Here is a 144,179-nt window from a genome sequence, read left to right as displayed (position 1 = left end):
AACAAGCCACGTGGAGAAAGAGAAGCAGGTGTGGGTCCTGGTCTGGCATATCCCACCACCCAGCCCATCTCCTAACATCTGACAGTGCTGCCTCCCTCAGCCCCAGGTATGCTACGTACAACTAGGTCAAGTTCCTAAAGTTGCCAGCCTCCTTCTACTCAAGGCCGGGTGAGCATATTCTATCTTCCTCTGGATTTATCATTTGGTTGCTGTCTTTGTTCCCTCCACTGGCCTGGAAGACAATATAGTTCACATAAAAGTCCTCACTAAATTTACCCAGCAAGCCTTAAATGACGGTCAGAAAAGCCTGTCCTTATCAAACACTGAAATGTCTCTAACAAAAAAAGCTGTTCCTTAGACATTATTCCTGCCTCAAAAGGAGGCACTTGTGCCATCATCCTAACAGAATGTTGTGTGTTCATACCTGATGAGTCTGTTAAAGTGTCATCTCTATTAAATCAAATGAAGACACAAATGAATGACCTCAGTGACCTGACCCACAGCATAGGGGACTGAATAAATCAGTGGTGTGGATCATGGAGCTTAGTGGGAAAAGTTACTTATTTTGGGAATCATTGTCTTAATGTGTTTTCTCTTGCATGTGTCTATACTGTTGCTGTACCATCTGCTTCCAACACAGCTAGACGGCCATCAGATAAGCCACCTCCATGCCAATAAAACCCCTGCTGACTGCTTCAGGCACACTGTGGAAGAGGGAATGTGTAAGATCATAAAAGTCAGTCACAAGGGGTGAAGTGCTGGAGGAGGTAATTCAGAGGACATCACAGCCCGCTGACCTGTGAGCTGGACCCAGGCAATCAAGCTCCTTACCTCCTTCTCTGTCCATGGAATGTACACTTTGCCTACCATTCCCACACTGGGAGCTGTTCCCAGGACTCATCCTTGAGTGAGAAGGTGCTGCTAAGGCCATGAATACACAGATGAATCCAGTTAAAGCCACTAGATAAATTTTTACAATTCTGATGGGCAGGTGTGGAGATGAACTTGTCTTGAGGCTGCCCAAGACAAGCTTTGTAAATAAATTCCCTTGCTTATTAAAACCACCACTTACCAGGGAATGTAACTTGGTGCAGCCAGTATGGAATCAGTACAGAGCTTCCAAAAAAAAAAAAAATAGAACTACCATAATATCTAGGTTTCCCAGGTGGCACAGTGGTTACAGAATCTGCCTGCCAATGCACGAAATTCAAGAGATGCAGGTTCAATCCCTGGGTTGGGAAGGTCCCCTGGAGTAGGAAATACCAACCCACTCCAGTATTCTTGCCTGGAAAATCCCATGGACAGAGAAGCCTGGTAGCCTACAGTCCATAGGATCACAGAGTCAGACAGGACTGAGCAACTGAGCGACTGACTAACCATGCTGCTGCTGCTGCTGCTAAGTCGCTTCAGTCGTGTCCAACTCTGTGCAACCCCATAGACAGCAGCCCACCAGGCTCCCCCATCCCTGGGATTCTCCAGGCAAGAACACTGGACTGGGTTGCCATTTCCTTCTCCAATTGACTGACCATATGATCCAGCAATTCCACTTCTGGGCGTTTAATCAAAGAAAACAAAAACATTACTTAGAAAAGATATATGCACCTCTGCATTCATTGTGACATTATTCACAACAGTCAAGGTATAGAAGCAACCTAAGTGACCATTGATAGATGAAGGATAAAGAAGCTGTGGCATATATACACAATGGAATATTTCTCAGTCATGAAGAAAGAATGACGAGATGATTGGACCAGAGGGAATTATGCTAAGTGAAATACAAATACAGACAGTGAAAAACAAATATCACATGATTTCACTTGTATGTGGAATATAAAAACCAAATCAAAAAGTAGAACAAAACAGAAACAGAGTCATAGACACAGAAAAAATCGGTAACAGCCGTAGATACTGGGAACAACAGGCAGACGCCAGACAAGAGAGGGGTAGGGAGATGAGTGAAATAGGTGAGGGAAACAAAGAGGTACAAACGTCCAGTTACAAAATAAATGAGTGACAGGGGTTAAATGTACAGTGTGAGAAACAAAGTCAACAATAGTATAATATCTTTGTATGGTAACTAGACTTACCATGGTCTAACATCTAGACTTAACGTTCTGTTATGTATGGATAAATCAGATCATGATGTTTCACGCCAGGAACCAAACGTACTATTACAGATCAATGATACTTCAAAAACAAAGCAAACTCCTAGACAAAGAAATCAAATTTGAGGTTACCGAAGACAGAGTGTAGAGGGAAGGTGAAATGAATGAAGGTACTCAAAAGGCACAAACTTTCCGTTTTGCAATGAATAACTACTAGGGATGTAATGCACAACATGCTTCATGCTTCATACAATTAACACTGCAGTAAATAATACATGAAAGTTGTTAAGAGGGTAAATCCCAAGAGTTCTTATCACAAGGAAGGTTTTTTTTTCCTTTTTCTTTAATTTTGTATCTATATGAAATGATGGATGTTCACCGAATTCATTATAATAATCATTTCATGGTGGATGTCAGTCAATTCATTATTGCTGTACACCTTAACCTTATACAGTGCTGTATGTAATTATATCTCAGTAAAGCTGGAAGGCAAAAAATAATAAAAATGAATAAATAAAAGCACCACCTACCATTCTGGAGTGGTCTGCCTCTGTATTTGATCTCTCCCTGCCCTATGTGTACAGGCACCAGTTTGCAAGCTAACAACTATCAGTATCAGCCCTGAAGAGAGGACACTTCTACAGTTCCTACAGGGATTAAAAAGATAATAAGAGAATAATATGAACAACTCTATGCCAATAAATTCAACTTTGACTTAATAGGTGGCAAATTTTTTTTTTTTTGGTGGCAAATTTTTGAAGCACAAATTAACAGACACAAGAAAAAATAGAAAATTTGAATATTCCTATATTTACTAAGCAAATTAAGTTTATAATTAAAAATTTTCCCACAAAAAAAAAACTGTAGGCCTAGATGGCTATACTAGTTATTGAATATTTATTTGAGGAAAAACATAGCAATTGCACAAATTCTTTCAGAAATTAGAGGAGGGAACACTTCTCAGCACTTTTTTTTTTTTTTGAGGCCAACATTACCCAGATACCAAAACCAAACCTTTAGAGGAAAACTAAGGCCTGGCGTGCTGCAGTTCATGGGGTCGCAAAGAGTTGGACACAACTGAGCGACTGAACTGAACAGACCAATATCTTTCATTAACATGGATGTAAAAGTCCTTAACAGAATACCAGCAATCAAATCTAACAATATACAGGACTTCCCTGGTGGCAAAGCGGGTAAGAATCCACCTGCCAATGCAGAGAACACAGGTTCAATCCCTGGTCCAGGAAGATTCCACACGCCATGGAGCAACTCAGTCCATGTGCCGAACTACTGAGCCCGTGACATAGAGCCTGTGAGCTGCAACTGTTGGACCACAACCACTGAAGTCCATGTTCCCCAGAGCCTGCGTGCTGCGACTACCGGAGCCCATACACCGAGAGCCTGCGCTCCACAGCTAGAGAGACCACCACAATGAGAAGCCCATGTGCTGCAACAAACAACAGTCCCCACTCACTGCAACTAGAGAAAGCCCACACAAAGCAATGAAGACCCAGTGCAGCCAAAAAAACTAACAATATATAAAAAGTATAATACATCATTTGCAAGTAGTTCTATCAAAGGAAATGTAGCATTATTTAATAGTAAAAATTAATCAACTTTGTGAATGTATACCACTGTATTGTACACTGAGTTTTATAGTATGTGAATTTTGTCTTGATTTTAAAATCAATTATTACATTAACAGACTACAGGGGAAAATTACATGATCATCCTAATAACATGTGTGTGTGTGTCACTCAGTCATGTCCGACTGAGACTTGTCATCTCAGACTTGGCGACCTCACAGACTGTAACCTACCAGACTCCCCGTCCATGGGATTTTTCAGGCAAGAATATTGCAGTGGATTGGATGCAGAAAAACTTTAGATAAAATCCAAACACGCATTCACTATACACACTCTGAGAAAATGAGAATAGAAGGAAAATTAGTATAATAAAAAACATCAATCAAGATTGTCTGGAGAAATATCAATAACCTTATATATATAGATGATATCACCCTAATGGCAAAAAGCAAAGAGGAACTAAAGAACCTCTTGATGAAGGTGAAAGAGGAGAGTGAAAAAGCTAGCTTAAAACTCAACGTTCTAAAAACTAAGTTCGTGGCATCTGGCCTCATCACTTCATGGCAAATAGATGGGGAAAAAATGGAAACAGTAACAGACTTTATTTTCTTGGACTCCAAAATTACTGCAGATGGTGACTGAAATTAAAAGACTCCTTGGAAGAAGGAGTCTTTTGCTCCTTGGAAGAAAATCAATGACAAACCTAGACAGCATGTTAAAAAGCAGAGTTATCTCTTTGTTGCCGAATGTCCATCTAGTCAAAGCTATGGTTTTTCCAGTAATCATGTACACGAATCATGGACCATAAAGAAGGATGAGTACTAAAGAACTGATGCTTTCGAACTGTGGTGTTGGAGAAGACTCTTGAGAGTCCCTTGGACTGCAAGGAAATCCAACCAGTCCATCCTAAAAGAAATCAACCCTGAATATTCACTGGAAGGACTGATGCTGAAGCTGAAACTCCAGTACTTTGGCCACCTGATGCAAAGAGCCGACTCATTGGAAAAGACTTTGATGCTGGGAAGGACTGGGGGCAGGAGGAGAAGGGGGCAACAGAGGATGAGACGGTTGGATGGCATCACCAATTCAATGGATATGAGTTTGAGCAAACTCCAGGAGATGGTGAAGGACAGGGAAGCCTGGTGTGCTGCAGGCTTCCTTGTTAGTTACAAGGAATCAGACATGACTGAGGAACTGCACAACAACAAAGGATATTAACAAAATAATCCTGTTATTATAAGGCAAGGATATCTGCTCTCACCACTTATATTCAACAGTGAACGGGAGTTTCTAACTTCTGCATTAAGGCAAGAAACTAAATAAAAGGCCATAGTAAAACTGTCTTTATTAAAACAGTCAATATGATCATATGTCTAGAAAACTCTGAGGACTCTATTTTTAAAAAACCTACTAGAGTTAATAAATGAATGTAGCAAAATCAAAAGATACAGGGTCAATAGAAAAAAACTATGTATTTTTATGTACTAACAATAAACTAGAAAAAAACTTTTAAAATTCCACTTAACTATAGCATCTAAAGATATTAACTAAAGATATTAACTACTCAGGGATAAATTTCACAAAATACATGCAAAATCTATGAACTTAAAGCTATAAAAGAAACCTGTAGAACCTGATGGGAGAAACTAAAGACCTAAACAAATGGAAAGATATACCATGTTTATGGACTGAAAGACTCAATGTTATTAAGATGTAAGTTCTCTCCATATTGATTTACAGATTCAGCGCAATCCTAAGCAACATTCCAGTTGGTTTTCTGTAGAGATCAGAAAATTTTCTAAAATTTACATTAAAATGCAAAGCTTCTAGAATAATCCAGGCAATTTTGAAAAAGAAGAGTTGGAGGACTTAAATTATCTAATTTCAAGATTTGCTATAAGCTACCATCAGCATCACCATGTGTACTGGCATATGTATGGACAATATAGATCAACAGAGCAGAATCCTAGAAATCGATTTACATATATATAACCAACTGACTTTCAACAGAGGTGCCAAGATAATCCTATGAGGAAAATGAAGCCTTTCTGATAAATTGTGCTGGAATAACTAGGTATCTGTGGAAAAACTATCAACTTGCCCTTTTCTTTACCCCATATGCTACATAAAAAATAACTTGAATCACAGACCTAAACATAAAAGCTAAAACTATAAAACATGTAGAAAGAAAATATAAAAGAAACTCTTTGCAACCATGGAGTAGGCAAGGGTTACCTAGGCAATCAAGCAACCATGAGCTACAAAGTAAACCATAGGCTTCCCTGGTAGCTCAGCTGGTGAAGAATACACCTGCAACGCAGGAGACCCCGGTTTGATTCCTGGGTGGGGAAAATCTGCTGGAGAAACCTAGGTAGCTACCTAGGCTACTCACTTCAGTATTCTTGGGCTTCCCTGGTGGCATGTCTGGTAAAGAATCCGGTTGCAATGTGGGAGACCTGGGATTGATCCCTGGGTTGGGAAGAGCCCTTGGAGAAGGGAACCATTACCCAACTACAGTATTCTGGCCTGGAGAATTCCATGGACTGTATGGTCCAGGGGGTCACAGAGTGAGACACGACTAAGCGACTTTCACAAAGTAAAAAAAATAATAATAAATTGAAGTTACCAAAATAAAAGACACGGCTAAGAAAATGAAAAGGCATGGATCAGAAGCAAATATCTCACACATATTTATATTCTTTTTATATGTGTTCTTTAGTATATTCTGTATATAAGTCCCCTGTTAGATGACAAAAAAACAGCAGCTGTTTTTGTGCACCAAAAACTGGATTCAAAGTAAGTTATGGCTAACAAGCTGATACCTCAAATCCTTTATATTCACATAGTTTTTTTTTTTAATTTTATTGAAATATAGCTCATTTACAATGTTGTACTAATTTCTGCTATACAGCAAGGTGATTTGTTTATGCATATATTCTTTTTCATATTCTTTTTCATTATAGTTTATCACAGGATAGTGAATATAGTTCCCTGTGCTATACAATAGACCTTGTTGTTTATCCATCTTATATATAATAGTTTGCATCTACTACCACTCTTATGGCAGAAAGAGAAACTAAAAAGCCTCTTGATGAAAGTGAAAGAGGACAGTGAAAAAGCTGGCTTAAAGCTCAACATTCAGAAAACGAAGATCATGGCATCTGGTCCCATCACTTCATGGCAAATAGATGGGGTAACAGTGGAAACAGTGTCAGACTTTATATTTTTGGGCTCCAAAATCACTGCAGATGGTGACTGCAGCCATGAAATTAAAAGGCGCTTACTCCTTGGAAGAAAAGTTATGACCAACCTAGATAGCATATTCAAAAGCAGAGACATTACTTTGCCGACTAAGGTCCATCTAGTCAAGGCTATGGTTTTTCCAGTAGTCATGTATGGATGTGAGAGTTGGACTGTGAAGAAGGCTGAGTGCTGAAGAATTGATGCTTTTGAACTGAGGTGTTGGAGAAGACTCTTGAGATTCCCTTGGACTGCAAGGGGATCCAACCAGTCCACTCTGAAGGAGATCAGCCCTGGGATTTCTTGGGAAGGAATGATGCTAAAGCTGAAACTCCAGTACTTTGGACACCTCATGCGAAGAGTTGACTCATTGGAAAAGACTCTGATGCTGGGAGGGATTGGAGGCAGGAGGAGAAGGGGACAACCGAGGATGAGATGGCTGGATGGCATCACTGACTCGATGGACGTGAGTCTGAGTGAACTCCGGGAGTTGGTGATGGACAGGGAGGCCTGGCGTGCTGCAATTCATGGGGCTGCAAAGAGTCGGACACGACTAAGCGACTGAACTGAACTGAACTGAATCCCAAACTCCTAATCCTTCCCTCCCCTACCTCCCCTTGACAACCACAAGTCTGTTCTCTATGTCTGTGAGTTTATTTCTATTTCATAGATAATGCTCATTTGTGTCATACTTCAGATAAGTGATATCATAAGATAACTTGTCTTTCTCTTTTTTAATTGAAGTATAGTTGATTTACAATGTTAATTTCTGCTGTAAAGCAAAGCAATTCAATCATACATATATATATCCACATTCTCTTTTATATTCATTTCCATTATGATTTATCCCAAGATATTGAATATAGTTCCCTGTGCTATACCGTAGTACTTTGTTGTTTATCCATCCTATACGTAATAGTTTTACAGCCCCAAACTCCCCGTCCATCCTTCTCCCCCTCCCTTTGGCAACCGCAAGTCCGTTCTTTATGTCTGTGAATCTGTTTCGGTTTCACAGAAACATTTGTATATTCATTTGTGCCGTATTTTAGATTCCATATAAAAGTGATATCATATATTCGTCTTTCTCTTTCTGGCTGACTTTGCATAGTATGATAATCTCTAGGTCCATCCATCTTGCTGCAAATGGCATTATTTCATCCTTTTTATGTCTGAGTAATATTCCACTGTGTATATATACCACATCTTTATTCAACTGTCTATGGACATTTAGGTTTCTTCCATGTCTTGGCTATTGTAAATAGTGCTGAACACAGGGGCACATGGATCTTTTTAAATTATATTTTGGTATGGGTATATGCCTAGGAGTGGAATTGCTAGATCATATGGAAACTTTACTACACTACTATACATAATTAGGTAAACTTGTGCATACTTAATTTCAGTTAATATATTTTATATTTATTGGTTATTATAGCAAACATTTTTTATGCTCCAAAAGAAATGACAGTCCAGCAAAAAAGTTGCATTTAATTTTCTTTAAAAATAGATAAGCTTTAAGGAAGAAACAGCCTCTCTTGTTATCTCATTTTCAAATTACTAATACTTTATCAGAGAAATAACTACATATCTTGTCAAACATTAAATAGTCTATAAAAAAATTTCCAAGATACATTTCTTCAATTTCTTTTTTTTTACCTTTAAATTTATTTATTGTAATTGGAGGCTAATTACTTTACAATATTGTATTGGTTTTATGATACATCAACATGAATCCACCTTGGGTGTACATGTATTCCCCATCCTGAACCCCCCTCCCACCTCCCTCCCTGTACCATCCCTCTGGGTCATCCCAGTACACCAGCCCCAAGCATCTTGTATCCTGCATCCAACCTGGATTGGCGATTCAATTCTGATATGATATTATACATGTTTCAATGCCATTCTCCCAAATCATCCCACCCTCGCCCTCTCCCACAGAGTCCAAAAGACTGTTCCATACATCTGTGTCTCTTTTGCTGTCTCACATACAGAGTTATCGTTACCATCTTTCTAAATTCCATATATATGCATTAGTATACTGTATTGGTGTTTTTCTTTCTGGCTTACTTCACTCTGTATAATAGGCTCCAGTTTCATCCACCTCATTAGAACTGATTCAAATGTATTCTTTTTAATGGCTGAGTGATACTCCATTGTGTATGTGTACCACAGCTTTCTTATCCATTCATCTGCTGATGGGCATCTAGGTTGCTTCCATGTCCTGGCTATTATAAACAGTGCTGCGATGAACATTGGGGTACATGTATCTCTTTCAATTCTGGTTTCCTTGGTGTGTATGCCCAGCAGTGGGATTGCTGGGTCATAATGCAGTTCTATTTCCAGTTTTTTAAGGAATCGCCACACTGTTCTCCATAGTGGCTGTACTAGTTTGCATTCCCACCAACAGTGTAAGAGGGTTCCCTTTTCTCCACACCCTCTCCAGCATTTATTGCTTGTAGACTTTTGGATCGCAGCCATTCTGACTGGCGTGAGATGGTACCTCATTGTGGTTTTGATTTGCATTTCTCTGATAATGAGTGATGTTGAGCATCTTTTCATGTGTTTGTTAGCCATCCATATGTCTTCTTTGGAGAAATGTCTATTTAGTTCTTTGGCCCATTTTTTGATTGGGTCATTTATTTTTCTGGAATTGAGCTGCAGGAGTTGCTTGTATATTTTTGAGATTAGTTGTTTGTCAGTTGTTTCATTTGCTGTTATTTTCTCCCATTCTGAAGGCTGTCTTTTCACCTTGCTTATAGTTTCCTTTGTTGTGCAGAAGCTTTTAAGTTTAATTAGGTCCCATTTGTTTATTTTTGCTTTTATTTCCAATATTCTGGGAGGTGGGTTATAGAGGATCCTGCTGTGATGTATGTCGGAGAGTGTTTTGCCTATGTTCTCCTCTAGGAGTTTTATAGTTTCTGGTCTTACATTTAGATCTTTAATCCATTTTGAGTTTATTTTTGTGTATGGTGTTAGAAAGTGTTCTACTTTCATTCTTTTACAAGTGGTTGACCAGTTTCCCCAGCACTACTTGTTAAAGAGATTGTCTTTTCTCCATTGTATATTCTTGCCTCCTTTGTCAAAGATAAGGTGTCCATAGGTGTGTGGATTTATCTCTGGGCTTTCTATTTTGTTCCATTGATCTATATTTCTGTCTTTGTGCCAGTACCATACTGTCTTGATGACTGTGGCTTTGTAGTAGAGCTTGAAGTCAGGCAGGTTGATTCCTCCAGTTCCATTCTTCTTTCTCAAGATTGCTTTGGCTATTTCTTCAATTTCTAAAAAATAAATAAAGGCTCTCATGGGCTTCCCAGGTGGCGCTAGTGGTAAAGAATCTGCTTGCCAATACAGGAGGCATAAGAGACGTGGGTTAGATTCCTGCATTCGGAAGATCCCCTGAAGAAGGGCATGGCAACCCATTCCAGTATTCTTGCCTAGAGAATCTGATAAACAGAGGAGCCTGGTGGGTCATAGGGTTTCACAGAGCTGGACACAACAGAAGCGACTTAGCACATACCCACACAAAAGCATTTACATTCATTCCTAAGCTAAGTGAACATTAAAAAACAAAGTTAAAAAAAGATCTCCCCTCTTTGGATAGTCCACTTAGTTACATATTTTCTGTCCAACACTTTCTCAAATTCAACATAATTATTTCCTAAGAGCATGTTGATAAGAGCCTTCATTTCAAATCATTTAGCTTGTGTTCTGGCAAAACCACAAAATTCCTTGGCTACCACAAGTCACATTAGTTGACTGTGAAATTTCTCAATCTTGTTTTTTTTAAACAGCAGTATATGGATCTTTAGTTGCAGCGTACTAACTCTTAGTTGTGGCACGTGGGATCTAGTTTCCCAACCAGGATACGAACGTGGGCCCCCATGACTGGGAGCAGGGAATCTTAGATACTAGACCACCAGGGAAGTCCCTCATCATCTGTTACTTTAAGACACACACTCCCATCAGAATGTCTACACTGAGAACCATATGCACCTTCAAAGAGTTGGCAAGGTTAAGCCTTCTCAATGCACAGCTGAACTTCTGCCAGGTCTGAAACTGTGGAATTGTTTGCCAGGGGCGGGGGGCGGGGGGGAAGGGAGAAGGGAAGGGAAAAGCTTTGGGGCAGGAGGTGGTAAACCTGACCCACCAACCTGCCTCCCACAACTACCACCAGATTCAAATCAATGGAGAAATGACACAGTAAAAGTAAATGATGCTGGCTCGACTGAGTAGCCAACTGAGAATAAAGATGGATCCATAAGGATCATACAAGCATAACTTCCAAATTGCTGTCGAGGATTTAAATGTAAAAAACAAAACTGCACGTTTTCTAGAAAAAGCCCTGAGGGAATTTCTACAGAACTTCAGAGTAGGGAAGGCCTTTCATAACCCAGGAGCCATAAGACAGACTGTTCCATTCTACTACTGAGAGAGTCAATTCCTAGGCAGTTTGACAAAAAGTCTGGGGGTCCCCAAGGAGAGAAGGGTCTGCGGTTCATGAGAAGGAGATAGAGATCTGGAATTCTCAAGGAGGAGGAAAGGACAATTTTTTTTTCCTCCACATTCCTTAGTCTTAGTCGCATAAAATGTTTTTATCTTTAATCCTCAAACTGATGACTACACAACAACTCAGTGCAGCCAAGAGGAGCTACCCCACGACGGAGGTCAGGGGCAGCGTCCGGGAGGAGCAACCCCACATGCAAGGAGTGGTGGCTGCGCAGGCACAGGAGGGCTGAGAGGAGCTACTCGATGTTCAAGGTCAGGAGGGGCAGCCGTGAGGAGATAGCCCTCGTCCAAGGTAAGGAGCAGTGGCTGCATTTTGCTGGAGAAGCTGTGAAGAGATACTCCCAAGTCCAAGGTAAGAGAAACCAAAGTAAGACGGTGGGTGTTCCGAGAGGGCATCAGAGGGCAGACACACTGAAACCATACTCACAGAAAACTAGTCAATCTAATCACACTAGGACCACAGTCTTGTCTAACTCAGTGAAACTAAGCCATGCCCTGTGGGGCCACGGGTGGGTCATGGTGGAGAGGTCTGACAGAATGTGGTCCACTGGAGAAGGGAATGGGAAACCACTTCAGTATTCTTGCCTTGAGAATCCCATGAACAGTATGAAAAGGTAAAATGATAGGATACTGAAAGAGGAACTCCGCAGGTCAGTAGGTGCCCAATATGCTACTGGAGATCAGTGGAGAAATAACTCCAGAAAAAATGAAGGGATGGAGCCAAAGCAAAAACAGTACCCAGTTGTGGATGTGACTGGTGATAGAAGCAAGGTCCAATGCTGTAAAGAGCAATATTGCATAGAAACCTGGAATGTCAGGTCCATGAATCAAGGCAAATTGGAAGTGGTCAAACAAGAGATGGCAAGAGTGAACATCGACATTCTAGGAACCAGTGAACTGAAATGGACTGGAATGGGTGAATTTAACTCAGATGACCATTATATCTACTACTGCAGGCAGGAATCCCTTAGAAGAAATGGAGTAGCCATCATGGTCAACAAAAGAGTCTGAAATGCAGTACTTGGATGCAATCTCAAAAACGACAGAATGATCTCTGTTTGTTTCCAAGGCAAACCATTCAATATCACAGTAATCCAAGTCTATGCCCCAACCAGTAATGCTGAAGAAGCTGAAGTTGAACAGTTCTAGGAAGACCTACAAGACCTTTTAGAACTAACACCCAAAAAAGATGTCCTTTTCATCATAGGGGACTGGAATGCAACAGTAGGGAGTCAAGAAGCACCTGGGGTAACAGGCAAATTTGGCCTTAGAATACGGAATGAAGCAGGGCAAAGGCTAATAGAGTTTTGCCAAGAGAACGCACTGGTCATAGCAAACACCCTCTTCCAACAACACAAGAGAAGACTCTACACATGGACATCACCAGATGGTCAACACTGAAATCAGATTGATTATATTCTTTGCAGCCAAAGATGGAGAAGCTCCAAACAGTCAGCAAAAACAAGACCAGGAGCTGACTGTGGCTCAGATCATGAACTCCTTATTGCCAAATTCAGACTTGAAGAAAGTAGGGAAAACCACTAGATCATTCAGGTATGACCTAAATCAAATCCCTTGTGATTATACAGTGGAAGTGAGAAATAGATTTAAGGGACTAGATCTGATAAGAGTGCCTGATCAACTATGGAATGAGATTCGTGACATTGTACAGGAGAGAGGGATCAAGACCATCCCCATGGAAAAGAAATGCAAAAAAGCAAAATGGCTGTCTGGGGAGGCCTTACAAATAGCTGTGAAAAGAAGAGAAGTGAATAGCAAAGGAGAAAAGCAAAGATATAAGCATCTGAATGCAGAATTCCAAAGAATACCAAGAAGAGATAAGAAAGCCTTCCTCAGCAATCAAGGTAAAGATAGAGGAAAACAACAGAATAGGAAAGACTAGAGACCTCTTCCAGAAAATTAGAGATACCAAGGGAACATTTCATGCAAAGATGGGCTCGAGAAAGGACAGAAATGGTATGGACCTAACAAAAGCACCAGATATAAGAAGAGGTGGCAAGAATACACAGAAGAATAGTACAAAAAAGAGCTTCACGACCCAGCTAATCACGATGGTGTGATCACTCACCTAGAGCCAGACATCCTGGAATGTGAAGTCAAGTAGGCCATAGAAAGCATCACTACGAACAAAGCTAGTGGAGGTGATGGAATTCCAGTGGAGCTATTTCAAACCCTGAAAGATGATGCTGTGAAAGTGCTGCACTCAGGGAGACCTGGTGTGCTGTGATTCATGGTGTCACAAAGAGTCAAACATGACTGAGCGACTGAACTGAGCTGACTGAAAACTTATAAGATGCAGCAAAAGCAATTCTAAGAGGCAAGTTTAAAATGATAGATGCCTACCTTAAGAAACAAAAAAAATTTCATATAACTTAATTTTATATCTCAAGAAACTAAAAAAGCAATACAAATAAAGATCAAAGTTAGCATAAGAAAATGTCAGAGGAGTGTAATCTCCTTAGTTCTGTCTCATCTCAACAAAAATTTGAAGCGACAGACTTAAAGCCCTCTGCATGTCACAGCTCTCAGACAAATTGTGTTATAGCCCTCAGGTCTCGGACTGACCGTGTTACAGCTCTTAGACAGATCAGTGTTACAGCTCTGTGTTACAGCTCAGTTTTATTTGGAAAATACATCCTCGAGGCGTGAGGGCATGCCTACTGAGAGAGACGAAGAGAAGAGAGGGCCCCAGCCCTTTGGTTCCTCTGTTTCCTCCTCCCCCTGGGCCCGCCCTGTGTACACTGGGCCAGCCAGGAGTGCTGTTTGTTTGTTCTACCTGAGGTCCTCACTCCGGTCCTCGGACCTTCCTTTGTTCTATTTTCCTGAGCTTCTCCTTTGTCTTTTAGCCACCGCCATTCTGGACTCCTGTTTCCTATTCTAATTACCTAACAGAAGGTCTTTGTAAATAATAAAGATCAGAGTGGAAATAAATAAAACAGAGACTAAAAAGACAATAGAAAAGATCAATGAAACTAAGTACTGGTTTTTGAAAAAAAGATTTAATAGACAAAACTTTAGCTACACTCATTAAGAAAAAAGAGAGGACCCAAATAAACAAAATCAGAAATGCAAGAGAAGACTTAACAATTGGCACCATGGAAATACAAAGAACTATAAGACACTGCTTTGAGCCAACAAACTGGTTAATGACCTAGAAATGAATAAATTCCTAGAAACATACCACCTACCAAGACTGAATCATGAAGAAATAGAAAATCTGAACAGAGACTTTACTGTTGTTCAGTTGCTAAGTTGTGTATGATTCTTTGAGACCCCATGGCCTGCAGCACGTCAGGCTCCCCTGTCCTTTACTATATCCCAGAGTTTGCTCAAATTCATGTCCTTTGAGTCAGTGTTGCTAGCTAACCATCTCATCCTCTGCCACAGCCTTCTCCTTTTGCCTTCAATCTTTCCCAGCATCAGGGTCTTTTTCAGTGAGTCAGTTCTTCACATCAGGTGGCCAAAGGATTGGAGCTTTAGCATGAGTCCGTCCACTGAATACCCAGGGTTGATTTCTTTTAGGACTGACTAGTTTGATCCCACTGCAGTCCAAGGAACTTTCAAGAGTCTTCTCCAGCTCCACAGTTCATGAGCATCAATTCTTTGGTGCTCAGCCTACTTTATAGTCCAACTCTCACATCCATACATGACTACTGGAAAACCACAGCTTTGACTAGATGGATGTTTGGGGACAACAACAACAAAAAAGTCTCTGCTTTTTAATATGCTGTATAGGTTTGCGATGGGCTTCCCTGGTAGCTCAGAGGTTAAAGCGTCTGCCTGCAATGCGGGAGACCAGGGTTCGATCCCTGAGTTGGGAAGATCCCCTGGAGAAGGAAATGGCAACCCACTCCAGTACTCTTGCCTGGAAAATCCCATGGACGGAGGAGCCTGGTGGGCTACAGTCCATGGGGTCGCAAAGAGTTGGACACGACTGAGCGACTTCACTTCAGGTTTGTGATAGCTTTTCTTTCAAGGAGCAAGCGTCTTTTAATTTCATTGTTGTAGCCACGTGTTCCGGGAAACAAACTCACTCAGAAGGACAATGCAGATAGTGGTGTGCAGTTTATTACACTGGCGGGCCCAAGGCAGAGTCTCCTCTTAGCCAAGGACCCCGACCAGCATTTGTGAAAATCTTTTATACCCCATGGGTACGTGTCTGAACTCACCACTCCAAATTCCTTGAGACTTACATAAACCAAGGGAAATCCAATCCCAATAACCCCATCATTCACATGCTATGTGCTCATGTGCTCAAACAGTCAAACAATTAGCCAATAATCAATAAACCCGAGGTTACACTCCGATTGATAAAGAAAAATTTATGGCCTGTCTAGAGGAAGGGGTGATTAGTGTATGTTTTCTCTTAGGCGATGAGTAACCTAGATACGATCTTCAAGGTTCCCCTGTCTGGAGGGGGTCTTATTCTTCTGTTGTTTTCAAAGGCACTAAACACAGAGTTCAGAGTCCATTGGAAAGGTGGCTGAGCATGATCAGCATGAACGGGCCTAAGACGGAGTCCAGGCCCTATGAATTCCTTCTTCATCATGGCTGCAGTCACCATCTGCAGTGATTTAGGGGCTCAAGAAAATAAAATCTGTCACTACTTCCACTTTTTCCCCTTCTATTTGCAATGAGGTGATGGAACCAGAGGCCGTGACCTTAGTTTTTTGAATGATGAGTTTTAAGCCAGCTTTTTCACTCTCCTTTTTCACTTTCATCAAGAGGCTCTTTAGTTCCTCTTCACTTTCTGCCGTTAGAATGGTATCATTTGAATATCTGAGGTTATTGATATTTCTCCTGACAAGCTTGATTCCAGTTTGTGATCGATCCAACCTGGCATTCTCAAGATGTACTCTGCATATAAGTTATTAAGCAGGGTAACAATATACAACCTTGGTGTATATTACTAGAAGGTTATGAGACAGATTACTGCTGCTGCTGCTGCTAAGTCAACTTCAGTCGTGTCTGACTGTGTGACCCCAAAGACAGCAGCCCATCAGGCTCCGCCGTCCCTGGGATTCTCCAGGCAAGAACACTGGAGTGGGTTTGCCATTTCCTTCTCCAATGTGTGAAAGTGAAAAGTGAAAGTAAAGTCACTCAGTTGTGTCCGACTCTTCAGGACACCATGAACTGCAGCCTACCAGGCTCCTCCACCCATGGGATTTTCCAGGCAAGAGTACTGGAGTGGGGTGCCATTGCCTTCTCCAGACAGATTACTAGTAAGGACATTAAATCAGTAATCAAAAATTATCCAACAAATAAAAGTGTAGGACTAGAGGACTTCAATACTGAACTCTATCAAATACGTAAAGTATTAATACCAAGAATTCTCAAACTCTTCTGAGAAATAGAAGGGGATGAAACGCTTCCAAACTCATTTCACAAGGACAGCATTAGCCTGATACCAAAACCAGACGAGGATGCCACAAGAAAGAAATTTCTGCACTTCTGAAAATACCATTAAAAACACAAGCCACAGAGTAGGAAAACATTTGCAAATCAGGTATTTGATACATGACATGTACATGCATACATGATTTGATCCAAGAATTCTCAACACATAATAAGAAAATAACCCAATTTTAACATGTTCAGGGGATTCCTTGGCAGTCCAGTGGTTAAGATGTTGCACTTCCACTGCAGGGGATGTAGCCTCAATCCCTAGCTGGGGAACTAAGATCCTGCATTCCATTCAGCATGGCCAAAAAAGCAATAATAAAAAATAAAATGTTCACAAGATTTGAACAGACACTCCGAACAAGATACATGGATGGCAAATAAGCTCATCAAAAGATGCTTGACATCATTGATCATTTGGGAGATGCAAATTAAAACAACAATGAGGGACCACTAGACACATTTCAGGATGCCTAAAATGAAAAGGACGACCACACCAAGTGTTGGTGAGGACGTGGAGAAACTAAATCTCTCATACACTGTTGGTGGTACAATCAGTTTGGAAAACAGTTTGGCATTTTTCTTTAAGAGGTAAACATATACCTACCATGTGACACTTACATTCTATTAAAGAAATTTATCCATGAGAAACGGAAGCATATGTCCATACAAAGGCTTGTACACTAATGTTCACAGTAGCTTAACTTAAAAAAATGTATGTTTGACCATATTGGGTCCTAGTTGTGGCATGCAGGATCTTTGTTGCATCATTTGGGATCTTTCAGTGAGGCGCACGGACTCTCTAGTTGTGACCTGTGGGTCACAGAGCACTCAGGTTCAGTAGCTGTGGTATGGGGGTGAGAGGGTAACAGGCAGGAAGGCTAGGGGTCCCCAAACAGAAGAAACAGGCTGCAAGTGTCAGACATTTTTTCTCTCTCTCTTAAGCAGAAGGAGGAAACAAACTATAAGTGTTAGTGTTTTTATCCCCTTCGCTGGTGGTGGTGATGGTTTAGTCACTAAGACGTGTTGAAGGAGGAAACAGAGCTGGGCTCCATCTTAGGCCAGGCTGATACCAATGGAAAACCAGATCCCTCCCCGGCACCCCTGCATAAAAGAGCCTCAGGACTTGTACCTGGACTCTCCGTTGCCTAAAAGAATATGCTAATTATCTCTGTAACAGAACAAAGTGGTAAATTGCATTACGTTTATCGGGATATGACCATAGTCCTATTGATAAATATCCACTGTTCATCTAGTCTTGTGACACATGAATCATGGGTTAACATTGATCATATCTCTCTTTTACCTTGTCCAGACTAGTTTCAAGGAATTTGGGGAGGTGGATTTGAGCAAGTACACTTAGGATATATAAGGTTTTCACAAAAACTGGTCGGGGTCCTTGGCTAAGAGGAGACTCTGCCTTGGGCCCGCTGGTGTAATAAACTGTGCTCCACTATCTGCGTTGTCCTTCTGAGTGAGCTTGTTTCCCGGAATGCATGGCTACAACAGTGTCCGACTCTTGCAACCCCATGGACTGTAGCCTGCCAGGCTCCTCTGTCCATGGGATTCTCCAGGCAGGAATACTGGAGCAGGTTGCCATTTCCTTCTCCAGGGGATCTTCCCGACCCAGGAATTGAACTCAGGTCTCCTGCATTGCAGGCAGATGATTTACCAACTGAGCTATGAGGGAAGCCCTCCCCTTCTCTATATAAATTTAAAAAGAGGTTTCTTTTAAGATCTGTGTTGCCACGATGACACCTGATTCCACCTGAACTTAACTTTTCTCAAACCTTGAGCTAACCAATGCATTTTTCTTATGGAAATGTCTGTCTTAAGCTATGTTAATGAACTATGTATTTACCCTAGACTCTGTCTTGAAATTAGTTCTGCCTAAGATTAAGAACAGACTTTGACAAACCAGTATGTTTTACTCATGCAAATATTCTCTTAAGCTACATTAATGAGACTGTATTTGCTTGGAAACCTGCCTCGCTTCAAAATTCATGTCAATCATTTAATGGCCTGGGACATCTCACCTTGTGCCATTGTTATCTCAAAATGCATGTTGTGGGTGAGGGGCCTAGTACTAGTCTCTGAGTTTTGAGACATTTCCTTTCTCTAATTAGCAGACTGCTAGTAGCTATACAATGGCAACCCACTCCAGTACTCTTGGCTGGAAAATCCCATGGACAGAGGAGCCTGGTAGGCTGCAGTCCATGGGGTTGCTAAGGGTCAGACACGACTGAGCGACTTCACTTTCACTTTTCACTTTCATGCATTGGAGAAGGAAATGGCAACCCACCCCAGTGTTCTTGCCTGGAGAATCCCAGGGACGGGGGAGTCTAGTGGGCTGACGTCTATGGGGTCGCACAGAGTCGAACACGACTGAAGTGACTTAGCAGCAGCAGCAGTAGCTATATAACATCTAGCTAAAGACTAGCAGGGGGGCACTCTTTCTGCCCCCTTCTGATGTCTATGTCAGAAGCCTTCTCTATCTCTTCTATACTTTAATAAAACTTTATTACACAAAAGCTCTGAGCGATCAAGCCTCACCACTGGCCCCAGATTGAATTCCTCTCCTAGAGAGGCCAAGAATCCTGTCATCTTTCACGGCTCGGCAACAACCTTTCAGGGGCTTAGATGCTATGCAGCATGTGGGATCTTAGTTTCCCAACCAGGGATCGAACCTGAGTCCCCTGCATTGCAAGGAGGGTTCTTAACCACTGGACCACTAGAGAAGTCCCCATTGTATCTTCATTTGTAATAAGCTACTATAATAAGCTATGAAAACTGTTAAAAACTCAAATATCCATCAAATTCAGGTGAATAGATAAACAAACTGTTATAGATCCATACAATAGAATAGTACTCAGTGGAAAATCAATGGATACATACAACGGTATGAATGACTTAATTATGCTGGATGAAAGAAATCAGACAATAAAAGTAGATATTGTATGATTCCAGTTAACATAAAATCATAGGATGTATGTGTATGTACATGGGCTTAGTCTCTCTGTCATGTCCAACTCTTTGCGACCCCATGGATTGTAGTCTGCCAGGACCTCTGTCCATGGAGATTCTCCAAGCAAGAATCATGGAGTGGGTTGCCATCCTCCTCCAGGGGATCTTCCCAACCCAGGGATAAAACCCAGGTCTCCCACATTGCAGGCAGATTCTTTACCATCTGAGTCACTAGGGAAACCCAAGAATACTGGAGTGGGTACTCTATCCTTTCTCCAGAGGATCATCCTGACCCAGGAATCAACCAGGAATTGAACTGGGGTCTTCTGCATTGCAGGCGGATTCTTGTAAGCCCAACTATAGGAAAGGCAAACTAACTTCCAGTGACAGAAAACAGATCAGTGGTGGCCTGGGAATGTGGAGGGCAGGAAAGAGGGATCACAAAGGGTCAAGAGGTATTTGGGAGGCGGGGAGTGTGATTGATGTGTTCATTACCTTGACTGAAGCAATGACTTCACGTATGTGTACATGTGCCAGAATTTAACCAAATGATACAGCTTAAATATGTGTGGTTTATTGTATGTTAATTCTACCTCAAGCAAGCTGTTAAGATGGAGCACATATTTATAAAATATGTATTGGGTATAACATATAAGGAAACAAAACACTCCCTGTGTCCATCACATGGTTTTAAGAAGTAAACATTACCGTTATTTTTTAGCATTTCTATGTTTCCTGAACACCCTAAGGCCCAGGCTTTCTTGTTAAAAACAGATGGATGTCTGAAAATATTTTCTTAATACTTTAGGTTCACAAAAGTGAATATTCTGGGGACTATTTTTATGTAAGTTAATTCAGTCGTGTCCGACTCTGTGCGACCCCATAGACGGCAACCCACCAGGCTCCCCCCGTCCCTGGGATTCTCCAGGCAAGAACACTGGAGTGGGTTGCCATTTCCTTCTCCATTGCATGAAAGTGAAAAGTGAAAGTGAAGTCCCTCAGTCGTGTCTGACCCTTAGCGACCCCATGGACTGCAGCCTACCAAGCTCCTCCGTCCATGGGATTTTCCAGGCAAGAGTACTGGAGTGGGGTGCCATTGCCTTCTCCGGTAAGTTAATTCAGTAATGCAGTAATTTGGCACAGGTTGAAGGTGAAACTTGCCCTTTAAAGATGGGCAGCCCAAAACAGTGACTTAAAATTAATCCCACTGTGCAGTTATGAACATCTTAGAACCTCTGCCTAGAATGCAAAAGGGAAAACTCTTGCTGTGACCAGACAGGCATGTGGTTTCACTTCTTTTTTTAAAAAAATGAGGCAGAGGTGGGCAGGATGGAACAGAAGTAGGTTGGGGCACGGAGTAATAAATGGGGTTTAGCAACAGCCTCCTGGTGTGTTTTCACCAAGCTCCACCCCCAGATTCTGTTTTCTTAGGAGAGACTGGAGAACAGAAGCTGTGAGTACACTCTGCATTTAAAACTGCAGCAGTAGTCTCCAAGCAGGAAGAGGGGGCTGTAATCAGCTTTCCTTCTAAGGAAAAGCTGGGAACCTTCTCATTTCACTTCACGAAAAATAAGCCATGAGGCAATTTCTGCCAAACATCTATTAACTGGATAAAACAGGTCTCTTGCCCGAGATTTGACTTCAGGTGTGTATTTCCAGCACAGCCAGCTCTTCTTTTCTCTGCAGCTGATTGGCTCTGGAGTGTGGTCGGAAACCTACTTCCTGCAATTAAAGGAGTCAGACCTCTTGTCCGCTGATCTGTTTTTTTCTCTTCTGAATGATGGCGCTCACCATTTTTATCCTCCGTCTGGCCGTCTGCATCCTGGCATTTCCCATGTACCTGCTGGACTTTCTGGGCTTGTGGAACTGGATAGGCAAACAGTGGTTCCCCTACTTCCTGGCGAGGTTCACCGTGATGTACAACAAACAGATGGCAAGCAAGAAGCAGGAGCTCTTCAGCAACCTGCGGGAGTTCACGGGCCCCTCTGGGAAGCTCTCCCTGCTGGAGCTGGGCTGTGGCACAGGGGCCAACTTCAAGTTCTACCCCTCTGGATGCCAGGTGACCTGTGTTGATCCCAACCCCAACTTTGAGAAGTTCTTGATCAAGAGCATTGCCCAGAACCGACACCTGCAGTTTGAGTGCTTCATAGTGGCTGCCGGGGAGAACATGCACCAGGTGGCCACAGGCTCCATGGATGTGGTGGTCTGCACCCTGGTGCTCTGCTCGGTGAAGAACCAGGAGCAGATCCTCCAGGAAGTGTGCCGAGTGCTGAGGCCGGTGAGTGCGGGCATGCGGAGGGCTGCTTAGTAGCAACCACCATCACCAAGGGCAGTCCTCCCAAACTCAGTAGATCAAACACCCTAACATAAAAGTAAAGCTCCAAGAAAAGACACTATTGAATTTTTAAAAAAGCTTCGAGTGCAGAAGAAGCTATGAAGGAAAAGATTGATAATACATGAATAAAAAAAAGTTAGAACTCCTGCAGGGAAAGGACTATAAACAAATTTGAAGTACAAAAATATTTTGTAAAAAATATTTGCCAAGGATGATAATGAGTTAACTTCCTTCATAACGGTGTTGCAAATCAACAAGATCAACATGATTCCTAAATAGTTTTTAAAAAGAGGGAAAAAAAGCAAAGCACAGGAACAGAAATATAAATAAAAATAGCCAATATATGATTTAAATATCTAGTCTCGTAATTAAAGAACAAATTAAAGTATATTTTATAGTGGAATCTTTAAAATAAAACAAATGAATATAATAAAACAGAAACAAATTCATAGATATATAGAACAAACTAGTGGTTATCAGCTGGGAGAGGGAAAAAGAGAGGAGCAGGAGTGGTATGGGATTAAGAGATACAAACTAGTATGTGTAAAATAAATAAGCAACAAGGATATATTCTACAGCACAGGGAAATATAGTCATTATTTTGTAAAAAATTTAAATGGAGTATAAACTATAAAAAATTTGAATCATCTTTCTAAATTACATATATATGCGTTAGTAGGGGGAGGTGGGAGGGGGGTTTGGGATTGGGAACATGTGTACACCTGTGGCGGATTCATGTTGATGTGTGGCAAAACCAATACAATATTGTAAAGTAAAAATAATAATAATAAATTTTTAAAAGGGAAAAAAATTTTGAATCACTTTGTTGTACATCTGAAACTAATATTATAATCAACCGTGCTGCTGCTGCTCCTGCTAAGTTGCTTCAGTTGTGTCCGACTCTTGTGCGACCCCATACACAGCAGCCCACCAGGCTCTTCTGTCCCTGGGATTCTCCAGGCAAGAACACTGGAGTGGGTTGTCATTTCCTTCTCCATAATCAACCATACATCAATTAAAAAGAAATTAAAGCAAGACCCTTTTTATCTACTATTCTGTCAGAGACTTTTAAGTTCAGTATGATATTGGGGTGGGTCTAGGGGTCTGGACACCCAACTGGAGGAAGTGTCCTCTTAAGAAAGCAATTTAATAATATCAAATTTTAAAGTAATTTACATCTTCATCCAACAGGAATTTATCCTATAGCTATCCTGCAAAAATACACAAAAACTCATTTAAAGGTAAAAATATTCATTACAGCATTTTTAATATAATAAATTGGAAATAACATCCATCAATGGGAAGTTGTTAAGTACATTGTCACATAGTATAAAGAATTTCTTTGCAGCTGTTAAAACAAGAAATTTGTACCTATGTCAATGAAAAACATTCTCAAGAGATAGTGTTAATTTTAAAAGCAATGAAAGCAGAATATTATGTAGACTGCTAATCCATTTGTGTGTGGAGGGGGAGAATATACTTATATAAGTATTTATGTTAATGGGAATTATAAACATATAATCATTAACAGTGGTTACCTATTGGGAAGGGAACTGGATGAGGAGAAAGAATTTCTTTTCCTTTTATACCTCTCCATATAGTTTGAAATTCTTTATACCTGTATGTAATTTTCACATATTACCTTTATTGTTTACTTAAAAACTTGTTTTAAATAGAAGCTTGGTGTGCTCCAGTCCACGGGGTTGCAAAGAGTCAGATACAACTGAGAAACTGAACAACAATTCTAAACAAACTTGAACATACATAAAATATGAATATTTTAACATTTAAATTTACTCTTCTAGGGGAAAAAGATGGTCTGTAATCCCCAGTTTTATTTTCTCCCATCCAAGTACTAACCAGGCCCAACCCGGCTTAGCTTCTGAGATCAGACGAGATGGCCATGTTTAGGGTGATATCGCCGGAGATCTCAGTTTTATTTTCTAACAGAGGAAGTTCCTCAGGAAGAAATGGAGTTGAAGATAGTGTTTAGAGGCAATAATATACAGTTGTCCCTCAGAGTCACTCCCTGCCCCCTACCACAGATATCAAAATCTATACAAGCTCAAGTCCCTTACATAAAATGGTATAGAATCTGCATATAACCTACGCATATCCTCCCAGATACCTTAAGTCATCTCTAGATTACTTTTTAATACCTAATACAAGGTAAATGCTATATAAATAGTTGCCAGCATGTGGGAAATTCAAGTTTGGCCTTTTTTGAACTTTCTGGATTTTTTTCCCCAGTATTTTTCATCTGTTGGTTGAATCCAAGGATGCAGGACCTGTGGATACTGAGGGCCGACTGTAATTCTGTGTTTGGCTCAAGAATAGGCTGACATCAAAACTGTAACTGAAAAAGGTCTGATTCTGACATTCAAATCCTGGGTTCTTCTGTCCCAAGACTGGGCATTAACTGGGCACATTTAAGAGACATTTTGCTTATGTGTTACTAATCTCACAACGCCTCTGCAAAGCAAATAATGATCACCTCGGGTTTAAGCACTGAGAATGCTCTTAGGGGATCATGTTCTTCCTTTAGCTCCTACAAAGCATCCACACATTGCTGAATAGAACCAGAGGCTTTCCTGCATTCTCATTCACTCCATCACTCAGTCCTTAACTCAGGGACTGTCTTCATGTTGGGCTGGGGAAACAGACCTAGAGAAGTTAAGAAACTTGCCCCACATTACACAGCCAGCTGCTGCTGCTAAGTCGCTTCAGTTGTGTCCGACTCTGTGCGACCCCATAGATGGCAGCCCACCAGGCTCCCTGGTCCCTAGGATTCTCCAAGCAAGTATACTGGAGTGGGTTGCCATTTCCTCCTTCAATGCATGAAAGTGAAAAGTGAAAGTGAAGTTGCTCAGTTGTGTCCGACTTGTAGCGACCCCATACCAGGCTCCTCCATCCATGGGATTTTCCAGGCAAGAGTACTGGAGTGGGGTCCCATTGCCTTCTCCGACACAGCCAGCAGATCTGACTTTAATGCACACATTCTTATCACTGCACCACAGTGCTTATCAGTGGGGCTTTGTATTGCTTCAGCTTCAACATTTCTACCATTTTTGCTGGCTATTCTTCCTCTGCCCATCCCTAAACACTAGAGTTTCTATTTTGGCTCTAATTTTGCTTATATACACCCCCTGTGTAATCTCATGTACCGCCAAAGTTTTCACTTACCATGCACACAGATGGTTTCCAAATCTAAGTATCAAGCTCAGATCTCTCTTCTAATCCCAAATCTTCATGCCCAGTTGGCTACACAAGTCACCTGAAAGGGTAACAGGCTCTCTAGCCTAACCTGTGCAATCCAGAGGGCATCAGCAACCTCCTCAGACCTGGGTCTCCTCTTCTCTCCTGTCCTCTTCCGTGAAAAAAAATTTTTTCAGCAGGAAATTTCAAGTTTTCCATTCCTGAACACACATCTCGTACCCGCCCACAGAGGGGCAAGTAGAGGGAACTCCCTCTCTAAACTCTGCCTGGACAGCCAAGACTAGGGAAGCTAGAAGAGGCTAAGGAGAATGGGACAGTCATCATGGGTTTTGGAGGTACTCATCGGTCCCTTTTCCCCTTCTCCCCCACAGGTAGGTTAAGTAGAAAACTTCTGAAGACTCGTTAAAAATGTGTACCCTCTACTGTGTCCAGACTTGGTCTATAGTTACAGGACTGTCCTAGATGAAACCAGCAGTTACTGCTATTTGATTATTTACATACAGCATACACTGATTGAAAAAAAATCAAATTATGAAATATTATCATGAATTCAGTAACTTTTAGATGGCTCAATATCTTTTTTTAAAATTATTTTTTACATAATTTTGTTTTCTGTCAAATCTCAACATGAATCAGCCATAGGTATACATATGTCCACTTCCTCTTGAACCTCCCTCCCATCTCCCTCCTCATCCCACCCCTCCACATTGATACAGAGCCCCTATTTGAGTTTCCTGAGACATACAGCAAACTCCCATTAGCTATTTTATATATGGTAATGTAAGTTTCCATATTACTCTCTCCATACATCTCACCCTCTCCTCCCCTCTCCCCATGTCCATAAATTTGCTCTCTATATCTGTTTCTCCATTGCTTCCCTGCAAATAAATTCTTCAGTGCCATCTTTCTAGATTCTGTATATGTGTGTTAATATATGGTATTTCTCTTTCTGACTTACTTCACTCTGTATAATAGGCTCTAGGTTCATCTACCTCATCAGAACTGACTCAAATGTGTTCCTTTTTATGGCTGAGTAATATTCCATTGTGTATAGGTACCACTACTTCTTTATCCATTCATGTGTCGATGGACATCTAGGTTGCTTCCACATTCTAGCTATTGTAAATAGTGCTGCAATGAACAATGGGGTACATGTGTCTTTTCCAGTTTTGGTTTCCTCAGGGTACATGCCTAGTAGTGGGATTGCTGGGTCACCTGGTGGTTTTATTCCTAGTTTCTTAACGACTCTCCATACTGTCTTCCTTAGTGACTGTATCAACTTATTACACTCACACCAACAGTGCAAGAGGGTTCCCTTTTCTCCACACCCTCTACAGGATTTGTTGTTTGTAGACTTTTTGATGATGGTCATTCTGACTCATGTGAGGTGGTATCTCATTGTAGTTTTGATTTCATTTTTCTAATAATGAGTGATGTTGAGCATCTTTTCATGTATTTGTTAGCCATCTGTATGACCTCTTTGCAGAAATGTCTGTTTAGGTCTTTTTGCCACTTTTTGATTGGGTTGTTTGTTTTTCTGGTACTGAGTTGTATGAGCTGCTTGTATATTTTGGAAATTAACCCTTGTTTTGTTTGCTATTATTTTCTCCAATTCTGAGACTGTCTGTTCACCTTGCTTATAGTTTCTTTGGTGTGCAAAAGTTTTTAAGTTTAACTAGGTCCCACTTGTTTACTTTTGGTTTTATTTCCATTACTCTAGGAGGTGGGTCATAGAGGATCTTGCTTTATGTCATCAAGTATTCTGCCTATGTTTTCCTCTAAAAGTTTGACAGTTTCTGGTCTTACATTTAGGTCTTTCCTAGCACCACTTACTGAAGAGGCTGTCTTTGCTCCATTGTATATTCTTGCCTCTTTTGTCAAAAATAAGGTATCCATTGGTGCATGGGTTTATTTCTGGGTTTTCTATATTGTTCCATTGGTCTGCATTTCTGTTTTTGTGCCAGTACCGTACTGTCTTGATGACCGTAGCTTTGTAGTATAATCTGAAGTCAGGAAGGTTGATTGCTCCAGCCCCATTCTACTTTCTCAAGAATGCTTTGGCTATTCAGGGTCTTTTGTGTTTCCATATGAATTGTGAAATTTTTTGTTCTAGTTCTGTGAAAAATGCCCTTGGTAATTTGATAGGGATTACACTGAATTTGTAGATTGCATTTGGTACTATAGTCATTTTCACAATATGGATTCTTCCTACCTAGGAACATGGAATATCTCTCCATCTGTTTATGTGGTCTTTGATTTCTTTCATCAGTGTCTTATAATTTTCTGTATACAGTTATATTGTCTCCTTAGGTAGGTTTATTCCTAGATACTTTATTCTTTTTGTTGCAATGGTGAATGGGACTGATTCCTTAATTTCTCTTTCTGATTTTTCATTGTTAGTATACAGGAATGCAGGTGACTTCTGTGTATTGATTTTGTCTCCTGCAACTTTGCTAAATTCACTGATTAGCTCTAGTAGTTTTATGGTAATATCTTTAGGGCTTTCTGTGTAGTATCATGTCATCTGCAAACAGGGAGCACTCTCCTTTTCTGATCTGGATTCCTTTTATTTATTCTTCTTCTCTGATTGCTGTAACTAGGACTTCCAAAACTATGTTGAATAATGGTGGTGAGAGTGGATACCCTCATAAATGGGTGCTGAATTTTGTCAAAGACTTTTTCTATTGAGGCTTTTATTGAGATTATCATATGGTTTTTATCTTTCAATTTATTAATATGGTGTATCACATTGATTTGCATATATTGAAGAATCCTTGCATCCCTGGAGTAAACCTAACTTGATCATGGTGTATGAGTTTTTTATTGTAGTGGTGAATTCTGTTTGCTAAAATTTTGTTGAGGATTTTTGCATCTATGTTCATCAGTGATATTGGCCTGTAGTTTTCTTTTCTTGTGTTGTCTTTGTCTGGTTTTGGAATCACGGTGATGGTGGCCTCATAGAATGCGTTTGGAAGTGTTCCTTCCTCTGCAATTTTTTGAAAGAGTTTTAGAAGGATGGGTATTAGCTCTTCCATAAACGTTTGACAGAATTCACCTGTGAAGCCATCTGCTCCCAGGTTTGTTTTTTGGGAAATTTTTGATCACAGTTTAAATTTCTGTGCTTGTAATTGGGTTGTTCATAATTTCTATTTCTTCCTGGTTCAGTCTTGGAAGATTGAACTTTTCTAAGAATTTGTCCATTTCTTCCAGGTTATGCACTTTAGGTTATGCCATATGGTTGCTCAGAAGTCTCTTATGATCCTTTGCATTTCTGCATTGTCTGTTGTAACCTCTCCTTTTTCATTTCTTATTTTGTTGATTTGATTCTTTTTTCTTGATGAGTCTGGCGAAAGGTTTGTCAATTTTGTTTATCTTCTCAGAGAACCAGCTTTTATTTTTATTAATCTTTACTATTGTTTCTTTCATTTCTTTTTCATTTATTTCTCCTCTGATCTTTATGATTTGTTTCCTTCTGCTAATTTGGGGGTTTTTTGTTCTTCTTTTTCCAGTTGTTTTAGGTATAAAGTTAGGCTGTCTATCCAATGTTTTTGTTTCTTGAGGTAGGACTGTATTGCTATAAATTCCCCTCTTAGAACTGCTTTTGCTGCATCCCATAGGTTTTGAGTTGTTGTGTTTTCATTGGGATTTGTTTCTAGGAAATTTTTAATTTCTCTTTTGATTTCTTCAGTAACCTGTTCATAATTTAGAAACATACTGTTTAATCTCACAGTGCAGCTTGTCACTTGTGTACATCTTGCAGGTGGACTTTCCTCCACCTCATGGATAGGGTCTCCAAGATGATGTGGTGGAGAATCCTCCAGGCTCACAAGAAATTTCACTTTGCTTGCTTCTGCTCAATGATCTCTTGGGTCGAAAGGATGTTCTTCTCCTACGTCTCAGTCTTCTTCAGCTTGGCCTTATGGAAGCTGATTTCCCCATGTTGGGCTTGTCTGCCATTTTCTTACAACAACCCGAGAAGTTCCTCTTCAAGTCTCCTGTCCAGTGCTCCCCCTTGTGTCACTGCCGAAAGAGACCTGGTGGTTTTTTTTTTTTTTTTCAACAAACCAAAAACTTGTGCTTTTATTTTTTTTCCTATTTTTAAAAATTAATTTTTATTACAGGATAGTTGCTCTGCAATGTTGCATTAGTTTCTATTGTACAGCAAAGTGAATCCCTTCTGGGCTTGCTTCCCATTCAGGTCACCGCAGTGCATTAAGTAGAGTTCCCTGTGCTGTACCGTATGTTCTCATTTGTTAGATGATTCATTTTTAAAAATTAATCCTATCTCTTTCATTCTGTGATAATGGTACAAAAGTACAAGACATGGTTATTTAGCCTCAGACAGTGGTTGGTATGGATTCAGACTCCCACAGGCTTGCAAAGCAGAGCCTAAGAACAATTTTCAGAAGAATTTAAAGGTTTTTTTTTTTTTTTTAATAAAAAGAGAAGTTAAAAAATTGTAATTAAAAGGCAAACAACAAATGGGGGAAACATTTGTAGTGTATGTAGTTTAATTATAATAAAAGCCCTTACTGCTGCTTAGTCACTTCAGTCCTGTCCGACTCTGTGTGACCCCATAGACGGCAACCCACCAGGCTCCCCCGTCCCTGGGATTCTCCAGGCAAGAACACTGGAGTGGGTTGCCATTTCCTTCTCCAATGCATGAAAGTGAAAAGTGAAAGTGAAGTCGCTCAGTCGTGTCCGACCCTCAGCGAACCTATGCACTGCAGCCTTCCAGGCTCTTCCATCCATGGGATTTTCCAGGCAAGAGTACTGGAGTGGGGTGCCATTGCCTTCTCTGAAAAGCCCTTACTAATCGGTAAAAAAAAAACCCAATGGCCTATTAGAAAACTGATAATGGACGTTAACAGATAAATCAGAAAAACAGAAATCCAAACAGCCAGTATTAGTAGTCAAAGTGTTAGTCACTCAGTCGTGTCAGACTCTTTACGACCCCATGGACTGTATAGCCCACCAGGCTCCTCTGTCCATGGAATTCTCTAGGCAAGAATACTAGAGTGGGTTGCCATTCCTTTCTACAAGGGATCTTTCCAACACATAATGTTTAGTAAAAGATGTTACGATTAAAAATACTAAAGATATGCATGTTATAAAAAATACCACATTACACACCAAATAGATTTTTAAAAACATAGATGAGCATTTATTGAAAATGGGCCCTCACATCTATTGCTGGTATGAATACAGACTGGGGCAATTCTTCCAAAGGGCAGTTTGACAACCTGGCTTCTGAGATGGCTCAGTGGTAAAGAATCCACCTGCCAATGCAGGAGATGCAAGAGACATGGGTTCAGTCCTTGGGTTGGGAAGATCCCCTGGAGGAGGACATGGCAACCCACTCCAGTATTCTTGTCTGAAGAATCCTATGGACAGAGGAGCCTAGTGGGCTACAGTCCACGGGGTCGCAGAGTTGGAAGTGACTGAGCACGCAAGGATGCATGTGACAGGCATTAAGAATAGGCCCTTGAATGCTTTAAATTGCTTTAAATTTTAGCTATCATTATGTATTACTTTTATGAACAGACAATATAGACTGGCAGCTCTGTATACAATCTGACAGAAGATGATGCTATTAACCACAATGGTATTGTGGTAAGTTTGGATTTCTCCATATCTTCTCATGAAGTGGACCTCTGGGGCCACTGAAATCTGACATTTAAACATCTTATCAAATTGTTTGTCCCAAACTAAAATTCTTGGTGGTTTTCTTTCCCCCTTTTCTTTCTCAGGGAGGAGCTTTTTATTTCATGGAGCATGTAGCAGATAAGCCTTCCACCTGGAATTACTTCTGGCAACAGGTCCTGGATCCCGTCTGGCACCTTCTGTTTGATGGATGCAACCTGACCAGAGAGAGCTGGAAGGCCCTGGAGCAGGCCCGCTTCTCCAAGCTGAAGCTGCAGCACTTACAGGCCCCTCTGTCCTGGGGGCTAGTGCACCCTCACATCTACGGATATGCTGTGAAATAGTGGAAGCAGGGAGCTGAGACCCAAAGGGCTCAAATAATTTAAGGTTTTGGCTTCACGCTTAAAACAGTAACTGAAAGATGGGAACTCCCTTTTTTGGGTAAATTTACATTTCACCCCTAAAAGTTTATGTTATAACCTAGTTAACCATTTTCTATCATCTCCCAAGAATCAAAACACAAAACAACTTTGAACTCTCTCTTGAAAGAAACAGTGGGCTTCCATAATTAAATTCTACCATTATCCTCAGATCTTACTTTATTCCATAACTTCACAGTTTATCTTATTTAAATTATGACCCAACAGATTTTAATTTCACCATTTCTATGAGAGGCTGATGCTAATAAGAATTAAATCACACAAAGGAAGATTTTGAAAAGGAAGAGGGGAAAACATCTTAAGAATTCACAAACTGAATAAAGAAATACTATTGAAAAATCCAAACCTAAAAGCACAGGTGTTGTTTTTATTTTTTTAAGGAATCGGAATCTACTTGCTCTTCTTAGTATCACTGTGCTGGCTTTCAAAATTAATGTACCGGGACGCCACACCTGGTTCTGCCCAGCTCTGTTATGTTTTTTATTCTGGTATTCCACCAAAGTTTGTTCTCCTGCATTCCAGTCTTTAATTCTTACAAGGAAGATTGTACTTTAGTATATCCATAAAACTACATGAAGCAGAGTTCTTGGGTTCATTTTGCCCATTATATAGCATGTACGTGGCTGAATGTTTTAAACTGCAAGCAAAGGAAATGCCCACTGTAGTGAGGGAAACACTGAATGTTTGGGTATGCTTTGTAAGAGCCCCCTCAAAATAGGCAACCTGTGAGTCTGTAAAGAGGTAGACAAATATTGTTTGGATTATTCTGATCAAATTTCTACTCTGGTCCCAAGATGATTTCTTTGTTCCTTGTAACCACAGAAACCTTGAAAAATCATCACAAGTGTATTGAAAACAAGTTGGTCAGTTAGAGGATTTAGAATTTTCAGCACAAGTTTGTATGCATTTTAATAAATTTAGTATGTTTTCTGAGATGATTTTGCAAACGGGCTATTTTAAATATCAACTCAATAAATTTATGTATATTTTAGGAATGGAAATAAAATGAATGATTTATATCTTTGCTGGCTTACTTTCATTTTTCTTAGCATCTCTGAGAGGGCTTTCCTTCATGGTGGAAAATTAAGCTACTTGAATGTACGTATTTTTCCTTCTACAGCCAGATAACTAAATACAGCTAGCAGATTTCAGAAAAACCAATTTGGGGGACTTTCCTGGTTGTCCAATGGTTAAGACTTGCACTACGAATGACAGAGGATGCTGGTTCAGTCCCTGGTCAGGAAACTAAGATCACATATGCCATGTAGCATGGCCAAAAAATAAAAGGCAATTTTGGAAGGGTCTGAATGGGTTTTGAAAAGTTCAAGTCCAAAAACTCCCTTTGTGAAATCCATAGAGCAGAAAGAATGGAAGTTTACTATTCTCTCTTGTGCATGAAAACAGTTACCATTACGGTGAGGTTAGGACATGAGTCTACAGTCTCCTGAACTATGGAATGTGAATATCCTCCCTCCAAGGTCTCCCAAAAGTAGGGGCGTTCTTATTTGCCCAACTTACTACTGGTTAGGTCAGTCTAGGGATTGAGAAATCTGAAAAACCACAGGTTGATCTGGTGAAGTATTATTGACATGCTGGAAGGTGTGTAATACCAAAGCACAAAGTACTGGGCACATTCTTCTCAACTCCCTTTTGTTCAAATGGTGTAGCAAATATTATCCTTACTCTCTACAGGTGGGGAAAAATAAATAAGTGAAGTTTCTCACATTCCACAAGGTACTGAGCTAGTCTTAGAGCCCTAATTCCTAAAACCACAACACCTGTTTTGACAAGCATCCCTGCCATACCACCTTCTCAGGCCCAGAAAACACACATTTATGATCATTCCAAGAACCGAAGGACATGACTTAAGCCTATGCAAAATGGAAACAGAGAAGAGGCAAAACATGTCAATGCTTTTTAGGTCCTGTGTTGGTTAGAGTCCCTTGATTGCTGGTGACAGAACTCCCAACCCAAAAAGACTTACGTAGAAAAGAACTCTGACTTGAATTAGTGAAAGGTTTAGGAACAGAGGGGCTTCCCTCGTGGCTCAGAGAGTAAAGCGTCTGCCTGCAATACGGGTAACCGGGGTTCAATCCCTGGTTCAGGAAGAGCCCCTGGAGAAGGAAACGGCAACCCACTCCAGTACTCTTGCCTGGAAAATCCCATGGACAGAGAAGCCTGGTAGGCTTCATGGGGTCGCAAAGAGTCAGACACGACTGAGCAACTTCACTTTCACTTTAGGAACAGAGAGCCTGAGGCACAGCCTGGGCAAGGCTCAGATAATGTTATCAGTAGCCAGACAGTGTCTAGGGCCACATTTGCCCTCCTCTCTCTTTCAGATGGTAAAGTCTTTGGAAATAATGCCAGTCTTCATGCTTCCAGGACCCATGGCCAGTTGAAAAGATCAAGACAACTTTTTGAAACACTCCAGAGTTCTACATTGGAGTCTCAGTTGATTCTTCAATTGACAATACTAGGTCAGAAGTCCATCCCTGAGTCATTCATCCTATTTCAATGGGATGGGTGATGGGCACAGCACTTCATCCCAAGGGCTGAGGACACCCAAACCATGGGGACTGAGACAAGGAGAGTCGTGTATCCTCCAAATGAAAGCAGGGCCTGTGATTAGGGAAAGCAGGAATGGATGGTAGGAAGGCACACTACAAATGTCCATTATAAATACCTCACTGCATTCTGATCAGACCCTCTGTCCTCCTAAGCATAGTGCCATGTTCAGAACACTGGCTTTTCCATGGGATAATAGCATGCAATGAGAGAAATAAAAGATAAAAGGACACTGGCTTTGCCATCAAAATGACATGAATCAAGTTCTGGCTGTGTCCTTCATTGACTGTATGACCTGGGGCAAGTTATTTCTCTAGTGTCACTCTCGTCATCTGTTAATGGGGATGATATCTACCTAAAGGGTTACTGTGAGGAGTTAATGAGGTGAGGTACTTAGTGCTTAATAAATGCTGAACTTCATTCAGCACTTACTGCGTGCCTACTGTGTACTCTGCTCTTGGTGCTTGGCTTAGAGCCCTGAGTAAGCTACACTTGTTCTCTGCCCTCAGGGAGCATCTATTGTTGTGATCAGTGCTCTCTATGAGGAAGAAGTTCAGGAGAATGAAATCTGACCCTCCCAGGGAGAGGATCAGAGGCTTCCTTGAGGAAGTGACATCTGAGCTGAATTTCAGAGGATGAATAGAGTCTTTCAGCCTAATGGAACAGCTTGTGTCACAAACAAACAAAAAAAAACCAATATCTTCAAGGAACTGAAAGACAGTAGGCAGGGCTGGGAACCCGAAGGGCAGATTTTGGGATGGCTACTATTTCCATCAGCTTGTTCCTAATTTTGTTAAGACCCTGGGTCCATGAGCTCAACAGTTATTTTAACGGCTAACAACAGCAAAAACTTACTAAATTTTATTATATTTATATATTTATTGTATCCTATTCCTGACTGTTCCAATAATCCAGCTGCTTCCCCTGAATTCCTACATATTTCACACTTGAATAGAAAGTGAGCCAAGCATTACATAAGAGTTCCTTTTGTACTTTTGACCCTAATACGAGCCTTTCTCTTTGGTATTGCTTTAGAAAACACAGAACTTAACATAACTGAAATTCAATTCTTATTTATCTGTTAAGGAGTTCATGGTGTAATGAATCATAGCAGACTAATGTCAACAAAAGCAAAAAATAAAGCAATTAAATAAGTGTCACTTTAAATACCTCAATATTTAAAACCAAGAGCATTCAGGCTACATAAAGAATAACCAGGATTCCCTGAACCATGGAATCACCACAGAACTGAGGCAAATGTCATATTAACTGAAGGCCCAGGAAATGAACATAAAGTGGCCAGTGTTCCCAATTTCAAGTTCAGTTTTTAAAATAATAATAATAATACGCAGATGATGTATGACATTATTTTGTTTCTAAAGGAAACTATTTGGGAACCTACAGAGAATTACATGGGAACAAGGAAAATTACCATTCAGAATCTACCTTTTTGTTTTGGCCAAATGGCATATGGGATCTGAGCTCCTTGACCAGAGATTGAACTCACACCCCCTGCATTGGAAGTATAGTCTTAACCACTGGGCCTCAAGGGAAGTTCCCAGAATTCACCATTTTTAAAGATAAAAATCTCTCACATCCCATAGTGCAACCCAGGCCTGCATCCTTCACGGTCTTTAAAATGTATCTGAAACTGATATCAACCGTCTCCTTGGAATGATTCATTTATTCTATGACTCTAACAGCTATTAATAAAAATTTTCATTTATTACCCACCTTCTTTATACTAGGGAGTTTTACAGAATTATTTCGTACAGTACTCACAACTTTACCAGGCAGGTGCAATTATCTGCACCCAACAAAGAAGAAAGCAGACCAGTGGATGTTCTGTCACTTGCCCAGGGCCACAGAGTGAATGGCCATCCTGGTATTCCCACGTAGTTCAACTGACTCCAAAGCCCAGACTTCCCTACAGTGCTGCCCTGCCTCTCCAGCTCTTCTGAATCCTAGTCTCTACAACCGTTTGCCCCTTCCTCCACCAATTCTCTTGAATCATCCCCTAAGACTCATTTGGTCTGTGTTCAGTCCCTTGAGAGTTTCTTATAAACTTAGGTTGCGAACCACCATCTATGTGAAGAACATTCCTAAACCTCACAATTGCCATGACTTTGATATTTTGGATTTACCACGTCAACAAAGAATTCACTCTCTTCTTCCCTAAATAAACAACATTTTCCAGCTTCCTCAATATCTGTAATGATGTCCTAAGGAACAGGTAAAGTGATGCCCTAGAAAGCATTTGCTGGCTGTTTCAAGAAGCTGGTTCTTTGAGAAATCTCTTAGCACTCAGTAATCGCCAGCAGTCTGTTCCTCCTTTCTCCTACATGCCCAATACAGTGTGTGCTATATAGCAGGTGCTCACTGTGAAGCCAATGGATTCAGCATCAAGTCCTGCCTCTTCCACATATCTCTCAACTGGTCCCTTCTACTGCACTTCCACAGCCACCTTCTTAGCCTCAGAATTAATGCCTGGGTGACCACATGTATAGACTGAATGGGGATGGCTAGAGTGATAAACAATTTATGCTGGAACTTGCCAGGTGTCACCTGATTCAAGGGTATGACAGAGAAGTAGCTCTAAGGCAAGGAGGGGATAATACATCTGGATACAGTAGTACAAAGACATTCCTTTTACAGCTGACTTAACCTTCCTTTCCCTCTTTCACCCAATTCAACCCACAATAAAGCAGAAGTTCAGCAAACAGCTTTCCTGGGGTATAGAGAAGTGGCTTCCTAAGGCAGGCACAGATATCTCACCCAAGTCCTGATCTCTCATACCAGAAAATGCTCCAAACAGGTCTCCACACCTCCACTTCTCCATCACCCCTTTCTGAGCATGAACTCATAATTTCCAGAACAATTTAATTTGACTATTCCCACAACTCAAAATTACAAAGATATCTATTCATCGTTAAACTGAATTTAAGCTGCTCAACTCTGTATTTAAGGCCTCTATCAACTGACACCTCAGTGCTTTTCCCAGCATTGTGGTCCAGTGAAAAAAGCTTCCAGAATGTTTGTTTGTTTTTAAATATTTATTTTGGCTGTGCCAGGTGCAAGATCTTTAGTTGCAGTATGTGGGATCTAGTCACTTGCTGCTCAGTTTTGTCCAATTCTCTGTGGCCCCATGGACTCCTGCCAGACTCCTCTGTCCATTGGGATTTCCCAAGCAAGAATACTGGGGCAGGCTGCCATTTCCTACTCCAGGGGATCTTCCCGATCCAGTGACCGAACCCACATCTCTTGCATTTCCTGCACTGGCAGGCAGACTCTTTAATACTATCGCCATCAGGGAAGCTCCCTTGTCCCCCAACCAGGGATCAAACTCGGGCCCCCTGCTTTAGAAGTGCAGCATCTTAGCCACTGGACCACCAAGGAAGTCTCTGAAGTCAGAATACTTGAACAAATCTCATCACCACATTTCACTAATATTTTACTTACTTAACATAAGAGGGTAGCAGTACGCACATCTCCTAGGATTTTTGTGAGGATGAAGCAATATATAAGATGGTTAGTAAGAGTACTGGAACTGCTCCCCATGGCCCCTCACTGTGGTCAAGACCCTGCCTCCCTAAGTATTTGTGAGAGGGATAAAGACTGCTTTCCTATTAGAAAAGATCCTTCATTTCTATAAATGTCATCCTGGAATTCCAACTGGCTTAATTATTACACAGTATCATGTTTTCTGAAGAGTCCGTATTTTTAAAATCTTTCGTAAGAACTTGGAAAAGCTCCCAGTTTTGTACCTGACAATAAAAAATTGGCACCTGCATGAAATGCATTTGCTTCAGCTGCTGAAAGTAACTTCTACAGGGAGTACTGTGGATACTTACAGGATTTTCTTAGTCCCTCCAATATCGGCTTCCATTTTACCTGTCAAGCTAAGCAGCTAGTATGAAGCTTATAAAAGAAACAGCACTCCTTTCAAATTCTATCTCACCTCTCAGGTTATGGGAACAAATTATTAACTCTGATCCCACAGGAAGAGCTTTTTGTTCCACTTCATTGTCCACCAAAGCTTAGGAACAAAGAAATCTAAAAACTTTCTTTCTAAAAAACCAAAGGCTTAAACAGTAAGATATACATTTATTTATAAACATAAATGATACCATATACCAAACTGCATGCCAACGCATACCCCTCACCTGCCCCAGTATTAAAAGTGGGAGGAAACATTGGAGAGAGCAGACGCTATTAATAAATTGCTAACCTGTCAGCTACCTTTTTGCTATTGTGCTTTTATTTTCTCCCCTTCATATTCTGTAGGGCCCTTCTGAGTTAAATTTTATAAAGAAACATTTGCCTCCTGCTTATATAGCAACTGCATGACAGGTATGTCTGAAAATATGAGAAACAGGTTACGATGGGGCTAATACCAATTCTTAATTTTTATAGGGTCATAAGAGATTTCCTTGAGAGTCTGATGAAAGATACAGATCCTCTCCTTGGGAAAAAAAAATGCTCCTACAAATAAACTTACCATTTCTAGAGGAAAACAGACATACTAAACATCTATCGAAGCATGTCATCATAACCTCCAAAGTGCCACATATAAAATTTTACTCTAAAGTTTCATTCTTGAAACCCAGCCTTCCAGCCTTTTACCTCTCCCACCCATTTTTCAACTTAGAAACCTCAGATAAGTCTAATCTGTCTTGGCTACCAATCAAGATTGATTCCCTTCTCTAACCAGGCTGGACTGCGGTGTAAATCAATTCATCACAACTCTCCCACTCATGCCTTATTTTCCTATTGCCATAAAATCTGCCAATATCTGACTATGGGTCTCCTTTACCTCTACCCTGCTTCTTACTTGTTTAATCTCAGCAAATAGCAAAATTACTATTTGTCACTGTTACTCAAGCTGGGGACCCAAGACATCATCCTAGCTTTCTCTTTCTTCCTACAACCAGATGCCGACCCTTCCCTCCTTCTTCCCTCGCTTCTGTACATATCACTCCTTACTTCAATTAAGCAAGCCTCACCACAGCCCTACCCCTCCCAAACTGTTCTCTATGATCCTTCTGGAAGCTAAATAAAAAGTCATTTCCTGCCTGAAATCCTTTGGTGGCTTCTCGTGGCTTTCAGATCAAAGTTCAAAATCCTTAGCTTAAAATGCAAGATTCTGTAGTATAGTCTGAAATCAGGAAGCCTGATTCCCCCAGCTCTGTTTTTCTATTTAAAGACTGTTTGGCTATTTGGGGTCTTTTGTGTTTCCATACAAATTTATAATATTTTTGTTCTATTTCTATGACAAATGGCGTTGGTAATTTGAGAGGGATTGCACTGAATCTGTGGAGAAGGTGATGGCACCCCACTCCAGTACTCTTGCCTGGAAAATCCCATGGACAGAGGAGGCTGGTGGGTTGTAGTCCATGGGGTCGCAAAGAGTCGGACATGACTGAGCAACTTCACTTTCACTTTTCACTCTCATGCATTGGAGAAGGAAATGGCAACCCACTCTAGTGTTCTTGCCTGGAGAATGCCAGGGACGGGGGAGCCTGGTGGGCTGCCATCTATGGGGTCGCACAGAGTAGGACACAACTGAAGTGACTTAGCAGCAGCAGCAGCACTGAATCTGTAGATTGCCTAGGGTAGTATACGCATTTTTAAAAAATTTTAAATCAGTTTATTGATGTATAATTTACATATAACAAAATCAACCCATTTTAATTGTACAGTTTGATGAATTTTTGACAAACATGTATGATAGTATAGTCACTTTGATCTTGGAGAGGCAGCAGTGAGTGGTGGTGTGAAGCAAGACCCTAATTCCCTGCCCAGGAAGTGAACCTGAGTAGCCTGGGCTTCCCTAGTGGCTCAGACGGTAAAGATTCTGCCTTCAATGTGGGAGACTTGGGTTCACTCTCCGGGTTGGAAAGATCCCCTGGAGAAGGGAATGGCAACCTACTTTAATATTCCTGCCTGGAGAATTCCAGGGACAAAGAAGCCTGGCAGGTTACAGTCCATGGGGTTGCAAAGCCTCGGACATGACTGAGCGACTAATACTTTCACTTTCACAGCCTGGATGAAAACCAGGAATCCTAGCCAGCAGATCAACAAGTGGTAGAGGCTAGAAGCTATTTTTCCCTGGATCTTTGCCCCCAGGGAAAAATGCATTTCTTATGGTGGCAAAAACTGTAAATGCAGGTACAAGATTTATTATTAGGGACATAGCACAACAATAAGTGGGAGGAGACAGAGAGACAGTTTAAGATAGAAGCAAGGCAGAGATGCACACCCAGAGGGAAAGGGTGTGGGCATTCCCCCTAGGGAGGAGGAGCACAAGAAGGAGTAAAGAGGTGGTTGAGTCGTTTACATAGGACAGTTCTTTTAAGTCTTTGTCTCAGTTCAGTCGCTCAGTTGTGTCCGACTCTTTGAGACCCCATGAATCGCAGCATGCCAGGCCTCCCTGTCCATCACCATCTCCCAGAGTTCACTCAAACTCACGTCCATCGAGTCAGTGATGCCATCCAGCCATCTCATCCTCTGTCGTCCCCTTTTCCTCCTGCCCCCAATCCCTCCCAGCATCAGTCTTTTCCAATGAGTTAACTCTTCGCATGAGGTGGCCAAAGTACTGGAGTTTCAGCTTTAGCATCGTTCCTTCTAAAGAATACCCAGGGCTGATCTCCTTGAGAATGGACTGGTTGGGTGTCCTTGCAGTCCAAGGGATTCTCAAGAGTCTTCTCCAACACCTTTAGCCAATTATCTGGTTTCTTTTTCCACACCTGACCTACCATAAGACTCTCCTCGACACACGTGTGCAACATTTTTTCCAAGATGGATTCCATCCCAGAGGCCAATGAGATCACATATTAGCATCACATATCATGGGAGTGGGGTCCCCTCCTTTTTGACCCCTAAGAAGCCTTGCCCCAAGGATGGGAAATATATGACCTCCTGATCCTTTTACTCAAAAAAGGTTTAGCCCCTCTGTGTTCCTGCCATGACTGTTATTATAAGGTGTCCTCAGGAGACAAAGCCTGGCTATTTACCCTGTTTCGCTTGTTACTTCCATGTGGAAGAGCAAACAGGAGGCTGGCTGTAAGTATCTAACCTACAGCTCACCTTTTTCTTGCACCAAGAAATGTAAACAAGAGAATAGCTGAAATTGCCTAGCCTGGGGCCCAGCTATCTCCTGCCTCAATGTTGACAAAACTGATTCTTCCAGTCCAAGAACATGGTATTTCTTTGTAATTGTTTGTGTCATCTTTGATTTCTTTCATCAGCACCTTACAGTTTTCTGAGTACAGGTGTGGCACCGGCACAAAAGAAGAAATATAGATCAAAGGAACTGAACTGAAAATCCAGCAATAAATCTACACACCTGTGGTCAATCATTGACAAAAGAAGCAAGAATATACACAGGGAAAAGACAGTTTCCTCAATAAGTGATACCAAGAAAACTGGACAGCTACATGTAAAACAAGGACATTAGAACACTCTCTAGCACTAGACACAAAAATATACTAAAAATGGACTAAAGACCTAAAACTCGAGGAAAACATAGGCAGCACTCTGACATAGATTATAGCAATATCTTTTTTGATCCACCTTCTAGAGTAATGAAAATAAAAGCAAAAATAAACAAACGGGACCTAATTAAACTTAAAAGCTTTTGCACAGCAAAACAGAACATAAACAAAACGAAAAGACAACCAACAGAATGGGAGAAAATATTTGCAAACAAAGTGACCAACAAGGTATTAATCACCAAAATATACAAACAGTTCATGGAGCTTGATACCAAAAGAACAACCCACTCAAAAAATGAACAGAAGATCCAGAGATACTTCTCCAAAAAGGACAGATGGCCCAAAAGTACATGTAAAGATGCTCAACATCACTAATCATTAGCAAAATGCAATGGTGAATCACCTCACATCAGTCAGAACGGCCATCATCAAATAGTCTAAAAACAAAAACAGCTGAAGAGGGTGTGGAGAAAGGGGAACCCTTCTACACGACTGGTGGGAATTTAAAGTGGTACAATCATTATGGAGAACAATATGGAGGTTCCCTAAAAAGCTAAATATCAAACTACCATATGATCCAGCAGTCTCAGTCCTTGGTATATGTTCACACAAAAACATAATTCAAAAAAGTACATGCATCCCAATGTTCATAGCAGCACAATTCAGAATAGCCAAGACATAGAAGCAACCAAAAGGTCCATCAGCAGATTGAACAGATAAAGAAAATATGGTATGGGTATACAGTGGAATATTACTCAGCCATAAAAAAGAATGGAATAATGCCATTTGCAGCAATCTCTGGATGGACCCAGAGATTATTATACTAAGTGAAGTGAGTCAGAGAAAGACAAACATCACATGATATCACTTATATGTGGAATCTAATTCTAAAAACAACACAAGGAACTTATTTACAAATAGTAACAGACTCACAAATCTTGAAATCAAACTTACAGTTACCAAAGGGAAAACGTGGGAGTAAGTGATAAATTAGGAGATTGGGATTAACATATACACACTACTATAAATAAAATAGGTAACTAACAAAGACCTATATGGCACAGGGAACTCTACTCAATATTTTGTTAACAACTTACATGGGAAAAGAACCTAAAAAAAGAATGGATATATATTTATGGACAGAGAGAACTGATTCACTTTGCTATACACCTGAAACTAACACAATATTGTAAATCAACTATACTCCAATAAAAAATTTTAATGAATAAAATGCAAGGGTCTCATGATCTGGCCCCACTGGTCATATAGCTCCATCCTCTACAAGCCACTCCCACCCAATTCTACACCTTGAACCACTTTTGCTGTTTGCCTCTGTGCCTTTCCACAAGTTGTACCCTCTGCCTGCAACATCCCTACCATCCCTTCACCTAAAATCTATAAGTTTTCTTTAAAAAAAATCCCATAAGTCACTTTCTCTAAAAGAATTCTTTAACTCTCCAGTTTGAATTTTAAGATCCTTTAGCTCCTGTAAGTCCATACCTCTTCCTCCCATCATCTCAACAGGTTCTCACGTGATACTGGTTTACTCATCCATCTCCCCAACTTGATTCTAAGCTTCTTGAGGACAGGGCATTTGTCTTAAGACACCTTTCTGTCTGCAGCACTCAATTAACCTTTGTTAAACAAACAGTTGATCCCAGCCATTTTCTTCCACTGCTGCTCTCAGGAGAAAGTATAAAATCTGAGTTAGACTTTCCTTGTTGCTAAGAAATCTCATAATTTGCCCTCAGTTGTCACAAAGGACAAACCTTCACCACACTCTTTTCCATAATGTTCCTTTCAGCAGACAGCTTCACTATTCATTTCACAGAAGGGGAAAAAAAAGTCACTGAGTAGGATCAGAAATTTAAAATCTGCAACTACTAAAGCCCCCTGAGCTCTAGAGTTCATGAGACAAACCTAGAGAGCCCATGGGTTACAATGAAGATCCCATGTGTTGCAGCTAAGACCCAACACAGCCAAAGAAACAAATCAATATTTTTTTAAAAACCCTATCAGTTCTGTTTCTCTGAAGAATCTTGAGTAATACACCAACTAAGGAAATGTTCCAGATTAAAGGAGTCTAAAAGACACTTGACAACCAAATGTAATATGTATTGGAGTGGACTGGATTCTTCACAAGAAAAAAATTTTTTTTTTTTTTTTTTGCTGGTAAGGATTATTGGGACCATTAGTGAAATGAGAATAAACTCTTGAGATTATCATATTATAGCACTGCCAATTTCCTGATTTTACTCTTTGTACGATGGTTATGTAAGAAAATGCCCCAAGTGCACACAAAGTATATAGGGGTACAGGCCTACCTGTGTGCAACTTTCTTCAAGCGGCTCATAGGAAGGAAGAAACCATATCTAGAGGAAAATGATAAAGCAAATGCGACTAAATGTTAACAAAGGGGGATCTAAGTTATCAGATATACAGTTTTTTGTACTATTCTGGGAAAGTGAAAGTGAAGTCGCTCAGTCGTGTCCGACTCTTTGCGACCCCATAGACTGTAGCCTACCAGGCTCCTCTGACCATGGGATTTTCCAGGCAGTAGTACTGGAGTGGATTGCCATTTCCTTCTCCAGAACTTTTCTGTAAATCTAAAATAATTAAAAACTTCAAACTTCTAAGGTAAAAGCGCAAACTCTACATGCTCCTCTGTCCTCAACCTGAGGCGTTCGTGGCTGCAGCTGGGAGACCTGAGTCAGAATTTCTCTGAGGCCTCAAGGGTGCACCCTCAAAGAAGCAGCGAAGACAGCGTGCACCACCACCCGCAGGGAAAGACAGAGCAGCTTCGCGCTGTGCAGGCGCAGCTCACTCACACCGGCTGTCTCCCGCCCCCGGGCCTTCGGATTGGCTGAGGGAGCAGTAATGTCACGTCCTTCCTGGCAGGGCGCGCGCGCAGCTCTCAGCTCCACGTGGAGCTCAGGTGCGAGGGCTTGGCGGTCAGGTGAGCTGGGACAGGCTCGCGGCTCCTCAGCCTCAGATCTCGGCCACCGTGGGCGGCCATCTGGCAAGCGCACTAAAAGACAAGAATCTTGGCCTCATAAGGCTAACCCCACTCCCACCTACAAACCCACTGTTGTAACCCTGCCCCCAGTTTCTGTTCAATTTCAGGACTAGGAGTTGGGTAACGGGGACTCAAACACAGAGGGAATTGGGAGCGCCCTTTTGAAGGCAGAAGGAAAGGCCTTTTCTTGAAAAGTTTAATGTTTCCTTGAATGTTATCTTCGAAAACCTAATGTTTGTGGTCCAGGTCCTGCTACTAGTAAGTTTCCAGCTGGGGCTTATGAAACCTTAGCCAATACCAGCCGGCCACTCCTCCTTGCTGGGGCGAGGGTACTGGCCTTCCCATTATCAATTAGTTAGAAATTGCACCTGAACGTGTCCCGTCCTTGCAAAGCCTGTTCTGATCCACGGCTTCCTGCTAAGCGAAAACCAGAAGGCAGGCTGCAGGTGGTGGAGTACGCTAAAGGTATTGTGCTTCTGCCATTTACCAGATTACATTTTCTGATGAAAGCTGATTGATATCAAAGAATGAAGCCATCGTATTAAAGATTTGAGGGTTAAAAATAGAGGGTTGCATGGATAACAAACAGATACTTCCAGATCACGTTGACTGTGATTGTAGTTGCTCTTGCTAGCTTCCTCATTCATCCTATGCAGTCAAGGAAGATTATTTCCATTGACTAAGGTAGCACCTGGTACATGGTAGGTGCTTGGTAAAAATCTCAATGACTTTATAGTACCCTACACATTCTGCAGAACTGGAGTGGTCATTCTCCCAGAAACTGTAAATCTGGAGTTATTTTTGCCTCTGTTGGCTTTGCCATCATTCTTAAAAACTGTATTTTGTAATAGAAACTCTGCTCTTACTCTTTGTGGAAGTTCTGAGATTCCCAGTGATTACAAATGCCGAGGAGTGAAAGGGGACTGAATAACACTCCTATGATCTATGTTTTCACTCTGTATTCATGGAATCTGATTATTATTTGCCACTTTGTATATTTCTTTTTCCTCCACCCCTAAACAAAATGAAAGGATTCCACAATGCAGAGTGAAGGAAAGATAACTTTATTTCAATTGAGCAGACAGTCATGTCAAGCAAATGAAGAACACATAATCAAGAGTATATTGGAAGAGGAAAACAGATTCTTTCTGATCATTCATAGCAACCACATTTATCCCCTAGTTATTAGAGAGAAAAATGTCTTCAAATAACCAGTGGTCAGCAGATGAAGATGAAGGCCAGTTATCCCGACTGATCAGAAAATCTAGAGACTCCCCATTTGTCCCTGTAGGTAAGTACAAGACTTGACTGAATACTGTAAAACTGTAATAACACAATAATACCTTGACCAGTATCTTTGATTATTGAAATATTTTATATAGTTGAATACTTTCAGATAATTGAAGCTAACCCCTTCTATGCATGTATGAGTTAAACCTTCAGCACGGTTCCTAGTGTATGACAAATACTCAGTAAATGTTATTTACTATTATTATGAAGCATCAAATTTTTATTCCATTTAATTCATTTTCATTCACAGTCTGTTTAAAAGTACTCATTGCCAAGTACTTCCCTGGTGGTCCAATGGTTAAGATTCTGCATGTCCACTGCAGGGGGGATGGGTTCAGTCCATAACTGGGGAACTAAGATCCCACATGCCTCTTGGCACAGCCAATAAATAAATATAAAAAATAAAATTACAGTTTTATATAAATTTTTTTAAAAAAAACTTCCCAACCAGTCTAAATATAATTGATTGAATAGACTGTAACTGTTCTATAATGATTCAGAATCAGTAGCAGCCAATTCAGTTTATTAGACTGAATCTGTTAGGAACTATTGAGATGTATACAGAGACTCTGTATACAGAGTTATGACTTTTTGACTTTGAGATGATGAGAAAGCAATGTGCGTTCAAGTAGAAATCATACTTTGAATGTTGGTCTTTTCCTGGGCTAATGATATGTGATACAATACTCTTATGATGGTGCTGGACAGCAGCAGCTCCCAGTCAGCCTCACCATCATGAAGGTAAACAACCAATACCCTTACAACCACTCTGTACCCAACATCCTGTTTTTCACTCTCAGTACAATATTCAATAAATTACATGAGATATTCAACACTGTATTATAAAATAGGCTTTGCATTCAATGATTTTGCCTAACTACAGGCTAATGTAGGTACTCTGAGCACGTTTAAAGTAGTAAGTTATGATGTTCAATAGGTGAGGTTGTATTAAATGAATTTTTGACTTACAGTATTTTCAACTTATGATGGGTTTATCAAGATGTAATCCCATCATGAGTTAAGGAAGATCTACATATCTCTTTAAGTTCTTGTGTCCAGTGTTTATAGATTTTTCTCTTTCTTCCATTACTTTTGGGTACCATCAGAAACTTCTGCTTCTAATAGTCTGTGTTGCCAGAAGCTAGATACCCAAGCTCAAAAGAACTGTGAGTCACTTCAGCGTTAAGAAGCTCTGAATGAAAGTCTGGGCCTACCTATATACTTGAGAGCATGAACTTTGGTGTTCATTCTCTGAGGCTTGTTGTTGGCTTCCTGCTGTGTTCCAGATGCTAAGATTGATGGTTAAATAAACTCTTGATGCAAGAAGTATCAATATTATTATAATTGTATCTGGAGTCTTGGCCTCTTTAACCTTTCCCAACACATATTTAATGTGTTTACATTTTTATCAAATACTATATATATGTGGAATTAAAAAAAAATCTAAGCACCAGTATTTTGTTTCAAAAGCTAAGCTTTCTCTTCCTTCTCTTTTGGATACTTTAGGTGCCCTAAGCATTATTAGTGTATACTTCAGCCATCCCTCTCCTTGTGTTTAGTCTGGAAACTATTTTTTAAAAAAGTATTTAAATCATAAATATATACAGGTAACTATACTCAATATAGTGTAATTAACTATAAATGGAAAAGGATATGAATAAGAAAATATATATGTAAAACAGAATCACTTTGTTGTACAGCAGAAATTAACACAAGGCTGTAAATCAATTTACTTCAATAAAATTTAAACATATATGTATATAAATCAGACAAACATAAGTTTGTGATTAATTCCACAAAAGCTTCTAAATAGGTATAAGTCAAATGTTTCCATTAAATGTCACTACAAATCTAACAACTTTATGTGTCATTATTCACATATCAAAAAGAATCAAAGTTTTACTTTAAAGTAGTATTCTGTGTTTAAAAGTTTCACTTCATTTGATTAAGGCTTGTAATAGCACAAGAAATGGAGGCAAATTTATAGTGATTTATTCGTCATCTTGATCATTTTTAACTAGAAAAAAATTCAAGAACTCAGTGTCACTTGAACAGATCACTATAATGAACAGATTAATCACTGTGTCTGTTGTAAATTAAATTGTTTTTCCAGAGACATTTAGGGTGATTAAAGTAGAAAGATAAAAGTGTTTCCAGCTAAACTCAATTATATACAAACTACAAAGATTCTGTATGGAAAACAGTAAAGGCTCTGACTTTAATCTTTAAAAGAAGCAAAACAAATTTCAGTAAGAACAGAGTCTTGATAAGGGAACAGAGCCAAGTTTTTGCTAGAAAACTAAATGATAAAATTTGTATATATATTATTAGCTTGTTTTACTCGTTTTATTAAGAATATCTACTAAGTATTTTCTGCCGCAGGATGGAGTATTCTATACAGATAATTTATAGAACATTTTAATTTCTTATCTTGACTTCTGTCGTTATAATTGATTTATATTGTTTAAAATCTTATGGTCATTGCTAAGGTCTAAATAATGATACTTTAAATACATTACATTACATTACATTACATGTATTTAAACTGTGTGTCAATAGATTATTTGTTTTTGCTTCTTTTACTTAACATGTCATAGTAGTATATTATACTATAATGTAAGTATAATTATATTTACAATTTTTTTTAACAGCTCTGATAGTTTTTCCTCTGTTTGGGCCATTTGGGTTGTTTTGTTTTTCCTCATACATAGTGTAGCCATAAACATCTTTGTGTCAACTTCTTGACTTTTCTTTTGCTTACTTCCTTGGAGTATTGTCCCCAAAGTAGAATTTTCAGGGCATGAAGCATGTTCAGTTTATTTTATTTTATTTTATTTTTAATTGGAGGGTAATTACTTTACAATATTGTGTTGGTTTCTGTCATATATCAACATGAATCAGTCATAGGTATACATATGTCCCTTCCCTCTTAAACTTCTCACATGTTCAGTTTAATATCAATTATTATATCTTTTCAGATTTCTTCCCAGAATGATTTGGCTAAATCTTTACAGAGCTTTCAGCATTGTACCTGTTTCTCAGTGTGCCTCCCATCATTGTTTTACTGTAATTTGTTTTTTGCTGTTTTTGTTTGTCATTTTTATTTCAATTTCACTTATAGCTAATTACCATACAAAATTTTCATATAAATGTGATTATTTACTCTGATTCTTAGAATAAATATATCCTCACCCACCCATAGAGCCAAACACATGCCAACATAGTCAGTCAAAGCTTGCTATTCTACTTAAGAAGCAACTGCATTTTCATATACTAACAACAAACACATGGAAGCCAAAATTAAAGACATGAGACCATTTACAGTCACTCTAAAGAAAATGAAATGATTAGGGTTTTCCTGGTGGCTCAGACAGTAAAGAATCTGTCTGTAGTGCAGGAGACATGGGTTCAATCCCTGAGTCAGGAAGATTCCCTAGAGAAGGGAATAGCTACCCACTTCAGTACTCTTGCCTGGAGAATTCCATGGACAAGGGACAGGGGAGCCTGGCAGGCTACAGTCCATGGTGTTGCAAAGAGTCAGACATGACTGAGCGACTAACACTTCCACTTTCAAGCTTCAGAAAACATGTATAGAATCTGTATGGTTAAAAATACAAAATGCTAATAAAAGAAATCAAAGAAGACCTAAATGAATATAGAGACTGTTGTGCTTGTGGGTTGTATGACTCAATAAAGATGTCAGTTTTCCCCAAACTCATCTATGGGTTTAGTGTAATTCCTATCAAAATACCAGCAATGTTTTGGGTTTTTTTTTTTGTAGATATAAACAAGCTTATTCTAAAATTTATATAAGGGCAAAAGTTCTAGAATGGCTAAAACAACCTTTTTTAAATTTATTTATTTTTTATTGAAGGATAATTGCTTTGCTGTATGGCTCAGGAAATTCAAACAGGGGCTCTGTATTAACCTAGAGGGGTGGGGTGGGGAGGGAGATGGGAGGGAGCTTCAGGAGGGGATACATACATGTATACATACAGCTGATTCATGTTGAGATTTGACATAAAGCAGCCTTTTTTGAGAAAAAGTATTAATTGGGAGGAATCATCCTTACCTGATATTAAGGGTTACTATACAGAGTAGTCAAGACAATGTGGTATTGATCAAGGTAGATGCATAAATCAGTAGATGAGAGATCCCCCGATATAGAGCCACACTTTCACCATGCAGAAGTTTCCTTTATTCTGTCATCAAAATACAGCGTTTTTGTCCTCACTTTAAGTCTGCTGCTGCTGCGGCTAAGTCACCTTAGTCATGTCCAACTCTGTGTGACCCCAGAGACGGCAGCCCACCAGGCTCCTCCATCCCTGGGATTCTCCAGGCAAGAACACTGGAGTGGGTTGCCATTTCCTTCTCCAATGCATGAAAGTGAAAAGTCAAAGTGAAGTCGCTCAGTCGTGTCCGACCCTCAGCGACCCCATGGGTTGCAGCCTTCCAGGCTCCTCCATCCATGGGATTTTCCAGCCAAGAGTACTGGAGCGGGGTGCCGTTGCCTTCTCCGCACTTTAAGTCTACCTTACCCCTTTTTTAGATGTCATAAATATTATGTTCTATTTTCTTCTAGATTTTCTTAATAAATTTGTTTTGTTTTCATACTTAACTCTAACCCTTCCAGAGTTTTTTGGTAGGGTCTGGTGTGAGATGTAAATTCAAGCTAGTTCAGATAATTATCCCCTTCTTTGTTATATGGTTATTTTGATTTGTCATAGATTAACTTCTCACACTGTTTCAAATCACTTACTAGAATTTTCCCTATTCAACTGATTGCTATTCAGTTTTCTGTTTTAGAGTTAACTGCATAGAATCTTGGTTGTCACAGCAGCATATTCATTTCTTGACATATGTAAGGAATAAAAAAATATTTGTATGGGCTTCTGGAATTTTTTAGAATCACAGTTCTTCCCAGAGTCACAGGCTTCTCATGCAAATATTCACACCTTTTTACCTGTTATTAAAACTCAACATGTCATTTTCACTTAAGATATTAAAGTTTCTTTCACTTCACTAGATTTCAGTTCACTTCAGTTCAGATGCTCCGTCGTGTCCGACTCTTTGCAACCCCATGAAGTGCACTAGGCCAGGCCTCCCTGTCCATCACCAACTCCCAGAGTTCACTCAGACCCACGTCCATCAACTCAGTGATGCTATCCAGCCATCCCATCCTCTATCGTCCCCTTCTCCTCCGGCCTCCAATCCCTCCCAGCATCAGAGTCTTTTCCAATGAGTCAACTCTTTGCATGAGGTGTCCAAAGTACTGGAGTTTCAGCTTCAGCATCATTCTCTCCAAAGAAATCCCAGGGCTGATCTCCTTTAGAATGGACTGGTTGTATCTCCTTGCAGTCCAAGGGACTCTCAAGAGTCTTCTCCAACACCACAGTTCAAAAGCATCAATTCTTCAGTTCTCAGCTTTCTTCACAGTCCAACTTTCACATCCAACATGACCACTGGAAAAACCATAGCCTTGACTAGACAGACCTTTGTTGGCAAAAAAAAAAAAAAAGGCTCTGCTTTTGAATATGCTAGGTTGGTCATAACTTTTCTTTTTTTTTTCATAACTTTTCTTTTTTTTTCATAACTTTTCTTCCAAGGAGCAAGCGTCTTTTAATTTCATGGCTGCAGTCACCATCTGCAGTGATTTTGGAGCCCCCAAAAATAAAGTCTGACACTGTTTCCACTGTTTCCCCATCTATTTCCCATGAAGTGATAGGACCGGATGCCATGATCTTAGTTTTCTGAATGTTGAGATTTAAGCCAACTTTTTCACTCTCCTCTTTCACTTTCATCAAGAGGCTTTTTAGTTTTTCTTCACTTTCTGCCATAAGGGTGGTGTCATCTGCATATCTGAAGCTATTGACATTTCTCCTAGCAATCTTGATTCCAGCTTGTGCTTTTTCCAGCTGAGTGTTTCTCATGATGTACTCTGCATATAAGTTAAATAAGCAGGGTGACAATATACAGCCTTCACGTACTCCTTTTCCTATTTGGAACCAGTCTGTTGTTCCATGTCCAGTTCTAACTGTTGCTTCCTGACCTGCATATAGGTTCCTCAAGAGGCAGGTTGGGTGGTCTGGTATTCCCATCTCTTTCAGAATTTTCCACAGTTTATTGTGATCCACACAGTCAAAGGCTTTGGCATAGTCAATAGAGCAGAAATAGATGTTTTTCTGGAACTCTCTCGCTTTTTCCATGATCCAGCAGATGTTGGCAATTTGATCTCTGGTTCCTCTGCCTTTTCTAAAACCAGCTTGAACATCAGGAAGTTCACAGTTCACGTATTGCTGAAGCCTGGCTTGGAGAATTTTGAGCATTACTTTACTAGCGTGTGAGATGAGTGCAATTATGCAGTAGTTTGAGCATTCTTTGGCATTGCCTTTCTTTGGGTTTGGAATGAAAACTGACCTTTTCCAGTCCTGTGGCCACTGGTGAGTTTTCCAAATTTGCTGGCATAGTGAGTGCAGCACTTTCATAGCATCATCTTTCAGGATTTGAAATAGCTCAACTGGAATTCCATCACCTCCACTAGCTTTGTTCGTAGTGATGCTTTCTAAGGCCCACTTGACTTCACATTCTAGGATGTCTGGCTCTAGGTGAGTGATCACACCATCGTGATTATCTTGGTCATGAAGATCTTTTTTGTATAGTTCTTCTGTGTATTCCTGCCACCTCTTCTTAATATCATCTGCTTCTGTTAGGTCCATACCATTTCTGTCCTTTATCAAGCCCATCTTTGCATGAAATGTTCCCTTGGTATCTCTAATTTTCTTGAAGAGATCTCTAGTCTCGAGATCTCTAGATCTCGAGAAAAGTAGTCAATCTAATCACACTAGGACCACAGCCTTGTCTAACTCAATGAAACTAAGCCATGCCCTGTGGGGCAACCCAAGATGGGTGGGCATGGTGGAGAGGTCTGACAGAATGTGGTCCACTGGAGAAGGCAATGGCAAACCACTTCCGTATTCTTCCCTTGAGAACCCCATGAACAGTATGAAAAGGCAAAATGATAGGATACTGAAAGAGGACATTGTATAGGAGACAGGGATCAAGACCATCCCCATGGAAAAGAAATGCAAAAAAGCAAAATGGCTGTCTGAGGAGGCCTTACAAATAGCTGTGAAAAGAAGAGAAGTGAAAAGCAAAGGAGAAAAGGAAAGATACAAGCATCTGAATGCAGAGTTCCAAAGAATAGCAAGAAGAGATAAGAAAGCCTTCCTCAGCGATCAGTGCAAAGAAATAGAGGAAAACAACAGATTGGGAAAGACTAGAGATCTCTTCACTAGATTTACTCCTTATTTAACGTTAATAAAAAGTAGAGAGGAATAAAGCCAAACACCCAAAAGCTATGAATGCTGAGAGTTTGGTTGGTTCAGTCACTGGTTAAACAGCTTGCCCCAAATAAAAGTCTTATTGCTAACAAATTTGAAACCATGCCTAGGAAAACTACTAGACAAGTTTCTATACTATATAATTTGATTTTTTCTGAAAGAGTCAAAACTGCAAATACTGAATCCATTTATGAAGTATTTTTTGGTGTTTTGCTTGCTTATCTTCCACGTACTGATTTGATCCCTTGGGCAGCCCTTTATTCAAATCTCTAAGTTCTTGAGAAATTTTAGCCTGCTATTTATATAATCTCTACTTTTTTAATTTACAGGTATAGCAGGCTTTGTGACTGTGGTGTCCTATGGTCTTTACAAGTTGAAATACAGAAGAGATCAGAAAATGTCCATTCATCTTATTCACATGAGAGTTGCTGCCCAAGGATTTGTTGTAGGAGCTGTGACTCTAGGTAACCGACTTAATTTGTATATGATTCAACCATCTTTGAGAGTATTTTCATTATTCATTCATTCAGATTAGAGTGTATTTTTGTTTATTCATTCATTCATATTCATTCATGAATATTGGATCAAGATGATTGATGGAGGAGGATTGGAAAGAAAGGCAGCGATCTTCACTTGGTTGAGGTTGCTGCCCAGTTATAGGCTTAATGTCTTGGTATTTTAAGCATAGAAAAAAAAACCTCAGTAGGCAAAGGTACAAAATTCCAGTTATAAAATGCATAAGTCATGGAGATATAATGTATAGCATGGTGACTATAGTTAATAATGCTGTATTGCATATTTGAAGGTTGCTAAGAGAGTAGATCTTGAAAGTTCTCATCAAAAGAAAAAATTCTGTAACTATGCTGCTGCTGCTGCTGCTGCTGCTAAGTCGCTTCAGTCATGTCTGTAACTATATCTGGTGATAAATGTTAACTAGGCTTATTGTGATGATCATTTCACAATACATACAAATACAGAATCATTATGTTGTACACCGTAATGTTGTATGTGAAATATACTTCAATTTTTAAAAGGAAAAACCCAGAAGAGAACTAGGTTATAGTTTGTATTATCCTCTGTAATAAAAGGAGCAGTGAATAGTTTATACCCTTTGTAACTCAGCTATTCAGCTTGAGCAATAGGCAATTTTTTTTATTAGTCTGTAAATTGACATTTACACAGTTAAATTCAAAGAATGGTGTAAACTTATCTGGTTTATTCAGGCTATATCAACAGTTAAATCAGATAGTTCAGATAGGCAAAGAATTTACTTTGGGACCTAAATTATCTAAGGTTTTTTTGTCTACATTAATAAGAACAAGTCGCAATGTTCTTAGCTCCCCTTCATACTGTGCAAAGTAGATTCAGCCTGAGTAGGTCTAGGATTATGAGATGATGAGTGTGGGACTTGCATAGAGGGAGTTCTATGGTAATTATCTTCTTACTATGAGCTGTGATGTGTGATACTTGAACAAAATACAACAGGAAACATTACTACATAGTAATGTGTTCTCGTTTTCATCATTCAGCAAACACTGAGCGTGTGCTATGTGCAAGGCACTTGGTGGTCTAGAGATATAAGAAGTAACTCCCTGTCCTCCAACAGTTTAGTCTCCTGAGGGAGAGAGACCAAGAGCAGGAGAAGACAATATAAAGTCAAATGTACTACAGGTTGCTATGGAAGCACAAGCACAAAGGAGGGGCATTTAGAGCTGAGAATCCAGGGGAGGCTTCTCTAAGGATGCAAACCATGTGGTGAGCCAGGAATGTAGAGGAAATAACTCAGCAGAGAAGGAAGCTGGGGCTCTAGGCAGAGGAAAAAGTCACAAAAGCATGGCATGTTAGTGGAACTCTACATAGCTTGGTATGGTAGGAGATAAATCTGTGTTTGTTGAGACTGTAGAACTACTAGTAGTGACATAAAGAGATTTGTTGTAGGTATTTGGATTTATGTAATTGTAAGGCTCTTGCTTATGTATCAGGAACTGGGACCTGAAGTGGTCAGAGCAAGCAGTTATTAAGAAATGGTAGATGAAAAATGAGAAAAGCAAGGAAAATCTAGAACCTACAAGGATGACCTAGAACACACAGGATATTCTGGAATCCTTGTGGATTTCTCACTATTTCGAAGCCTTCAAAGTAGATGCTGGGAGTGACATAGAAAAAGTTGATGCCCCTCATCCTGGAACTAAACACAGACCTGGCCAGGGAGTCAGAGAAAGTGAGAGGACAGTCAGCAGGGCCCATAGTCGCCACACTCCTGATTGCTGCCCCGTGCCAACGAAGCGGTCCAGCAGATAAGCAAAAACGTGCTGCAGCAGTGCCTTGTCAGGTTGAAAGAACTTAGCTGTTGCTTTACTTCTGCCTTCTAGGGTCATGCTAAATATCTCCTGTGCAGTTTTCCAGGGAATGAAAGTGTCGACTTAAAAAAATGCACAATGTGACTGTTGCGAGTTGAGGTTTATTTGGGGCAAAATGAAGATTTCAGCCTGAGAGGCAGCACCTCAGATAGCTCTGAGAAACTACTCCAAAGAGGCTGGGGTGGGGTGGAGTGAGGGTAACATCATTCTGTATGTGATTTTGGTGAAGGGGGAATACATGGAGTCAAGCACATATTTTTCCAGAAGGTTTCTACTAGTCTTGTGAAGCTTTCTGGTAGTCACAAAGAATAGTCATCACTATGAAGGATTTTAGTGCTTTTCTGGATAGGAGATATAAGAATTGGGCTCATAAAGTCAGCTACTGAAAATATCTATCTGAAGACCTGCCTTCCCAGTTTTTCCCTGAGCACAGAGTGCCTCATTTCTGCTTTCTACCCTAAACTCCTTTTGGGGGGTGTTGAAAATCAAGAGCTGCAGCAGCAGCACATGATTTAATACTTACAGAGGTAGATGGCAAGCGCCAATTTGTAGTTGACAAAAGGAAAGGAATTCTGGAAAACCTAGTTGCATTTTAGCTAAGTTAACACAATACAAATCCATCACCTTCTACTCTTAGTCCACCAGGCATCCATATATACATCTCTTAACACACTTACCTTCAAATAAAGACGAATGGCAAAACCAAACATGCCTTGTATAACCGAAAACATGCTCTCTCCCCAAGAGGATTCAAAGTGCCTTTGGGTGATGTTGATTCATTTTTGAGCTGAGTCATGTTCCCTTTTGATATCCTGTGACTTAAATACTGAGATATAAGGTTAACTCCTATTAACACTTTTTATATTAGATGGTAGGTAAATGAAAGTGGCAAACAGTAAAAAAAAAAAGAAAGAAAGAAAGAAAGAAACTGGTGAATATACACAAGTGTATTCATATAAAAATAAGGAATAAATATTCATAACCATCCAGTCTTTGTTTCTGCAACTGGCAGGTAAGCATGGCTCATATTATAACCACATTTTTCCGCTAGGCATTTTTCCATCCTTTGCCCTCCAAAAGCACCTTGGCTATTCATAGTTATTTGACTGGGGTGTTAACCCAAACCTTCATTCTTAAATGATGTGGGTCATTAATCATCCTTCCTGTATTGGGTGTAATTTTCCACCTCCTTCAATCACATGACATGGGAATACTAAGAAATGCCCCAGAAGGTATACATTCCGACACCCTTCTCCCTAGCCTAACAATATAGTAGCAATTTCCCCTTGATAGATCAGATCAGTGTAATGGACTGATGTGCTATCCTGTGGAATAGAGATGATCAAGGTCCTACAGACTAGATTGTGGCATAGGGCTAAAAAGTTCACACAGTCCTGAGACTCAACTCTGAAAGTATACCACTGGCCCTGCCACATGAAAGCAGACTGCTTCTGTCAGTCTTTTTATGCTAAAAGGTGTACAGAAAAAAGCAATCCATCAGATTAAAAGCTGCAAATCAGATAGCAAAAATTATGTTGATTTGCTATAGCACTGAAACCACACCTGTACGGTGGCTGCAATTAGACTGATCACCTGATTAAGTTTTTATAAATCCATTATCATTCTGTAAGATCTCTCTGCCTTCTGGCAAAAGAGGCAAAATGAATAGAGATGTGGTAGAAATCACCACCCTGGCATCTTTAAAGTCGTTGCTGATGACACCAAGCTGTACCATCACCCTGGGAATGCAGTATTACGTTGACAATAGATGCATATAGAATGGTTTACATTCGCTTTCCCTACCATAAGAGCCCCTCCTCCACAGGTCAGAAGAATCACTGCTCCGCCATGAAGTATACTAAGGAAGTTCTGCTATTTCAGCTTCATTTAGTGGAGACTACTTTTTGGTTCAAGTTTCAGTCTTTCTCAGACAGATATAGAGGATTGTTTCTCCTGGCAAAGGAGTGTCAGTAAGATATCAGGGCTCAAGTACCCACTTTCACTGAAATCTGACCATATGTCCCCATTTCAATTTTCAGAAGCAATGCCCTAAACTTGAATATAAGAGGTGTTGTGAGGTTGGGAATTCATTTTGTGTTGTGATTAATCACTCACAAGGTTAGACTCTGTGGATATTTTTCAAAAGTAGCAATGTCATGGCCACAGGAATTGAGTTTCTTTTTGGAAAGTCATAAAGCTTTCAGTTCCCTCATGCAAACCTGAGCTAGGAATTAAAAGCTATGAGCCCAGGGACTTCCCTGGAGGTCCAGTGGCTAAGGCTCCAAGCTCCCAATGCAGGGACTTGGGTTTGATCCCTGATCAGGGAAGTAGATCCCACATGCTGCAACTGAGACCTTGTGTATCTAAATAAAAAAAATAAATTGCATCTAAAAAAAAAAAAAAAAGCCATGAGACCACTGTATAGTTTTCCCTAGTTTTCCAGTACATGTAGAAGTAACCAACTATATTATACTTCTTATTTCCAACAAATGTTCTATGGCAGTATATACTTGATCACCTAACACCTTACTTTTATAGGCACCTGGTTAAGGGTATCTGCAAGGTGATAATTTTTTAAATGTTTTGCTAATGTATGCCATGGACTACCACCATACTCTTAGCCACTGGAAGTGGGGAGAAAGGCCATTAATACCTTTAAATCTAATCAGATTAGAGAACCAACTCCAAATAACCCAGAACTAATTCACAGAACCAATCCTCTGGGTTGTGTTATGTTATGTTAGGGTTATGTTCCTCTGGGAGCTTCTAATACCAAATTCTGTATCATTCTGTTCAATCAGATAAGCAGAACTGCTAGCTGTTTTTGTTGTTTGGTCACTAAGTCATGCCCAGCTCTTTTATAACCTCATGGACTATAGCCAGGCTCCTCTCTCCACGGATTTCCCAGGCAAGAATACTGGAGTGGGTTGCCATTTCCTTCTAAAACTACTAGTAGTGATACAGAAAAAGGGGTTTATTATAGAGATATGACTTTAAGCAATTTGGGGAGCTGGTTAAACAGTCCATGTTAGGCTGTTGGTTATATTTCTAATCCTGACACCTGAGCAAGGCAGCGATTGGGAAGGAAAAAGAAACTAGAATCTGCAAGGATGAACTGGAACCCACAAAGACACGTGGAAACTTGAGTCAGAATCTTGTCGACTCCGACCTAGACGGCATGACCCTTAAGAAAAGCTGGCACCTTCTATTATCCACATCTGGCCCAGGAGCTGGAAGAGCTAGTAGAGGAGATTCACTAGGAGCTGAAAGACCTGTGGGCCTGACTGCTGCCCAACAGTAGCAAAGAGAGCCAGCAGATAAACAACAACACACACAAACTGGAATAGCACCTGGTCCTCTATACCAAGCCTAACCAGTGCAAAAAGCATTTGGCAGGTGCTGCTTCACTTTTCACCTTCAGATCGCAAGTGAAATGTCTCTCATGGACAAGCTAACTCAGAACTATGCAGAGAAGGAGGCTTCCCTGGCAGCTCAGTTGGTAAAGAACCTGCCTGCAGTGCAGGAGACACGAGTTCGATCCCTGGGTCGGGGAAGGTCCCCTGGAGAAGGAAATGGCAAACCACTCGAGTGTTCTTGCCTAGAAAATCCCATGGACAGAGGATCCTGACGGGCTACAGTCCATGGGATCGCAAGAGTCGGACACGACTTAGCAACTAAACTACCACCACCACCACCATGCAGAGAAGGGAATCCTGGAAAACGTAGTAACAGCTGAGCTTAATTGACATAAAACAGATTCCCCCTGTTTTTCATGGTTGATTTTCATGGTTGCTAGTTGAGGAGTAACAAGATGAAGTAAATCAGTGAAGGGTTTAAACAGGGGAGTAACATGGTCAGGATAACAGTTTAGAAAGTTGCCTGCGGGGGGACTTCCCTGGTAGTCCAGTGATTAAGACTCCACACTCCCAGTTCAGGGGGCATGGGTTCTGTCCCTGGTGGAAGAATTAAGATCCTGCACGCCTTACTGGGCTTCCCATGTCGTGCTAGTGGTAAAGGACCTGTCTGCCAACACAGGAGATGTGTGTTTGACCCCTGGGTCAGGAAGATCCCCTGGAGGAGGGCATGGCAACCCACGCCAGTATTCTTGCCTGGAGAATCCCATGGACAGAGGAGCCCAGCGAGCTACAGTCCATAAGGTCGTAAGGAGTCAGACACAACCGAGATGATTTTGCACCCAAGCACACATGCCACACTGTGCAACCAAAGCCAAAAACAAAACGAAAAAGATTTATCAGTATATTGACTGACTCTAGTACATTTATTTTGTTTATAAGTGCACATTTTGAGGGGCATGCTCAACATATTTGCTTATATACAAGTTTTGGAGACCATCTACATATGTGATGTAGAAATGTCACAATTTAATATAGTCTATATGTGGGTCTCACTCTCAGAAGAGAGATCTACTTGCTTCCAAGTGAAACAACAAGTGTGAATGAGGTGAGAAAAGCACTGGGATCAGAACTCCAGGAAACACCTACATTTAAGAGGTAGTGTGCATGTGTGCTCATTAGCGTCCAACTCTTTGTGACCCCCACGGACTGTATAGCCCAGCATGTTTCTCTGTCCATGGGATTTTCCGGGCGAGAATACTGGGTTGGTTCAAGTGTGTTGCTGTTTCCTACTCTGGGGATCTTCCCAACTCAGGGATCGAAGTTGAGTTTTGTTTTGTTTTTTCCTGGAGCCACTTGTATGATCAAAAATTAATAAGATAGAGGGTGTTTGTTTTTAATTGTAGGTTAGTTTTAGAAAAAATACAAGTGAAGAAATGCAGTGTTTGTTTCCCATGAATACTCTATTGATGTACGTATTTTGTTTTTAGGTGTTCTCTACTCTATGTACAAGGATTACATTAGACCTCGATTCTTCAATAGGTACAAAAAATGAAGTTACACACAAGAAAAATAAGAAGCCTTCTGAAAAGTACTTACGAAGAATGAATTTTCAATATGTAACAAATTATACTGCAGAAGCTTCAGCCAGAATTCTCATAGCCTTCAATTGTTTAAGATGTTGACGTCCAAATCAACAATCGTAAATAGTCAACTAAAAAATGTGTTTGTTGATGTCTTTTAGAACCTAGGACATGATTTTCTGACTTTTAAAATTTTTATTTTTTAGTTAGTGGCAGAAAATAATCTATATTATGGCAAATCAATCTGAAAATTAGGAGTTATATAATGGCTATAGAAAACTTTTCTCCATATTAAATGTGATGCTATATTCATCGCTTAGACAGGGCAAGGTAATTAAGGTTTTCACAAAGTCCTTTTTAGAATGGGCAAAAATTACATCAGAGACAAATGAATGGCCATGTTGTTATTTAAATTTGGTTCTGCCCTGAGGGCCCCTGTGGAGCAGCAGGGCTGTGCACTGCAAGGAGGGTGCGCAGTGAAATGAAAAAAAAAATTTTTTGGTTTACCACTCTACACCTCACTCTCATATAGAAACTTGACTTATTTACCACAAACATAAATGGCTAACATTAAATATTTGTGTATTCATCTTTATACTTCTTGAAAGTATTTCTAAGAATACAAAGGTAAATTGCTAAAACAATCCCTTTTCCCTTCAAATGGCAGTATTGTGGGAGTGGAAAGATTTAGTCCCTTTGTGCTACTGCTGATCTGGCATGACACTGCAGAAAACACAACAAAGACGATCATAAATGTGACGTGTACCTGAGGCCTCAAGCGCCGCTGTAAGCCTAGGGTGCTAGGAACTAGTTCCATCTTGTTGAAGTCATACCTGAGCAGCCTCAGATTTATTCTGACTCCAGGCCTGGGAAAGAAAACCAAAGATGGGGGAAAAAAGTACCCACTGAGATAAAAACAAGAATGCACGGTGAAAAATCAAAAAGTACACTAAAATGCATGTAATATGATCTGTGGTGATGATTTCCTGCTCCTTGTTGTTTTCTGTAGTGGAGAGATACTCTGACTGGAAGGTGAAGTCCAGCGTTTGGGGAAGAGGAAAATGCAGGAATGTTTGAAAGTCTACCTGCAGTCTAGACACTAACTCACTGTTCTATGTATTACATACACTTTTCTCTACTGGCTCAGGGAAATTATTTTTAAAGTTGCCATCTGCACCTACTATGAGGCTCTTCAAGTGCCACCAACAAACAGACATGTTTCAGTCAGCACTTTAGAAAACAGGCAAGGAAAGAATCCAACTACTCTATTCACTAGAATAAACATTCCAGCAGTTGGCTCCAATATGTTCCATGAAATCAGGAAAATTTAAGACCTCTGGCATAGAAATGTCATCCTTCATGTTGATTACACAAAGAAAAGATACTTCTAATAAGCCTACCAGGAAGATCCCCCTCTCCCAAAACAGGCTCAGCATTGAAAATAGATGAACTGCAGTATTTACTCAGAAACGGGCTCTTCTAACAAACTGATTCATCTAGAGTTGCTGTCGCTGTATAAAGAAACCTAAACACTGAAACTCATTTTTTGTTTCTTTTTCAAGTAAAAGCTGATAAATGGTGTTAACTCAGTTTTACTTTTAAGATCAGAAGCTCTATAATCTCTCTGGCAAGGCTCTTATGAGAAGTTTCAAGGGCCACAGAGAAGAAACAAGGGCATTTTAAAGAATCACCTTGGTAAAAAAAATCCCTGCCACTTAGAGGATCGAATTATAAATGAACAAAGGCAATGTCTGGAAGGTGCTAAGTTTTAAAATAAGGCAGTAAGATTTATGCTGAAGGAGGAAAATGATGCTCAAACATACAAAGGCTGCAGGGTTTGTAAACTCAATGCCTTTGGTGCTGAAAGGAAATGAGAGAAGGCATGGAGTGTATTCTATTAAGAATGGATAGCTGCCATTCAGTGTACGCCAACTACACTTCCATGAAGGGGTGTGGGCCTGGTGTTGAAAATCTTCTGACTTTTCGATCAGATCAATATGCAGAAACTTTCAAGTATAAGTATTAAATGTTTTATTATACAGATTTTATGGAGGCTGCTATGGGTGCCCAGGTTGCTGCAGTGAGCCACTGCCAACCCATGCCACCATAGGAGAGTCTCCAACACTAGCAGATAGGGTGTGTTTTTTTGGTGGGCTCCAGCAACCTCCTGTCGATGGTTGTTCAACAGATAGTTGCGATATTTTGCTCTCACAGGAGGAGATGGGTGCACACATCCTTCTAATCTGCCATCTTGAACCTAGACTGACTTTTAAACCACCAGCTGTTTAATTGTGTTGTCAAGTAAACAGTTTTGACTCCCTTCAAAAAAAAAAGTTATGAAATAAAAAAAAATATCCTAGTTAGAAAAGAAGGTCAAAAAAAAAAAAGCTATAACCCACATGCAGGCAGGCAGTTTGTGACCTGTGGACTAATCTTCCAAGCCCCAGCCTAGTTCTAATATCATACCACTTGCTATAAATAACTTAAAATGCTTAACATTCCTTAGGAGAGTCAGCATTAGAAACGTTAGCCACTCCAGAAATAGACTTTGACCTAGAAATCATGTCTGGACTATTAATGGGAAAAGGGGGAAGAAAAGACATGGTGGGACTATACATACATTAGGAATAAAATTATCATTATCTTCTGTTGGGCCTTACAAAGCTCAGTGTTAGAATTCTTTTTATACCTAAAATGCCAGAAAGGGCTGAGTTACAATCCAGAATGGAAAATTGATCATTGGTTAAAGTATAATTTCTGGATCCTGTTCCTAGGTATTAAGCTCTTTGGAAAATACCATCATATCTCTGAAAAAAAAATTCAAGAAAAACAATAGAGAAAATAATAATCACGGAGCCTGCTGACAACCAGGATGAAATATAACTGTCAAGTAAAGAAAAGTCTTCTTTGGAAATGATGTGCTAATACTGGTACTTACCAAGGGCTGTTGTTTAATTAAATCCAAGTCAAGTTTAACGGGCCATAGTCAATTATCACTTTAAAAATAAGTCAATTTGGCCAGTTCATTCTGAAAAAGAACAGTGTTCTTTTTCCTTTGTCATTTGTGATTCAGACAAAATAAATATCTGATTTATCTGAGCAATATTTGTTTTAAAAAATATAACATATCTATCACTTTTATGTAAAACTCTACCCAAACTGATATGTTCAGGTTTACATAAACATATACACATATATGTTTGTAAAATTCCAGAAGTCCAGGCACAGACCCATAAAGGTGCGTGGCCATCATAGGCTAATCATTTACCTCTGGCAGTTGTGGACTGTTGTGAGGTGGGTGGGTCTCTGACCTACACTTAGCAGCTATCAGCCTTCCACACCCTTCCTATGAGGAAATCTTTACCTTTTGTTCAAAATGTTTGAACAAAACTCACCACTGAACAAACAGAGATTTATTAACATGATATTGGGCACAAAGGACTAAGAGAAAGTGGGTCATATATAGTCTGTCAGTCTGTCAGTCATCTAGACACAAGTGAGTCAGCATCCACAGTGTTCAGAAGGGAGAGTTCATTCAGGTTGAACTGTCAATCCCAGATGGTACTGAGGACAAAAAGATGGAAAAGGGTTAGACTGATTTGCTAGTATTTAAAATTGGAATTTAAGTACCTATAATCAGCATATAAAAGTAGCTCTTGTTTCAGTTCTGCTATATTGATTTTCTTTCAAAAGATAAATGGCTTACAGATACATGAATGGTTTATTGTATATAAAATGATCTATTGAGCTAAAATCAAGATTGAGGTAATGCCAAATGCAAAACTTTCACTTTAACTATTCTTATGACACTCTACCTCAGGATGGGTGTTTCTGATCAGAATCTTAAGAGCAAATGCACTGTGAGCTTTTATACTTTAATACCAAGTGTGTTAGAAATAAAATTTCAGGGAATTCTCTGGCAGTCCAGTGGTTAGGATTCTGAACTTTCCCTGCTGAGGGTTAGCATTCAATCCCTGGTTAGGGAACTAAGATCTCATAAGCTGCACAGCATGGCCAAAAAAGAGAAAAGAAATCAAATTTCAAATGGTCTAAATCCTGAGCCCTATTATCTGGGCTTTAATATCCTTTGGCACCTGAGCAGAGAAAAGCCTTTCATTAAAAATAGTAATAAAATGGCATGTGCTAAGAGAAAAGGAGATGACCAACGGTCCCAAGTGTTTATCAGGTTGAATAAGAATTACTTTAGCTGCTTTTAAAACACGTTGCCAGGAACTTCCTTGTGGTCTAATGGTTAAAAATCCACCTTGACAGGCAGGAGACATAGGTTTGAGCCCTGGTCTGGGAACTATGATTCCATATGCCTGGAGGCAACTAAGCAAGGTCTGGCTCTGGAGCCCACAAGCAGCAACTAGAGAGAAGCCTGCACACAACAATGAAAGATCCTGTGAGATGCAACCAAGACCCAGGGTGGACAAAAAGTAAATATGAAAACAAAGCAAAAAAATGTATTGCCAGACTCACTCCTAGAGACCTAATCCCAATGGTTTGTACTGGCATTTGTGAAGTTGTAGCTTACTCTTTTCCTCTCCTCTCCATTCAACATGGGACAATCACTGAGTCTCCTTTTAGCCCACTGGTATTACCTGGGGTTTTAGGAATATTGTTGCTGCTAGGTACCAATAGCCTTTTTTTGGCCTTTCAGTTACTTCATCTGTATAGAGGCTAATTATTTAGTTGTAAGAATTAAAATGAGATCATATGAGTGCTCAGGACACCAAATGCACACTGTAAAATCATAGAAAGAAAACATTTCTAGTATAGTATAGTGGAAAATGAGATATCAAGGTGGCAGAGTAGAAGGATGTGTGCCCATCATTTCCTGCAAGAACACCAAAAACGCATCTAGCTGCTGAGCAACCTTCGACAGGAGGATGTTGGAACCGATGAAGAAAGATTCCCCATGTCTAAGGACCAAGGAGTAGCCGCAGCGAGATGGTGGGAGGGGTGCAATCATGTTTAAGTCAAATCCCATACTGGCCAGGTGGGCAACCCACAAACTGCAGAGCAGTAATCCCAAAGATCTCTCACTACTGCAAAGGTTCTAGGCCCCACGTCAGACTTTTCAACCTGGGGGTCCAGCAAAGGAACTGGGAATCCCCAGGGAATCTGAAGGGCAGCAGGATTTGGTTACAGAACTTCCACAGAACTTGGGGAAGCAGAAACTCTTGGAGGGTACAAACAAAACCTTGTGTGGACCAGGACCCAGGGAAAGGAGCAGTGACCCCACAAGAGACCAAGCTAGACCTGCTTGTGACTGTTTGAGAGTCTCCTGTGAGGCGCTGATCAGCAGTAGCCTGCCACAGGGACAGGGGCACTGGCAGCAGCAGTCCTGGGAGGCACCTATTGGCATAAGTCCTTTTAGAGTTCACCGTTAGCCCTACAACAGAGTCTGTAGACTCCGAGACTAGGCCTCCTCGGCCAAACAACTAACAGGGAGGGAGCACAGGCCCACCCATCAGCAGAAAACTGGATTAAAGATTTACTGAGCATGGCCCTGCCCACCAGAGCAATACCATGTTTACCCCACAGTCAGTCCCTCCCGTCAAGAAGCTTGCACAAGCCTCTTATCCTCATCCATCAGAGGGCAGAAAGAAGAAGCAAGAACTACAATCCCATAGCCTCCAGGACAAAAATCACAATCACAGAGCTAACCAAAATGAACATATGGATCACAGCCTTGTGCAACTCAATGAAACTATGATCCATGTCATGCAGGGGCACCCAATGCAGATGGGTTGTGGTGGAGAGTTCTGACAAAATGTGGTCCACTGGAAATGGGAACGCAAGCCACTTCAGTAAGAACACACTGGTCCTAGTAAACACTCTCTTCCAACAACACAAAACTCTACGCGTGAACATCACCAGATGGTCAATACTGAAATCAGATTGGTTATATTCTTTGTAGCCAAAGATGGAGAAGCTCTATACAGTCACCAAAAACAAGACCTGGAGCTGACTGTGGCTCAGATCATGAGCTCCTTATTGCAAAACTCAGACTTAAATTGAAGATAGTAGGGGAAACCACTGGACCATTCAGGTATGACCTAAATCAAATCCCTTATGATTAGACAGTGGAGGTGATGAATAGATTCAAGGGACTAGATTTGGTAGACAGAGTGCCTGAAGAACTATGGACAGAGTAACACTGTTCAGGAGGTGGTGACCAAAAACATCCCAAAGAAAAAGAAATGCAAGAAGGCACAGTGGTTGTCTTAGGAGGCCTTACAAATAGCTGAGAAAAGAAGAGAAGCGAAAGGCAAAGGAGAAAAGGAAAGATATACCCAACTGAATGCAGAGTTCCAGAACAGCAAGGAGGGGTAAGAAAGCCTTCTTAAGTGAACAGTGCAAAGAAATAGAGGCAAACAATAGAGTGGGAAAGACTAGAGATCTCCAAGAAAATTGAAGATATCAAGGGAACATTTCCCGCAAGGATGGGCACGATAAAGGACAGAAATGGTAAGGACCAAACAGAAGCAGAAGAGATTAAGAAGAGGTGGCAAGAATACACAGAAGAACTATACAAAAGAGTTCTTAATGACCCAGATAACCACAATGATGTGGGCGCTCACCTAGAGCCAGACATCCTGGAGTGTGAAGTCAAATAGCTCAGCTGGAATTCTGTCACCTCCACGAGCTTTGTTGGTAGTGATGCTTCCTAAGGCCCACTTAGCTTCACACTGCAGGATGTCCAGCTCTAGGTGAGCGAGCACACCTTCGGGTTTCTTTGGATCATTAAGACCTTTTCTGTATAATTCTTCTGTGTATTCTTGCCACTTTTTAACATCTTCTGCTTCTATTAGATATTTACCGTTTCTGTCCTTTACTGTGCCCGTATTTGGATGAAATTCCTTTGATATTTCCAAAGAAATATCAATAGATTGATATTTATATCAAATATCAATAATTGATAGATTCTTGAACAGATCTCTAGTCTTACCCTTTCTGTGGTTTTCCTGTATTTCTTTGTATCGTTCACTGAAGAAAGTCTTCTTGTCTCTCATTACTCGTCTCTGGAACTCTGCATTTAGTTGAGTGTACCTTTCCTTTTCTCCCTTGCTTTCAATTCTCTTCTTTCCTCAGCTATTTGTAAGGCCTCCTAAGACAACCACTTTGCCTTCTTGCATTTCTTTTTCTTTGGGATAGTTTTGGTCACTGCCTCCTGTACAATGTTACAAAGCTCTGTCCATAGTTCTTCAGGCACTCTGTCCCTGAAACTATTTATCACCTCCACTGTCTAATCATAAAGGATTTGATTTAGGTCATACATGAATGGCCTAGTGTTTTTCTCTGAAAGTGAAAGTGTTAGTCGCTCAAACGTGTCTAATTCTTTGCATCCCCACAGCCAGCCAAGTTCCTCTGTCCATGGAATTCTCTAGGGAAGAATACTGGAGTGGGTAGCCATACCCTTCTCCAGGGGATCTTCCTACCCAGAGACTGAAGCCAGGTCTCCTGCCCTGCAGGCAATTCTTTACCATCTGAGTCACCAGGGAAGCCCCGGTGGTTTTCTCTACTTTCTTCATCTAAGCCTGAATTTTACAATAAATAAGGAGCTCATGATCTGAGCCACAGGCAGCTCCAGGTCTTGTTTTTGCTGACTGTATGGAGCTTCTCCATCTTCAGCTGCAAAGAATATGATCAATCTGATTTTAGTGTTGACCATCTGATTTTAGCAACCAAGAGCAATTGTCAGATACATTGACAATTCACTGCAGCCTTTTCTCAAGTGAGCTAAGGTAGTGGGGTGGGCGTGTAGTAAACAAGGGCTGCTTTTTTAGTTCCATGGTCTCCAGGTTGTATCATTTGATGACTTAGTAGAGAGAACTCCTTCACTGGAGAAGTTTGTTGCGTTTCTCACTGAGAAATGGGGCTGACTGGTAGAGGAATTGGCTAAAACTTTGCTGTGCTGTGCTTAGTTGCTCAGCTGTGTCTGACTCTTTGCAACCCCATGCACTGTAACCCACCAGGCTCTTCTGTCCATGCAGATTCTCCAGGCAAGAATACTGGGTGACCATGACCTCCTCCAGGGGATCTTCCCAACCCAGGGATGGAACCCAGGTCTCCTGCATTGCAGGAGGATGCTTTACTGTCTGAGCCACCAGAAAATGAATAAGCTATCAGTTCTTACTTATTGCTGGGATAGGATCATACAGGACCCTGCCATTTTCCACATATACCTGAAAAAGCATCCAGGTAGTTTGGGAAATGTAGGACAGGCCAAACAAAACTAGCCTATCAATTGGCAGCTTTCGACCTAAAGCATTTTCTAACCCTAATCAGAGTATTAAGCCAAGTATCTTTGATATGGTGCTGCTCTTGGTGCTGCTAAACACCAAAGTTGGTGTCTTGAAGTGTATACTATGAAATATGTACTATATATTGTATAGAATGATTGGTAATGGTAACATGGGCTCTGAAATTTTGCTGCTGCTGCTGCTGCTAAGTCACTTCAGTCATGCGACCCCATAGACGGCAGCCCACCAGGCTCCCCCATCCCTGGGATTCTCCAGGCAAGAACACTGGAGTGGGTTGCCATTTCCTTCTCCAATACATGAAAGTGAAAAGTGTAAGTGAAGTCGCTCAGTCGTGTCCGACTCTGTGCGACCCCATAGACAGCAGCCCCCCAGGCTCCTCCGTCTATGGGATTTTCCAGGCAAGAGTGCTGGAGTGGGGTGCCATTGCCTTCTCCGCTGGAATTTAGCGAGTCAGATTCAAATGACAACTACACAGTTATTAGCGATGTTATTCTACTTTTGGCCCTTCAGCTGCCTTACGTTTGTCCTTTTGTTGTAAGAATTACAAGAGATCTTATGAGTGTTAAGGGCTTCCCCCGTGGCACAGTGGTAAAGAATCCTCCTGCCAATGCAGGAGGCCCAAGGACACGGGTTTGACCCCTGGGTCAGGAAGATACCCTGGAGTAGGAAATGGCAACACACACTAGTATTCTTGCCTGGAAAATTGCATGGACAGAGGAGCCTGGCGGGCTACAGTCCACGGAGTCACAAGGAGTCACACATGACTGAGTGACTGAGCATACAGAGACGCACTCGAGCGCTTAGACCCCAACCAGCAGAGTAATGTGTTGGTCATTTTTAACATTCCAAAGCCAAGATGTCAAAAGGAGGTGACACACAGCTGGACTCACTGGTCCTGTCCAAGGAAGGAACAGAAAGTGCTGCAGAGGGCAGAGCTAAAGCCAAAGCAGGATCTTCAAGTGGTTATGCATCCTGTTTTAGTTCTGAAATTAAACCCAAATAAGGAGTTCCCCATGGCTTAATGGTTACGATTCCAGACGGTCACTGCCATTAGTCTGGGTTCAATCCCTGGGCAGGGAGCTAAGATCACATAAACCACATGGCACAGCCAAAAAAAAAAGATTAAAAGAAAAAGAGAGCTAAATGAGAAAGGACAACATGGAGAACAAAATTCTCATAACTTCTATGGTGGTACTTATAGTCTTCAGTTCCTGTTGAGACAGACAGGGGAAGCTTGCAACACAGAAAGGGAAAATTCTAGTGACACCTCTGGAACAAATTAAGTGCTGACTTAGCTTCTCCTGCCCTGTGTTTGGTGACAGTCCTAGTAGTTTACTGTTTCTGAGCTTTGCCCTTGTATTTATATCTGGTCTCCAAAAATGTTTTCATTTCTAAGCTAAACAATTTTGGTTTCTCTTTTCGAATACACATACTTTTTATTGGCAGCATATACAGAATATAGAAGCCTATGTCAATGGTAAGACAAGACTACAGACAGAACAATGTTCCACTTAGAATGGAGAAAGGCAGAAGGACAATTATCTTTCAACTTTAAATATGGTAATGATGTCATCTTTAGCAATGGCAAAACTTAATTGGTGATAGAGATTAGTGTTTGGTGTCAACAATTCACCAAGTCTTCTGGGAACTAAACCTATGTTGAGCCTTGAACAGCATGAATTTGAACCCCGTGAGTCTCCTTATACAGGGATTTTTTTTCAATGGTAAATATGACAGAAATACATGATCCCGGACAGGGTGAATCTGAGAATGCGGAACCACAGATTTGGATGAACACTGGACATGGAAGGCCAAGTATAAACATGAAGAGCTGACTATAAATTACATGCAGATTTTTTATTCCATGGAAGGTCGACATCCCTAACCCCTCCATGTCCAGAGATCAACTGTATACCTCTACACCTTCTAAAGAGAAAATCACTAACAGTATGAGTCTAACAGGTCAATACAGGTGGTAATTGATGTTTCAGTATTTCAAAGTTGGTGTGTGCGTGCGCTCACTCAGTTGTGTCCATGCGCTCACTCAGTTGTGTCCGACTCTTTGTGACCCTTTGGACTGTAGCCTGGCAGGCTCTTCTGTCCATGGGATTTTCCTAGCAAGAATACTGAAGTAGGTTGCCTTGCCCTCCTCCAGGAGATCATCTTGATCAGGAATTAAACCTGAGTCTTCTGCGTCTCCTGTGTTGCAGGAGGATTCTTTACCCTGGGCCACCAGGGGAAAGTAGCTCAGCTGTGTCTGAGCTTTGTGACACTGTGGACTGCAGCCTGCCAGGCTCCTCTGTTCATGGAATACTGGAGTGGGTTGCCATTTCCTTCTCCAGGGGATCTTCCTGACCCAGAGATTGAACCCGGGTCTCCCTCACTGCAGGCAGATTCTTTACCACCTGAGCCATCAGGGAATCCCCACAAATTGAGTCTACATATTGTTAAATGTCAGTAAAAGTTCGTTGTAACCACTCCTAAAACCACTAGCAGGACCTCACAGGAACCAAAACACAGCTCTTCCCCATCCCTGTTAATTCCCAGTACACTGTAGCAGCACAGTTTTATGGAGAACAAGGACCAACTTACATAAAGTACAATTGTGTATCCTTAAACATTTCACACAAGCAGCGTGCACACGCTGGCACTGGGAGCTGTCAGCTCTAAGCATTGTTTACTGCACCCAGAGGAGTGGCTGCGTAGAAAGTGCACTTTCCATGTGAGAGCATCGATGGAATATAGCGTGGGAGAGTTGTTAACACTGTAAAATACTACACACAGAGTGATATAAACTGCCGTTTAACTGGGAAGAAATTTTCATCATTGCAAGTCACATACATAACTTCTAAAAGAAAACTAGCAGCTTTTACCTGGGCTTCTAAGTATTTGTGAATCTGAGACTGACTGGACCCACTCAAACTCCTGGCAAAGGTAAATGTTAGTGTACCACCTTTACAAAGAATTTTGTCAACATGGCCCTCACCTACTGAGGCCAGACGAGAGCTTAAGAGGTCAGTCCCCGGTATCTCCAGAGTGCCCTTGTGAACAGCTTAGGGGATGATGGTAGGGGAGAGGGAGGAACGGTTGGGGAATTTGTCTCTCGTGATGCTGTGCTACGTCACTGGAGGGGCTGAGGTAAAGGTACGGTCAGTGGAACACAGAAGTTTACCCTTAAAGCCGTGTAAACGACAGTCCATTCAGTCTGTGCTTTAGACTGTGTACAAAGTACTGGAAACAATGCCTTTAGGGGCTCAGGCGAACAGAGAACGTCAATCAACAGGCACTCCAGAAGGAAGACACCAGAAATGCAGTCCTTCAATTGCATTCCCATTACTGTTCTCACCAAGTCAGTGGCTACAAAAGACCTGGTTATTTATCTCCACCGGACAATGTGACTTGGTTTGAGATAATCACATGGTCTCAGGCTCCACAAGTGAAAATGTCAGAAGTGGCTGAAGAGCAGCAGCTCCATGCTGAAGGGACCCATTTCCTCTGACTCCAGAGCTCCACCATCTGGTCTCAAAGTTTTTCCCTCTGAGGGAATGGCTGAAGAGAGGTAGCCCAGTGCAACCCTGCAGAGAGAACTTGGCAACCAGTGACACCAAAGCACTCGCTGAGAGGGAGCGGGCTTTCCAACGCTTACATCCAGAGCTCCTGAGATTGCCTGGCAAGTCGTCTTGGGCATGCTTCAGAAAAACATGACGATTCTAGAAGTTGTATTTTAGGAATAAAACAGATGGTTCTTTCAGGTTTTTTCTCCTCACAACAAAGTCTCTTGAGAACATCAGTTCATAAATGCTACCATCTTTTTCTATCACTACCCTCCTGGAGGAGGAAGGGGAAGGTTTCCCAACTCTTAATTGCTCAAGAAGAAATACCATCAAGAGACCTCTGTACATGAGAGTACATCAAGAGAGCTCTGTAACATGAGAGTCATTAAAATCGGGACTCCCAAGAACATTTCAGTAAGTTCTCAATCTCTGAGGGAAATCATCAGAGTGATTTTTAGAAGAGATTAGTGTTAGTCACCACGACCACAAGTGAGTTTTACCATCTGTCCATTTATCATCTTAATGCTTTCTCACCCCTCTTAACTTCCACTGAGAAATTTAAAGTGAAAATAAGTTTAAAAAATCCTGAATGTGATAGAGGAAGATTATCTCATAATTAAACATAATATGAATCAAACTACTCTAATTGAGATTTTATTTTTATAATAGAAATAATTCAAAGGATGTGTATAAGGAAAGTATTTCTCAGCCCTTTATTTTTTTGCTGTATACTTTCTATTTTTTTCAAACTTTAAACTTTTTGTTTTGTATTGGGATATAGCTGATTAACAATGTTGTGGAGGGGGGCAGTGAACAGTGAAGGGACTCAGCCATACATATACACGTGTCCATTCTCCCCCAGATCCCTCTCCCCTGCAGGCTGGCACATAACACTGAGTAGAGTTCCATGTGCTATCCAATAGGTCCTTTGTTGGGTATCCATTTTGAATATAGCAGTGTGTACATGACCGTCCTAAACTCCGTAACTATCCCGTCCCCCCACCAACCACAAATTCGGTTTCTAAACCTGTGAGTCTCTTTCCGTTTTGTAAGCAATTCATTTGTATTTTTTCTTTTTAGATTCCATATATAAGGAACGTCATACAATATTTCTCCTTTCTGTCTGACTTACTTCACTCAGTAAGACACTCTCCAGGTTGATCCATGTTGCTGCAGATGGCATTATTTCATTCTTTTAATGGCTTCTCAGCCTTTTAAATCCATTGTCTTTAGATAAGCAAAACGTGCATACCTATTTTGTAAATTGTATTACAAAAAATGTATTGTATTTTCCAAACATTTTTTTTAACATGTAGTCAGTCTGGTTAAGAATCAGGCATAGCGGATTATCTCTCATAAAGATAAAACAAGTTGACCCTGGGACAGTGAAAATGTTCAGCATCGTTTGAGAGCAGCAGATGTCAAGTTGTCAGAGATCCTATCTAATCCATTTCCCATGTTAGAAGCTTAGGAAGAAAAATAATGCTATCTTTCAAAAAATATATGAAACAAAGCCTTCCCCAACAAACAGCTGAGTCCTAAATGTAGCCTGTGCAACAGCACATACCTTTGGCTATGTTCACACAGTGAACCATAGAAACACTGGCTCTGATGGCTACCTGTGAACAGTGTTTACTTAGTACGGCCACTGGTGGTTTCTTTGGTTAGCAGGACTTTAGAGACGCTTACCATGTGCCCACAGTCCAGGAAGGACATGCCCAGTGCAATGAAACATTGCCAACCCTGGAAGAGAAAATAGAGTTGGTCATCATTCGCTGACCCGTCTGGAGAGCCCACTTACCCCCCTCATCGCCCAGACTGCACTGCTTAGATGCAAAACTCTTTGTTGTACTAATGTCAACACTCAGCTCCCTCTGTTCCTACTGCTTTGCATTTGTTTCTTTTATCTGACTGGGAGAGGCCCCTGAAGACCACTTTTTTTCAGTCCTACACCATTCTTCACAGTACGGGTAATGACTGACTGGCTAAGAACGACTGTGATAGTCTTCTGAACAAAAGAGTAGTATAGCAATTCATTCTAGAATCGATCCTCAGCCTTAAAACTGGGTCTTCAACAATTTCTATTGCCTCTGGCTGACTGAGAACACCTGAGCACCTTCATAACCAATCCGCATACAAGAAGGATCCCCTTAACTTCTACAGAAACTTCTTTTTGGCCATGCTGCCTAGCTTGTAGGATAGGATCTCAGTTCCCTGACTAGGAACTGAACCTAGGACTTTGAAGCAAAAGTCCGAAATCCTAACCACTAAGCAACCAGGAGATGTCCTACAGCAAATTGTTAAAACAATTTCTGTCAAGGCCATACTCGGTTATTTAGGTTTCATAGATTGAGGGCAGGAGGAGAAGTGGGTGACAGAGGATGAGATGGTTGGATGGTATCATCAACTCAATGGACATGAGTTTGAGCAAACTCCAGGAGATAGCAAAGGACAGGGAAGCCTGGCATGCTGTAGTCCATGGGGTTCCAAAGAGTAGGACACAACTTAGCAACCGAACAATAACAACTGTCCCTAAATTATAGAGTCAGCTTAATCTAAGTGTACCCATGGTTTACCAGGCAAGAAAAAAGAAGAGATGTATCTATCCAAGACATAATTTCTCAGTATTCACTAAAATGTTTTCGCAATCAAGACATTGTCTCTGGCAGACAATGACATGGGGACTAGGTTAAGTGTTATAAAGACAAGCAGGGCATTCCCACCCTACTGCCTTGCCATTCTTTGTAGTAGTCCCTAATCCTCAACCCTGTGTTGTTTTAGAGAAACCTGCATAGAATAGGGAGGTGGATGTGTTGTTGCTATAGCTACTTTTCATTGATATAAATAATATTACAGAAGAATTGGAAAATAGAGAAAAGAATATTTCCATAATCCCATAATCAAAGGCAACTACTATTACTATTTTTATATAATTTACTCTAGACTTTTGATAATTTTTTTATTATCTAGGTACACATAATTCTCCATTGTTTTTCTATGGAGCACTATGTTTCACAACCACCATTTTTAATAATTCAGTGAGAGTTTATCACTATTTACCTGTGTCATCATTGGACAGCTATTATGTAGTAGAGCTGGGCAGGGCTGTTAACCCACATGTGCTGCCCTCCAAAGATTTGAAATCACACAACACAGCTCCCTTCTCCAACCCCATCTTGTACCACTCTCTACTTTTACATGGCCGATCTTCTTCAAGTTCTTCAAACATACTACACTCTAAGGTTAGGAATTATTAGAATGGAAATCAGGCAGAATGAGAGAAATAGAAAAATGACAGCTCTTAGGAACCAGGGGAAATTTATGGCTAAAAATATTCTTTGGTCACAGTTGATTTAACAATTTCATGTAAATTGTGTCAATAACCTGAAGATAGATTGGTAAGTGCTCTTTGGGATCCTTTCTCTTCTGAGCATTAGCCCCACCTCAACCACCCCTGCCCCTCCCAGCTGGACTTACCAAGTAAAACACAAAGCTCAGATAAGCTACGCTGACCACTGCAGCCACCACGTACAATGCCACATTCCCTAAACCCTGGACATAAACCACGACAAAGTACATGTTGATGGAACAGACGACAAGGACCATGATACCGCCTGCGATCCTCCAGCCCCTGTCAAAAGAATCAGCATAGTTACTGGTGGAATAATCCACCCTGTCCACAAACAGAAAAGGACACTGTGCCTTTTGAGGTCACAAGACAGGAGTAAGGGAAATTTCAAAATAAACTGAAAAGTGCTTCTTTTGTCCCAGATTAGATTAAATGAGCAAAAATTACACAATGATAGGGAGAAAAAGGAAAAAAAAAAACCACTATCAAATAATCCGTATCATCAGTTCAGTTCAGTTGCTCAGTCGTGTCCAACTCTTTGCGACCCTATGAATCGCAGCACGCCAGGCCTCCCTGTCCATCACCAACTCCCGGAGTTCACTCAAACTCATGACCATTGAGTCAGTGATGCCATCCAGCCATCTCATCCTCTGTCATCCCCTTCTCCTCCTGCCCCTGATCCCTCGCAGCATCAGGGTCTTTTCCAATGAGTCAGCTCTTCGTATGATGTGGCCAAAGTATTGGAGTTTCAGCTTTAGCATCATTCCTTCCAAAGAACACCCAGGACTGATCTCCTTCAGAATGGACTGGTTGGATCTCCTTGCAGTCCAAGGGACTCTCAAGAGTCTTCTCCAACACCACAGTTCAAAAGCATCAATTCTTTGGCGCTCAGCTTTCTTCACAGTCCAAATCTCACATCTATACATGACCACTGGAAAAACCATAGCCTTGATCTTTGTTGGCAAAGTGATGTCTCTGCTTTTTAATATGCTATCTAGGTTGGTCAAAATTTTCCTTCCAAGGAGTAAGCGTCTCTTGATTTCATGGCTACAATCATCATTTGTGGTGATTTTGGAGCCCCCCAAAAATAAAGTCTGACACTGTTTCCACTGTTTCCGCATCTATTTCCCATGAAGTGAAAAAAACCTATTCATAAACAGAAAAGGACACTGTGTCTTTTGAGGTCACAAGACAGAAGTAAGAGGCATTTCAAAATAAACTGAAAAGTGCTTCTTTTGTCCCAGATTAGATTAAATGAGCAAAAATTAAACAATGATAGGGAGAAAGAGAAAAAAAAAAAACACTATCAAATAATCCATATCATCAGTTCAATTGCCATGATGCCATGATCAGATGCCATGATCTTTGTTTTCTGAATGCTGAGCTTTAAGCCAACTTTTTCACTCCCCTCCTTCACTTTCATCAAGAGGCTTTTTAGTTCCTCTTCACTTTCTGCCATAAGGGTGGTGTCATCTGCATATCTGAGGTTATTGATATTTCTCCCGGCAATCTTGATTCCAGCTTGTGCTTCTTTCAGCCCAGCATTTCTCATGATGTACTCTGCATAGAAGTTAAATAAGCAGGGTGACAATATACAGCCTTGATGTACTCCTTTTCCTATTTGGAAACAGTCTGTTGTTCCATGTCCAGTTCTCACTGTTGCTTCCTGACCTGCATATAGGTTTCTCAAGAGGCAGGTCAGGTGCTCTGGTATTCCCACTTGTATCAGAATTTTCCAGTTTATTGTGATCCACACAGTCAAAGGGTTTGGCATAGTCAATAAAGCAGAAATAGATGTTTTTCTGGAACTCTCTTGCTTTTTCCATGATCCAGCAGATGTTGGCAATTTGATCTCTGGTTCCTCTGCCTTTTCTAAAACCAGCTTGAACATCTGGAAGTTCATGGTTCACGTACTACTGAAGCCTGGCTTGGAGAATTTTGAGCATTACTTTACTAGTGTGTGAGATGAGTGCAATTGTGTGGTAGTTTGAGCATTCTTTGGCATTGCCTTTCTTTGGGATTGGAATGAAAACTGACCTTTTCCAGTCCTGTGGCCACTGCTGAGTTTTCCATATTTGCTGGCATATTGAGTGTAGCACTTTCTCAGCATCATCTTCCAGGATTTGAAATAGCTCCACTGGAATTCCATCACCTCCACTAGCTTTGTTCGTAGTGATGCTTTCCAAGGCCCACTTGACTTCACATTCCAGGATGTCAGGCTCTAGGTGAGTGATCACACCATCGTGATTATCTGGGTTGTAAAGCTCTGTTTTGTACAGTTCTGTGTATTCTTGCCACCTCTTCTTAATATCTTCTGCTTCTATTAGATCCATACCATTTCTGTCCTTTATCGAGCCCATCTTTGCATGAATCCATAGCATATAAGTCCCTAAAAAATGCAACAAGCCCTACAACTGAAAAGGTCATGAATCCCTAGCAATACAAGAAATCATTTCAAATACCCCATGTCCTTTAGACATGTATATAAAAGGTATTAGTTTATGCCTCTCTCATCCAGATCATTTAACATGGATTTAAGATGCTTTAACCTTCAGTGGCTGAAGTTGAAGAGTTAAAGCACTAAAAGCTGAAAAACTTCCCCCAGAAATAAAAAATGTGCTTGCCCTCCTTTGTTACATTTACCATCTCTATTTTCTTTTCTTTAATTTTTAAAAATTGAGGTATAGTTGATTTACAATGTTGTGTTCATTTATTTTTAATTTTTGGCCACACCCTGTGGCATATAGGACCTTAGTTCCTTGACCTGGGATCAAACCCTCACCCCCTGCACAGGAAGGCAGAGTCTCAACCACTGGGCCATCAGGGAAGTCCCCAGAAGTCTCTCTTTTCTTAGTCAGAGATTGAGGGGGCAGCTCTAGCAACCACCTCTTAAAGCACATAGTCCCCTATGACTTATTTCATAACTGTACTATTTGATGAAGATATCCTTCCCTCACACATCTTAGGAAAGAAAAAGAAGTACACTCACAATCCATTGGCAAATTCACTCATCACAGGCCGCAAACTCGTAAATGTAAGGATGGGTATGAGAGCAAAGGGAAGCTGCAAAAGAAAAAAATAAGATTAGGGGGGTCCTTGTAACACCCCAGAGAGCAGCTCTGTTAGCAAAAGGTAACCACAGGCTCTGCCTCATCTATTCTGTGAGAAATTGTCCCTGTCATCGCAGCACGCTGGAGGGTTATGTGGAAATCTGTAGCATGAGCCCAGCATCAGTTATGGTCACAGAGTCTTTACAAAATCTGTATCTGCCTTGTCTTCTTAATCTCCATACAGCCCACCAGTGTCCTATATATTATTTAATGCTTGTTTGGATTAACAAACAATAATTGTATTCTATGTGTAATTACAGCTTATAATTCCCATTCAACAGGCTTAAAAATAAAGCCACTTCTAAAAGACTTCTATATGCCAGAGATTTCATATGCGTTCACTGTAGACCAAGACTGTGCCTCTTTCTTCCTCTGAATTTTCCCCACAATAAAGGTACAGACTCCCTCCTGACTTAGTGAGTTTCCCCAGCTCCCTCCTCACTTGTAAGCTCTGAAGAACATTCAGGAAGTCATTCATCCCTGTTAGATGCTCCACATCTTGGAAGACGGCAATAAGCAGAGCGGGGATGATGGCAATAGAGCGGGTCAGACTCACTCGGGCAAAGCGTGACCACTTGAGGTTCAGGAATCCCTGGAAGAAAACACAGAAACAGGATGAATGTCTGGAAGGAAACAGCAAAAGGGCTGGCTGCTAAGTCGCTTCAGTTGTGTCCGACTCTGTGCGACCCTATAGACGGCAGCCCACCAGGCTCCTCCATCCCTGGGATTCTCCAGGCAAGAACACTGGAGGGGGTTGCCATTTCCTTCTCCAATGCATGAAAGTGAAAACTGAAAGTGAAGTTACTCAGTCGTGTCCGACTCTTAGCGACCCCATGGACTGCAGCCTTCCAGGCTCCTTCGTCCATGGGATTTTCCAGGCAAGAGTGCTGGAGTGGAGTGCCATTGCCTTCTCCAAAAAGGGCTGGGAGGTTTGGGAAGACTGTAGAGGCATGGGATTAAGAAAGGACAAAAGGGCAATGTCCTCTTCCTCTCGTCTATCCCAGTCACAGCAGCACGTACCTCCATGACAAACTGGCCAGAATAGGTTCCTGTCATGGTGGAGCTCTGCCCCGCAGCCAGGATCCCCACCGCCCAGATGTAGAGAGCGGCAGGCCCGAAGTAACAGCCCAGCACAACACCCTGGAGAGGCAAGGGAGAGAGGTCACCTGAGACAGCACCCCAAACATATCCTTGATGTCACCTCTCCCCACTCCTGGCTACGCACCCACCTCTTCCAAGCAATGTGCTGGCACTGTCCCAGGAGCCAGACTCGGGTCCTGACCTCATTCTAGAGGCTTTCAACCTACCTTCTGCTGGATGGGCCCCCATTCCTCCTCAGCCTAGTCCCTTCTCTTCTCTAGGCTCCTAAAGCCTTTATCCTCAACTCATATGTTAACTATTAAAAAAAAGTCTACAATACATTTCCCAAATTATATTCCTTAATACAGTATTCTGAAAGATGGTGATAGAAATGGAGAGAAAACGCGAATGAATTCTGGAGATGCTACATATTCTACTCTTGGAGGTTCATAATGTAACCAGCATAAAGGGACAGAGAGGCCCCAGTAAAGAAGACTTTCCAGGGACTTCCCTGGCGTTCCACTGGTTTAAGACCCTGTACTCGCAATGCAGGGGATATGGGTTCGATTGCTGGTCAGAGAACTAGGTCCTGCGTGCCACACAGCGTGGCCTAAATAAATAAAGTGTCCAGCCACTGGGGCGAGGGGGGAACAAGTATAAAAAATAAATCACTTTACTAAGAACGCTTTCTCTAGTCACCCCAATTAATGCCTATAGCAGCACAAGTTTGAGAACTGCTGATTCAATTAATTCATCTTTTCAGCAGATCTTCTATTCCCTTCTACATAATCCAAAAGTTTTATCTGGTATCTGGACCTCTGGAAAAAAACAATTCAGAGAAGATATGCTGAGCTCTGAAGTGAACCCACGGCAAAGACCAGATATTATGCTGAGAATACTGATCCAGGAGCAGAGATCAGAAATCCGAACATGTTTACCCCTTTGTAGATGTCCACGTTCAGTGTTGAGTTATCGTCTGGGAAAAGGTGAGCATGGGCACTGCTGCTGTTTTTACAGACTGCAACCTGGAACCAAAGCAGTTTAGAAACAATTTTTAATTTTGAGTCCAGGACCCAGATAAGAAGACCTCTCTTATAGATCACACACAGGTCATCTAAGAGATGAGTGCTGAAGGCGAGACATTGGACCTGGATTGATGACAGCAGAGACTGGCAGCAATGGCCTTGAGGTCTTCCTTGATAATTTTTCTACACTCCCAGGTCATCAAAAACTTTTCCTGAGTTACAGTGTGCATGGTAATACATGAATGTTAGGCCAATTTAAATGGTGACATGAAGTGAGGGTCCTTCAGTTCAGTTCAGTCGCTCAGTCATGTCCAACTCTTTGCAATCCCATGAATCGCAGCACGCCAGGCCTCCCTGTCCATCACCAACTCCCGGAGTTCACTCAGATTTACATCCATCGAGTCCGTGATGCCATCCAGCCACCTCATCCTCTGTCGTTCCCTTCTCCTCCTGCCCACAATCTTTCCCAGCATCAGGGTCTTTTCCAATGAGTCAACTCTTCGCATCAGGTGGCCAAAGTACTGGAGTTTCAGCTTTAGCATCATTCCTTCCAAAGAAATCCCAGGGCTGATCTTCAGAATGGACTGGTTGGATCTCCTTGCAGTCCAAGGGACTGTCAAGAGTCTTCTCCAACACCACAGTTCAAAAGCATCAATTCTTCGGCACTCAGCCTTCTTCACAGTCCAACTCTCACATCCATACATGACTACTGGAAAAACCATAGCCTTGACTAGACGGACCTTAGTCGGCAAAGTAATGTCTCTGCTTTTCAATATGCTATCTAGGTTGATCATAACTTTTCTTTCAAGGAGTAAACGTCTTTTAATTTCATGGCTGCAGTCACCATCTGCAGTGATTTAGGAGCTCCCAAAAATAAAGTCAGACACTGTTTCCACTGTTCCCCTTTTTCCCATGAAGTGATGGAACCAGATGCCATGATCTTCATTTTCTGAATGTTGAGCTTTAAGTCAACTTTTTCACTCTCCACTTTCACTTTCATCAAGAGGCTTTTTAGTTCCTCTTCACTTTCTGCCATAAGAGTGGTGTCATCTGCATATCTGAGGTTATTAATATTTCTCCTGGCAATCTTGATGCCAGCTTGTGTTTCTTCCAGTCCAGCGTTTCTCATGATGTACTCTGCATATGGGTATGTGGGAGACCTGGGTTCGATCCCTGGGTCGGGAAGATCCCCTGGAGAAGGAAATGGCAACCCACTCCAGTATTCTTGCCTGGAGAATCCCGTGGATGGAGGAGCTTGGTGGGCTACAGTCTACAGGTCGCAAAGAGTCAGACACGACTGAGTGACTTCACTTTCACTTTCACTCTGCATATAAGTTAAATAAGCAGGGTAACAATATACAGCCTTGATGTACTCCTTTTCCTATTTGGAACCAGTCCGTTGTTCCACGTCCAGTTCTAACTGTTGCTTCCTGACCTGCATACAGATTTCTCAAGAGGCAGGTCAGGTGGTCTGGTATTCCCATCTCTTTCAGAATTTTCCACAGTTTATTGTGATCCACAGAGTCAAAGGCTTTGGAATAGTCAATAAAGCAGAAACAGATGTTTTTTTGGGATTCTCTTGCTTTTTCCATGATCCAGTGGATGCTGGCAATTTGATCTCTGGTTCCTCTGCCTTTTCTAAAACCAGCTTAAATATCAGGAAGTTCACGGTTCACGTATTGCTGAAGCCTCTCTTGGAGAATTTTGAGCATTACTTTACTAGCATGTGAGATGAGTGCAATTGTGTGGTAGTTTGAGCATTCTTTGGCATTGCCTTTCTTTGGGACTGGAATGAAAACTGACTTTTTCCAGTCCTGTGGCCACTGCTGAGTTTTTCAAATTTGCTGGAAGGGAAGGGCAGCAGTGAGGAGATACCCCTTATCCAAGGTAAGGAGCAGTGGCTGCGTTTTGCTGGACCAGCCCTGAAGAGATACCCCACACCCAAGGTAAGAGAAACCCAAGTAAGATGGTAGGTGTTGCAAGAGGGCATTAGAGGGCAGACACACTGAAACCATACTCACAGAAAACTAGTCAATCTAATCACACTAGGACCACAGCCCTGTCTAACTCAATGAAACTAAGTCATGCCCGTGGGGCAACGCAAGATGGGCGGGTCATGGTGGAGAGGTCTGACAGAATGTGGTCCACTGGAGAAGGGAATGGGAAACCACTTCAGTATTCTTGCCTTGAAACCCCATGAACAGTATGAAAATGCAAAATGATAGGATACTGAAAGAGGAACTCCCCAGGTCAGTAGGTGCCCAATATGCTACTGGAGATCAGTGGAGAAATAATTCTAGGAAGAATGAAGGGATAGAGCCAAAACAAAAACAATACCCAGTTGTGGATGTGACTGGTGATAGAAGCAAGGTCCAATGCTATAAAGAGCAATATTGCATAGGAACCTGGAATGTCAGGTCCATGAATCAAGGCAAATTGGAAGTGGCCAAACAAGAGATGGCAAGAGTGAACGTCAACATTCTAGGAATCAGTGAACTAAAATGGACTGGAATGGGTGAATTTAACTCAGATGATCATTATATCTCCTACTGCGGGCAGCAATCCCTCAGAAGAAATGGAGTAGCCATCATGGTCAACAAAAGAGTCTGAAATGCAGTACTTGGATGCAATCTCAAAAATGACAGAATGATCTCTGTTCGTCTCCAAGGCAAACCAAGTCTATGCCCCAACCAGTAATGCTGAAGAAGCTGAAGTTGAATGGTTCTATGAAGACCTACAAGACCTTTTAGAACTAACACCCAAAAAAGATGTCCTTTTCATCATAGGGGACTGGAATGCAAAAGTAGGAAGTCAAGAAACACCTGGAGTAACAGGCAAATTTGGCCTTGGAATGCTGAATGAAGCAGGGCAAAGACTAATAGAGTTTTGCCAAGAAAATGCACTGGTCATAGCAAACACCCTCTTCCAACAACACAAGAGAAGACTCTACACATGGACATCACCAGATGGTCAACACCGAAATCAGATTGATTATATTCTTTGCAGCCAAAGATGGAGAAGCCCTATACAGTCAACAAAAACAAGACCAGGAGCTGACTGTGGCTCAGATCATGAACTCCTTATTACCAAATTCAGACTTAAATTGAAGAAAGTAGGGAAAACCGCTAGACCATGCAGGTATGACCTAAATCAAATCCCTTATGATTACACAGTGGAAGTGAGAAATAGATTTAAGGGCCTAGATCTAATAGATAGAGTGCCTGATGAACTATGGAATGAGTTTTGTGACATTGTGCAGGAGACAGGGATCAAGACCATCCCCATGGAAAAGAAATGCAAAAAAGCAAAATGGCTGTCTGGGGAGGCCTTACAAATAGCTGTGAAAAGAAGAGAAGCGAAAAGCAAAGAAGAAAAGGAAAGATATAGGCATCTGAATGCAGAATTCCAAAGAATAGCGAGAAGAGATAAGAAAGCCTTCTTCAGCGATCAATGCAAAGAAATAGAGGAAAACAACAGAATGGAAAAGACTAGAGATCTCTTCAAGAAAATTAGAGATACCACGGGAACATTTCATGCAAAGATGGGCTCGATGAAGGACAGAAATGGTATGGACCTAACAGAAGCTGAAGATATTAAGAAGAGGTGGCAAGAATACACAGAAGAACTGTACAAAAAAGATCTTCATGACCCGGATAATCACGATGGTGTGATTTCTCATCTAGAGCCAGACATCCTGGAATGTGAAGTCAAGTGGGCCTTAGAAAGCATCACTACGAACAAAGCTAGTGGAGGTGATGGCATTCCAGTGGAGCTGTTTCAAATCCTGAAAGATGATGCTGTGAAAGTGCTACACTCAATATGCCAGCAAATATGGAAAACTCAGCAGTGGCCACAGGACTGGAAAAGGTCAGTTTTCATTCCAGTCCCAAAGAGGGTCCTTAGACGGCTTCAAATATGAAAGGACACCCAGAATAGAGAGTCCTTATTCAAAGCAGAGCCAGGAATCAGAGGTCCTATGATGGGAAACAAAGGAGTGATCAAAACTAGATTGGCAATCAGGAGTCAAGAGGACAGAGAATTCAGTGTGATAAAACAGTCTGTCTAGCCACTGATTCTATTTCCTGTGTGTTGACTCCTCCCAACCTGTCATCACCAAATGGCAGGGCTGGAAAGCAGTCAGTAGTCGGAAGCAAAAGGGGATAAGAGCAAATAAACAGGAAGCCACTGACCACAGCATGAGGCAGTCTTTATCTGAGGAATGCTCCCTTCCCAGTCCAAAGCTGAGAATGATGGCTCTGGACCTGGCCACAGCCCTAGACTATAAACCTGACTAGTGCACTGACTTAGGGGCAGCACTGAGATCTATTTCCCCTGAGCTCTAAGTCACTGTCATGTTTTCCTGCCCAGTTAGCCTCCTCCTTACCCTCACATTCACTACTACCCAGGTCCCTGGCTTACTTACCACCTGCTGGTTGGTTTTCTCAAAAAATGCTTCGGCAAACACCGAGATGACAAAGATGTTGATGATAAAGGAAACAAAGAGAGCGATGCAGGAATCAATGAAGAAGTACTTATTCACTTCTCGAACTTCCTGCTTGCTGGCCCGGTCTACCTGTCTGGACTAGAGACGTAACAGCAACAGTCACTTTTTAACGAGCTGGAACAAGTTTCCTTGTAATATTTCATGAGTTGGAGGCAGCTGAAAGTCCTAGAGGTCAAACAACTGACCACATGAAATGTGAGAGACCCCACATACATCCTGGTTCACTGACTTCAATCATGACCCTTTGGTGACATCACACACACCCAAACAGGGGAAAGTGACTGAGAGGCTGATGAGCCCTCAGTTACTGTGGCTTGAAGAATCACTGACCTACAGAAACAACCTGATTTTAGACCTAAGCGGGAGTTAGCCTTAATTATAAAGGTCTCTGAAATCTTCCAGCAAACAATTGTGTGTGGTAAAAGCTAGATTGGGCTCCTTCCTCCTGACCTCCATGAGGCCATTGAGGTTTCTGAGATCTAAAGACAAGAGACAAGGTGCCCCTTCAGATCTTTTAAGGACTTTAGTCCCTTCTCTAGGGGGTCAGTCACCTCTGGTCACCTTGGTGATACAAGAGCATGGTGTCCAACTGTGGAAAGATGCCGTGCTCCTTCAGGCCTCCAACAGCTGTGAACTAAGTGTGTGTCCCTTGCAGAGAAAGGAAAAGATGCCACGAACTACATAAGTCACTGGGATAAGATAGGCCTTGCTCACCTTGACTAAGGCAGAATGCAGGTATATGTTGTGCGGTGTGATGACGGCACCCACGATGGCCACAGCCTGAATGATCTGTGGGGTACGACAGCCTGAACAGGATGGCAGGAACATGCCTTGGAGGACCTGGGTCTGGCTGGGTTTCACTGTAACATACTACATACAAAGAGAACAGCTCTTACCTTTTCTGGAACTTGACACTAGGGGAGTAACACGGTACTAGATAACATTGCATCCTTTACTCCTTAAACCCCTTCATCAACACTATTTAGGAAATAAGGAACATAGAACCATCCAAAAAAAAAAAAAAAATCAAGTAGCACAAGGTTAGAGAATTTATGACTGGGGTATCCAAACATTTCATATTGTATTTTATATATACTAAATAGATGTGTAAAGAATATAATTAATATTCTAACGAAATAACATGGCTGCTAAGGGGCTTATTGATATTAGTGCCACAATAACTCCTGTGAGACACACCTTAGAATAGTCAATTCTTGATTACCCACACTAATCATGCTTCTGTGCTCAGTTCAGTTCAGTGGCTCAGTCATGTCTGACTCTTTGTGAACCCCTGGACTGCAGCACACCAGGCTTCCCTGTCCATCACCAACTCCAGGAACTTGCTCAAACTCATGTCCATTCAGTTGATGATGCCATTCAACCATCTCATTCTCAGTGTCCCCTTCTCTTCCTGCTTTCAACATTTCCTAGCATCAGGGTCTTATTCAACAAGTCAGTTCTTCACACCAGGTAGCCAAATTATTGGAGTTTCAATTCATCATCAGTCCTTCCAATGAATATTCAAGACTGATTTCCTTTAGGATTGACTGGTTGATCTCCTTGTAGGCCAAGGGACTCTCAAGAGTCTTCTTCAACACCACAGTTCAAAAGCATCAATTCTTTAGTGCTCAGCTTTCTTTATAGTCCAACTCTCACATCCATACATGACTTCTGGGAAAACCATAGCTTTGACTAGACGGACGTTTGTCAGCAAACTAATGTCTCTGCTTTTTAATGTGCTGTCTAGGTTGGTCATAGATTTTCTTCCAAGGAGCAAGTGTCTTTTAATTTCATGGCTGCAGTCACCATCTGCAGTGATTTTGGAGCCCCAAAAAATAAAGTCTCTCACTGTTTCCATTGTTTCCCCATCTATTTGCCAAGAAGTGATGGGACCAGATGCCATGATCTTAGTTTTTGAATGTTGAGTTTTAAGCCTACTTTTTCACTCCCCTCTTTCACTTTTATCAAGAGGCTCTTTAATTCCTTTTCACTTTCTGCCATAAGGGTGCTGTCATCTGCGTATCTGAGGTTATTGAAATTTCTCTCAGCAATCTTGATTCCAGCTTATGCCTCATCCAGCCTGGCATTTCACATGATGTACTCTGCATGTAAGTTAAATCAGCAGGGTGATGACATATAGCTTTGACATATTCCTTTCCCAATTTGGAACCAGTCTGTTGTTCCCTGTCCAGTTCTAACTGTTGCTTCGTGACCTGCCTACAGATTTCTCAAGAGGTAGGTAAGGTGGTCTGGTATCCCCATTTCTTTAAGAATTTTCCACAGTTTGCTGTGATCCAAAATCAAAAGCCTTGGTGTAGTCAATAAAGCAGACCCCAATACTCTTGCCTGGAAAATCCCATGGACGGAGGAGCCTGGAAGGCTGCAGTCCATGGGGTCACTAAGTGTCGGACATGACTGAGTGACTTCACTTTGACTTTTCACTTTCATGAATTGGAGAAGGAAATGGCAACCCACTCCAGTATTCTTGCCTAGAGAATCCCAGGGATGGGGGAGTCTGGTGGGCTGCCATCTATGGGGTCGCACAGAGTCGGACATGACTGAAGTGACTTAGCAGCAGCAGCAGCAGATGTTTTTCTGGAACTCTCTTGTTTTTTCGATGGTCCAACATCTGTGCTCACATATGTATATAAAAATCACTTATGCTTGCCACTAGCAGCTGCTGAGACTCACTCAGAAACACTTTTCATACACTCTTTTTCCTGGTTCAGCATTTCTCTTGGAAGCCTTAGACCAAGCTGTATCATCTACTCATAGAGTAGACATATTTTCAAAAGCTTAGCTAGTCCAATAAACAAAAATCAGTTTATAATAATTGGACACAGAAAGGTGCTGGGTTTTACTTCACTGCATATAATGATAAGGTTGGGCTTAACCCAATGCAGCGTTGGGGCTGGGGCACAAAACAGGAAACACACACTGTATCCACTTTAGTTCATTAACTGTTATAATACAGAGAAAGTCCGAGCTGGACTTACTGTCAACCAGGATGAGCAAAAACAGAACCTGTCAAGGTAACAACCAAGAATAACCCTGCAGCTCCTCTCCTAATCCTTGCCAAGGCTGTTCTGTTGTTGAGATGGCCAATTTGGGACCAGGGAGTCTAGTCTGAAAAGTCCTAGAAATTCTAGTCATTTTTGACCTAGGAGTCCCTGCAGAACTTCCTGGACACTAGTCTTTCCTACATCCTTATTCCTTTTAAACTGGCCTAGTACTGAATTTGGGTTTTATTAATACACACTGTCTTTTATAATAAAAGGACAAAAATTTTGTTTAAAAAGCTAAGGAAGAAAAGACAAAGAACAGCCAATGATCAGCCTGTAATACTTGCCTCATAGCCAAATGTGAGGGCCATAATAGTGATGAGAAAACCAAAAAACGCTTCTAGCTTCCGCAAACCTGAAGGGGAAAATGTAGCAGTGAGTTCACAGAAGGCAGATTTCCCTGTAAGCCACATGATGGAACTTTCCCCGACCCCTCTCTTCCCACTGTCCTTACCATATTTGTCCAAAAAGAGAAATATAAGGGTATCTGCAATGGTGATAAGAACTCCACCCCAGAGAGGAATCCTAGGTCAGAGATTAAAAGGGAGATTAAAGAAAAGAAAAGAAACATTAAGAAAAAGACTCTCTTCCCAAAAACTCTCTAGATATATGACACTTGGAGGAGCAAGGACCTGGGGAAAAGGGAACAGTGGTAAGGAGGCCAGGCCTTGGGTGTTTTAGGATCACAGCACTAAGTGAAGTAATACATTCATTCAAACTTTATCTACTATTACAGACATTCAGGACACAAAGCTGAAAAGTATGTGTCTTATCTCTCAAAGAGTTCACTTGACAAGTGGGATAAACTGATATACAAATTAATTATAATATACATGTATACAATATACATTGTATACATAATACACATTAATATACATTAATTATAATATACATAATATATTGATTATAATATACATAATATTATGATATAATATACAGATATGCATGACCAAACATGAGAACATGGGAGATAAAGAGCTGGGAAGAAGGTAGTTCCAGAGTGGTTACACAGAAAAAATAATACTTGAGTTGAATTTTCAAAATTGAAAATGACTTGGGTTTTTGTTTTTATGTTGTTTCATTGCTAAGTCATGTCCAACTCTTTGGTGACCCAGTGGACTATAGCCCACCAGGCTCCTCTGTCCGTAAGATTTCCCAGGCAAGAATACTGGAGTGGGTTGCCATTTCCTTCTCCAGTGGATTGTCCTGACCCAGGGATCACACGTGCATCACCTGCTTGGCAGGCAGATTCTTTACCAGTAAGTCACCTGGGAAGCTGGAGAAGGCAATGGCACCCCACTCCAGTACTTTTGCCTGGAAAATCCCATGGATGGAGGAGCCTGGTAGGCTGTAGTCCATGGGGTCGCCAAGAGTTGGGCTCCACTGGGCGACTTCACTTTCACTTTTCAGTTTCATGCATTGGAGGAGGAAATGGCAACCCACTCCAGTGTTCTTGCCTGGAGAATCCCAGGGACGGGGGAGCCTGGTGGGAGACCGTCTATGGGGTCGCACAGAGTCGGACACGACTGAAGTGACTCAGCAGCAGCAGCAGCAGCACCTGGGAAGGACTTTTGTTTTTATACTTGCTTTGAAATCCCACAAAACATTGATTACTTTCTAGAGTAAAACCTCTCACCTTCCTGCAGACAGGAGATTGATGGCAATAGCTGAGCCAATAACTTCTTGCATATCTACGCCAATGATAGCCAACTCCACCATCAGCCACAGAAGGATTCGTGGAACCTAAACATCAAACAGCAGAAAGATATGGTTCTAATTAATCATTTCTAGGAACTTCCCCCATAGTTTGGAATTCACATTTTGGCACTGATCCAATAACAGTCCGTTATTAAGCCTTTGGGTCTAGAGATGAAGGACCAGAACTCAGCTGCACTTGGCCCCCTGCTGGAAAGGGCCAGGCTGCTCTCTGTGGCAAAGCCTGTGAGTCAGGGTCAGGGCAGCAGCTGATGCCAATTTCTTCTCCTTCTGTTTTACTTGACAGAAGAATGGAATTTCCATTCATTATTTCCACTTAATTTTTGATCTAAAAACAATCCTGAAAGTTTTAGTGGAAAATGAGAATGTTAGGATGGTCAAAATATTGTTCAGGAGAGAATAAAAATACTGCAGAAGAAAATATCTATCCTGATCACAGCTGAAGAGACAAAACAAACATGAAAAGGTTGGAGTCATCCTTAGTGTAATAATACACAAGCAAGTAAAAAAACACAGGTAGGCTAAGGGACTCGGGGCAAAGTGTTGGAATTGGGTGTCCTATAATAAAATCTGGGATCTAATCTGGTCAAATAATAGAACAGAAAGAAATTTAGTCATTGCTAGCTCACTGTGGCCAGGAAAAAAAACAACCTCCAGGTATCTACCACCTAAAATATATGTCACAAAAAAACAACCACTAAGATACATGAAGAAAGAGAAGATAAAACAAACTATAAATTCCCAAGTTTTTTTTTTTTTTCTTTTAGGAGGCATATAAGATAAAAAGCAGGTAAGGATACTCTCACAGCCAGGAAAGGAGATTGAACATTTAAGACAAACTGGAGGCAGATTAGTACTTATCTAAAGATCAAGTCAGTTTAAACCTGTCTTCCAGACATTGTTGCTGTTGTTCAGTCGCTCAGTGGTGTCCGACTCTTTGCGGCCCCATGGACTGCAGCACGCCAGGCTTCCCTGTCCTTCACCATTTCCTGGAGTTTGCTCAAACTCATGTCCATCGAGTCCGGGATGCCATCCAACCATCTCATCCTCTGTCGTCCCCTTCTCCTCCTGCCTTCAATCTTTCCCAGCATCAGGGAAACATGGTTTAGCAGCAAGAGGAGCTACAGAATTTCCCTTGGGATTCCCAGCCCTCAGGGCCACGATTCCCACATCCTCCACTATTTTAGTATACAGGGGGCTAGCACAGATTGCCGACACATAGTTACCTATGATATGAGACAAACATTGCTTACCCTGGGATACTGGCGGTGACATACTTCAGCCAGATGCAGCCCAGTAACCACTCCCAGTCGAGCTGCAAGGCTCTGCAGCAGGAGGCCCACGATGGTGGAAAACAGAACAACCCAGAGCAACTAGAGAAGAACAAAGTCCCACCATTATACTCTTGTGATAACTGGAAGTTTTGGTTTGGTTGTTTGGCAATGGGAATGGGAAACAGTACACTCAGGAAAGCGCCCCGTTCAGGGATCCAATGACCTGAGTTCTGTATCACATTCTGCACAGAACTTGCTAGGTCACCTTGCACCTTTCCCAGTTCTAGTTTTTCCCATCTGCTGTTTCACTTTTGTTCAAGGAAACTACCTGGGTAAATAAAAATAAAACTAAAAATCAACTACGTGAATAAAATAAAATTTAAAAACAGATCGAAAAGTACTTTTCATCGAAGTGTCAGAGCCAGTGAAGAATCAGCATGTAGCCACCAAGGTTCATATCCACAGGCAGAGCAGAGGGAAAGGCTGGGGTGTGCTGTGTGTGTTTAAACAGGATAGAAGAAGTCAAAGTGTTGGTCACTAAGTCTTGTCTGACTCTTTGCGACCCCATGGACTGTCCTGGCTCCTCTGTCCTGGGATTTCCTAGGCAAGGATAATGGAGTGGGTTGCCATTCCTTTCTCCAGGGGATCTTCCTGACCCAGGGATCAAACCAGTGTATTCCTCATTGCAAGCAGATTCTTTACTACCTGAGCCACCAGGTAAACCAAAAAAAGGGATGAGGGAAGACTTTATGTTCACCTTAAATCCAGCCACTGCTCCAGACTGCAAATCACATTCAATGTTTCCTGGATCCACAATGCTCATAAGAAATCCTGGTCCGGTGAAAGCCCAGAGTTTGCGGAAGCTAAAACAAGAGTGCTGTACAAGAGAGGAAGACAGAGCAAAATGATTATCACCTCCAGGGGGAGAATAGATCCATGCCTATGTATGGCTGACTCCCTTTGCTGTCCATCTGAAACTAGTCCAATATTGTTAATTGACTATACTCCAATAGAGAAGAAAAAGTTTTAAAAAATAATAATAATAAAAGTGTCTCTTGGAGAAAAAAAAAAGATTATCACCTCCAAACTGCTGATCTAATTTATCTATTATTTTATCACATAAAAAGCAACAATATCAGTTTCATAAGAACAAAGAGTTCAGAAGTTGGACATGGGTGGGTCCAAGTTTCTCCTCCATCTTATCCATTCCTTATCAATAACCTGGTTAGCTCTCTGTACAAATAAGGGCTCTTCTCTTACCTGCCTTTCCAACAGCCTTTCAGTCTAAAACCCCAGCAATAATAGCAGTACCTCTGTGCTCAAACACTACTTAAATGGGACAAAAGGCACCGTACAAAAGGGAACATGAAATTTTCCCTTTCTGGGTCAAAAAATGCTCACTAGTACAACTTGGCAATTTTTCAAGGGCCTTAGTTTCCTTAAAAGTTTCTGTTTACTCTCTACAAAAATTCAGTCTTCAGAGATTGCTTGCCAGAACTGACTCTGAGGTTGCTGATCCTGAGTTATCCAGCAGACATAGGTTTTCCCTAGATAATAATATTTTTCTCTAAGGACCTGTCACTAACCTTCTCCTCAGGAACAGCAATCTTCTCATCAAAGTAGGTGGTAAAGGGCTCCTCTGTGTGCACCCTGAAGGACTGTGGAATTGAGGAGTTACTACAGGCAGGCTTGATGGCACCAAGACTGACAGAGACCCCATGGTCTCCAGAAGCATTTTCTGAATTAACAGATTTGAGAAGAAATGAGTTAAAATTAACAGAATACACTGATATTAGTAATCATCATAGAAATACTGAAATTAAACCTTTTTAACACCTACATGCACAAGATCAACCTGACTCTATATCAATTTTTGGTTCAGTTCAGTTCAATCGCTCAGCTGTGTCTGACTCTTTGCAATCCCATGAACCACAGCACACCAGGCCTCCCTGTCCATCACCAACTCCCAGAGTCCACCCAAACCCATGTCCATCATGTCGGTGATGCCATCCAACCATCTCATCCTCTGTTATCCCCCTCTCCTCCTGCCCTCAATCTTTCCCAGCATCAGGGTCTTTTCAAATGAGTCAGCTATCCACATCAGGTGGCCAAAGTATTGGAGATTCAGCTTCAACATCAGTCCCTCCAATGAACCCCCAGGACTGATCTCCTTTAGGATGGACTGGTTGGATCTCCTGCAGTCCAAGGGACTCACAAGAGTCTTCTCCAACACCACAGTTCAAAAGCACCAATTCTTTAGTGCTCAGCTTTCTTTATAGTCCAACTCTCACATCCATACATGATTACTGGAAAAACCATAGCCTTGACCAGATGGACCTTTGTTGGCAAAGTAATGTCTCTGGTACTTTATTTTTATTTATATTTCTAATAAATTAATTTTTGAATAGGCAACACATTCACATGGCTGAAAATTTGAGAAATACAAAATTGCTTATGGTGATAAAGCTCCCTCTCTACCCTCTTCCCCAGTCACTAAGCTCTACACGAGTTTTCAACACTGATCTTACAAATGGTCTCCCCCTACTTTCATGCTTCTATTGTACTGCACTGTGAAAGACACTCAGTCATGTCTGACTCTTTGCAATCCCATGGACTATACAGTCCATGGAATTTTTCAGGCCAGAATACTGGAGTAGGTAGCTGTTCCCTTCTCCAGGGGATCTTCCCAACCCAGGGATCAAAATCAGGTCTCCTGCATTACAGGCACATTCTTTACCAGATGAGCCACTGGGGAAGCCCTCACGCTTCTACTGTCACTTGCTAATTTTTAGAATCGTTTTCTTCTAAAATTACTGATGTCTAGGGCTTAATATAGAACATCCCTAGACTAGCCGCACTGATAAAGTGAAAGTGAAAGTGAAGTCACTCAGTTGTGTTCAACTCTTGGTGACCCCATGGACCTCAGGCTCCTCTGTCCATGGGATTTTCTAGGCAAGGGTACTGGAGTCAGTTGCCATTTCCTTCTCCAGGGAATCTTCCCGACCCAAGGATCAAACCCAGGTCTCCTGCGTTGTAGGCAGACACTTTACCGTCTGAGCCACCAGGGAAGTCAAAATTTTAACTTTTAGAAGGAAATTGTCAGGCTAATGGGCCACTCCAATCTCCACCCCCTACCCATTTTTTTAGTAGGATTTACTTAAAAGATCATCCTTGGACATGATATCTCCATCAGGCTGCCTCCAAAATGGGGAACTTGCAAAAGCCTGCCACATTTCAGGCTAAAATCTGAAGTTTCAGGGAAACCACCAAACAGGAAACTTTTGCCACCTGACTAAGATGCTGGGCTGGAAGAAGCACAAGCTGGAATCAAGATTGCTGGGAGAAATATCAATAACCTCAGATATGCAGATGACACCACCCTTATGGCAGAAAGTGAAGAGGAACTAAAAAGCCTCTTGATGAAAGTGAAAGTGGAGAGTGAAAAAGTTAGCTTAAAGCTCAAAATTCAGAAAACTAAGATCATGGCATCTGGTCCCATCACTTCATGGCAAATAGATGGGGAAACAGTGGAAACAGTGTCAGACTTTATTTTTGGGGGCTCCAAAATCACTGCAGATGGTGACTGCAGCCATGAAATTAAAAGACGCTTACTCCTTAGAAGAAAAGTTATGACCAACCTAGATAGTATATTGAAAAGCAGAGACATTACTTTGCCAACAAAGGTCTATCTAGTCAAGGCTATGGTTTTTCCAGTGGTCATGTATGGATGTGAGAGTTGGACTGAGAAGAAAGCTGAGCACTGAAGCATTGATGCTTTTGAACTGTGGTGTTGGAGAAGACTTTTGAGAGTCCCTTGGACTGCAAGGAGATCCAACCAGTCCATTCTTAAGATCAGCCCTGGGATTTCTTTGGAAGGAATGATGCTAAAGCTGAAACTCCAGTACTTTGGCCACCTGATGTGAAGAGTTGACTCATTGGAAAAGACTTTGATGCTGGGCGGGATTGGGGGCAGGAGGAGAAGGGGATGACCGAGGATGAGATGGCTGGATGGCATCACGGACTCGATGGATGTGAGTCTGAGTGAACTCCGGGAGTTGGTGATGGACAGGAAGGCCTGGCGTGCTGTGATTCACAGGGTCGCAAAGAGTCGGACACGACTGAGCGACTGAACTGAACTGAACTGAAGACCTGCAGTGAAGAGCTTGGGGAAGGGGAGGTGTCAGCCTCGGGACAGGAGGGCTCATCGCCGACTAATCATCAGTGTTTCCCTTGTCTGAATGGAGCAAGTCTCCATGATACTGATGGCTGGGGGACAAGAGATGGTGACAATTTTTGATGAAATAGAGGACAAGAAGGACAATATGGTAAATTTCTGTTACTGGTTTAAGCCTAATTCCAAACAAAAATGAGTCAATAACACAAAGCTGTAAATTACCATCTGGCATCTTCAGTTCAGGACCCAACACCGTGGTGGATACCTGAGTGCCTGAGTTCACAGAATAGGATTCTGGAAAGGAGAGAAGAGAGGGAGAGGAATTAGCAAGAACAAATTAAAACAAGTTTCACGACCAGCATTCTGTGACTCTGTATGACTGAACCCTTACTATGTGAAAAGAATAATCATTCTACTGAATTAGATAACCTTGGAAATAATCACAGTCTTCAGACTATGATTAAGAGATGTTTAACAGAAAAAATATTAAAGTCTTAATCATATTTTGACTAGCAAGACTTCAAAATAAAACTGAAGTAAAAGGTGTTTCAGGGAAGTGGGCAAGTGGTTTGTAATAAGCACCCACGGGAGACAGTGAGGGACAGCGACACCTGGCGGGCTGCAGCCCATGGGTCACAAAGTCGGACACAGATTAGCGACTGAACCACCCAACAAAAGCCTCCGCACAGTGGCTTCCAGGCAATCTCCCAGTCTCTGTCTTTGCCTCCTGATTAACCCAAATATTTAAAAGGCTGACTTCCCATCATTTTGATGGGTTTCTAAGGACAGAAATCTATAACTTTATTTGATCTAACTAACAACTTAAGCTCATATTTCAAGATTCTGGGCTGGGGAGAAGCAGCTCACGAGCACACTGGTAGAAGAGGGCCACTGTTTCGCAGCCTCCCCTTTCCCTGAACAGAGACTTCAGCGCTAAGGTTTCAGGTCTCATTCCCAACACTTAACGCTGAGAGAAGGATGAATGACCAGCCCCGCCTCCCCGCCCCCCAGAGGCACCGGAGGACAAGGCGGAGTCCACAGGCCACCTGTGCTTCTCTCCATCAGCAATAGCAGCCTGGGAAGGAGCGCGTGAGGACCACCGGGTTAAGTTTAACTGGGGGTTAGAGCGGGGATATCAGTAAGTCCACTGGGCCACAGATCTATGGCATATTCTCCAGTCAACTCCACCAATAAGGCTAATTTTTTTTTTTAATTTTTATCTACTGATTACGAAATCTACTTCTCAGTTAAGTTCAAACTTCAAAGGGGAAAGGTAAATAATATTAATTGTTAACCACCTCGCCTTGAACCCCAATAGCTATCCTACTAAAAAACTGAGGAAGCCTCCCCTTCTCTATCCTTCACTAGTCTTTCCACTCTTGTACCATTATTGCTCCTGTGTGAACAGTGCTCTACTTTCCTTTTAGATATTCTAGCGATATATTCTGGGGCTTCTCTGGTGGTTTAGGCGAAAAGAATCCTTTTGCCAATGCAAGAGACTTGGGTTTGAGCCCTGGTTGGGAAGATCCCCTGGAGAGGGAAATGGCAACCCACTCCAGTATTCTTGACTGGGAAATGCCATGGACAGAGGAACCTGGTGGGCTACAGTCCATGGGGTCTCAAAAGAGTCGGATATGACTTAGTGACTAAAACAATAACAAATTGACATATTCTATACCTATTTTGCAGAATTAAGACCTGAAGGGGGTGTTAGATTTCATCTATATTCTAGACTGTAAAACATATCACCTCTTGCTAAGTTAGAAAACACAATCTTTCATCTCTATAGTCACCAATATCAAGAACTTTATAATTAATAACTTTGTTATAATGAATAATAATTATAATCCAAGTCCTTCCTATCAGAGTTTGAGCTACCAGATGGTTTCACCAGCAGACCTCAATATTGCTGACTAAGTCCCACCCCTCTCTCACCCAGCACCTCACCTTAATGGGACCTACACATCTGGCCACTCAGCATACCAGTTGGATTCCAAGCAGAGCACAGCTCCTAGACCCCACTCAGAGCGTTTTTACTTTTATTTTACATTAATTCTAAAAAGCCAGGATAACACACGAGAAACTAGAAACCACAAATCCGATCTTGGACTATGGCTCTTACATGGAAAATCGTGGGCTATTTATATGAGACAACTTCCATATACTTTAATCACTCTGAAACATCGTTATGAAGATTATTGGGAATTCCCTGGTGGTCCAGAGGTTAGGACTCCATGCTTTCACTGCCAAGGGTGTGAATTTGATCACTGCTCAGGCAATTAAGATCCGACAAGTAACACAGCACAGGCTCCCTCCAACCTACCTCCCGAAGAAGAATAGTGTTATGGGAGTCACCTGGTGGCATAGTGGTTAGGATTCCAGCCTTTCACTGCTGTGGCCCAGGTTCAATCCCTGGCGGGGGAACTGAGATCTTGAAGCTATGCAGCATAGCCAAAAAATAAACCAATTAAATAAATAAAATAAAATAGAAAGAAGTGCCAAAATGTCTTGAATGATTTTTTTAAGAGTAGTATTACTAATATTATATTAGTAAGAATAACTCAAGTTTCTAATTGCTGCTCTACTCATGAAGGACCAATTCAATTAGATTAATTTTTTCTTGATGATTGATCTGGTTTCAGAAGGCATAGAAGTATTCAGTACATTTGAAGAAGATTCCTATTCAAAACAGGCCTTTAAAGGTTATATTTAAAAAGCAAACAATTGAGACAGTAGTGTTTTCCCCCAAGTATCATGTGTGAAAGGGTGATAGCTAAATAATTTTAAAAAGAAATGTCTCAGCAAAAACAGAATAATTGCAATTAGTATTCTAAGTGATTATTCCCATAGTTACTTACAGAACTTCTAAACACAAGAGTCTGATCTTCTTTCCAAAATCTCTCTCCAAGAAAGAAAAAGGATTCTAGATTTCAGCTTCTTGCTTTTTTCTTTTTTTGCTGGGCTGTGCAGCTTGTAGGATCTTAGTTTCCAGACCAAGGATGGAACCTGGGCCTGGAAGCAAAAACCCCAAGTTCCAACCACTGGACCATTAGGGAATTCCCTAGATTCCAACTTTCTCATCAAAACATTGAGTCAACAACTATAATTTTCATTGCTTGCAGTGTCTAGAGAACATAACTAGGGCAATCTCCCAGTCTCTGCCTTTGCCTCCTGATTTAGAGGATAAAATAGTTATATTACATTGAGAGTCAATATGCTCTGGGTACCGCCCAGTGTTTAGGTCTCCACAAAAATCCAACAGCCATAGAGAAGCAGTAAGTTAATATAAGACCACTTTGCTCTCTAGGACCATACCCCCAGGTCACATCAGTCATTAAATTATGCTAAGAAAAAGATCAAGTGGAGACACAAGCAACAAGATTCAACCCTGCAGTGCTTGGACAGTTATGATTAACAAGGTGCCTTGACATTCTAGCTCACCCCCAACCACTAAGCGTCACCTTCTCTTAGAGCCAGTAAGTCTCCTCCTATCAAACAGCCATTGACAGCAGGGGGGAAAAGGCACTCATGGGTCAATGTAATATAACTATTTTATCCCACTCCTCATCAAAAAAGTTTTAAGACTGTTTTACAAGATAAGAATGCTAATTACATTTTCTGTCTAAATGTCAAAAATCTACATAATCTTTGACCCAGCAATTCCATTTCTAAGAATGCATAATAAAGAAACTAAAGAAACACTTGTATAGGAAGTATCAATATGCGCAAGAATATTTCCCACAGCACTGTATGTAGTGTCAAAAGACTGAAACAACCTAGGACACTCATAGAATGGAATACCATAAACAAGGCAGATCTAAACGGATTGACAGGAAACAGTCTCCAAGATACACTGTGAAGTTAAAGATACTTAGAACAGTGTGCTATCATTTATGTAGCAAAAGAGAGACACAGAATATACAATATACGTACAAACAAAATCCAAAGGATATGCCAAAAACTGGTAATGCCCTCTGCAAGAGGAACGAGTGGAGGAGCACAAACGAGGTCAGGCAAAAGGACCTCTCATGAATATACACTGTATAGGGTTTCGCAATTTTAAAAAATTTTGCCAAGTAAATGTATTGTTTATTTTTTAAAAACATAAAGAACATGCAGATTTACTCAGTTTCCCAACAAACACCTCAGGAACCTTCTGTTTCTCAATGAACACCTCAGGGATAAATCAGGTCTCTCTGATAAGCGTCTGCAGTGGATAACCAGAGATCTGAAGCTGTCGGTGGACAGGCACATGTGGCCTTAAGCTTAACTCACTTCTACTTTGACTTGGTGTGCAAATAGCCATGCTCTGAAATTGTGATTTGAAAGTTTCTCCTGAATCCAAAGAAATTAAAAAATCTTCCTCAGCAGAGTGTTTCCTCACTCCCTGCTGCTGCTGCTGCTGCTAAGTCGCTTCAGTCATGTCCGACTCTGTTTGACCCCATAGACGGCAGCCCACCAGGCTCCCCCGTCCCTGGGATTCTCCAGGCAAGAACACTGGAGTGGGTTGCCATTTCCTTCTCCAATGCATGAAAGTGAAAAGTGAAAGTGAAGTTGCTCAGTCGTATCCAACCTAACCTGGGTTAAATGTCCCTCTTTCATGTTCCCTCAAGGTATCTGCAGCTTACTATTATCATACCATGTTACCCTGAAAGCATTCATTCCCTGATACTACTCTTGCAACTTTTCTGCATGTTTTAAATTATATCAACATAAAAAGTTATATCCCCCAACACTTATTAGCTATCATAAATTCTGAATATTTAATTGACAATACTTCCAAGTGTTTTCTTAGCATTTACAAGAACTCTGAAGAACAATTTGGATAGCCCAAACCTGGTTTAAAAATTGCCAATAAGAAAGTGTGAAATACTGAGTATTAAAATACATACAATTTCAACTTTCTCCCCATGGTTAAAAAAAATTTGAATTTAAACTAATATTTATCTTATTAAACTCTCTTATAAAGAGCAAAGTCACCCAAAACCATTTCATTGATTTTAGAGCTGTATTCAATGTTACAAAGGTCTCCCTAAAATTAATCTCAGTTTTGGAGAGGAATGTTTTTTGAACAGTCTTCTAATTCTTCTCCCCTTCCTTCATTCCTTTATACAGATACAACTGGAGACAGCATTAAGTAGGAAAAGAAGTTTCACAGGGGCAACCAGAAAAGTGTGCATGGAAACAGCTGATTAGATAAATGTGAACAGGAATATTTAAAGCTAACTGGCAAAGCCACCTCTTCTTCCTCTTGATGTTTCTTCAGCCAATGTTCAGTGTTCAACATGCTGGTGACAAAATGGAAACTGCTGAAACAGGCCTTAAAAGTCATACCCAAGTTGTTTATTAGAGAATAAAAAGGAGTTGTGACTTAAAAAAAAAAAAAAACACACACAGAATTCCATTGGTTTTGAAGAAAATGTAAAGATTTCCAGATCCTTCTAAAATTCCTTTTCCTCTAAAGGTCTACTTTAAGGCTAAAATACTTGATAATCCTACTAAACCATTGTTTTTAGTATAGCTTCTATATTGTATAAGATGCTATTCGTGAAGGTGAGCTCCTGCCCTTGTATGATTAGGAGTCAACAAACTGAAATATTCTGTGTTTCAAACAGAGCTAACTGCTGTCTGAACTTACGAATTTTAATAAGGAATATTACTGGTCATGTTTTAGAATGAGAAATGATAGCTTCCTCTGTTTTTCCATTCCAGGTCAATAAAGAAGCATCAGTTTCTGAGTCTTTCCATCAGGATATTTGTCTAATTGATTCTGAAACTCAATCTGCCCCCACTAGGGGTGATGAGAGAGAAACCATGTGAATTTCTAAATTATAATTGAGGATGGGAAGTTCAGGATTATTTTTAAAATTTGAATACAAAATAATCCCTGCTGGGGTCCAGCCCTGGTGGATCCAGGGTGATTTGAAGGTGGGGATGGAGTCGATGTCCTTGGAAATAACTTATTTAATTACAGATAGAGAGGGATTAGAAAATTAGCAGAGAAAAAGAGCTGAATAACTTTGTTCACATGGAATACCAATCACCACCTACGTAGGCCGCAGGCGTCTTCCTGTTCTCCCGAAGGAGAAGAGGCACTGAGGCCCTCCCAGTCCGATCTTAAAAGCCTAGGCAAATAATAGGCTTGGTGGGTACCCATGCACCAGATGGGAATTTGGCCAGAAAAAAACGGAGAGCAAGAAAGAAGCGACATGGGGGAATCAGTCTTTCCAGAAACTGATCCGATTTCTTTATTTTGGGGTTTGCTTATATACCTTTTGTTACACATAGGGATGAATACAGAGTCACATGGGGGTCAGCAGTCCTGACCTTTATCAAAATCAGGTGCTTCACATAAATGTATAAAAAAAAGGTCTTGGGGGTTTTACATCATCTTCTGGCCATGAGACCTACTGACATTTTACGACCCTTTCTTTCTGATAACCAAAAAACATTTTTTCCAAGGGTGTTTTTTCTTAAACCAGGCACCACCCTCCAAATAAAGTTACATTCCTATAGGGTGAGGGTGTAGTGAGTTACAGTCAAGAAAGGAATTTATTTGACCCAAGGTTAACATGATTAATCTTAAAGGTTAATACTTATTTCTCCTATATGCTTAAAGGTTAATACTTATTTCTCCTATATGCTAGTTATATTCATTATAAAGGTAGGGAACATGGAGATTTAGCAGCAAACATCAGCCCAACAAATGAAAATCATTTCACCAATGTTCCCCTTAAGACCTATTTAGTCTTAAGATAGTGATAAAGTTACATTTTTACATAGCAAGGACACAGTAATTTATAACAAAGTACAGTGATCTATTACAAAAGAGAAAATTCATTAACTCAAAAAGTCTAGTATTGCTAACCTTAAAAACTACTATATTTCCTTTTCTATATTCCAAATACATTGATTAATATATTCCCAGGTGCCTAAGGATATGGAGGCCTGGCGGCAATCATTGACTCAGCAATGAGAAAAGCCCTATGCTACCTAAGACTTTCAAAATACTCCAAAAGTCTCTGTGCTGTTTATGGTTGAGAGGTAGTAAACAATCATGTGTGTAGTGGCAGGAGTATGGATAATCCTGTCACACAAGCTAGTTTGTCAGCAGAGAGGTTTGACCTGAGACACCCTTGTCACACCCAGGGCAGGGAATTAGCAGTAATTATTGGCACAACAAATGAAAAACCCTTCATCAATATAATTCCTAACCAACCCACTATACTGACAATTTCCAACTTCCCAAAGGAATTTGCCTTTAGTAAGTCTAAAACATCTCGTGCCTCTCAGGTTGGGAGGCTGTGAACAATCACATGTGGCCAGACGAACCTATACAGGCAGGCTAGATAACCTTCAGAGGAGGCTGTAAGCTGAAACACTCTTGTCACGCCCAGGAATTTGTATTGCTTGGAGCTGCACGTTTACTCCTTCTCCGAGAGAAACGGCTATGGGGGAGAGCCCCCCGTAAAGTCAGAGGTGTAGGTGAGAGCATAAAACAGACTCTGGTTTTGGGGTAGATGCTCGGGAACTGGGGGTTTCCTGAGGCTTGATCACGCCTTTGCGTATGCCAAGCTTTCTTCCTCATGACCTTTGCCATGGGCGGAGTTCCTCACACTGGCCCCCGGCAAATCCCATTTTTCTCTCATGAAAATGATATTGATATAAAATGACATAATAAAAAAAAGACAGTTTGGAGACAGATTACATCTACTTCTGACAAGCTTCCCTGGTGGCTCAGATGATAAAGAATCTGCAATGCAGGAGACCTGGGTTTGATCAGGAAGATCCCCTGGATAAGGGACTGTTTATCCACTCCAGTGTTCTTGCCTGGAGAATACAGGCAGAGGAGCCTGGTGGACTACAGTCCATGGGGTCTCAAAGGGTCAGAAACGACTGAGCAACTAACACTTTCACTGTCTGTCACCTGACAGAAGAACAAAGTGAGAAGCCCCTCTAGTGCTAGTTTAAGAAAAAAGCCTTGAAACTAACCCTCTCTACCCAAGTGGTTAATATTTCGGTAAGCTGAACATCACACAAGCACGCCCCGTTCATAAACAGTGCTGCTACTGTACAAATGCTTAACTTGCTTCAGAGCCTCTCTCTCTCTCTCTCTCTCTCTCTCTCTCTCTGACACAGTGGCCACTGAGAGCAACCATGTCACTGACTTTTTATGTCATGGTAATAATCTCAAAATTGGAGACATCTCAATTAGTCAATCGGAGAACCATAATTTCAACTCAGCACCAAGTTTCCTGTTTCCACTTGACTTAGACTTTTGAAAATCTGTTTTAAGGTAGAAAGGAAAATCTGACATGCAGAACATCTAATGATTAAGAAAAAAGAGAAAGTGAAAATTTTAGGCAGCAAGAAGAGGAGAAAAGGGGTAAGATACAAGGAGAAAGGGTAAAGCTGAAAATAACATCAGCTGCCTTGGTGTCAAAGGCGATAACAGTGGGGAGAAATGTGGCCAAGCTGTCAAGAAGTACTGAGTTTTTAGATAAAAATAATCACTCATCAACCAGAGACTTCAGAACTAGAATGGCCCAATTAATACCCATTAAATAGGGCTCTTTACTTTCTCTGCTCAGCCCTCTGAGGCTTTGCCAGCTTCCAAACCTCCTTGCCTGCTTATATGTCAGGGCCACTAATATCTTACTTTCAGAAATTATAGCTTGGTCTTTGTTCCTCACAGCTCTCACTGTAAGCTTCTCCTGATTTCCTCCCAACCCAAAGTTCACAGCAGTGTATTTCCCTTTGACAGCCCAACCTGGCTTCCTGTCCTGACACACCTATCTCTGAACACAACTCCAAGCTCTGTAAAAATTTCAAAGACTCCTTTACCCTGAAGTAAGAAATTCTATTAAACCAGTCTATACACATTTCTTACTTCAGAAAAAAATGTTTTGCCCTTATACTTAAGTAGCTTTTCTCTTGCAAATGTGAGGAATGATTACCATTAGGTTACATTCAACTTTTTTATTCCAGTGTCAGATACTGGCTGCCCCCAATGTAGACTGACCTTAACAATTTTTAGTACATATGTTCCTCAAAGTTTCTTTGCTTAAAGCAAAGAAAAATTGTCTGTAATGGCAGACAATATATATACATATATATAAGATTCTCTAGTGTGCGTGCAAGCATGCTAAGTCACTTCAGTCGTGTCCAACTCTTTGCCACCCCGTGGACTGCAGCCTGCCAGGCTCCTCTGTCCATGGAATTCTCCAGGCAAGAGTACCGGAGGGCATTGCCATCCCCTTCTCTAGGAGACCCTCCTAACCCAGGGATCAAATCTGCATCTCCTGCATTTCGGGTGGATTCTTTACCACCTGAGCCACCAGGGAATCAAGACTCATACATTCCTCCTTCTACCATTTGGAACCTGCTGAAATTTCAATAGTTAACTTTCAGCCTCCTTTTATTACCCAGGAATTTTATAGATACTCTATTATTAGTGACAGATGAAACAAAAGAAAACTAAAATAACCCACACAAGATGACCCGCTAGCAATAAGAACAAAGACAAGACTGAGAACCCTAATTTCCCAGTGTAAGTCTTTACTGGGAACTGATCCTTATGCTAAAAAATGTAAGTTACTCTGTCCTTAAATTAAAAATGGAAGAGGAATTAGACAACAAATATATTTTTATCATTGGCCAACTCTTTTATATTCCATTCTGATGGTATTACAGTTTATAATTCATATTTATTGTTTTACTATGTCCACGATATTCCCAATGATACCTGTAGGGCTCTTCCTGTGTTTCCAGGGGCCAATAAACGTTAATTGTTCAGTACATGCTTGTTAAATTATCAAAAGACTAAATGGCATTGGATGGCTGAGACAGCATGGGTCTAGTTCTTCTGACTCCTTATATTCTGCACATTCAAATGCTCCCTAACCAGAGAGACTCCCATGATAAAGACGACAACAACAATAAGGCAAAAGGCTTCCCTTTCAGCTTTAAACACTCCACTCTTTGAAGATGTCACTCCCTGTCTTCCTTATATAAACAGCATTCATAAAGACAATGTCCTCCACTCAAACCAAGCCAGTATCCAACTTTCAACACTATGCAAGTCCTAAACTGTCTTTGCTGCTGCTAAGTCGATTCAGTCGTGTCCGACTCTGTTTGACCCCATAGACGGCAGCCCACCAGGCTCCCCTGTCCCTGGGATTCTCCAGGCAAGAACACTGGAGTGGGTTGCCATTTCCTTCTCCAATGCATGAAAGTGAAAAGTCAAAGTGAAGTCACTCAGTCGTGTCCAACTCTTAGCAACCCCATGGACTGCAGCCCACCAGGCTCCTCCACCCATGGGATTTTCCAGGCAAGAGTACTGGAGTGGGGTGCCATTGCCTTCTCCTAAACTGTCTTTATCCAAAGCTAAATAACTAAGCTTCTATCATGTGTGTGTGTGTACTCGAAGTCGCTCAGTTGTGTCTGACTCTTTGCAACCCCATGGACTATAGCCCACCAGGCTCCTCTGTTCAGGCAAGAATATTGGAGTGGGTTGCCTTTCCTCCTCCAGGGGATCTTCCAATCCAAAGATGGAACCTGAGTCTGCAGCGTCTCCTACACTGGCAGGTAGGTTCTTTACAACAAATTAGTTCTGAGAATCTCTCTGCAATGCATATGAGGTGTTTCAGAAAGGCTTGATGAAGTCCCTCCAGACCAGAACCTTTCCTTTGGGAACTTCTGCTGCAACTAGAAAATAAAATGGTTGGAGCCTCCTTTTCACATTCCAGGTCTGCTCTCAGGTGGGCAGATTCCCTGGGCTGTTATGTACTTACTTGCTGGCTACTTACTTAGTTCACAGTGTGGGGCTACCTCCTCCTTAAGCTGCTTCTTCATTGTACAGGCTCGGTCTGACTTTTCCCAGTGCCGGTCCTGTCTCTTGCCTCTATATATGGAGACAAGTGCGCCTCCCCTTGGTTAGACAAGGCCACTTACCCTGCTCTGGGCAACACATTGTTAAAGACACCACAGGGAATTTCAAGAAGCAAACCACACCTTTCAAAACATAATCAAATTTCATATTTGACCTATCGTGAAAAGGAAAGCATCATATATCTTCGGGAGCTTCCAAGGAGGCTCATAGTAAAGAATTTGCCGATCAATGCAGGAGACAGGAGATTTGGTTCAGTCCCTGGGTTGGGAAGATCCCCTGGAGGAGGAAATGGCAAACCATTCCAGTATTCTTGCCTGGAGAATTGCATAGACAGTGGATCCTGGTGGGCCACTGTCCATATGGTCGCAAAGAGTTAGACATGACTGAGCAACTGAGCATGCACGTGTATATTTGCCACTCCTGGATATTAGCAAACAGTTAATTACATGTAAAAACTTTTATTACAAAATTTCATCTCTGTCTCATTTTGCAGGTGCAAGAGGCCCAGAACAGCCGTAGCACCACAAGATGAAGACGATCCCTTCCTTCCAGAACCAGAAGCCATCTCCTTACAAGTGACCTATCTCTTCGTCCTTGTTCTACAGAAGACAAGTTCCCTAAGGCAGCACTGCCTTAGATTGGGTTGGGCTCAGTTTGCCCCCCTTCATGGAAAAATAAAAGAAGAAATATGAAATCACCTAAGAACTAACCCGTTGCAGGAAAACTCCCTGTTGTAGTTTAGGACTCCCAAAATAGGAATTCACTTTACAAGGAGACTCTGTCATAGTACTCCTGTGGCCTTTACTCAGGAACTGCTCCCAACATACACACTCCAATCTTGCCTGCTAGGTCCCCAATGCACTTACAGTAACATTAATGGAATTTTTATTATGTGTCAAGTACCATATTTAGGACATTATAAACAAGAATTGCTCTTCACAATAAATTTGTGAGGCAAGGACTATAATCTTTATTTTGTATATTAGGAACCTGAGTTTGAGGGAGGTTAAGTAATTAGTTACTTAAGGAGGATAATTAATTAAAGTTAATTAATCTAACAGCATGTTAGTGGTAGAGTCAGGCTTTGAATAAAAATTGGTTAGATCCAAAAGCCAGCAACCCAACTACCATATCACAGTGCCTCATCTTACACCCCTAAAACAGTTTCCTGCCATTCAAATCTCTAGCTCAGAAATAATTTCTCTTATAAAATCCTATTTGTGTAAGTTCACTGAACATTTCACATTATCATAATAGCCAACTGATTTCTAAATACATGTTAATATGTATCTGTATCATGTGTGGTTTTATTTAAATAGGAGACTTTTTCTCCCATGCTCACTTCCCATCCACTCTCCCAGTATTCTTTTTCACGCTTTTCTTCCCCCCTGAACAACTCCTTGAAATTAACTCCTCCATGCATGCCTACTCAGAAGTTCAGTACTGTCTGACTCTTTGCAACCCCATGGACTATAGCAGGCCAGACTCCTCAGTCCATGGGATTTTCCAGGCAAGAATATTGGACTGGATTGCCATTTCCTCCTGCAGAGGATCTTCAAGACCCAGGGATCAAACTCAAGATCCCAAGACCCCCAAGATCGAACAAGAACCACATCTCCTGTGTCTCCTGCATTGACAGGCAGGTTCTTTACCATTGAGCCACCCAGGAAGCCCCCTCCTAAGTCTCTCACCCCTCCCTTTCTGTTGGAGGACAGAGGGAACAAAACATACCCATCAAACTGAGATGGCATCTTGAGACAGGAAAGCAAGACAGGCAGTTCCATAGAATCATGTTTCTATTATATGGTAACTTACTCACAGGGTGGGATTGGGTGAACAATGATCCAGAAGACTTCAAAACTACATTCCACAACTGTCCATTGAGACAATTTTATTGTTAAACTAAGGTATGGGGGTAGGTGCTCAAAACAGGACCTGTATTCCTAAGTCAAGAATTATGAATGGGTAACTAGTCTCATGGGAATACATCAGCAAAGGTTGTCATTGAGGATCAACAGAGCATAGGGGCTACCTGATCCTAATGATTTTTAAACTACACCTATTAACTACAAAGCACTTGACCACAGAGAAGTGAGTAAGAGCACAGTACAGTCCTGGATTGGGTCAGGGTAAAGACAAGAGGAACTTGGGCGTGATGGCGTCAGTTATGCTAATAGTTATACACATTTCTGACCTGGAAAAAAACCTTATTATTACTGTTGTTTTCTTAAATTGTTATTATTATTAGTTCCATTAAAACCCCTCCTCTATTGGAGCATTTGCTGACTCCCTCCTCCAGGCAGCATTAGCCCTATATCCTGTCTGGTACGCAAACACTTCTTACTCTACTCTAACACCAACTCATTCTGAATGCATTTATTGAAAATCAGTTACCTACCAGGCAGAAGATGGGTGGAACAGACACAATACAAATAATATAAACACAGCCCCTTAGTGGGTTAATGTTTTATGCTTTCTTCTCCCACAAAAATATGAGCTTCTCAAAAGAGGAAATTATCTTTGTACACCTGGTGTTAACAAAGTCCAGATATATAAGAGGTGTTCCATAACTATGTATAATCCCATTGTTTTAATATGTTATTGCTCAAGCAGTGAAGACTAATAACTAGGTTATATCTGTTTATATTTATGTATCTATTTCCAAAATTGAGTCTTTGTATGTTTGTTCAGTTGCTAAGTCATATCAGATTCTTTGCAACCCAATGGACTGTAGCCCACCAGACTCCTCTGTCTATGAATTTCCCAGGAAAGAATACTAGAATAGGTTGCCATTTCTTCCTTCAGGGGATCTTCCCAACCAAGGGACTGAAACTGAGTCTTGTGATATCTTTATCTATCCTTAAGTATTCCTCCTTGTGATTATGCTGGAATGTACTAGAAGTATCCCCTGTGAGAATGAAGGACTTATTACCCCTGTTTCAAATGGGAATGCTGTTGGCCTCAGGCATGACCTCTTATGCCTCTCTTAGGCAGCCCACATCAAATAACTGATCTAGGTGGGAAGATGAAGATTCGCCCCTCTTTCCCCAACTAGGGTCAGCTCTTATGGTCGGCTCAACCTGTATCCTACATCACAGTTCAACTCCTGTGCAGACTGCTTCCTTCCCTTCCTTTATCTCAAGATTACCTCCAAATAACTGACTGCCTCCATCTTGAAGTTGGTTTCCCTTTTCACTACTTACTGCATCCAGAAATTAATGTATCTGAAAAAATGATCTGCACTCCTCTACATCTCCAACACTCTTTTTTCCATCCTTTTGTGACTCCCCCTCCCCCTAGAAATTACGTTCTCATTAGCTAAATGAGATCATCGCCAAGTAGAGTCAGAAAACCCCCTAGCTCTTCAACTCTCTCCATCTTTGGAATGTGATACCATTCCTCTCACACCGCTTTCTTTGGCTTCCATTGCGCTGCGCTGTTTGAGTCATTCTGTTTGAATTGTTCTCTCTCCTACCTTCACTGGGACTTTCTTCCTCCTACTCCTCACATGAAGGCATTGCTTAGGTTCACTCCTTCGTCCTCTTCTAATTTTAAACAACCTGTCTGCAGTTTCAGTGTAATAACACTGAGGACCCAATCAGCATTAGAGACATTCGTGGGGCAGTGAGAGTAAAAACGGCCTCTTAAGGGTAAAACAGACCTGGATTCCAGGTCAAGCCAACTGAGAAACTGTGGGTAAATCATCAAATCTTGTCGTTTCTTTACCTGAACTGAGTCTGACACTAGCCTCACAAGGATGCTCCCTGTATTTCCGCTCCCCCGATGCACCGATGCTCCCTTCTCCTCCCTGTCTGTTCACATGCTGTGCCTCTGCTGCAGCGTTCAGGCTCTGCCCAGCCTCCATCTAGCTGATTCCTACTTACCACCGATGGTCTCACTTTGCTTTTATAAAAAATAATTGTGTTTATTTATTTTATTTTTGGCTGTGCTGGGTCTTCTTTGCTGCACAGGCTTTTCTCTAGTGGCAGAGCTCAGGGACTTCTCTCCAGTTGCAGTGAGGCTTCTTATTGCGGCGGCTTCTCTTGTTGCAGAGTGTGGGCTCCAGAGCACGTGGGCTCTGTAGTTGCAGCTCCCCAGATCTAGAGCACAGGCTCAACAGTTGTGGCTTATTGGCTTAGTTACTCCATGGTATGTGGGATCTATCCAGATCAGGGGTCAAACCTGTGTCCCCTGCACTGGCAGGAGGATTCTTATCCCCTGTACCAGCAGGGAACTCCCTGATGTCTCACTTCAGATGTTCCTTCCTCTAGGGAGGACATCCCCGGTGGTCCAGTGGTGAAAGTTAAGTCAACAGTGGCCCTGGTAGTGAAAGTAAAGTCTGATGCTAAAAAAAAAAACAATATTGCATAGGAACCTGGAATGTTAGGTCCATGAATCCAGGTAAATTGGACATGATCAAGCAAGAGATGTTAAGAGGCTTCTCAGGAGGCACTAATGGTAAAAAACCTGCCAGACAATGCAGGAGACATAAGAGATGCAGGTTCGTCGCCTGGGTTGGAAAGATCCCCTAACTAGGAAATGATCACACACTCTATATCCAAGCAAGTGTTCTTGATCCATTCAGTATTCTTGCATAGAAAATCCCACGGACAGAGGAGCCTGGCAGGCTGCAGTCCATAGGGTCCCAAAGTGTTAGACAAGACTAACGCGACTTACCAGGCATGCAAGCAGAAGACAACAGTGAACATCAACATTTTAGGAATCAGTGAACTAAAATGGACAGGAATGGGCAAACTTAATTCAGATGGCCATTATATCTACTATCGTGGACAGGAATCCCTTAGAATAAATGGAGTAACCCTCACAGTCAACAAGAGCCTGAAATGCAGTACTTGGGTGCAATCTCAAAAACGACAGAATGCTCTCAGTTCACTTCCAAGGCAAACCATTCAATATCATAGTATAAGTCTATGCTCCAACCACTAATGCTGAAGAGGCTGAAGGTGAAAGATTCTATAAAGACCTTCTAAAACTAACATAAAAAAAGATGTCCTAACCAAGGACCCCATCCAAGCCACAGGGCCCTAGTAGTGATAGCACTGAGTGCTAACCACTGGATCATCAGGAAATTCCCTTGTTTTGGTTTTAGATTACCTGTGATAGAAACCCAATTCAGACTATGCTCAAAGGGAAGTAAATCACACATAACACAATGGTATAATGAGTTTGGACAGGGCTTCATCTGGGAACTCAGATAATATCAACCAAGCCACTGTCCACTTATCTCTTTCTTTCTAACTCCCTCTTGCTCTAGGCTCTACTTCAGTCCCAGTGTGGTTTATCCCCAGACAGGTTCTGCCTGCATGGTGGGACGGTGGCCACCACCTGCTCCGGGCTGGTGGAATCCTCACCACTAGCAAATAGATTATCTTTTCCCTTATTGTTCCAGCAAAAATCTCAGGAGGGCTCTGTCTGACACCTGGCTTGGGTTATGAGTCAAGTATCAAACCAAAAATAGTGGTCAAGGGTGCCTAGGACACAAGCTGACCATTGGAGTTAGAGGGTGAGTCACTCAGAGTAAAAAGAGGTTGGGAGGAGTCTTCTCAAGAGGTAGGGTCAGAGATTCAGAATGACCAAGTTTCCAAAGCTGAATAGGTTAGTTGAGAAAGACATCTCAGTCTCTTCTATTTCATGTCACCAAACAACATTAGAATGAGGACACACAAACACATATGTTTGTTTCACTTATTTCATTCATGTAATACAGTATTGAGGATCTACTCTGTGCCAGATACTATTCTCGACACTGGAAAATAGCAGTGGTTAAGATATACAGGGACTTCCTTGGCATAACAAGGAAGTCTTGGTTAAGACTTTGTCTTCCGAATGTAGGCTGTGTGGGTTCAATCCCTGGTTGAGGAGCTAAGATCCCACATGCCATATGGCCAAAAACCAAAACATAAAACAGAAGCAAAAGGAGAAAACTGAAAGCATATCAAATATCTTCACCACAGTGGTATGAAACTAGATATTAATTTCAAGAAGATTGGAAAATTTACAGCTATAGAGAGCTTAAAAAAACATGCTGTTGAACAATCAAAGAGTCAGTTAAGAAATCAAAAGAGAAATTGAAAGATACCTTGAGAAAAATTAAAAAAGAAATACGAACAAAGCTAGTGGAGGTGATGGAATTCCAGTTGAGCTGTTTCAAATCCTGAAAGATCATGCTGTGAAAGTGCTGCACTCAATATGCCAGCAAATTTGGAAAACTCACCAGTGGCCACAGGACTGGAAAAGGTCAGTTTACATTCCAATCCCAAAGAAAGGCAATGCCAAAGAATGCTCAAACTACCGCACAATTGCACTCATCTCACACGCTAGTAAAGTAATGCTCAAAATTCTCCAAGCCAGGCTTCAGCAGTACATGAACCGTGAACTTGCAGATTTCAAGCTGGTTTTAGAAAAGGCAGAGGAACCAGAGATCAAATTGCCAACATCCGCTGGATCATAGAAAAAGCAAGAGAGTTCCAGAAAAACATCTATTTCCGCTTTTTTGACTATGCCAAAGCCTTTGACTGTGTGGATCACAATAAAACTGTGAAAAATTCTGAAAGAGATGGGATTACCAGACCATCTGACCTGACTCTTGAGAAACCTGTATGCAGGTCAGGAAGCAACAGTTGGAACTGGACATGGAACAACAGACTGGTTCCAAATAGGAAAAGGAGTACGTCAAGGCTGTATATTATCACCTTGATTATTTAACTTATATGCAGAATACATCATGAGAAATGCTGGGCTGGATGAAGCAGAAGCTGGAATCAAGATTGCTGGGAGAAATATCAATAACCTCAGATATGCAGATGACACCACTCTTATGGCAGAAAATGAAGAGGAACTAAAGAGCCTCTTGATGAAAGTGAAAGAGGAGAGTGAAAAAGTTGACTTAAAGCTCAATATTCAGAAAACTAAGATCATGGCATCCGGTCCCATCACTTCATGGCAAATAGATGGGAAAACAGTGGAAACAGTGGCTGACTTTATTTTCGGGGGCTCCAAAATAACTGCAGATGGTGATTGCAGCCATGAAATTAAAAGATGCTTACTCCTTAGAGCAAAAGTTATGACCAACCTAGATAGCATATTAAAAAGCAGAGACATCACTTTGCCAACAAAGGTCCGTCTAGTCAAGGCTATGGTTTTTCCTGTGGTCATGTATGGATGTGAGAGTTGGACTATAAAGAAAGCTGAACACCAAAGAATTGATGCTTTTGAACTGTGGTGTTGGAGAAGACTCTTGAGAATCCCTTGGACTGCAAGGAGATCCAACCAGTCCATCCTAAAGGAAGTCAGTCCTGGGTATTCATTGGAAGGACTGATGTTGAAGCTGAAACTCCCATACTTTGGCCACCTGATATGAAGAGCTGACTCTTTTGAAAAGACCCCGATGCTGGGAAAGATTGAGGGCGGGAGGAGAAGGGGATGACAGAGGATGTGTTTGTTGGATGGCATCATCGACTCAATGGACATGAGTTTGGGTAAACTCCGGGAGTTGGTGATGGACAGGGAGGCCTGGCATGCTGCGGTTCATGGGGTCGCAAAGAGTTAACAACTGAGTGACCTGACCTGAACTGAACTGAACATACCAAAACTTATGGGATGCAGCAAAAGCAATACTAAGAGACAAGTTCAAAACAATAGATGCCTGCCACAAGGAACAAGAAAAATTTCAAATAGCCTAATTTTATACCTCAAGAAACTAAAAAAAAAGAATAAATAAAGCACAAGATTAGTAGAATGAAGGAAATAACAAAGATCAGAGTGGCAATAAATAAAACAGAGCCTAAAAAGACCATAGAAAAGGTCAATGAAACTAAATATTGGCTTTTTAAAAAGATCTAATAGACAAATCTTTAGCTAGGCTCATCAAGAAAAAAAGAGATGACTCAAATGAATAAAATCAGAAATGTAGAGAGGAGACTTTACAGTTGATACCACAGAAATACACAGAATCGTTAAGTGACTACTATGAGCCAACAAATTGGTTAACATAGAAGAAATGAATAAATTCCTAGAAACATACCACCTACCAAGACTGAATCATGAATAGAAAATCTGAAGACATAGATTACTAGTAAGGAGATTAAATCAGTTAGGAACAATCTTCCAACAAACAAAAGTCTAGGACTAGAGGATTTCACTAGAGAATTCTATAAAATATATAAAGTATTAGTACCAATCATTCTCATACTCTTCCAAGGAACAGAAGAGGAAGAAATACTTCCAAATTCATTTTACAAGGACAGCATTATTCTGATACCAAAACCAGACAAAGACGCCACAAGAATTTCTGCATTTCTTAGCATACCATTAAAAAGACAAGCCATGGAGTAGGAAAACATATTTGCAAATCACATATTTGATAATGACTTGCAAAGAATTCTCAACACTCAATAAGAAAATAACCCTGTTTTTAAATGTTCAGGGAATGCTCGGATGGTCCAGTGGTTAGGGTGCCACACTTCCACTCCAGGGGGCGCAGGTTCAATCCTTGGTTGGGGAACTAAGATCCTAAGTGCCACGCAGCATAGCCAAAAACAATAATAATAATAAATAAAATGTTCAAAAGATTTGAACAGATACTGCAAATAAGATACATAGATGGCAAATGAGCCCATTAAAAGATGCTTGATATCATTAATCACCCGGGAGATGCAGATTAAAACTACAATGAGGGACCACAAGACATTTTTTAGGATGGCTAAGATTAAAAGGATGACCACACCAACTGTAGGTGAGGATGTGGAACAACTCAATCTCTCATACACTGCTGCTGGTACAACCACTTTGGAAAACAGTTTGGCATTTTCTTTAACAGATAAACATGTACCTACCATGTGACTTACACATTCTACTCATAGGAATTTATCCAGGAGAAAGCATATGTACATATATAAGACTTGTACACTAATGTTCACAGTAGCTTAGTTTTTTTTAAGTATATTTATCTATTTGACTGCATTGAGTCTTAATGCGGCACACAGGATCTTTGTTGTGTCATGCGGGATCTTTTGTTGCAACACAATGGATCTTTCCTTGAGGTTCACGGACTCTTTAGTTTTGACTAGTGGGTTTCAGGCTCAGTAGTTGTGGCATGGGGACTTAGTTGCTCCCCAGAAACTTAGTTGCCTGACCAAAGATCAAACCTGATTCCACTGCATTGCAAGGCGGACTCTTACCCACTGGACCACCAGGAAAGTCCCCATAGTAGCAACAGCCAAAAACTGTTAACAACCCAAATGTCCATCAACAGGTGAGTGGATAAACCAATTGTTATAGATCCATACAAAGGAATACTATTCAGCAGGAAAATCAACGGATGAATGCAACAATATGGATGACTCTCAATTATGCTAAATGAAAGAAGCCAGACCAAAAAAAGTAGATATTGTATGATTCCATTAACATTAAATTATGGGAAATGCAAACTAATCCCTAGCAACAGAAAACAGATCAGTGGTGGCCCAGGAGATGGGAGGACAGGAAAGAGGGATCACCAAGAGGCAAGAGGTATTTGGGGGAGGTGATAGGTATATTCATTACTTTGACCGAAGCAATGATTTCATGGGTGTGTACATGCATGAAAACTTAACCAAACTAGACAGCTTAAATGTGTGTAGTTTATTGTATGTCACGTCTACCTCAAGAAAGCTGTTAAGATGGAATATATATTTATAAAATATGTGTGGGTATAACAAATAAAAATGGCTTACCTGGTAGCTCGGTCTGTGAAGAATCTGCCTGCAAAGCTGGAGACCCTGGTTCCATCCCAGGGTAAGGAAGATCCTCTGGAGAAGGAAATGGCAACCCACTGCAGCATTCTTGCTTGTTAAATCCCATAGACAGAGGAGCCTGGTGGACTATAATCCTTGGGGTCACAAGAAACAGACACAAATTAGCAACTAAACTATGGTAGCAAATAATGAAACAACAGAACATTCTTTGTATCCATCACCTGATTTAAAAAGTAAATATCATTTTTGAAAATTTCTATGTTCCCCAACCACCCTAAAACCCAGGCTTTCTTATTTAAAACATATGTATGTCTGGAAACATTTTTTGATGTAAATAAGCTCAGTAATGTAGTACATGCATGTATATGTGTGCTAAGTTGCTTCAATAGTGTCTTACTGTTTGTGACCCTATGGACTATAGCCTGCCAGGCTTCTCTGCCCATGTGATTCTCCAGGCAAGAATACTGGAATGGGATCTTCCTGACCCTGGGAAAGAACCCGCATCTCTTACCTCTTATTGCACTGGCAGGCAGGTTCTTTACCCCTAGCAACCTGGGAAGCCCCAGTAATGAAGTGGTTTGGCACAGTTTGAAGGTGAAATTTGCCCTTTAAAAGATGGGGGGCCCAAAACAGTGATTTAAAAATACTCCCATTTTTGGATTATAATAATAATAATAATCTCAGCAGACAGCCTCTGCCGAAAATACAAAAGGGAAAAGTCTTGCTAACTGTGACCAGACAGGCACGTGCTCTCATTTCTTTTTTAAAAAATCGAGACATAGAGGGGTAAGATGGAACGGAAGTAGGAGGGGGCATGTAGTAATAACTAGGCTTTGGCATTGGCTTGCTGGTGTGGGTTTTAGCCAGGCTTCACCTACAGATCGTTTTCTTAGGAGAGGTCACTGGAAAACAGGCAAGCTGTGAGTACAACTCTGCATTTAAAATTGCAGCAGTTGTCTCCAAGCAGGAATGCTGCTGCTGCTGCTGCTAAGTCGCTTCAGTCGTGTCCGACTCTGTGCGACCCCATAGAAGAAGGCAGCCCACTAGGCTCCTCTGTCCCTGGGATTCTCCAGGCAAGAACACTGGAGTGGGTTGCCATTTCCTTCTCCAATGCATGAAAGTGAAAAGTCAAAGTGAAGTCGCTCAGTCGTGTCCAACTCTTAGCAACCCCATGGACTGCAACCTACCAGGCTCCTCCGCCCATGGGATTTTTCAGGCAAGAGTACTGGAGTGGGGTGCCATTGCCTTCTCCCCAAGCAGGAATAGGGGGGTTGTAATCAGCTTTCCTTCTAAGGAAAAGCTGGGAACCTTCTCATTTCACTTCATGAAAAATAAGCCATGAGGCAACTTCTGCCAAACATCTATTAATCGGATAAAACAGGTCTCTTGCCCAAGATCTGACTTCAGCTGTGTATTTCCAGCACAGCCAGTTCTTTCCTCTGCAGCTGATTGACTCTGGAGTGTGGCCAGAAACCTACTTTCTGCAATTAAAGGAGTCAGATCTCTAACTGTTGACCTGTTTTCTGAGTGATGGCACTTACCATTGTTATCCTCCGGCTGGCCGTCTGCATCCTGGCATTTCCCATGTACCTGCTGGACTTTCTGGGCTTGTGGAACTGGATAGGCAAACAGTGGTTCCCCTACTTCCTGACAAGGTTCACTGTGATGTACAACAAACAGATGGCAAGCAAGAAGCAGGAGCTCTTCAGCAACCTGCGGGAGTTCACGGGCCCCTCTGGGAAACTCTCCCTGTTGGAGCTGGGCTGTGGCACCGGGGCCAACTTCAAGTTCTACCCCTCTGGATGCCAGGTGACCTGTGTTGATCCCAACCCCAACTTTGAGAAGTTCTTGATCAAGAGCATTGCCCAGAACCGACACCTGCAGTTTGAGTGCTTCATAGTGGCTGCCGGGGAGAACATGCACCAGGTGGCCACAGGCTCCATAGATGTGGTGGTCTGCACCCTGGTGCTCTGCTCGGTGAAGAACCAGGAGCAGATCCTCCAGGAAGTGTGCCGAGTGCTGAGGCCGGTGAGTGCGGGCATGCGGAGGGCTGCTTAGTAGCAACCACCATCACCAAGGGCAGTCCTCGCAATATCAGTAGATCAAACACCCTAACATAAAAGTAAAGCTACTAGAAAAAATACTGTTGAATTTTTTAAGAAAAAATCTTAGAGTGCAGAAGAAGCTTTAAAGAAATAGACTGATAATACATAAATAAATAAAATTTTAGAACTCCTTCAGGGAAAAGAAATAGACTATAAACAAACTTAAAGTACAAAAAAATTATAAAAATATTTGCTAAGGATGATAGACAATGGGTTAACTTCCTTCATATTAAAAGGCATTACAAATCAACAACAGGATTCTTCAATCAGTTGTTTTTAAAAAGAGAAAAAGAAGCAAATTACTGGAACAGAAATATAAAGATAGCCAATATGTGATTTAAATGCTTAGTCTTTCAATTAAAGAACAAATTAAAGCAAGATATTTTATAATGGAATCTTAAAAATAAAACTAACAAGTGAATATAACAAAATAGAAACAAATTCACAGATATAGAGAACAAGCTAGTGATTACCAGTTGGGAGAGGGGAGAGGGGAGGAGCAGGACAAGGGTAGGGGATGAAGAGATACAAGCTACTATGTATAAAATAAATAAGCAACAAGGATAGGTCCTACAGCACAGGTAAATATAGCCATTATTTTATAATAACTTTAAATGGAGTTTAAAGTTGCTCAATAGGGCCCAAATCTTTGCAATCCCATGGGCTGCAACACGCCAGGCTTCTCTGTCCTTTACCATCTCCCGGAGCTTGCTCAAACTCATGTTCATTGAATCAGTGATGCCATCCAACCATCTCATCCTCTGTCGTCCCCTTCTCCTTCAATCTTTCCCAGCATCAGGGTCTTTACAAATAAGTCAGCTATTCACATCAGCTGGGTAAAGTTTTGGAGTTTCAGCTTCAGCATCAATCCTTCCAATGTATATTCATGGTTGATTTCCTTTAGGATTGACTGGTTTGATCACCTTGCAGTCCAAGGGACTCTCAAGAGTCTTCTCCAACCACATTTCAAAACCATCATTTCTTTGGTGTTCAGCCTTCTTTATGGTCCAATTCTCCCATCCATACATGACTACTGGAGAAACCATAGCTTTAACTAGACAGACCTTTGTTGGCAAAGTAATGTCTCTGCTTTTTAATATGCGATCTAGGTTGGTCATAGCTTCTCTTCCAAGGAGCAACCATCTTTTAATTTTGTGACTGCAGTCACCATCTGCAGTGGTTTTGGAGTCCAAGAGAATAAAGTCTGTTACTCTTTTCATTGTTTCCCCATCTATTTGCCATGAAGTGATGGGACCAGATGTCATGATCTTAGTTTTCTGAAGGTTGAGTTTTAAGCCAGATGTTTCACTCTCCTTTTTCAACTTCATCAAGAGGCTTTTTAGTTCCTCTTTGCTTTCTGCCATAAGGGTGGTATTATCTGCATATCTGAGGTTATTGGTATTTCTCCTGGCAATCTTGATTCCAGCTTGTGCTTTATCTACTTGGTATTTCTCATGATGTAATCTGCATATAAGTTAAATAAGCAGGGTGACAATATACAGCCTTGACGTACACCTTTCCCAATTTCGAACCAGTCCATTTTTCCATGTCCAGTTCTAACTGTTGCTTCTTGACCTGCATACAGATTTCTCACAAGGCAGGTAAGGTGGTTCTGGTACTCCCATCTCTTTAAGAATTTTCCACAGTTTGTTGTGATCCACACAGTAAAAGGCTTTAGCATAGTCAATAAAGCAGAAGTTTTTCTGGAATTCTCTTGCTTTTTCCACAGTGCAATTCAATTCAGTTCAGTTCAGTCACTCAGTTGTGTCCAACTCTTTGCGACCCCATGAATCGCAGCACGCCAGGCCTCCATGTCCATCACCAACTCCCGGAGTTCATTCAGACTCACGTCCACCGAGTCCGTGATGCCATCCAGCCATCTCATCCTGGGTCGTCCCCTTCTCCGCCTGCCCCCAATTCCTCCCAGCATCAGTGCAATAGATGTTGGCAATTTAATCTCTAGTTCCTCTGCCTTTTCTAAATCCAGCTTGAACATCTGGAAGTTCTTGGTTAATGTACTATTGAAGCCTTGTGGAGAATTTTCAACATTACTTTGCTAGCATGTGAAATAAGTGCAATTGTTTGGTAGCTTGAATACTCTTTGGCCTTGCCCTTCTTTGGGACTGGAATGAAAACTGACCTTTTCCAGTCCTGGCCACTGCTGAGTTTTCCAAATTTGCTGGCATATTGACTGCAGCGCTTTCACAGCATCATCTTTTAGGATTTGAAATAGCTCTACTGGAATTCCATCACCTCCACTAGCTTTGTCATGAAGCTTCCTAAGGCCCACTTGACTTTGCACTCCAAGATGTCTGGCTCTAGGTGAGTGATCACACCATTGTGGTTATCTGGGTCATGAAGATCTTTTTTGTATAGTTCTTCTGTGTATTCTTACCACTTCTTCTTAATATCTTTTGCTTCTGTTAGGCCCATACCATTTCTGTCCTTTATTGTGCCCATCTTTGCATGAAATGTTCCCTTGGTATCTCTAATTTTCTTGAAGATGAGAGAGTTAATTCTTAGGTAGGTTGATGAGGAGTCCAGGGCCCTCAAGGAGGAGAAAGCAACAAAGTTTTTTGTCTACATTCCTTCATCTTAGTCACATAAGACTTTTTTTTTCTTTAAGCATACAGCTAATTATTACACAACAAAACAACTTATCTTGCTCAAGGGTTTGTTTTTCCTTAAACTCTGTACTAATGATTACATAACAACATTATATCTTGCTGGAAGACATATTTCTCCTTTTTAAGAACCTTCTGACTAATCCTGTTTTATCTTAAAATGTTTGTTTGTTTGGGTCTGATAAGACCATTCTCTTGTTAACAACCATTTGAAAAGTTACATAAGGCCTTAATAAGACTAGTGGGGCCCTCTCTGCCCGCTTCTGATGTCTGTGTTAGAAGCTTTCTCTACCCTTTTTTCACTGTAATAAAACTTTTGCCAGGAAGCTCTGAGTGACTAAAGCTGAGTCTCTGAATCTGAAGCAAAATTCTCTCCATCGGAGATCAGGAACCCGACACCATTCACCATTCACCATAGGCTATCAAAGAGATCTCTAGTCTTTCCTATTCTATTATTTTCCTCTATTTCTTTGCATTGTTCACTTAAGAAGATTTTCTTTTCTCTCCTTGCTATTCTTTTAAACTCTGCATTCAAATGGGTATAGTTTTCCTTTCTCCTTTGCCTCTAGCTTCTCTTCTTTTCTCAGCTATTTATAAGTCCCCTTCAGACAGCCATTTTTCCTTTTGCATTGCAAAAACCACTTTTTGTACAATGATCACCACTTCCTGTACAATGTCATGAAACTGCATCCATAGCTCTTCACTCTGTCTATCAGATCTAATCCCTTGAATCTATTTGTCATTTCCACTGTATAAGCATAAGGGATTTGATTTAGGTCATACCTGAATGGCCTAGTGGTTGTCCCTATTTTCTTCAATGTAAGTCTGAATTTTGCAATAAGGAGTTCATAATCTGAGCCACAGTCAGCACCTGGTCTTGTTTTTGCTAACTGTATAGAGCTTCTCCATCTTTGGCTGCAAAAAATATAACCAATCTGATTTCTGTATGGACCATCTGGTGATGTCCATGTGTAGAGTCACCTTGTCTTGTCAGAAGAGGGTGTTTGCTATGACCAGTGCGTTCTCTTGACAAAACTCTGTTAGCCTTTGCCCTGCTTCATTTCATCCTTCAAGGCCAAACTTGCCTGTTACTCCAGGTATCTCTAGAATTCCTACTTTTGCATTCCAGTCCCCTATTATGAAAAGGACATCTTTTAATGGTGTTTGTTCTAGCTAGAAGGTCTTGTAGGTCTTCCTAGAACTGTTCAACTTCACCTTCTTTGGCATTAGTGACTGGGACATAGACTTGGATTATTGTGATATTTAATGGCTGGTCTTGGAAACAGAGATCATTTTGTTGTTCTGAGATTGTACCCAAGTACTGCATTTTGGACTCTTGTTGACTATGAGGGCTACTCATTTTCTTTTTAGGGATTCTTACCCACAGTAGTAAATAAAATGGTCATCTGAACTAAATTCACCCATTCCTGTGCATTTTAGTTCACTGATTCCTAAAATGTCGATGTTCACCCTTACCATCTCCTGTTTGAGCACTTCCAATTTACCTTGATTCATGGACCTAAGATTCCAGGTTCTTATGCAATATTGTTCTTTACAGCATCAGACTTTACTTTTACCACCAGACACATCCACAACTGGGCATCGTTTCCGCTTTGGCGCAGCCTCTTCATTCCTTCTGGAGCTCTTTCTCTGCTCTTCTCCAGTAACATATTGGGTGCCTCCTGACCTGGGGAGTTCATCTTTCAATGTCATATCTTTTTTACTTTTCATTCTGTTCATGGGGTTCTCAAGGCAAGTAGGTTTGCCATTCCATTGAAGAAGGGTAGAGGGGCAAGACAGGAGTGTGGGATGAAGAGATACAAACTACTATGTATAAAATAAGTAAAGAATAAGGATATATTCTACAGCACAGGGAAATATGGCCATTATTTTGTAATAACTTTAAATGGAGTATAACCTATAAAAATTCTGAATCACTATGTTGTATACCTGAAACTAATATTATAAATCAACTATACTTTAATTAAAAAGAAAGTAAAGCAAGATGCTATTTTACCTACTATTCTGTCAGAGACTTTTAAGTTCAATATAGTGTTGGAGTAGGTTCGGAGGACTGGATACCCCAGTTGTAAGAAATGTCCTCTTTGGAGGGCAATTTAATAATATTAAATTTTCAAGTACACTTACTCCTTCATCCAATAGGAATTTATCCTATAACTATACTGTATAAATGTGCAAAAACTCATTTATATGTGGAAATATTCATTATAGTATTTTCAACGCCACAAATTGAAAATAACTTAAATATCCATCAGTCAGAGGCTGTTAAGTAAATTTTCACATAGTATAAAGAATTTCTGTGCATCTGTTAAAAAGAACAAGAGTTACCTATGTTGATATGAAAAAAATCCTCGACTTAGTGTTAATTTAAAAGGCAATGAAAACAGAATATTACGTAGAGTACAGGTCCATTTGTGTGTGTTGGGGGAAGAATATACCTATATAAGTATTTATGTTAATGAGAATGATACACAAGAAACTATTAACAGTTACCTCTTGGGAAGGGAATTGGATGAGGGAAAAGAATTACTTTTCATTTTATACCTCTCTGTATAGTTTGAAATCTTTATACCTATATGTAATTTTCACATATTACCTTTATTGTTTATTTAAAAATTAGTTTTACAGTATTTTCTAAATATAGGTGAACATACATTAAGTATGAACATCTTAACATTTGAATTTACTGTTCTAGGGGAAAAGGATGTTCTGTGATCCCCAGTTTTATTTTCTAACAGAGGAAGTTCCTCAGGAAGAAAAAGACTTGAAGAAAGTGTTTTGAGACAATAATATACAGTCGAATCTAGTATCCCTTGGGTCCCTCTCTGCCCCCACACAGAAAACAAAACCTACACAAGTTCAAGTCACTTATATAAAATGGTGTACAATCTGCATATGTTATGCACATCCTCCCACATACTTTAAATCATCTCTAGATTACTTAGCATACCTAACATAATGTAAATGCTATGTAAATAGTTCCCAGCATGTGGCAAATTCAAGTTTGGCTTTTTTGAAACTTTCTGGATTTTTTCCAGTATTTTCAATCTGTGGCTGCTTACATCTGAGGACACGGAACCTATAGATACCGAGCACTTTGCTGTGCTTAGTCGTTCAGTCGTGTCCGATTCTTTGCGACCCTATGAACTGTAGACCACCAGTCTCCTCTGTCCATAGGGATTCTCCAGGCAAGAATACTGGAGTGGGTTGCCATGACCTCCTCCAACCGATCTTCCCAACCCAGGGATCAAACCCAGGTCTCCCACACTGCAGGCAGATTCTTTACCATTTGAGCCACCAGGGAAGCCCAAGAATACTGGAGTGGGAAGCCTATCCCTTTTCCGGGGGAACTTCCCAACCCAGGAATCAAACCAGGGTCTTCTGAATTACAGGTGGATTCTCTACCAGCTGAGCTCCCAGGGAAGCCTTTGGATACCAAGGGCTGAGGGCCAGCTGTAATTCTGTCTTTGGCTCAAGGATAGGCCAACATCAAAATAGTATCTGAAAAATGTCTGATTCTGATACTCACATCCTGGATCCTTATGTCCTAAGGTTGGGCATTAACTGGCACAGTTAGGAGGCATTTTGCTTATGTGTTACTAATCTCATGCCTCTGCAAAGGAAATAATGATCATCTCAAGTTTAAGCACTGAGAATGCTCTTAGGGGATCATATTCTTCCTTTAACTCCTACAAAGCACCCTCTCACTGCTGAGTAGAACCAGGGGCTTTCCTACATTCTCATTCACCCCATCACACATTCCTTAACACAGGGACTGTCTTCATGTTGGGCTGGGGAAACAGACCTAGAGAAGTTAAGAAACTTGTCCCATATTACACGGCCAGAAGATCTGACTTTATTTTTTATTTTTATTTTTTTATTTTTTCAGATCTGACTTTAATGCACACATTCTTATCAATGCACCACAGTGCTTATCACTGGGGCTTTGTATTGCTCCAACTTCAACATTTCTACCATTTTTGCTGGCTATTCTTCCTCTGCCCATCCCCTAAACACTGGAATTTCTATTTTGGTTCTAATTTTGCTTATTTACACTCCCTGTGCAATCTCATGCCCCCCAAAGGTTTCAATTATCTTGTACATAGATGGTTTCCAAATCTAAGTATCAAGCTCATATCTCTCTTCTAACTCCAAATGTTCAAGTCCAGCTGTCTACACAGCAGTCACCTGAATGGGTAACAGGCATCTCTAGCCTAACCTGTATAACCCAGAGCGCATCAGCAACCTCTCAGGCACAGGTCTCCTCTCTCTTCTGGCCTCTTCTATGGAGAAATTTTTTTTCCACCAGGAAATTTCAAGTTTTCCATTCCTAAATACAGGTCTCATACCTGCCCACAGAATTAGGGAGAACTCCCTCTCTAAACTGTGCCTCGGACAATCAAGACTAGGGAAGCTAGAAGAGGCTAAGGAGAACGGGACACTCACCATGGGTTTTAGAGGTACTCACTGGTCCCTTTCCTCCTTCTCTCCCCAAGATGTAGATAAGTAGAAAACTTCTGAAGACTCCTTAATAATGTGTAGCTACTACTGTGTCCAGACTTGACCTGGACTGTCCCAGATGAAAGCAGCAATTGCTGTTATATGATAGTTATTTACACACAACATCCACAGATTGAATAAAATACCTAATGACAAAATATTATCATGAGTGGCTTGTAAACAGCCAGTGGGAATTTGCTGTATGATGCAGGGAGCTCAACCTGGTGCTTTGTGACAACCTAGAGGGGTGGGATGAGGTAGGAGATGGGAGGGAAGTTTCAGAGGGAGGTGACATGTGTATACCTATGGCTGGTTCATGTTGATGTATGGCAGAAACCAACACAATATTGTAAAGCAGTTATTCTCCAATTAAATAAATCAAAAGAAGAAAAATGTTATCATGAATTTAGTAAGACTTTTAGATGGCTCCATATTTTTTAAAAAATTTCAACAAACCAAAAATTTATGCTTTTATTTTTAAATTTTGTCCCTATTTTTAAAATTAATTTGTATTGAAGTATAGTTGCTTTCCAATGTTGCATTAGTTTCTACTGTACAGCAAATTGAATATCTTTTGGATTTCAGTCCCATTCAGATCACCACAGTACACTAAATAGTGCTGTATGATACGTTTTCATTTGTTAGGTGATTCAGTTTTTTTAATTACTCCTATCATTTACATTCTGTGACAATGGTACAAAATATATAACATGGTTATTTAGCACCAGACAGTGCTTGGTATGGATTCAGATTCCCACAGGTTTGCAAAGCAGAGCCTAAGAACAATTTTCAGATAAAATTAAAATTTTTTTTTAAATGTAATTAAAAGGCAAACAACAAATGGGGGGAAAACATTTGTAGTGTACATAGTCTAACTAAAAGCGCTTACAAATCAGTAAGAAAAAAGCCAACAGCTTATTAGAAAACTGATAATGGACATCAAGAGACAAATCAAAGAAGAAGAAATCTAAACAACCAATAACATTTAGTAAAAGATGTTAAGATTATTAAAGATATGCATGTTATCAAAAATACTGCATTACATATCAAGTTGATCAAAAAATGTATCAATGAGCATTTATTGGAAATGGGCACTCATATCTATTGCTGGTATGAATGCAAATTGCTGCAACTTTTCCAAAGGGCAGTTTGAAAACAGTTTTCTCAGATGGCTCGTTGGCGAAGAATCTGCCTGCCAATGCAGGATTCAATCCCCAGATTGGGAAGATCCCTTGGATAGGAAATGGCAACCCACTCCCGTATGCTACCCTATAAAAGTGGGCTACAGTCCATGGGGTCGCAGTGAGTTGGAGGTGACTGAGGAACTGAGCACAGACGCAATTTGACAACCTGTACCAACAGTTGGACTTCTCTGGTGGCTCAGACGGTAAAGTGTCTGTCTACAATGCGGGAGATCCAGGTTTGATCCCTGGGTCGGGAAGATCCCCTGGAGAAGGAAATGGAAATCCACTCCAGTACTATTGCCTGGAAAATCCCATGGACAAAGGAGCCTGGTAAGCTACAGTCCATGGCGTCGCAAAGAGTCGGACACGACTGAGCGACTTCACTTTCACTTTCACCAACAGTTTTAAAAAGGCACAGACTTTTGATTCAGCAGCTCCACTTTTTAGCAAGTTATTTATTTGGAAATAATTTTAGATGATCACGAACACTTATGGGTAAGGATGTTCACTGTAACAGTATTTAGAGTAGTGAAAAACTGGAAATAGTCTAAATGAGAATGGTTAAATAGGAGATGGTAACTTTAGTGATGTGAAATACTGTGTAGAGATTTTGTATTCTTTTTTTAATAAAGATTTTTTAAGCCATGTTTTAGAATAATACTCAAATACATAGATAAAATAAAAGATTATAAAATAGAATGTATATTCCAATCCTAGTATTAAGCGGAAGATACCTATTCATATAAAAGTACATACAAAATCTTAACAGTAGGCCGGCTGCACGGGAGGGAGGCAGAGATGGCAGATGAGATCGCCAAGGCTCAGGTCGCCCGGCCTGGCGGCGACACGATCTTCGGGAAGATCATTCGCAAGGAAATCCCAGCCAAAATCATTTATGAGGATGACCAGTGTCTTGCTTTCCATGACATTTTCCCTCAAGCACCAACACATTTTCTGGTGATACCCAAGAAACATATATCCCAGATTTCTGCAGCAGAAGATGATGATGAAAGTCTTCTTGGGCATTTGATGATTGTTGGCAAGAAATGTACTGCTGATCTGGGCCTGAAGAAGGGCTATCGAATGGTGGTGAATGAAGGTTCAGATGGGGGCCAGTCTGTCTATCATGTTCATCCCCATGTTCTTGGAGGTCGGCAGATGAACTGGCCTCCTGGTTAAGTGTGCTATAGGGATAATTTTGCCTTCTCTATGCAGTGATCAGGTTTGCAAGTTCCAATATGCTAAACAATTTTTTTTTTTGCCTGTGTATGGAGATATTGCAAAAATAATTTTAAAAACCCATACATAATAAAAGACATCATTGCATGGCCTGAATTCTGTATTTGACTTACTTTTAAAAATATGTTTGTTGGAATGTTTGAAGGTAGAGTTCATACCTGAGAAGGTTTTGTTTCTTCTCCCCAAGGAGGACTCAGCATTGTGTATGTGGCTATAATGGTGTGACTGATCTTTGAAGACAAATTAAAAAATTTCATAAACTTAAAAAAAAAAAATCTTAACAGTAGTTAGTTATCTCGAGGTAATGAAAGGTGGCTGACTATTTTTCTTTGTAAACTTTTCTCTATTTTCTAAATTTTCTAAAATAAACATATTGGTGGGACAGTATTATAAGCCACTGGAGTCAGGCAACTCAAGTTAAAAACCTGGTTCTGACATTTATAAGTTGTATGGTGTTGAGCAAGTTGTTCATTTTCTATGTGACTGTTTCCTTACATGTGAAAAATAGGAATGATAATAATATTTACCAAATAAGTGCATTGTGGTGATTAAGTGAATTAACATGTGACAGACAGGCATTAAGGATAGGCTCTTGACTACTTTAAATTGCTTTAAATTTTAGCTATTATTATGTATTCCTCTATGAACAGACAGTATAGATTGGCAGCTCTGTAGACAATCTGACAGAAGATGATACTATTAACCACAACGGTATCGTAGTAAGTTTGGATTTCTCCATGTCTTCTCATGAAGCTGGCCTCTGGGGCCACTGAAATCTGACATTTAGTCATCTTATAAATATATATAATCTGACATATAATAAATATAATATATAATCTGACAGTTAGTCATCTTGTTTTCCCCACACTAAAATCCTTGGTGTATTTGTTTTTTTTTTTTTTTCCCCTTTTCTTTCTCAGAGAGGAGATTTTTATTTCATGGAGCACATATTAGGTTGGAGCAAAAGTAATTATGGTTTTCCATTTTTGAAATTTGCTGTTTGATATTAGAATATGTTCTTAAATATGGTTATGTTATACATCATTTTAATGCACATTTCTCACTTCATTATTTTGCTAATGACTTTTTGTGGGTTTTTTTCCCCAAAACTTTAAACTTTTTATTTTGTATTGGGGTATAGCCAATAGTAATGTGGTAGTTTCAGGTGAACAATGAAGGGACTCAGCCATACATACACATGTTATCTGTTCTCCTCTAAACCCCCCTCCCATCCAGACTGGTACACAACTGTTGAGTAGAGTTCCATGTGCTGTACAATAGGTCCTAGTTGGTTATCCATTTGAACATAGCAGTGTGTACTTGACCTTCCCAAACTCCCTAACTATCCCTTCCCCCTGACAACCATAAGTTTGTTTTCCAAGTCTGTGAATCTCTTTCTCTCTTGTAAGGAAGTTCGTTTGTTTCATTTCTTTCTAGATTCCACATATAAAGGTTGTCATACAATATTTCTCCTTCTCTGTCTGACTTACTTCATTCAGTATGATACTCTCTAGATTCATCCATGTTGCTATAAATGGCATTATTTCATTCTTTTTAATAGCTGAGTAAGATTCCATTCTGTATGTGTACCATACCTTCTTTTTCCAGTCCTCTCTCAATGGACATGGAGGTTGCTTCGATGTCTTGACTATTGTAAACAGTGCTGCAGTGAACACTGGGATGTATGTGACCTTTTGGGTCATGTTTTCCTCTGGATGAATGTTCAGGAGTAGGATCGCAGTGTCATAAGGTAGCTTAATGCAGCAGATACGGGTTTGATCGCTGGATCAGGAAGATCCGCCAGAGGAGGGCATGGCATCCCACACCGGTATTCTTACCTGGAGAATCACATAGATAGAGGAGCCTGGTGGGCTTCTGTCCATAGGTCTCAAACAGTCTGACACAACCAAAGTAACTACACACAGTGTAAGAGGGTTCCTTTCCCCCACACGCTCTCCAGCATTTGTTGTGAATTTTTTGATGACAGCCATTCTGATCGGTGTGAGGTGATATCTCATTGTAGTTTTGATTTGCATTTCTCTAATAACTAGCGATGTTGAAAATCTTTTCATGTGCCTGTTGGCCATCTGTATGTCTTCTTTGAAGAAATGTCTATTCAGGACTTCTGCACAGTTTTTCAGTGGGTTGTTTGTTTTGAAGCTGTTAAGCATCATAAGCTGTTTGAAAAGTTTGGAGACTAATCCCTCAAGGGTCACATCATTTGCAAATATTTTCTCCCAGCATGTAGGCTGTCTTTTCATTTTGTTTATTTTTTCCTTTGCTGTGCAAAAGCTTTTGAGTTTAAGTAGGTCCCAGTTGTTTATTTTCTGTTTTGTTTCCATTATTCTGTGAGATGGATTGTAAAAGATATTGCTGTGATTTATGTCAGAGAGTGTTCTATCTATGTTTTCCTCTAGGAGTTTCATAGTGTCCAGTCTCACAGTAGGTCTTTAATTCATTTTGAGCTTATTTTTGTGTATGAAGTTAAAGAATACCATAATCAAATGAGATTCATCTCAGGGATGCAAGGAATTTTCAGTATCTGCAAATCAATGTAATAGACCACGTAAACAAACTGAAGAATAAAAACCATACAATCATCTCAGTAAATGCAGAAAAAGCTTTTGACAAAGTTCAGCACCCATTTATGATAAAAACTCTCCAGAAAGTGGGCATAGAGGGTACATACCTTAACATTAAAAAGGCCATATATGACAAAACTACAGCTAGCATCATACTCAATGATGAAAAGCTGAAAGCATTCCCTTTAAGATCAGGAATAAGACAAGGATGTCCACTCTCATCACTTTTATTCAACATAGTCTTGGAAGTCCTAGGTACAAGAATCAGAAAAGAAAAGAAAAAGAAGTTAAAGGAAATCTAAATTGGAAAAAAAGAAGCTAAACTATCACTATTTGCAGATGATATGATACTACACATACATACTAGATCCTAAAGATGGTACCAGAAAACTACTAGAACTCATCGATGAATTTGGTAAATTCAAAGTTGTAGGTTAAAAAATTAATACACAGAAATCTGTTGCATTTATATATACTAACAATGAAAGATCAGAAAAAGAAATTCAAGAAGCAATTCCACTTACCATCACATCAAAAAGAACAAAAAACCTAGGAATAAACTTCAGTTCAGTTCACTTCAGTCATGTCTAACTCTTTGCAACCCCATGAACTGCAGCATACCAGGCCTCCCTGTCCATCACCAACTCCCCGAGTTCACTCAAACTCATGTCCATCGAGTCAGTGATGCCATCCAGCCATCTCATCCTCTGTCGTCCCCTTCTCCTCCTGCCCCCAGTCCCTCCCAGCATCAGAGTCTTTTCCAATGAGTCAACTCTTTGCATGAGGTGGCCAAAGTACTGGAGTTTCAGCTTTAGCATCATTCCTTCCAAAGAACACCCAGGACTGATCTCCTTTAGGATGGACTGGTTGGATCTCCTTGCAGTCTAAGGGACTCTCAAGAGTCTTCTCCAACACCACAGTTCAAAAACATCGATTCTTTGGCACTCAGCTTTCTTCACAGTCCAATTATCACATCCATAGCCTTGACTAGACGGACCTTTGTGGGCAAAGTAATATCTCTGCTTTTGAATATTCTATCTAGGTTGGTCAAAATTTTCCTTCCAAGGAGTAAATGTCTTTTAATTTCATGGCTGCAATCACCATCTACAGTGATTTTGGAGCCCCCCAAAATAAAGTCTGACACTGTTTCCGCAACTATTTCCCATGAAGTGATGGGACCAGATGCCATGATCTTAGTTTTCTGAATGTTGAGCTTTCACCCAACTTTTTCACTCTCCTCTTTCACTTTCATCAAGAGGCCTTTTAGTTCTTCTTCACTTTCTGCCATAAGGGTGGTATCATCTGCATATCTGAGGTTATTGATATTTCTCCTGGCAATAGACTTACCTAAGGACAAAAAAGACCTATACTTTGAAAATGATAAGATGCTGATGAAAGAAATCAAAGACATAAACAGATGGAAAGATATACCATGTTTGTGGATTTGAAGAATCAATATTGTCAAAATGACTATACTGCCTACGGTGGCAATCTACAGATTCAGTGCAATTCCTATCAAATTACCAATGGCATTTTTCATAGAACCAGAACAAAAAATAACAAAGTTTGCATAGAGACAGAAAAGACCCTGAATGGCCACAGCAATCTTGAAAAAGAAAAATGGAGCTGCAGGAATCAGGCTCCCTGACTTTAGACTATACTACAAAACTATAGTCATCAAAACAGTATGGTTCTGGCACAAAATTAGAAATAGAGATTAAAGGAACAAGATAGAAAACTCAGAAATAAACCCATGCACCTATGGTCAATTAATCTATGACAAAGGAGCCAAGACTACACAATGCTGGAAAGACAGTCCCTTCAACAAATGGTGCTAGGAAATCTGGACACCCACATGTAGAAAAAAAAAAAAAGTAGAAATCATCCTTTGAATGTTGATCTTTTCCTGCGCTAGCAATATGTGGTATGTGATGATGGACAGCAGCAGCTCCCAGTCAGCCTCACCATCATGAAGTTAAACAACCAAAATACTTACAACCACTCTGTGTACCCAGCCATTCTGTTTTTCACTTTCAGTACAATATTCAATAAATTACATGAGATATTCAACACTTTATTATAAAATAGACTTTGTGTTTGATGATTGTGCCTATCTACAAGCTATTGTAAAGATGCCAAGCATGTCTAAAGTGGTGAGGCTAAGCTGTGATGTTCAATAGGTGCATGGGTGCATACTCAGTCATTTCATTTCTGTCCAACTCTTTGCGACCCTAGGGACTGTAGCCCAACAGGCTCCTCTGTCCATGGGATGCTCCAGGCAAGAATACTGCAGTGGGCTGCCATGCCCCCCTCCAGGGGACGTTTCTGACCCTGGGATGGAGCCCGCATCTCCTGCATTTCCTGCACTGCAGGTGGGTTCTTTACTGCTGAGTCACTGGAGTTACCTGTTCAGTAAGTGAGGTAGCATTGAATGAATTTTTGACTTAATGTATTTTCAACTTATGATGGGCTTATCAAGATATAACCTAATCATAAGTTAAGGCAGATATACATGTCTCTGTGTCATCTAATCAACTCCAACCTTTAAGTTCCTGTGTCTGATGTTTATAGATTTTTCTGTTTCTTCCATCACTGGGTATCCTCAGAAACTTCTGCTTCTAATATTCTGTGCTGACAGAAGCTAGATACCCAAGCTAAAAGAACTGTGAGTCAATCCAGAGTTAAAAAGCTCTGAATGAAAGCCTGGGCCTACCTATATGAGAGCGTGAACTCTGTGGTGTTCATGCTCTGTGGCTTGTTGCTGGCTTTCTGATGTGCTCCAGATGCTAACATTGATGGTTAAGTAAACTCTAGGTTCAAGAAGTATCAAAATTATTATAATTGTATCTGGAGTCTTGGCTTCTATATCCTTTCCCAATATATATTTAATACATTCACACTTTTAACAAATACTATAGGTATGTGGGCTTAAACACACACACACACACACACACACACACACAATCTCAGCACCAGTAACTTGTTTTAAAAGCTAAGCTTTCTCTTCCTTCTCTTTTGGATACTTTAGCTGCCCTAAGCATTATGATTGTATACTTCAGCCAGGCCTCTTTCCTTGTGTGTATTTTGTCTGGGAACTATTAAAATAACTTATTTACCCCTGGGAGGCCAATTCTTTTCCTGCCAGAGAAGAAGAGGGGCACAGCTGGGATGGGGAGGACCTGACCCTACTTCCCTGACCCTGGGTAATTTGTTATTATTATTTGGGGGTCTCTTTTATAAATTAAATATAAAACAACTGCTAAAAAATAAAATAATTAATTCAGATATATATATACAGGGAACTATACTCAATATCATGTGATAAACCATAATGGAAAAGAATATGAAAAAGAAAATATATATGTATAACAGAATCACTTTACTGTACAGGAGGAATTAGCACAACATTGTAATTCAACTATAATTATGACACAACTATAATTCAACAAATTTTAAATACATATATATATAAATCAGACATATGTAAGTTTGTAATTCCACAAAAACTTCTAAATAGGTATTAGTTGTATGTTTCCATTAAATGTCACTACAAATCTAGCAACTTTATAGGTCTTATTATTCACATACCAAAAAAAAAATCAAAATTTAATTTTATGGTAATATTCTGTGTTTAAATGTTCCACTTAATTTGATTAAGGCTTGTAAAAGCAAGAAATGGAGGCAAATAATTTTACAGTGATTTCTTCATCTTCTTTAGCATATTTAACTAGAAAAACAATTCAAGAGATCAGTTATCACTTAAACAGATCACTATAATGAACAGAGATTAATCACTGTGTCTGTCGTAAATTAAATGTTTTTCCAGAGACATTTAGAGTGATTAAAGTCAAAAGATACAAATGTTTCCAACTAGACTCAATTATATACAAACTATAGACACTGTATGGAAAGCAGTAAAGGTTCTGACTTTAATCTCTAAAAGAAACAAAACAAATTTAAGTAAGAACAGACTCTTGATTTGATAAAGGGAAGAGAGCCAAGTTTTTGCTAGATAAATAAATGATAAAGTTTGTATATATATTATTGAATACTTTCACTTGTTTTACTAAGAATATCCACTAAGCATTTTCTGCCACAGGATGGAGTTTCCTGTGCAGATAATTTACAGAATATTTCGATTTCTTACATTAACTTGTCATTATAATTGATTTATATTGTTTAAAATCTCATGATCACTGCTAAGGTCTATGTGTACATTACATGTATTTAAACTCTGTGTCAATAGATTATTTGTTTTTGCTTCTTTCACTTAACATTTCATAGTAGTATATTAGTTCTTCCTAAGCTTACAGTATTTATATGGCTATGGCAGTTTTTCTTCTGTTTGGGCCATTTGGGTTGTTTTGTTTTCCCTCATATCTTATTGTTGTTCAGTCTCTCAGTCATGTTCGACTCTTTGAGACCCCATGGATTGCAGCATGCCAGGCTTCCCTGTCCTTCACAATCTCCTGGGGTTTGTTCAAACTTATGTCCATTGAGTCAGTGATGGCATCTAACCCTCTCATTCTTTGTTGCCTGCTTCTCTTCATACATAGTGTAGCCATAAACATCTTTGTATCAACTTCTTGACTTTTCCTTTACTTAGTTCCTTGGAGTATGCTCCCCAAAGTAGAATTTCCAAGGCAGGAAGTATATTCAGTTTAATATCACTTATTATACCTTTCCAGAGTTCTTTCCAGAAAGATTTGGCTAAACTTACAGAGCTTTCAGCATTGTACCTATTTATCAATGTACCTGCCATCATTGTTTTACTGTTATTTGTTTTTGGCTGTTTTTGTTTGTCATTTTAACTTCAATTTCACTTATTGCTAATCAGCCTTCAAAATATACATATAAATGTGATTATTTATTCTGATTCTAATTTCCACTTATTAAACCGACTCAGAGAGAATAAATATATCCTCACCAACCAGAGACAAACATGTGCCAACACAGTTAGTCAAAACTTGCTATCCTTCATGAACATCAGTTAGATTTCTGTATACTAACAACAAACATATGGAGACTGAATTTAAAGACAGGAGACCATCCACAATCACTCTAAAGAAAATGAAATGATTGGGTATAAGCTTCACAAAATGTGTAAAGAATCTGAATGCTGAAAAATATAAAATGCTATTGAAAGAAATCAAAGAAGACTTAGAGACTATTGTGTTCACGGATTATAGTCTTTTTCACTTCACTAGATTTATTTCTTATTTAACATAAATAACAAGTAGAGAGGAATAAAGTCAAAACATCCAAAATCTATGAATGCTGAGATTTTGGTTGGTTGACTCACTGGTTAAGTGACTTATCCCAGATAAAAGTCTTGCAGCTTATAAATTTGAAACCATCTATCAGGAAAATTACTATACAAGTTACTACACTATACAATTCAGGTTTTTCTGGGAAGAGTCAAAACTGCAGATACTGAATCCATGAATGAATTATTCTTTGGTATCCTGCCTGTTTATCTTCCAGGTAATGATCCCTTGGAGAGCCCCTTCTCAATTCTCTAAGTTCTTGGGAATTTTAGCCTGCTACTTAGTTCAGTTCAGTTTAGTTGCTCAGTCATGTCCAACTCTTTGCTATCCCATGGACTGCAGCACGCCAGGCCTCCCTGTCCATCACCAACTCCCAGAGTTTACTCAGACTCATGTATTGAGTTGGTGATGCCATCCAACCAACTCTTCCTCCGTCATTCCCTTATATAATCTCTACTTTTGCTGCAGTTCATGGGGTTGCAAAGAGTTGGACATGACTGAGAGACTGAGCTGAACTGAACTTTTTTAATTTACAGGGATAGCAGGCCTTATGATTATGGTGTCCTATGGTCAAGTTAAAATACAGAAGATATCAGAAAGTGTCCATTCATCTTTTTCACATGAGAGTTGCTGCCCAAGGATTTGTTGTAGGAGCTGTGACTCTAGGTAACCTGCTTAATTGGTATCTTTTTATTATTCATTCATTCAAATTAGAGACTATTTGTATTCATTCATTCATTCATATTCATTCATGAATATTGGATCAAGATGATTAATGGAAGAGGAGTGGTAAGAAAGACAGTGATCTTTACTTAGTTGAGGTTGCTGCCCAGTTATAGGCTTAATGTCTTGGTATTTTAAGCACTGAAAAACAAAACAAAAGAAACACTCAATAAACAAAAGGTACAAAATTCCAGTTATAAAATAAATAAGTGAGATAAGTGATAGGGGTGTAATGTGCATCATGGTGACTATAGTTAATAATGCTGTATTGCATATTTGAAAGGTACTAACACAGTAGATCTTAAAAGTTCTCATCAAAAGAAAAATTTGTAACTATAGCTGGTGATAGATGTTAACTAGGTTTATTGCGGTGATCATTTCTCAATACATACAAACACAGAATCATTATGTTGTACACTATAATGTATGTGAAATATACTTCAATTTTAAAAAGGAAAAACCCAGTAGAGAACTAGATTATAGTTTGTATTATCCTCTATAATAAAAGGGGCAATGAATAGTTTGTACCCTATATAACTCACCTATCCAGCTTGAGCAACAGGCAATTTTTTATTAGTCTATAAATTAAGTGATATTTACACAGTCAAACCCAAAGAATGAGCATAAAATTATCTGGTTAATTCAGGTTATATCAACAGCTAAATCAGATAGTTCAGGTAGACAAGGAGTCTACTTTGGGACCTAAATTACTTAAGGATTTTTGGTCTACATTAATGAGAACAAGTCATAATGTTCTCAGCTCCCATTCATGATGTGCAAAGTAGAATCAGCCTGAGTAGGTCTAGGATTATGGGATGATGGGTGTGGGGCTTGCATATAGGGAGTTATGTGGTAATTATCTTCTTACTATGAGCTGTGATATGTGAAAGAAGTGAAAGTGTTAGTCGCTCAGCTGTGTCCGACTCTTTGCGACCCCATGGACCATATAGCCTACCAGGATCCTTTATCCATGGAATTCTCCAAGCAAGAATACTGGAGTGGGTTACCATTTCCTCCTCCAGGTGATCTTCCCAACCCAGGGACTGAACCCACCCCTCCTGCATTGCAGGCAGATTCTTTACTGTCTGAGCCACCAGGTCTTGAACAAAATACACCAAGAAACTTTAGTACAAAGTAATGTGTTCTTCTTGTCATTCAGCAAACACTTATTGAGCATGTGCTATGTGCAAGGCACTGTACTGGTCTGGAGATAGAAATAACTCCCTACCCTCAAATAGTTTAGTCTCCTTTGGGAGACAGACCAAGAGCAGGAGAAGACAATATAAAGTCAAAGGTACTACAAGATAACACAGGTTGCTATGGAGGCACAAGCACAAAGGAGGGGCATTTAACTAGGGCTGAGAATCCAGGGGAGGCTTCTCTAACGGTGTGAACCATGTGATACGCCAAGAATATAGAGGAATTAACTAAGCAGAGAAGGAAGTCAGGACTCTGAGTAAAAGAGAACACAAAGGACATAGAGACATGGCATGTTAGTGGAATGCGACGTAGCTTGGTATGGTAGGTGAATCAATCACTGTTTGATGAGACCATAGAATTATTAGTAGTAACATACAGTAATAGAGTTATTGTACATATTTATATTTATGTAATTGTGAGGATCTTGCTTATTATGTATTAGGAGCTGGGACCTGAAGTGGTCAGAACAAGCAGTTAGAAAGAAATACTAGATGAAAAGTGAGAGAAGCAAGAAAAATCTGGACCCTACAAGGAAGACCTAGAAGAGATTGGAATCATTGTGGATTTCTCACCATCTGTAAGCATCCAAATTAGATGCTGGGAGTGACACAGAAAAAGCTAATGCCCCTTAATCCTGGCGCTAACCATGGGCCTGAACAAGGAGTCAGAGAACATGAAAGAGGAAATTCAGCAGAAGCCACAGTGGCTGCAGTCCTGATTGCTGCCCCATTCCAACAAGGTGGGCCAGCACATAAGCAAAAATAGGCTGCAAGAGTGCCTTCCCAGGCTCAAAGAACTTGGCTGCTGCTTTACTTCTGCCTTCTGGTCTCATGCAGAATGTCACCTGTGCAGATTTTCAGGGAATGAAACTGTCGAACTTAAAAAAGTGCACAACGTGAGAGCTGAGAATTGAGGTTTATTTGGGGGCAAAATGAGGACTGCAGACTGGGAGACAGCACATCAGATAGCCTTGAGAAACTGCTCCAGAGAGGTTGCAGGTGAGGTGGAGGAAGTGAAGTGAAGTGAAGTGAAAGTCACTCAATCATGTCCAACTCTTTGTGACCCCATGGACTGTATAGTCCTTGGAATTCTCCAGGCCAGAATCCTGGAGTGGGTCGCCTTTCCCTTCTCCAGGGGATCTTCCCAACCCAGGGATCAAACCCAGGTCTCTCGCATTGCAGGAGGATTCTTTACCAGCTGAGCCACAGGGAAGCCTGTGGTGGGGGAAGGGTAGTATATATTTGATTTTGGTGAAGGGGGAATACATGCAGTCAACACATATTTTTCCAGAAGGTTTCTGCTAGTCTCATGAGCTTTCTGCTAGTTACAAGGTACAGTCATCACCATAAAGAATTTTAGTACTTTTCTAGATGAGGAGATATAAGAATTGGACTCATAAAATCTGCTTCTGAAAAATCTGAAGACCTGTCTTTCCAGTATTTCCCCACGCACAGAGTGCCTCATTCCTGCTCTGCACCCTAAACTCCTTTCAGGGGTGTTGAAAACTGGCAGCACATGATTTAATCCCTGTAGAGTTAGATGGCAAGTGCCAATCTGTAGCTGACAAAAGGAGAGGAATTCTGGAAAACCTAGTTAGTTTAGCCAAGTTGACGCAGTACAAATCTATCACTGTCTACCCCTTGTGCACCTGGCATCCATATATACCTCTCTTAATACATTTACCTTTAAACAAAGACAATGGCAAAATCACCCATGCCTTGTATAACCAAAAACATGCTCTCTCTCTCCCAAAAGGGGATACAAGTCCTTCCGTCCATCTTTGGGTGATGTTGATTTATCATTGAGCTGAGTCGTGTTCCTCTTTGACATCCTATGACTTAAATCCTGAGATATGAGGTTAACTACTATTAACACTTTTTATATTAGATGGTAGACAAATGGAAGTGGCAAACAGAAAAAAATTGGTAGAGGTATACACAAGTGTATTTATATCAAAAAAAGGAAGAAATAATATAACTATCTATCACAGTCTTTGTTTCTGAAGCTGGTCAGATGATCATGACTTGTATTATAACTATGTTTTTCCACTAGCCATTTTATCTATCTTTGCCTTCAGGAAGCATCTTGGCTATTCATGGTTATTTGACTGTGGTGTTAACCCAAACATTCATTCTTTTTTTTTTTTTTCAGTGTTACAGCTCTATTTCATTTAGAAGATAGCAGGAAAATCCACCTTTGAGGCGTGAGGGCACTTAGATCTTTGCCTCTTCTATTTATATGTTTCTCTCTCCCTGGGCCTGTCCTATGTCAACTGGGCCAGCCAGGAGTGTTGTTTGTTTTACCTGAGGTCCTTGGACCTTCTTTTGTTTCATTTTCGACGGCTTTTCCCTTCCTTGTCTTGTAGCCACCGCCATTTTGGACTCCTTTTCCCTGTTCTACATACCTAACATCCCCCCCTCAAGAGATGGGAGGCCCAATTCTTTGGGAATAGGGGCATCAAGGTCTTTCTGGCTACTTCCTGGTGAACTGGGGCAGCGAGGGGTATTGGGCCTCCCCCTCTTGCTAGTCTCAAGCCTCAGAGTCCTTATAGCGGCGTCCATCTAAGGGTGTGTGATATTTTCTGTGGTCGGCTGTAGTTTTACATCTTTGTTGAACTGGCACTGTATGTTGTAGCTTGTTGACCTGGTGGCAGAGGCTTAGCCTCTATGGTCTGAAAATTGGAGACTACTGCATACCCGGCTCTTCTTTTTCCATCCAAGACAAAACTGCTTCCTTCAGTGTACCAGATTTCCTCAGCATTTGTCAGAGGATCTTCTGACATTCCTTCTTGGGGTTTTGTCCAGTGGTCCAAGGTTTCTTAACTGGAGGTCTTCTGGGATCTGAGACTGGGCCGCGTGGGCTTTCCGCTGTCCCGGTTTCCAGCACGATGGGCCTTCCCCTGCGGTGGATTTTCTTCGCGTTCCGCCTCTACCATGGGAGCTTCGCTGAGTTGGGCTCTGGCTGTGCTTGGCCTCTTCCACGCAGAGGTTGTTTCAGCCAGGTTATATCCAAGTCACAGCACCATAGATGGCACACGAGTGTGATTCTTTGTCTCGTCACAACAAAGATTTGGAGTGACGGACATTAAAGCCCCCTCAGCGTGTTGCAACTCTCAGGTCTTGGATAGACCGTGTTATAGCTCTCAGGTCTCAAATGGGCTATGTTATAGCTCTTAGACAAATCAGTGTTACAGCTCAGCATTACAGCTCTATTTTATTTAGAAGATAGCAGGAAAATCCATCTTTGAGGCGTGAGGGCAAATCGATCCAAAGTCACGAGAAGAGCACCCCAGGGTGTGGGAGCCAAACATTCATTCTTAAATGATCCGGGTCATTAATCATCTTTCCTGAATTGGATATAATTTTTTACCTTCTTTAATCACAGGACATGGGAGTACTAAGAAATACCCCAGAAAGTATACATTCCAGACATACTTCTCCTTACCCTAAGTATATAGTAGCAATTTCCTCTTAACAGATAAGATCAGTGTAATGGACTGATGGCTATGGTTTTTCCAGTGATCATGTATGGATGTGAGAGTTGGACTGTGAAGAAAGCTGAGAGCCAAAGAATTGATGCTTTTGAACTGTGGTGTTGGAGAAGACTCTTGAGAGTCCCTTGGACTGCAAGGAGATCCAACCAGTTCATTCTAAAGGAGATCAGCCCTGGGTGTTCTTTGGAAGGACTGATGATAAACCTGAAACTCCAGTACTTTGGCCACTTCATGCGAAGAGCTGACTCATTGGAAAAGACTCTGATGCTGGGAGGGATTGGGAGTAGGAGGAAAAGAGAACAACAGAGGATGAGACGGCTGTATGGCATCACCGACTCGATGGACATGAGTTTGAGTGAACTCTGGGAGTTGGTGATGGACAGGGAGGCCTGGTGTGCTGCGATTCATGGGGTCGCAAAGAGTCAGACATGACTGAGCGACTGAACTGAACCAAACTGAACTGAACTGATGTGATATCCTGTGTGATAGAGAGATGATCAAGGTCCTATAGATTAGATTCTGGCATAGGGCTAGAGAGTCCACACAGCCCCAAGTGAACACTGAAAGTGTACTGCTGGCCCTGCCAGATGAAACAAAACTGCTTCTGATGGTCTTTACTAAGGTGTACAGAAAGAAAGCAACCCATCAGATGAACAGCTGCAAACCAAATAGTAAAAATTGTGTTCATTTGCCATAGCAATGAAACCACACCTCTACAGTAGCTGCAATTAGATTGATCGCCTGATTAAGTTTATAGAAATCCATTATCACAGTGTCCCACAAATGTGATTATTTCCCCCTTCCTCTTGAACAAGCACCCTGCTGAATAGTCACAGCTTCCTTGAGGAAGACTAGAAAGAGAATTTATATACTATTTGCATTTTTGGCTGTGGATTAAGGTCTTTCCTTAAGGACATCTGTCCTCTCCTTTACTGCAGGGACTTTGGGTCTATGAATTGACTCAAATTTGGGAACTGGTTGAGAGGCCATGGCTTTCTACTGTGATGATTCAAGTCAAACTTTTGTTCACCAAACCTAGAGCTTTTCTGCTTACATGCTGTTCAACACTTTCAACTCTAGGTACATGATAATGAATTAGCCAATGTCAAAGATCTTTTTGGCTTAGACTATTCTGATTACTGCTTAAGATTTGCTGCCCATAACAATAATCATACTTTCCTTGTTTTTGCCAAATAAATGCTGCTGCTTGACCCCTGCCAACCTACAATCTCATCATTCCCACTGAATTCAGGAAGCCCAGAAACTGCCACTGTCATTTCTGGCCTACAGAAAATCACTACCATATACCTCTTCAAGGAGGCCAGGGCTCCCTTCACAAATGTATTTCTCACAGCTTTCAGAAGGAAGGAGATATATTGAGGGGGTGAATGTGTAGGCTAAAGCTTCCCTTGTGTCTCAGTGGTAAAGAATCCGCCTGCCAATGCAGGAGACACAAGAGATATGTGTTCGATCCCTGGGTTGGGAAGATCCCCTGGAGGAGGAAATGGAATCCACTGCAATATTCTTGCCTGGAAAATCCCATAGACAGAGGAGGGTCACAAAGATTTGGACGCAAGTGAGCACACCCGCACACAAGAGCAGGATAAATCCAGTCTAACATTCCAATCTCCCTAAGCCCTTGAATACCTTCCTCTGCGGCAAAGTTTCTCATACTCAACGCTATTGACATTTTGGACTGGGTTACTCCCTGTCGTGGAGGATTGTCCTGTGCATTTCAGAAAGTTCAGCACTACTCCTGACCAAACTACATGCCAACAGTACCCATTCCACTGTGACAATCAAAATGTCTCCAGATAGTGACAGATTTCCCTGGGGAATACAATCACCCAGTAAAGAAGAATCACTGTCTACCATGGACGTCTCCTAACAAAGTTCTGGTATTTCAGCTTCATTAATGGAGACTACTTGTTGGTCCAACTCTCAGTCATTCTTAAGACTGAGACAGAAAGACTGTTTCTCCTGGCAAAGGAGTATGTCTGTAAGCTATTGGCATTCGAGGATCCATTTTCACTGAAATCTGCCTGTATGTCCCCATCTCAATTTTCAGAGTCCTACTCCTTCCAAAGCAATGCCCTAAACTTTAACACAAGAGGTGTTGTGCGGTAGGATGTTTAATCTGTGTTGTGAGTAACCACAAGATTAGCCTTTCTGTATATTTTTCAGAAATATCAATCTCATGGCTACAGGAATTAAGAGTTTCTTTTTGGAAAGTCGTAAAACTTTGAGGTCCCTCACACAAACTTGAGCTGGGAATTAAAAGCCATGAGCCTATGGACTTCTCTGGTGGTCCAGCGGCTAAGAATCCAAGCTCCCAATGCAGGGGGCCTAGGTTTGATCCCTGGTCAAGGAACTAGATCCCACATGCTGAAAAAGACCTGGTGCAGCTAAATAAAGACATAATATTGCTTCTCAAAAAACCCAACCACCCTTGAGCCCATCATATAGTTTTCCCAAGTTCTCCAGCACACTTAGAAGTAATCAACTGTATTATACTCCTTGTTTCCATGAAATGTTCTATGGCAGTAAATACTTGCTTATTCAAAGCCTTGCTTACTATAGGCACCTAATTAAGGGTATCTGCAAAGTGATGAATTTTTTAATGTTTTGCTAACACAAGCCATGAACTGCCAGCATACTCTTTGCCACTGGAGCAGGGAAAAAAGACCATTTTATACCTTTAAAGCATCAGAGAACAAATTCCAGATAGCCCAGAAGGAATCCTCAGGGTTATGCATCTCTGGAAGCTTCTAATGCCAAATTCTGTATCAGTCTGTTTGTTAGGGAAAGCACACTGACTCTAACCACCCACCCTGGCCAGGCACCATAGTAACCATTTGCGTGAGTTATTTTACAACAGGAGGGCCTAGTAAGGAATGCAGCACTAATAAGCCACCACCAACCTGAAGAGTTCCGGAAAGGTCAAAAGGGGATACCATGTGTCTGACCACCTCCCAAAATCCTTCTTGCTGGTATCCATCTTGGCTGAGCAATGCATGC

General features: G+C 40.9%; 3 protein-coding genes and 2 pseudogenes across 3 annotated transcripts; 4 read left to right on the top strand and 1 right to left on the bottom strand.

The window, feature by feature from the left end:
• Nucleotides 1–21,599: 21,599 nt before the first annotated feature.
• Nucleotides 21,600–32,392, top strand: LOC138078317 (thiol S-methyltransferase TMT1A). The gene is made up of 2 exons (XM_068971007.1): nt 21,600–22,100; nt 31,124–32,392. The coding sequence occupies exons 1-2, from the start codon at nt 21,600–21,602 to the stop codon at nt 31,358–31,360; spliced, it is 738 nt and encodes a 245-aa protein (XP_068827108.1). The 3' UTR covers nt 31,361–32,392.
• Nucleotides 32,393–45,727: 13,335 nt separating this feature from the next.
• On the top strand, nt 45,728–60,428 carry HIGD1C (HIG1 hypoxia inducible domain family member 1C). Its single transcript, XM_068971008.1, has 3 exons — nt 45,728–45,821; nt 53,490–53,624; nt 60,364–60,428. The coding sequence occupies exons 1-3, from the start codon at nt 45,728–45,730 to the stop codon at nt 60,426–60,428; spliced, it is 294 nt and encodes a 97-aa protein (XP_068827109.1).
• Nucleotides 60,429–73,915: 13,487 nt separating this feature from the next.
• On the bottom strand, nt 73,916–95,863 carry LOC138079295 (natural resistance-associated macrophage protein 2-like). Its single transcript, XM_068972192.1, has 15 exons — nt 95,800–95,863; nt 92,990–93,141; nt 92,161–92,280; nt 91,383–91,502; nt 90,050–90,156; nt 88,868–88,938; nt 88,701–88,768; nt 86,066–86,221; nt 85,271–85,429; nt 80,761–80,847; nt 79,763–79,882; nt 79,185–79,334; nt 78,622–78,695; nt 75,761–75,914; nt 73,916–74,026 (listed from the first exon to the last, which is right to left on the bottom strand). Exons 1-15 carry the CDS (start codon nt 95,807–95,809, stop codon nt 73,916–73,918), a joined length of 1,659 nt encoding a protein of 552 aa, XP_068828293.1. The 5' UTR covers nt 95,810–95,863.
• A 21,890-nt stretch (nt 95,864–117,753) lies between these two features.
• LOC138078600 (thiol S-methyltransferase TMT1A pseudogene) lies at nt 117,754–118,281 on the top strand (annotated as a pseudogene).
• A 9,156-nt stretch (nt 118,282–127,437) lies between these two features.
• Nucleotides 127,438–127,959, top strand: LOC138078280 (adenosine 5'-monophosphoramidase HINT1 pseudogene; annotated as a pseudogene).
• Nucleotides 127,960–144,179: the final 16,220 nt, after the last annotated feature.

Source organism: Capricornis sumatraensis, chromosome 4, assembly GCF_032405125.1.
Source record: "Capricornis sumatraensis isolate serow.1 chromosome 4, serow.2, whole genome shotgun sequence".
Taxonomy (NCBI): Eukaryota; Metazoa; Chordata; class Mammalia; order Artiodactyla; family Bovidae; genus Capricornis; species Capricornis sumatraensis.
Note: the sequence above shows the minus strand (reverse complement) of the source record. Positions and strands in the feature narration are given on the sequence as shown.

What these genes read in the sequence shown, in the direction of transcription:
- LOC138078317 (XM_068971007.1), top strand. Translation starts at nt 21,600, where the DNA reads ATGATGGCGCTCACCATTTTTATCCTCCGTCTGGCCGTCTGCATCCTG. An exon ending in TGTGCCGAGTGCTGAGGCCG is followed by an intron (nt 22,101 to 31,123) that starts GTGAGTGCGGGC and finishes TTTCTTTCTCAG; the next exon opens with GGAGGAGCTTTTTATTTCAT.
- HIGD1C (XM_068971008.1), top strand. Translation starts at nt 45,728, where the DNA reads ATGTCTTCAAATAACCAGTGGTCAGCAGATGAAGATGAAGGCCAGTTA. An exon ending in CTCCCCATTTGTCCCTGTAG is followed by an intron (nt 45,822 to 53,489) that starts GTAAGTACAAGA and finishes TTTAATTTACAG; the next exon opens with GTATAGCAGGCTTTGTGACT. An exon ending in TGTAGGAGCTGTGACTCTAG is followed by an intron (nt 53,625 to 60,363) that starts GTAACCGACTTA and finishes TTTTGTTTTTAG; the next exon opens with GTGTTCTCTACTCTATGTAC.
- LOC138079295 (XM_068972192.1), bottom strand. An exon ending in TCTCTTTTTGGACAAATATG is followed by an intron (nt 88,769 to 88,867) that starts GTAAGGACAGTG and finishes TTTCCCCTTCAG; the next exon opens with GTTTGCGGAAGCTAGAAGCG. An exon ending in TGCATTCTGCCTTAGTCAAG is followed by an intron (nt 85,430 to 86,065) that starts GTGAGCAAGGCC and finishes TTACGTCTCTAG; the next exon opens with TCCAGACAGGTAGACCGGGC.